Source organism: Lampetra fluviatilis, chromosome 18 (assembly GCF_964198595.1).
Source record: "Lampetra fluviatilis chromosome 18, kcLamFluv1.1, whole genome shotgun sequence".
Lineage (NCBI taxonomy): Eukaryota > Metazoa > Chordata > Hyperoartia > Petromyzontiformes > Petromyzontidae > Lampetra > Lampetra fluviatilis.
This window is the reverse complement of record NC_136292.1, coordinates 11,115,195-11,259,373: the sequence shown is the minus strand read 5'-3', so window position 1 is coordinate 11,259,373 and position 144,179 is coordinate 11,115,195. Positions and strand designations below refer to the sequence as shown.

The following is a 144,179-nucleotide window of genomic DNA, read 5'->3' as shown; positions in this document are numbered from 1 at the left end:
TTCCACATACTCATGATGGGGTTAGGATGCCCTCTGTTCACTTCCCAAGAGGTGTGTATTTATATCATATGAAAGCCAAGGAAAGTAAAGGTATAGAGACAGTGGGCATATTCATTTTATACGTAGGTTTTCACGACCAATATTATGATTCATAATTATCTTCTTGGGGTTACGTCGTGTAGGTATAATGCCAATTTTCACGTGAAATCAAGCTTTCACGTGACAAAATAAATTAAACCACGACGTTTCGTGCGCAACACAATCGTCCGTCATCAGGTGGGACAACCACAGCAAGAAACAATTGCTGAAGTGGGCAAGTGGGCTGCCAACTTCAGCAATTGTTTCTTGCTGTGGTTGTCCCACTTGATGACAGACGCTTGTGTTGCGCCCGAAACGTCGTGATTTAATTTATTTTATTTTATACATATGTCACTTTACCGAAAGAACCAAAGAGTATGGATCCCTGCAGTCACGAAAACTTCAAATCAAGATTCACGTGACAACTTTATTTATTTGGCTCTGTCGGATGGCAGAGTGTAGAAATGAGGCAGTATGCCCACACGGTCTAACCGAACAGAAACTTATTATGAAGTGAGCATATTTATTTTATGCAGAGAGAGGCAGTCAGTCACAGGCAGGAGAAGAGGACGTTCTTGAGCCTGGACATAGAGGGGCGGGGAGCCGAGAGCACAGCTGTTTGGGGGAAGGGAGTTCCAGATCGTGGCGGCAGCAGAGGAGAATACGCGGCCTTCCACTGAGAAAAGGGTGACTGGGAGCTTACACAGAAAGGCATGGTTGCTGCAGAAGAGTGAGTAGAGAGGTGTAAGGTGAGATGGGAGGAGAGAGGCAGGGGAATGAGTGGAGGGGAGCAGAGTGATACGAGAGGAGAGAGGCAAGCAGGCTTGACTTTTATGGAGGATATGGAAGATGGCGAGTAGTGCGATCTGGATTGTATTGGCAGCCAGCGGAGGCATCGGATTTGTGCTTGCGCTGTGGTTTCGTTTAAAGGTTTCGGGTGAGGAGTGTGGGGAGCGGTAGTATAGTGGTTAGCGCGCTGCGCTTTGAACCCGGCGACCCGGGTTCGATTCCCGCTCACGGCCAACACCAGTGACGATTATCTGAAATGGTCCTGGGCCTCCCCTAGGTCGGCTCAGCCTCAAAAAAGTACCTGATGCGATGTGTAAACCTCACCACTGGGGAGACAAAGGCGGTCGGGCGTGGTGCTGGCCACCCATCCCCTCGTGTACCTTTCCGGCCTTCATAGGTGCTCGCTAACAGCCCTTGCCCCTACAGTCTGTTAAGGCTATACGGGGAAGGGGGTCTTTGTCTTTGGTGGAATTTTGGATCCTCTGGAGTTTAGGGGTGAGGGATTTGGGGGGAGGACGTAGAGGAGTGAGGTTTGTTAGTTCGAGCCAGGATGTGATGAGGGCATGGGCGGGGGGGACGCTGGGGTTGAGGAGATGAAAACAGAGGAGACCATGTTCTATATTGCATGTTTGTGTAATGGCCGAAATTAACAAGCACTCACCCCGAGCCAATGTGCAGCCGAGCGGTTATTGGAAAGTTCACCGGTTGGCGAAAAGAGGCCTCCACGGTGGTTAGTCGGGTGGCAGGCTTTTGAAGTGATTAGAGGAAAAGGTTTGAACGAGAATAGGGCCCAGAGGCGGCGATTGGGAACCGTTAGAGGAGAAGGGAACATTCTAGAAAGGGGGCTCAAGAGATATAAAAGGGGAGGGGACGAGCTTCAAGACCAAGCACGAAGCCCGGACCTAGTGTTGTTGTTACCGCGTCGAAATAAAAAAGGCTCCTCGTATTTCGATTTAAAGCTTTCGTGACTGCAGGGATTCATATTCTTGGTTCTTTTATTATTTCTCTTCTACTTGACTTTACCGAAAGAACCAAGAATATTGGCTCCTAGTAGTTCCTCGTTCGAGTCATTTCATTTGGACTGTGTGTTGAACTTCTCTCGCACCGTACGTACCCAACCGTGCTATTCAGAGGTGCGGGGTAGTTATAGCACACGCAACAATAACAACACAAGCAGTCAATGTTGCCGCATTAACTGATTTTTTTTTCTCCCTACATCCTCCGTCCGATCTCTCGCAAGCATCGACGTTCCCCCTCCCCTCTTGGGAACGCGTCCGTGCAGCTGCACAACATCACAATCGCGCGTGCAATAATTTAGTCCTTGCGTCTCCTCCTCCTCATCATCACCCACCCAGCCTGCCCTCCCTCCTCTCTCTCCCCTTGTGTGTGGAGGGGGAGGAGCGAGGGAGGCTATCTTCTCAAATTGTGCCCTCGGAGAATGTGGCCATCCGACGACCGACGTACCTGGAATAATCCATCATTTACAATATACGTAATTGCAAGCCGAAGGGGCCTTCATTATTTCGGTTCGATTGCCCGAGGCCTCGCTAACAAGCAACGCGGCTATAGCCGGGCGATGATTATTTATCTTCTGTGTAACTATGAGTCGTTTTAAAGGTCCCCCCCCCGTGCCTTTTTTTGACACCTATCAAACAAATATTATTTTGCTTTTATAATTTATTTTGGGTTAGATCGGCATGTAGGTAAAGTGCCATTAAAAAAAAATTATAATCCTCCACCACCCGACACAGCCAATTAAAGCAAGCTGTCGCGTGGGTAACCGTGCCGATTGTTTTCGTTTGTTAGCAGAACCGAAGGAATTCATATCTGTGACATCCTTATCAGTGCCCTACCTGATTACAGACCAATTCAGAACTTATCTGTCACCCCATGCTTTTTTAAATGTCAACTTTCATCCTACAAAGTTCCATATCAAGGGAGAAACACAAACAAATAGACACACAAAATGGTGCCCGTATTGGATACGGCCGTACGCCGTATGGACCTGAAAGCTCAATCTCCCTGTACAAGAATACGGGGCAAACCGTATGGCGTGACAGCTATGGGATTTTTATTTTCGATTTAAAGCTTTCGTGACTGCAGGGATTCATATTCTTGGTTCTTTCGGTAAAGTCACGTAGAAGGTAAATGAATAAAATAATAAAAATAAAACAAAACAGAAATTCTCACAACGTTTCGATTGCAACACAAACAATCATCATCAGGTGTGAAAACCACAGCAAGAACATGTTCTTGCTCTACTAGTGACGTTCTGTTTACGTGACAAACCTTACTAATTGGCTGTCTCGGGTGGTGGCGGGTTTAACGATACATTTATATATTTATGCGATCTAACAAAAAAAAACCTGTATTATGGATGATATTGGGCGCAAAAGCCTAAGTGTTAAACCAATGGCCGTAGCCATGGAGTCAACATTGGGGTGGACCAAATCTTCCACGGGGTCTGAGGGTCCCAACCCAGAAAAATATCTAAATTTTAAAACTCATTTCCTGCCATTTCCTGCCTAAAATATTTTTTTTAAAAACACATGGGACGGGTTTTTTTTTACAATAATGTCTAATAGTGTATTGTATTACATTGCTCTGTTTTTACTTTTAAACCATTTCTTGTTTCATTGTATGTAATGTTTGAGATTAGGGATTAATAAAGTACAACCATAACCACAATCATATAAACAGAAATCTATGCATTGATTTATATGAACACAAGTTCAGATATTGTGGCCAAGGTTTATCAAATTGTTATTTTTATTTACATAGCATAGCAATTATTATTACTTTTTTATATTTTGATCGCAATATATTGTGTTAAACTGATCATGGCTGATGATGATAATAATCTAAAGTAAGTTTCCAATGTAATTCTTCAATTCCAAAAGGGAGATAAATCTTCCTTAAAGAACTACAGACCCATTCTCACCTTGTCACATATCTATAAACTGTTGACAGTTCATTATGGAATATTGAGTATTCAACAAACCACAGAAGCAAGCAGCATTTCGGGAATGTTCCTCTACCATTAACAACATGAATATTAACTTATCATTCAGATAATGTAGAAGACTAATGCATTTTCCATGACCATTGTGCCTGGCCTTTGTAGACTATGATGAAGCATTCAAACTCAGGCTCGGACTTCATTATTCAACTGGTAAGACCCCATTGAGCTAAGCAGCTGAGTTATGATGACGACCCACAGCCCCAGGCCGTTGACAGTGGCGGCAGTTATGGGCATTGCAGTTCCATAGAGTTACATAGAGATCCTTAGAGTTACATAGAGATCCATAAAGTTACATAGAGATCCATAGAGTTACATAAAGAGCCATATAGTTATGTTGAGATCCATAGAGTCACATAGAGATCCATAGAGTTAAATAGAGATCCAAAGAGTTACACAGAGATCCATAGAGTTACATAGAGATCTATAAAGTTATATAGAGATCCATAGAGTTACACAGAGATCATTAGAGTCATATAGAAATCCATAGAGTTACACAGAGATCCATAGAGTGACAGAGAGACTCAGGAACTCAGCCCAAGACGGTCGGCAGTGGCAGCAGTTACAGGGCATTACAGGGTGGAGGGAATGTGCAAGCCAACAAGAGCAACAAACAAACACATTCCTGCGGAGGGAGCTGGTAGGAACGTTGGGTTGCTCGGTCAATGGCCAGGGTCAACGGCGGCGTGGTGTATTCCGCAAATATGCCCGACTGTGAGGGCGGGCACAAGCCGGCGTGAGTAGGTTAAACGTTGAGTTTTATAAGGGCACCACGGGGTCACCAGCCCCTCCCCACCCAGCCCCACCCCTGTCACCCCCCACCCAGCCCCTCCCCACCCTCCCCACCCAGCCCCTCCCCTCCCCACCCTCCCCACCCAGCCCCTCCCCACCCAGCCCCACCCTCCCCGCCCAGCCCCTCCCCACCCTCCCCTCCCTCCCCACCCAGCCCCTCCCTCCTCACCCAGCCCCTCCCTGCACGACGGACACAATAATCCCGTGTGGGCTGGTGTAACCAGGAGGTTTCTACCAGTATAACAAATGACATACACGAAACATTTCACTCGGTGTACATACATGCAGACACCCGCTTCTCACAAAAACCAACTCTTAAATAAGAAATATACTCATTCATAAAAAATGTAACAGCTGTCCTGAGATGGCATGAAGAAAGTACGTAATCACAAATCAGAAGGTGACATGCTGCCGCCGAAGTTATTAAAAGCGACGTCGAAATATATTCTCCAAAAAACTGCAACGCGAAAAAATAGAGATGCATCACTATTCGCGGAGTAAATATTAACCACCGTAAATGTGCTGCTCTCCGATGCTGTGGTGTAAAATGCGAACACAGAGGGCAAAGTGGCTGTGAATGTTGTCCCCTGCCACCGGAAAAAAACAGCTTCAGTTCTGCTCGGGAAATAATTTCCACCGCATCAGCTGCTCGCTCGACGGTCATGCCATTCAGGCCGTGTCACATTTAGGTTTTTTTCCCACTGCTGCTGATGTGTCAGGCTTCCATTACAACGTCAACTACAAACAGTTGTTCTATGGAGAGACTGGCCCCAGCCATGGGAACCGTGGACTTAAGCACCGCTGGCTAAAGAGGCCCGCCAATGGAAAGGAGATCCATCCCATTTGCTCGCTCGAGCAGGGAGACACTTTGAAACTAAACTATCAACGATTTTTCTTCATTTAACAGGTAAGGCCCACTGAGCTACGTAGCTCTTTTTCAGAAGCGATCTGGCTACAAATGATAACCCAACGAAGTGGCTTGTTGTGTGGAAATGTATAGCCAAACACTCCAAACGCACGTTTCCAAATGTGGAGGGAAAAACTGGAGGACCCGGAGAAAAATCCACACGACCACAGAGAGAGACATGCAAACTCCAAATATACAGTTGTCAGGGTCGGAATCGGACCCATGGCCTCCTGCATGCCAGGCAAGGGAGTTAACATCTCGCCACCGTGGCACCCTTATATATAATCTACATTTTAAATCCGTGCGTCTCTTTAATGCCATGCTTTACATTTGTTTTTTACAGTATTCCCTCGTTATTAGCGAGGAATACGTTCCGGAGATGCTTCTGAATAGCAAATTTTGTGGATAATGATATTGTCCTACGAAAGGCTAACTTTTTAATGAATTACCTTATATAATTACATAAATAAGCTTTCTCTCACATCACTTTATCTCATCACTTTATTTACTCACTTTTTCTCATCACATTCTCTCTCATAATTTTATCTCATCACTTTCTTTCTCTCTCTCGCTCGCGATGCAGTCGTGTAGAAGTTACAGATAGCAAGTCCGCGATTAACGAGGCAATACTTTACTGTTAAAACTGCCAACTCTACAGGAGTAGAGTGAAGGATGTCATGCCTGGAAAAGGAAAAAGAACGCGAAAGGGAAGAGAATGGGAAATACGAGGAAAGGGATGAAAAAGGAACTGAGAAATGAGAGCAAAGAATTCAGGACAGATGAGGATCTGGGAGAAAGAGGAGTTGGCTACGTTAGAGCCGCGATGCTGCTGCACGGAGTGGCGTCTGATAATTGTTAGTTACCCTTTTATCTGGCAACAAAACTGACACCTTTTTTTACAAGGAGTCATGTTTGCATTAACTACAATGCCTGCAGTCGGAATGCAAACAAAAAACATAACTCTGATAATGTATGCACTGTCCTTGAAATTGATTGGTCCACACCCGAGACAGCTTTCTTTATAGCCTAGTCTCACATGGTGTTGGACCAAATGACGCCAAAAGGCGCACAACTCAAGGACAATTTCAAGGACAGTGCATACATTATCAGAGTTATGTTTTTTGTTTGCATTCCGACTGCAGGTATTGTGGTTAATGTAATCATGACTCCTTGTAAAAAAAAGGTGTCAGTTTTGTTGCCAGATAAAAGGGTAAAAAACCAATTATCATATTTTGTTACTGGCAAATGAGGTTCCAATGGTGGAGTGGCGTCTGTTTTCACAGGGGGCGGCGTGGAGAGCAAGGGGGTCGATTCAGAGTGGGATAGCGACCATGCAGAAGTCACGTGGTTTACGGGAGGCTTCAGCCGATTTAGATAGAGATAAGGGATATCAAGGTGAGAGGGGAGGGATTCAGAATGACAGATGGATCACACAGACGTCACGTGATTTGCCGGAGTCTTGAGTCGATTTATGTACGAAGATGTAGCCGTCTAATGTTTCAAGTCAGAATCTTTATTTATACTGGAGGGATCCAATGAGCTATGAAGCTATTTTTCCACAGGCGTCCAGTCGGGGCGGGTCATAAAATTGAGACATTAGTGAAAGGCACCTTACAAATAAAACTTAATTATCATTAATAAGAAAAACACGATAAAAGGAGCCGATACCCGACAGCTACTTCTCTCTGTGCCCGTCAAGTACAGGGTGACCCAAGTAAAGATTCCCCGTCGAATTCGAATGTCCCCTCCCACGTTCTTGTCAACGGCCGATTGAGCACCGTGAATGTGATGGCTCCAATACTTTGCGGAGGAGAGCGTCAAAAATGATTGAGCGCGTGCATGGACATCGGGGTGGGAGGCGTGGTGTGTCCGACTCAGAAGTTGATTGCTCCGAATAAGGCCCATCGAGATATTCTGTTCTATTTTGGATTTCTGAAGTCGCCTTTCACCAAGGCGCTTGGCAATGCTTACCGACTACGGTGCAAGATGGCAAGATAATGGATGGGGGGCCGTCAATAAATGATGTCACGCGATTTTGGAAGGTTTTTTGACCCCCTCCCTCCATCGTCACACGGCGTCACAAAAAGTCAGACCCCCCTCAAATATGATGTCACAAAGCTCTGACCCCCCCCCCCCCAAACAAAATAAAACATGCTTCAAATCCTTTCAAACTATTGTCATTGTAGTGCGCATTAAATGTGGCGCTGCACTCTGATGTTGTACGAGAAAACATGTATAAAAACGTATATTTAAGTAAGTAGAACGTGTTGTCTATATTTATTTAAAGTTGCGCATTTTGAGGTGACGTCACATTTCTCAAACTCCCCCCCCCCCTCGTCACACATCGTCACAAATGTCCAACCCCCCCCCACCCCTAGGTGCGTGACGTCATTTATGGACGGCCCCTAGGGATCGAGTAGTGACTCGGGTGGAGGGAGCGAGGTGGAGGCTGTGGCGGTGGAGGCGTTCGGGGCGTTAGGTGGTGCTGGTAGGGGTGGCGGAAGAGGAAACGACAAGGCAGGAGAAAGGAGATAGGACCTGATGGCAGCGTGAAAGGAGGAAAGCGAGAGTCGGATGTGGAGAGGAAGTTTGTTGCAGTGTAAGGGGGCAAGCAGCGAGAAGGAGCGAAAGCGAGATTGGGGGCAGAAGATGGGCAGCTTGTGACCGGAGCGGGCGTGATGGGACAGCTCCTTGTTGGGGGCAGCCAGCAGACACGTGTCTCTATCTCAGTGGTGCTGAACCAGGGGCTCGCGGAACCCCGGTTTAGAACCACTGATCTGCCTCGTAAACGGACCACCCTGTATTATGTTACCTCTATTTGAAAGGAATTAATTATACTGTGCATGCTTACAGGACAGTTTTTGGACAAGATTGGCAACAGAATACTTTGACATACTTTTTCACGTAAATTTATCTTAAAATTATTGCTGCTTACCTGCGTATATTAAACTAAAATATGTTTTTTTTTTACCAAGTTAGGCCCACTGAGCTATTTAGCTCAGAAGCAACCTGGCCATCACAACTGATAGCTCAACCAAGTTGGCTCATCACGTGGAAATTCATAGCAGTAGCTAAATACTCTCAACGCGTGATGTTGAGTCTAAATGTGGAGGGGGAAACCAACACGGAAGTGTGGATGTTGGAGCTTGAATGCCCGGCTTGCACGAGCGTCTTCTTTGTACATCTAGATTGTCGTACAACACAGAGGCTCCCTCGATGGATAGGCTTGTCAGCTTGCAGATACTTTCTTTTTTAAATTCAAATGCGTTGGTTGTAGCAATAACAAGTCACAGAGTCGCTTTCAATTAGAATACAATTTGTCGAGGACCCTCCCGGCTGGCTTGGAGATCGGATATATTGAACCGACACCGCTGAGATACTTGGTTCAGAGCAGGGCAGCCACCCGTAATTAATCTGACAAACTCAATGCATTCATCAATAACACTGGGGCCTTGGAAGAATACAAAACATATATAAAATAGGCAGCGTTTCACCATTGTGCGTGAAGAAGGTCCATTGCCCGAATGTGACCTATTTTCTAAAAAAAATGGGTTATTTTATGGCAACAGTGTTGTTGACGAGTGTGCTGAGGGTTTTTTTGTTGTTGTTTTGTGTTGAATTGAGTTTGTGCACCACTGCAAAAGTAGCAACAGCAGCTACTTCGTTTAGTTGCCGATTAAACTGGGTTTCGACGCGTGCCGAGTCAACGGTCTCAACCTCCTCAACAATGACTGCAACAACATAACTCATCGCAAGTTTGGATTTGCGCTTAATCTTGCGACATACATTCTAGCTCCGAAAGTTAATAACGCCGTCTGACTGTCAATTCGCAATCGCAGAGCAGAGTACGAAAACATAAGAATATGTTTTACCCTTTCTGGCAATAAAACAGGTGTCAAGATGTTCAAACACCAAATATAAACCTTTTGCGAGGATTCAAGTCTGCATTAACCACACGTACTTGTGGTGAACATGCAAATAAACATGCTTTCATTATAATATATGGCATTGTCTTTGAAACTCATTGGCCTACACCAGATACGGCCTTCTTTACGGCCTAGTCTCACCGGTGTCAGACCAGAGAACGCCAAAAGACGGACAGCACAAAGACAATGCCACACGCATCAGAGCATTTATAGCAGCGACCAAATGTAGGCCAATCAGTTTCAAAGGCAATGCATATATGATCATATTTGTTTGCATGTTCACCACAAGTCACGTGTGGTTAATGCGAACTTGATTCCTTGAAAAAGGTTTTCATTTGGTGTTAGAACATCTTAACACCTGTTTAATTTTTCGATTTAAAGCTTTCGTGACTGCAGGGATTCATCTTCTTGGTTCTTTAGGTAAAGTCACGTAGAAGGGAAATAATAAAATAATCAAAATAAAACATAATAAAATACAATTCTCACGACGTTTCGGCCACAATGCAAGTAGCCGTCCTCAGGTTAAGAACAGGGCTGTCGGAAAGACATTGCCAGACAGGGTAAAAAAATATTTTTATTGGTTCATACTCTGATACTGGCAAAAAGGTGCCATTCAGAGCAAAGTGTGGTTGGGAAAGCGCGACCCCCCCCCCCCTCCTTAATGTGTAGAGGGGGAAGGATTTCATGAGAGAAGGCCTGTGAAATATCCCTTGGGAAACAATCCCTCTGAATGGGCACAACCACACTTCGAGATTTCCCAGCAGAGTCTTTGTCTCGTGACACGATGCTGCATGTCATAATAAATATATAAATTCAACTTTAAAAACAAAATCACAGTTCACCGAGCACAGGCCAAAAAATGCCAAGCAGCCAGTAACAAACAGCAACGGGCGTGGGGGAAACCTTCATCCAGCAGTGGAGAGATAATGGCTGCCGATAACGATGATGATTCAGGCGCGTTAATGCTAGCGTACACAGCAGGTTAACGCATCGATTTTCACGATTTTGCTGTCACCCGCTGCGATATAATGGGGATGGCACGTTCTTCCCAATTAGATTTCCACTTGGAAATAGTCACATTAAATGCCCAATTATTCCTGAAGTGATGAGGATGGCATGGGCAATTACCTAACAGCTCCGGGGGGCGTATTTGAACATACACCCCAGTGGAATTAGAGATTCTCCATCAATATAAAAAGGATTATTACCTTTGCCGAACCGAACAAAGATGAATGCCACGGAAATGATCAGTGAACCCGCGAGCGATCTGTAACTCGCTCAAATATTCGCAGCCGTGACTCGTAACCAACGTTGTAATGTATTATCAACACCTCACCTGCCATGCAGTACATCTAAAATGTTAGTTAAGTTCTTCTTCTGGATTTCTTGTTATTTGTTTTTCTGAAATCGTGCGTTCTTAAATGCATGTCATTGTTTTGTTAGAACTCTGCGTTTGCCGTGGATGTAAAAGTTTGTGGGGCAGTGTCCTTGCCCTATCTTGGCACAGCACGGTTTCAAAAACTCAAAAAAACGATGAACGTCTGGCAGCGTGAGTGCTTTTGATGAACACTCGACTATTTTCATGGACTAATTTCTCACTCGGTCGCGTTCAAAACGCCGCCAGGCTGGCTTGGAGTAGGGGGTTACTCGGCGGAAGGCAACCCCCCCCCCCCACCAGGGTACGAGGTACGCCTATCCGTAGGTATCCTAAATAATCGCACCCTATATTTGTAAAAACTAGCAAGAACCTCCGCGGTGAACGATGGAGAATTTGTACAGAGACTGATGATTTCATAAACTGCCGATTTCACACGGAAAAATAGATTTGTCATATGTATGTGCCGAAAGGAAATTGCAATTATTCACGATTGTTTCTCGATTACAAAAAATTTTTATCGATAAAAGTATAAATAAGAACAACAAATCTACCCAATTGTTTGCAGTAAACACTGGGGAAAGAGCGTAAGAGAGACAGGCGAATGAACAAGATTCATACACTAAGTAGGATGAAACCAGAACTTCAGGACACACACTGCGACTGTGATCGAGCTGAGTGGACGCGCGACTTTTCTCTCAGTTTGTCGGCAGGGAGAGGACACGAAGTGTTCCAAAGCTGTTTTATTTAGAACAAGCTACAACTGGTTTACTTTCGATTTTCTGCAGTGGCCTCACAGCACGACGCACGGGTTCTTTTTTTTTGTCGGAAACAACAGGAGACAGAAGCCGTCCACACTTGTTTTTCTTCGTTGTCTGCGTGTCCCGGTGCGTTACAGACAGACAGACGAGTAAGCGTAGTATTATTATTCAGACGCTGTCTTCCCGACAGACCTGTTCTTCACCTGAGGACGGCTGCTTGCGTTGTGGCCGAAACGTCGTGAGAATTGTATTTTATTATGTTTTATTATTATTATTTTATTATTTCCCTTCTACGTGACTTTACCGAAAGAACCAAGAAGATGAATCCCTGCAGTCACGAAAGCTTTAAATCGAAATTTAAAATCGTATTATTATAATGACGATGATCCTATGTCCGAGTTTATAAAACGCATGAGTAAATAATTTATTCAGTAAATAATTTATTTACTACAGTAATTTTGTTGTGGCGGTTCCACCTGAAGACGGAGGCTTGTGTTGCTTCCGAAACGTCGTGATTTAATTTAGTTGTTCTCATTTTTTTAAATTTAATTTGTGATTTAATTTTGTTGTTTTCAATGTATTTGTTCAATGGTTTAATTTATTAATTAATTATTCTTATTCTTATTATTTTTATTTCATTTTCTATTTTCAACTACGTGAGTTTACCGAAAGAACCAAAGAGTATGGAGCCTTGCAGTCACGAAAACTTCAAATCTAGAACGCATGAGGACAAATAAGGTATGCATGTTGGACTTATTTCGCACCGTACGTAGCCAATCGTGCTTTCACATCACAAGGTGATGCACCTCCTGTAGTCGGTGATGTGAAATGCGGCGTCCAAATTTGGCGTCCCAAATGTTACTTCTCTTTGCGAACAGTGCTGAAGTTAGCCACCGTCTAATTAAATCCGCTACGTTATTTAGAAGTGTGGAACAAGATTTCAGCATCTTCACGCGCAAGCCAACAGCACATCGCCGAGATGCGAGCGAGCTTCGAGAATAATTCACGAGTAAAAATAATGGTCACCGACGTAGCTGCTGTCCACGGTGTCTTTAAAGTCATCTTAGCAGCATTGGTAACTGCGCAAAGTGTTACCGGGTAACATCACGAAATTTGGCCATCGATTCCATTCCAGTGGCCTGGGTGATGCTAAACTAAACTTCTTTTTTATTTCTCCACATAAAGGCCCACTGACTGTATCGCTCTTTTTGAGAAATGACCTGGCCACAAATTGATAGCTCAGCGAAGTGGCTTATCACGTGGAAACGTATAGCAGTGGACACACACTCTAAACGCGTGACGTTGATTCTAAATGTGGAGATAAAAACCGGAGGATCCGGATAAAAATCCACGCGACCACGAGGAGAGAGAGACACGCACATTCCAAATATGCAGGCGTCGGGATCGAACCCACGACCCTCCATGTATACCAAGCGAGGTGGTTATCATCTCGCCGTCACTCCCGATGCGACGCGGGCTGCCCAGCTGCGCGTCACCACCGCCCACGTGGCGGACCACAATGCCGGTCGACTTTACGCGCACTGACTCGCTGTCCTTCTGTTTGTCTTGGTGTGTGTCTCGCTCGGTGAGTCTTTATGTGCGTGTCTCTCTCTCTCTGCATGTGTGTCTACCTACGTTGTTTCCGTGTCTGTTTGTCTTGGTGTGTGTCTCGCTCGGTGAGTCTTTATGTGCGTGTCTCTCTCTCTCTGCCTGTGTGTCTGCCTATGTTGTTTCCGTGTCTGTGTTTTATCATTCATTCTTACCTGATGATGGTTGCTTGTGTTGCAATCGAAACGTCGTATTTTATTTTTATTTTTTACGTGACTTTACCGAAAGAACCAAAGAGTAATTTCTGCAGTCGTGAAAGCTTTGAATCTAGTTTGGTGTATATATTACCTGCCGCGACATTCAACTGAACACATTTGTTAATAACACCGTGGCCTGAAAAGGAAATGTGACTATATAATAGGTAACGTTTTGGACAATAGCCCTTCTTCAGAGCACATAATGAAGAAGGGTCATTGCTTGAAACGTCGTCTCATATTTTTACCATCATGGCCACAGTGTTGTTTGACGATTGTGTTGAGTTACTTTTGGGGGGTACACGTGCTTGTGCACCATTGCCAACTCAGCAGTATCACCAACATAGTTTGTTTTATTGGCTGTTGATCATCAACAACACTGAGCTATACCCACCGCTGGGATGTGGGCCTCTCTAAGCCGTCATTGCCAACCTCGCACGGTCCTCGCGAGACGCAGCAATGCCACGGGGCTCCTCCTGCCCGCCAGCTTGACTCTCTCTCATCGCTCTCTCATCGCTCCGTCTGCTCAGGCGGTACCCTCCTGAGCACGCTGTCTCCCTGCGAGTCGTATCTGTCAGCCACAGACATCATCGTCTACAGCAGTGGCGTGATCTTTACTGCAGACTTGCACCCCTTTGGTTGCCAATCGTAATAAAAAAACGTATGATGTTAATAAATACGTAGAGGGTTTGATGAAACAAAGTAGTTGTACTTACGTGCCCGTGTTTAATTTGGTGTTTTGGATTATTTATCTTCTAAAACATCTGGCCATGTCTTGCACCCCGCGAGAGGGCATCTCTCGCACCCCCAGGAGATGCGTGCCCCCCCCCCAGGTTAAGAACCAGTGGTCTTCTACAGGTTACTTTATTCACGGTCGATATGATGCCACTCATGTTGCGTTCGTTCTTTCGTCCAAGTGCGTTCGTCCGTGTCAATGAAGGCATTTACACCGTCAGAGCTGACAATGGGTGTCGTTCCTTAATCACGTCTTTGGTGAGGTATCAAACACCAAATGCGGATAGGAACGTTTATCTGCAATTTGCACTGATATCTGTTGAATGCCTTGCCAAAGTGGAAGGCCATTAAACATGGAACGTTGGGTCAACGTTGGTCCAACGATTGCAACCACGTGCTTCTGAGAATAAGTTAACACCTCAGTGCGCTTTGCCTGGAAGGATGGTTTAGTTTCGTTGTTTGCTTTTGGGTGATTTGTTTACCTTTCTTGTACTTTGCACTCCTATGGTGTTTGTGTAATGGTGTTTGTTGTTGTGACGTTCTTACCCCGTGCCCCGACTGGACATCTGTGATAAAGAGCTTTATAGCCCATCGGATTCCTCCAGGATAAATACAGATTCTGATTCTGCCAACGTTGCACGCTTACGAAGATACCGCGCGTGTTGTCGTGGGTGGGTGGATTCACTGCCTGGGCGTGAGTGTTTTTCTCGGTTGTTCGTAAATGAAGAAGCAAGCAGTGGCAGCCGGTGGTGGCTCGAATCTCTCTCCGGCTGTCACTGAGGAGCGCGACCACTCATCCATCCCCTTGGCTCGTGTGCCCCCCACCCTCTCGCCGGGATGAACGCGGCAAGCCTCAGCCCCCTGCTCCTCCTCCCCGCCTGGCCTTGCTGCTGTTCACGCAGCGGTCGCCCACGTGACCCCCCCCCCCCACCACAGCAGCAGCAGTTTGCATTGCCCTCTGCCCTGGTCAACAGGAAGCTGTGAAATAACGCAGAAAGCTGTCGTTCTACCCAGTTTCTCTTTTTTAACGAAGGGGGCAGCGGGGGCGGTAGGAATTCCGTGAAAATAGCACGGTCCGCTGACGGTCTTGTTTTTATAGCATTACCTTCTTACCGGATCGCGACGTGTGTTAGTGATGCCCTGCCGCAGGAGTAACACTGCCACAAGTGAAAATGCTCCAACGAAGCTTCATTCTGTCTAGAGGCTGTATACACGCTGTGTTTACACGCACGCCTGTGACGGGATGGGATTTTAAAATATATATTAGCGTTTAAAGCACTAATTATTGTGTATCATGTTTGCAGTAAGTTTTGACGTGGGATTCGTGTGACTTATTTTTGTCAGGCTGTCATGAAGTCCTGTTCGGTTTGGAACTTCAAGTCCTGCCTAAATTAGTTTTTCTCTTTCATGGAGCATTTCCGTCGGCCACGTCTCCCCCCCCACCCCCACCTATTGCCATTGATGTAAATCGCCTTGAGACGCTATAACGAAACGCACGATTTGAGCTGTGATCATTACGATTTGTTTGTTACTCTTGTTGGTTTGCACATTCCCTCCCTGCAGTGCCGCCTCTGCTGCTGCTGCCACCGCCGCCGATGGACACGGTTTGTGGTCGTCTTTGTGACGGCGCTTGCCACTTCGCTCAGTGCGGCCTTGCCAGCTGAAATAATAACGTCTTGAGTCTGAGACGTATACACCAGAGGTGGGACAAAGTCATTGTTATGCAAGTCCAAGTCGAGTCGCAAGTCATCAAATTCATGACTCGAGTCTGACTCGAGTCCAAGTCACATGACTCGAGTCCACATCTCATAGGTGGGACAAAGTCATTGTTATGCAAGTCCAAGTCGAGTCGCAAGTCATCAAATTCATGACTCGAGTCTGACTCGAGTCCAAGTCACATGACTCGAGTCCACACCTCTGGTATACACTATGGGCACTGCCGCTATTCCGGTTGACTTTTGCTTCATCGGATAAGGACAACACTTCAACTGCTATTGGAACAAGTGACCGGGAGATGGCAGTGAAGCAATGGATTCTTAAATCTAACTGTGCGGAGCTTTGAGTGTCGCCTTGTCATAAATCTCGATTGAAAACTATTTTTTTTAGAATTGCTTTTAGTGTTTAGTTTGTTGTCCTTCCGCCACACGTCTGATGAGCACGGTTGGCTACGTACGGTGCGAAAGAAGTTCAACATACGTACATGCACACATGTGTGCTGCTATTGGAACAAGTCACCGGGAGGTGACAGTAACGCAATGGATTTCGATGTAAATCTTTCGTGACTGCAGGGATTCATATTCTTGGTTCTTTCGGTAAAGTCACGTAGAAGCGAAATAATAAAATAATACAAATTTAAACAATTAAATTCCCACGACGTTTCGATTGCAACACAAGCAATCATCATCAGGTGTGAAAACCATAGTAATAAATTTTGAAAAAAGTGGCACACCTGATGATGATTGCTTGTGTTGCAATCGAAACGTCGTGAGAGTTTTATTGTTTAATTTATTATTATTTTATTATTTCCCTTCTGCGTGACTTTACCGAAAGAACCAAGAATATGAAATAGTAACGCAATGGATTATTAAATCTAACTGTGTGGAGCTTTGAGTGTCGCCCCCTTTGTACTGTATCAATGGAATTGGCCAAACGTCCCGGTGCAGGACATTCCTTAAAAGGAGTCTCGGTGAAGATTTGCTCAGTAAATAATTGGCATCATTATTATCATTATTATTTTTAAGTGCTAAAGTGTTCAAACCCATTCTGTAGAGGGCACATTGCCATAAACAAAGTATGAAGATCTTGGAAGATGTTTTGGTGAAATAAATGTTGGTACAGTGGTGGGTGCCTATTCTACGCCTGGATGCCAATTGTACGTAGGGACTTATCGTTATAAAGTGTGTTTTATGTGCTGTTGTATAATAATAATTAAATGTTCCTTATTTACGATGAAACACATCATCTGTAACCCTTTGCATTTCATTACTGGATGAAAGTTTCTCCCCACGCTGTCGTGGGGAGAAACCATATTTCACCACGCTGGTCAATGCGGGTTTGTCAAAGGGCAGGCAAAGGTCTGGCACCGACATCATTCACCACTGGTGTTAGTAGTGATCAGGAATCGAACTTAGGTTTCCAGGTTCGTAGTGCAGTATGCTAACATTTGTGCCACCACTCCAACCCTACAATACTATAAACTGTCATTTAAATTCAATGGGCTCCTAAAGTAAATGTGACAGCATAATTCATGTGCAAAATAAGGTACTGAAAATATCAGTCGGGCTTTATGAATGATGATAATGTCAATGGCGAGGATGACAATGATGATGCTCATGATGATGACGACGATGATGATGCCAATGGTAGTGATGTCAGTGAGTACGATGTTCATGATGACAATGGTGATGACGATGACGACGATGATGACAATGGTGATGACAACGATGACAGTGATGACGATGTTCATGATGACAATAGTCATGATGACGATGATGATGCCAATGGTAATGATGACAGTGATTACGATGTTCATGATGACAATGGTGATGATGATGATGACAATGGTGATGACGACGATGATACAGTAATGACGATGTTCATGATGACAATGGTGGTGATGATGATGATGCCGATGGCGAACGATGACTGTGATATGACGGCGATACGATACGACTGTACTGGGAAGTCATGCCCCACAGTGAGGATAGCCGCTCGCGGTTGAACTGCAGCTCGCCCGGCACGGACGCAGGCAATGGGGGTTTGGGAGATGGAACGGTGGCAACAACCGCTGAGGGCAAAGCAGCTTGAACGGGAGCCGCCCATTCACAGCGGTGATCGGTGCCCGGAGACGGGGGCATGACCCACGGCCACACGTACACAATATAGATCATGGTCGTCACCAGAGCACCACGGTGGCGAGATGTTAACTGCCTCGCCTGGTTTACAGGAGGTCGTGGGTTCAATTCCGACCCTGCCGCCTGCTGTATATTTGGAGTTTGCGTGTCTCTCTCCACGTGGTCGCGTGGATTTTTCTCCGGGTCCAACGGTTTTTCCCTCCACATTCAGAAACATGCGTTGAGAGTATTTATTGGCCATACATTTCTACATGATAAGCCACTTTATTGAGCTATCATTTGTGGCCAGGTCGCTTCTGATAAAGAGATATACAGCTCAGTGGGCCTTACCTGGTAAAATAAAAAATAGTTCGTAGTTTTTGTTTATGTAGTTTATTAAGTTGCGAGTGTTATTCCCCGCATAGGCCTGCTTTTTTCTTTGGGCTCTCCGGTTTCCTTCTACAAAATCGTCGCTGGAATTGACGAGTAGAGGGCTCTTAAACTCTACTCGTTTTAAGACCGGTGGCCAGTGTAATGATAAGAGAGCCGGAGAATTATGGTCACGTAATGGGGCTCGGGTGAGCACCCTAACTGCTGCATTCTGAAGTGCATTGCGGCTCTTCAAATATTGCGTTTCTTGCCGAATTCGAAAAACAATGTTGGTTGCCGACCCCTGCATTACGCGAACTCTGGTCTCTTTCACGGTCGAGGGTCCCTGTGACGGATGCATTCAATTTGTGAAGCAACATTAATTTTTTCCCCGTTATAGCTCGTACAATATTTAATCTTGAGCCACCGTTTTGCAGCCTCGTTCAGTAAGAGGCCGGATTATCTCGAGTTATTCCGGCCATCCGTGCGTCGACCCAACTAACGCCCCTCTTCATACCCTCTGCGCAAGTCGCGTTTCCTTTTTGAGCTGTCACTCAAAGCGTGCGTTCTCTTCAGTATTCTCGCCATGCACTGCCACGGCGGCTCTTGAATCCAACATCCTCGCCACCTCGGTCTTCGCGGCAGATGAAAACTCTCCATATCAATCGTTCAGCACATTCACATCCTGCTTAGCCGACAGCGATTTGGGTTCGCAACAGCCAACGGGTGCGTTGCAAGGCTGGGCTCGGTGAGAAATTAAGCATCGAAGTAAAGCCACTCTCGAGCGGGATGATGGAGCAAGGCGACGGGACACAACGACAGCGCCGAGACCCGGGAGAATACTGCGAACTACAGAGGAGAGACAATGCCGGTTCGTAGGAAGAAACCCCGGGGCCCTGCCAAAGGAACGGTGAGTTGTCCAATACTGGCTAGTGGCAGACCAAAACGCAGACAAGGGCTGCTCTTTCTGTTGTCTTTTAGGGCGGCGTTCTTCACTAACAGTGGTCAACAAAAAAACACACATTTTTTTCTGGCCTGGACTTTTGCAGCTGTTTTAGACTAATTTCAGGGTGCTGATTCCAAATCTGATCTCAGATTTGCTCTATCACATCATTTTTATGCTATCGGCATACCCTATTTTCATTGATTTTACCTGAAATTAACTCCGTCACTTATGATTTCAAGTTGTTGCGAGTCAGTGACTGCTTTAGTGTTAAAATATGGTGCTGTATTTTTAGGATAGTGTGTTTATAATATCATTTTATGTAGATATCCACATTTATTTAAGATTTTTCTTGTGCAGTTTTTATTGAAAATGCAATATTTGATATCTCAAAAACCTGATGCGATAGACAAAAACTGATGCCAGATTTGGAATCAGCACCCCAAAATTACCTTAAAACCGTTTGAATACCTTATGCCAGAAAAAGTGTGTTGACCAGTGTAATATTCAGAGGTGGGGGGCACTTTCACCTATATGACGTCAGCAGCGTTAGGGCCGCCACACATTTGTAACCATTGTGGATTTGACAGCAGCGCGATGATGATGGGGAGCGTTTTCACTCGTTGTGTATTGTCAGGGTGCCGCACGTCAGGGGCCGCACTTAAGGCCACCAGGGACCGCCAATGGCCGCCAGTGGCCCCTGGTGGCATCGCAATGAAGAACACTGCTACAGGTGGGGGGGGGGAGCCTCTGTACATTTAATTATTGGACTGTTCCACCACCACCACCCATGTTCGTCCATGAAATACTTATTAGCAAATCTGCGCTATACTTTTAGCTAATTCATTAACCCCATTGTCAACCACAAGAAGCCTAAGACGTCCATATGATTGCCTTTTAACTATCCCAAGAACAAGAATTGGAATTGGTGACGAAGCTTTTGCCGTTGCAGCACCGACGTTTCTGGAACAAAGACCTTGTTTCATACCTTAACATCGTAAATAAATCTTCATTCAAGCAGAAGATTAGTGCTGGCTACAATCACATTTGCAAATGTGATTTTTTTACCTTCGTACTAATCCCCCTTGTACGGATAGCTCAATTCGAATGAGCCATTTTATTGAAAGACTGCGTCTTGTCTTGGTGTGGTCTGGGACTGTTCTTGCTGTTGTTTCGCTGCATTGCCCAAGCTGGGGAATTGGTGTACTTATGCGATGTTAACTTATGTATTTTATTTCGTGATTTATTTATAGTGATTCACTTACCTGTCCTATACTTTGCACTCCTGTGGGTGTTTTTTCATTGTTTGTTGCTGTAACTTTCTGACCCGCCCCGACTGGACATCTGTCATAAAGAGCTTCATAGCTCATCGGATTTCTCCAGGATAAATAAGAGATTCTGATTCTGAAACGCTCCACTGTTTTAAATGCGACTTGCGAATTAAAACGAAAACTACTTTTTTTATTTCACCACATAGCCAGGAGTGACATACAAAGATACCATGGCTTTAATGACTAAACCCGACAGGATTTATAATTTAATTTTGAGTCAGGGCGCGTGAGTAAGATGTGTGTCGTCCATCCTCCTCCACCCGACGCAACCAATCAATAAAGTTGCCACGTGAACACACGCGCCAGATTATCACTGCTTCAACACCACCGGTACGTTGGAGAGCTGTGTCGTGTGGTTGAGGGTGTACAACGCAAATTCGACTTACGCATTCTGTCCAAAATTCCATTATGAATCACATTACTGGTCGCGAAAACTGACGCGTGTTAAATTCACACTTTAGGATTTAGCACAACCATTGTAACGCCAGAATCAGAATATTTATATATATTAGTGCAATCCGATGCGCTGTGAAGCTCTTTTTCACATATCTCCAGCATGACCACGGGGTCAGAACGTTTATGGGGGGCCCAACACGCGAGCCCCCCCCCCCACCACCTTCCCCCTTTGGGCTGCAACCCCCAAATCCCCCGCGTGAACCAGCCCGGATCACGACGGGGAGAGGCCCTAAGAATGAAAACCAAGGCTAAGGACGTTCGAGAAAAGTGAACGAGCCGCAGAATGTCTTGAGTACTGGGTGTGGGACCAGCACCACTGCAGATTGATTAGGAGGGGTGGGAGGGGGTGAATGAAAGACTGAACGAGCATTAAATCTTGACTTAAAGCTTTCGTGACTGCAGTAATTCCTATTCTTGGGTCTTTCGGTAAAGCCACGTAGATAGATCAAATAATAATAAAAAAGAATAACAATATCGCGATATTTCTCACCTGATGACGATTGCTTGTGTTGCGATCGAAACGTCGTGATATCATTGTTTTTATTATTTTTATTCTGACATTTTGTATTATTTTTACCAAAATACCCAAGAATATAAACGAGCATTCTTAATCGCAAGGCCCGCGGGCCACGAGCGGGCCCTGGTGACCTTTAGTGCGGTCCGTGACATGCGGCTCCCGACAATACACAACATGTGGAAACACCCCCACCGTGCTGTCCAATCCCAATGGTTTCAGATGTGTGGAGTCCCGCACACGGATGCCTTATCGGCGAAAGTGGCCCCCCTGTCAAGTTGAGTGAAGAACACTGCTGTAAACAGACTAAACCCACTTTATCATTCTGCTCTTAGATTTGCACTGGATGTTACCATACAGAGCCCACCATTGTGACCTCGACTTACATTTCAATCTCATTTGATGCGAGAATAAATCTACATTGGATCCTGGTTCATCTATAGAATCATTATTGGCAAATCTGCGCAATACTCATTAACACCATTGTCAAAGTCAATATACCTAAGCCATCCATCTAATTTCCTTTTGGAACAACCTTGTTTCACCCCTTAACCATGTAACTCTTCTGTCAAAAAAATATCCTCAAACAGGAAATTAGTGCCAGACACAACCACATTTGCAACTGTGTTTTGTAATTATGAACCTTACCCATGTATCGGATGGCCAATTTTGAAATCGAGGGACCGTATTGTTTTGGTGTGGTCTTGGATTGTTATTAATGTTGTTTTGCTGCCTTGCCCAAGCTTGTATTTTGTGTTGGCAAATCTTCAGGAATTTGTTATTGTGCAATTTGTATTCGCATACTTGATCTATATTTATATATTCGTGAATTGCTTCACTTTTCTCTATCTTACTTTTGCATCCTTTTTTGTTGTTGATTTAACTCGCTGACCCACTCCTAAAGGACATCTGTCAAAAAAGAGCATCACAGCTTCATCAGATTCCTCCAGGATAAATAAAAATACCGATTATGAAATCACGCATAATCAATTAATATTGATTCTCAAGCTCGCCGATACACGCATCGAATTGCACATGTGTAGTGTAATAGCGCTGGCTGGTGGACAGCAGTGGCAGCTGTGGTGGACAGACAGCGCATACGCCGGTGAGCACGAACACGGTGTGTGTGTGTGTGTTGGTAGAGCGGAGGAACTAGGGCAAGGGTCACGGAGGACCCCGTCTGGAGGCCCTTGGAACCTGCTCGCGAGTTCCAAAAGGGAGGCGCGGTCAGGGCAGAGCCAGGCCGCGCTGGTAGCATAAAAAGAGCCAAGAGCGGGGGGATCAAGGCTGCCGGTTCTGGTAGTGGATTCGTCTCGTCCTTGCTGTCGTCTCGTCACCGTCGTCGCTAAACGGCTCCGCTAGATATTGTGCTACGAAGGAGAGTAGGCTATCTCAGTCAGTGCCGTCAGTGTTAGACGGCTAGTGTTGTGTACAGGCTGGGCTGAGCTGCTGTGTAGAGTGTGCGAACGAGACCATGGAAGTTGTTAATAAAGAAAGTGCCTCCTAGAAACTCTGTCTCTGAATCGTTGACACTACACATGTGTAGTGGTGATACGCGCTGGGGTAGCGATCAAGTGCCAGCGCGTTGTGATTGGATGTGTGTGTGGTGACGCGCGCTGACGGTGAGGGATCAGGGGTCAGCGCGGGATCGTGGGTTGTGTGGTGTTGATTGGCTGGGTGCCGGTGACGTGCTGGTGTGGGAGTGATCGAGTGGCAGCGCGGCGTGATTGGTTGGTGAGTGGAAACACGCGTTGGGGAAAAAGGATCGTAGAGATAGCGCGTTGTGATTGGCTCACTAACAAGCGATGCTCGCATCGAGGTCCGCATCCGCTCCGTCTCCCGGGAGGAACGACTATATAAGGGGATGCGCATAGGCGCACGGGGAGAGTGTAACCAGCGAAGACTGAAGACGGGAGGAAGAGCCAGGGCCCTGCGGTACCTAGTCCCGCTGTCCTGCGAGGACCGGGACTCTGTGTAACCCAGAGGCGGAGTGTAGGGTGAGCATGCAGTGTCAGCATGCCGAGTGTGTAGCCGGGGCCTAGAGTCTACACGAGACAAGTGATATGGGTGTAGCCAGAGGCGTAGGGTCTACACGAGACGAGTCTACACAAGAAGAGTCTACACGAGACGAGTGATGTGTGTGTAGCCAGAGGCATAGAGTCTACACGAGAAGAGTCTACACGAGACGAGTGATGTGTGTGTAGCCAGAGGCATAGGGTCTACACGAGAAGAGTCTACGCGAGACGAGTGATGTGTGTGTAGCCAGAGGCATAGGGTCTACACGAGGCGAGTCTACACGAGACGAGTGAGGCGTGTGTAGCCAGAGGCCTGGAGTCTACACGAGTTCAGTACGGTGTGTTATAAGAAGAATAGAGGTTACGAGTTGTACCGGTGTCTGGTGACCGTACGCGGAAGAATAGAGACTACACGTTGTATCGAGATAAGCGAAGATTTAATAAAAGAAGTGTGTTACCCGTCAAGGAGTTTCCTGCCGTCATTTCCAATACTTCACATGTGTTGAGGTGCAATTGACGACACGGAGGCAGGTCTTCAGGTAAGGGCTTGCGCCGGATATTTATCAAGGGTTTAGATAACTTCCCCAGGGGTAGGGGTCCTTCACACGACCCTGCACTTTGTCTGTTCCTAGCTCGGCTAGCTCCAGGGCTCTCTCCCTCGAGTCGAATCGGGGGTTCAGCCAACACCGACCGACCGGGTAGAACAGCACCTCCTATGACTACCGCCGGCTTCTCTCCAGACTCCTTGAGCTCTACCCCTGGCTGGCTCTTCGGCCGTTCCCTATCCCGGGCTCCCACAGTGACCCCGCTTTCGTCACGGGGTAACCCTTAAGTACCTAGAGGAGACGTAACGTCATCGCCCCGCCCAGCGCGCATGACGTCACGCCCCATGACGTCACGCGCACTGTACAGCGCGCATGACGTCACGTCCCCATATTACTCCTCTACACATGTAAGAGCTGATGGTTATTTTGTTAGTTCATTCGTTAGTTTCCCTGGCCACAGACTCCAGCACTACATTACTATACATTACTATAGACAATTATACACTATACACTACTAAACACTACACTACTATACATTACTATACACTATTATACACTACTAAACACTACTACACTATAGGACCGTCACAGCTAGATTTACTGTAACCAGTAGTGTATAGTACTATACGTTACTATACACTCTTATATACTATACACTACTGTAATAAAGGACTCTCTCTCAGATGTCGATCTCCGTTGTCCTTTATTGGGTTCGTAGAATCTCGATACTACGGCGTCTCGCTCAGGGCCGCGTCCCTCTCGACGACCTCTCCACAGCCCTCGGCTGCTCCGATATGCAGTCTCCCTGCTGCTCCGATATGCAGTCTCACTGCTGCTCTGTAAGGCAGTCTCCCTGCTGCTCTGTAAGGCAGTCTCCTGCTTTTCCGCCTTGCAGCCCCACCGCTGCTCCGCTCTCTAGCTTCACTGCTGCCCCATATATAGCTAGCCTCCCACAGCCGCTAGCTCTCTGTGTCTGACACCGATGGCTAACGATGTCGACGTCTCTCACCACGTGGCGACCGCGCCACTCTCTCCATCCTGCCCAGCGTGGCCTCCTCCTGTTTCACTCCACTCAACTCCCCCTTCCCCTTCCGGTTCTCTCCCTAAATCCTCTCCCCCACGTGACCCTAACTCCACCCACTCCCCACGTGACCCAGACTCTGCCCCCCCTCAATCCTTGCTCGCATTACACGACCCCCCCCCTAATGAAAACCCAGCCATCCCCGGCTGCAATAATTAGAATAAATTAATGCGAGCAATATTGGAACCGTCTGGCATCACTGGACAACGGAGAATATAACAACGATAACAAGAACAACAAGAACAATAACAATCAACGAAAGGAAAGGGATTTTGAACGCGTGCGGGTCACCGGCCCATCATGAACGGGCGGCGGTCCCCCCACAGACCGAGAACGCGACGGGGTTTTAAGATCTGCGGGAGTAAAACCGCCCGCCGCTGTTGGAGGCCCGTCAACGCCAAGGTCCCGTTCCCCAGGGAGACCCAAGTCCGGAGTCTCTGGCAACCGTGTCTGTGGTGGGGTTGGAGGGGCAGCGGGGTCAAGTGGCCCCATCGCCGTGGTAGGCCCACCCAGAGCAGGATTCGCCACATCCGCCTGCGTCACGGCTGGTTCGTCTGTAGAAGGCACGACAGGCGCGCTTGCAGAGTCAACAGGCAAGGGCAGAGGTGCGTGGGGCGCAACAGACACCGGCAAGGCAGCATCAGGGGATGACGCATCCGTCTGCGGGGCCACGTAGGGCTTTAACCTAGACATATGAACGTACCAGCGCCACGATCCGAACCGAACCTGTGCGGATTGCGGGTTAGGGACTTCAATAAGCTTAACCAGCCCCTGCCATGGTTTGTGAAGCTTAGGGGAGGTCCCCGGCCGCACCTGCGGGCAGTGCAGCCATGTCATGTCCCCCACTCGCCAGGGGCATGTACCGTCGAGCGCCGGGCGCAACGCTCGTTTCGTGCCTGAGTCTTGGCAGTAGCCAAACGGGCCCCCTCCCATGCCTCGGCGACGCGTCGAACAGTGTCCTGAATGTATTCGGGGAGAGGTTTAACAGGACCCTTCGCCCCCGTACCCAGCTGTACTTCCACCGGCGCCACATTCTCGCGGCCGTACATGAGAAAAAATGGAGAATACCCAGTGGACGCATGAGGCGTCATCCGATACGCGGAGAGTACCCCAGGTATATGCAAGTCCCAATCAGCTTGTTTCTCGTCAACCGTGTGACATAGCATGGCCGACAGCATCCGATTAAGGCGTTCCACCATGCCATCCGTCTGCGGGTGGTAAGGAGACGTACGAACCTTCTTGGTTCCCAGAGCAGCGCACACTTCCGCCAACAATTTGGAAGAAAAATTTCGCCCCTGATCCGTGAGTAGCCTCTCCGGCGCCCCTTTGTCCATCACATATCCAAATAGGAAGGCGTCCGAGATAGACGCCGCCGACTGGTCGGGTAAGGGCCAAGCCATCGGCCAGCGGGAAAGATATTCCACCCCGACCAGCAAATATTTATTACCCCTAGCGGATGGCGGGAAAGGTCCCAAAATATCCAGCGCCACCAACTCGTTGATTCGAGACACTTGCATAGACTGCACCGGCGGCACGTAAGGGTTTTTAGGCGGCTTCCGCCGGGCACACTCAGGACACGCCCGAATGTGTCCGACGACATCGGTCGTCATGCCGTGCCAGAAGTAGTCTCGCTGCAATGTTAACAAAGTCTTCTGCACCCCGAGATGTAACAAAGTGTCACCGTGCAGAGTCCGAATCAATTCGTACCGTAACGACGACGGTACTACCAGACGCCAGCGGTCATGCAATCCCTCCCTCCACATGAGCAAACCATCCCGGAGAGCGGCCCCCGGCGTCCCACCAGACAGCAATCTCCCCGCTCCCTTCGCAGCCCGACTCCGTAAAGCCCCCAACGAGTCGTCAAGCAATTGTTCGCGAATCCATACCGAGCGCGGCAGGTTCAGAACCCCATCGGCCGGTCCTGGGCACACCGGAGACCCAGGCACCTCGACAGCTGACACGACAGGCCGAGGGGGTAGCTGAACCGGCGTACATCTATTCGTACCCGACGCGCAAGCGCAAGGGGACCCCTGCGGTGATCTGGAGAGTGCGTCCGCATTCGCGTGACGCGACCCCTTCCGATATTGTATGTCGAAGGAAAATTCCTGCAGGGTCTCCAACCATCGTGCCAGTTGGCCAGATGGTTGGTGAACCCTCAGGGCATATTGCAGACCCGCATGGTCCGTGCGCACAATAAATGACCGGCCGTAAAGATACGGCCGATATTGGCGGAGAAAATAGACAATAGCCAATAGCTCGCAGCGAGTAACGCAGTAGCGGGTTTCTGCCGGGGACAGTACACGGCTACCATAGGCTACCACGCGTTCTACGCCGCCCTTGGACTGTGACAGAACGGCCCCAATCCCAGTGTCACTAGCGTCCGTATCCAGAATAAAAGGTGGATCAAAATCCGGATAGTCCAATGTCGGCGCCGTCGCCAACCGATAGCGTAGGCCCTGAAATGCCGTTTCCTCCGGCGGACCCCAACTGAACCTCCGACCTTTACCCGTAAGGAGGTGCAAGGGCCTAACGATCATAGCAAAGTTCGGAACGAACCTGCGATAGTATGAGGCGAACCCCAGGAAGCGACGTACGTCCCCAACCGAGGCCGGCGTTGGCCAGTTGCGGACGCATGCCGTCTTCTCCGGGTCCGTGGCCACCCCGTCCGCACTGACTATGTGTCCCAAATAGCGCACGGATCGTTGCAGTAGGTGACACTTTTTCGGTTTGAATTTTAAATTGGCGGCGACAACAGAACCCCCGCCGCTCCCTCAACGCCAGGTACTGGCTTCCAATATCTCAACGGGATAAGCATCTGCGAATCAGGTGGAATGTCAACAGATACTTCGGACAGCGCCTGCACCTGGCAAACAGGGGCAGGCCGGCCCCATGGCGACGGTAGGAACGAAATTTTGCGCCCCCCTGGTAATTCAATGCAGTTTTGATCAATCCTTATTTGAATGGGCATTTTTGCCAGGAAATCAGTCCCCAACAAACAGGGTACCGCGAGGGACCTAGAGATCAACACGGTCCCTGAAGCCGACACCCCCCCAATGGATATGTTGGCGTCCACCTGGCCCACAATGCCCATACTTCCCCCGTTCGCCGCTATGCATGAATCATAAACCGCTCGCACTCTCCCTGGCGAAATGCCCAAAAGATGGAAAATGACATCCGAAATAATGGTCGCGGACGCACCGGAGTCCACCAAAATACGCACCTCGACCCCCTGAATAGAACCCGATACCGTGGACGACCCCGTAGCGGCCACAACTACCCTCCGTGCCAATCGGCGCCATTGCGTCAGCGAGCGACACGGGTCAATCGGAGGCACCTCGTTGTTAACGACACACGGACCGCGCGGCGATGGTGATGCATGAGGTGACAAGCCTTGCTGGGTGTCTGATGCGCACCGACTTGCCTGTCCTGGTGGGTCTTTTCGCGCGACGTCCATGGTCGAGGCCTCCTGCTGGGGCGGCCCCGGGATGCGAGCCCAACAGTCCCTGGCGAAGTGGCCCTTACGGCCGCAGCGGAAACACTCCACGTCATTCCGGCGCGTGGCACCCCCTCTGTCCCGACGCTCCCGCGCCGGCGGGCCGGACCTCGGCCCCGTCCCCCCCCGAGCAGGCCACTGGGCGGAGGCGGCCGTCAACTCCTGCGAACCCTTGTCGTCAGGAACGTAGACCGCCTTCGTAGGATCCCACCCCGTAGCACCACCTTCAACGATGGGTCCCCCTGTCCAAGCTGACACCTGCTTCCAGCGTCGGAGATTAAATTGAGCGTCCAAGCACTTAGCCACAGTACGGGACGTCAATTTATCATGGCTGCACACCTGCATGGGGATCCCCAGGTCTCTAGATAATTCGAGTATCTTGCCCAACACGAGGGGCTCCAACAAATCGGGCTCCGTCTCGGGGTATGCCGCCATCGCCAGTTCCAGAACTGCGCCTCTGAAAGCCACCGGCGATTCATCAGGCGCCCGTTGGCGCTGAAAAAATCTCCGATGGGCGTCGTCCGGAGGCTCGTACGCATCCGCCATCTCCTCGAAGACACCCTGCAGCGTTTTCTTCTTGTCGGCCTTGATGGAGCGGAAGAACCGGACCGACTCGTCGTCGAGAAGTGTTGGTAGGACTTCCAGGGCCTCCGCGTCCGTCCATTTGGCGGAGCGTACGGCCACTTGAAAACGGCAGGCGAATGCGCTCCAATCGCCGCCGATGGAGAATTCTTTGACCGTTGTTAAATGACGGCTGCGGGTTCTTGCTCCTCCGTCCTCCTCCGATGGTGACATGCGCGGCAGCGACAAGATGGCGTCACTCCGCAACGTGTGCAAGATGGCGGCTTCCCGCGGCGGAGGGCGCAAGATGGCGGCTTCCCGCCGTTCCTCTTCAGCCACGCCCAAGATGGCGTCTTCGTGCCGCGTGGTCGAGAGGGCTGATTGCAACGGCAAGGCCCCGGCCCGTTGTTCCCCACTGGGCCTCCCCAAAGTCGTCGCCGGCGTCACAAGGACGCACAATTGCGCCAACACCGTCTTCAGCGCCTCCAGTTGCGCCGCCACCTGTCGCCATCCGTCGTCAGCGTCCAGTCGCGCGGGTGGCCCCACCGAGGTGGCCACGTCCTGCATGCCCGGAACCCCGCTCGTTCCCGCGCCGCTTTCCTCCTCCATCGTCGGTAGCGCCGCCGCTGGAGGGAGGTCGTCGTCAGAAGATGTTGCAGAAGATGGTGCAGGGATGGTCTTCCTCCTGAGTTGTTTTGACATGCCGTTTCACTTCTGACACCAATGTAATAAAGGACTCTCTCTCAGATGTCGATCTCCGTTGTCCTTTATTGGGTTCGTAGAATCTCGATACCACGGCGTCTCACTCAGGGCCGCGTCCCTCTCGACGACCTCTCCACAGCCCTCGGCTGCTCTGATATGCAGTCTCCCTGCTGCTCCGATATGCAGTCTCCCTGCTGCTCTGTAAGGCAGTCTCCCTGCTGCTCTGTAAGGCAGTCTCCCTGCTGCTCCGCCTTGCAGCCCCACCGCTGCTCCGCTCTCTAGCTTCACTGCTGCCCTATATACAGCTAGCCTCCCACAGCCGCTAGCTCTCTGCGTCTGACACCGATGGCTAACGATGTCGACGTCTCTCACCGCGTGGCGACCGCGCCACTCTCTCCGTCCTGCCCAGCGTGGCCTCCTCCTGTTTCCCTCCGTCTCAACTCCCCCTTCCCCTTCCGGTTCTCTCCCTAAATCCTCTCCCCCACGTGACCCTAACTCCACCCACTCCCCACGTGACCCAGACTCCGCCCCCCCTCAATCCTTGCTCGCATTACACTACTATACACTACTGGTTACAGTAAATCTAGCTGTGACGGTCCCACCTGATGACGGAGACTTGTGTTGCCTCCGAAACGTCGTGATTTAATTTAGTTGTTCTCGTTTTTTATTTATTTTATTTTATTTGTGATTTAATTTAATTGTTTTCATTTTTTATTTTTAACTACGTGACTTTACCGAAAAAAACAAAGAGTATGGAGCCTTGCAGTCACAAAAGCTTCAAATCTAGAACTGCTACACTATACACTACTACACTACACTATTCACTACTATACACTACTACACTATACACGACTATGCACTACACTACTATACATTACTATACACAATTATACACTACACACTACTATACACTGCACTACTATACATTACTATACACTATTATACACTACTATACACTACTACACGAAACACTACACTATACACTACTATACACTACTACACTATACACTAGTATACACTATACACGACTATGCACTACACTACTATACATTACTATACAGTATTACACTATTCTTTGGTTCTTTCGGTAAAGTCACGTATAAAGATAAAATAATAAATTAAATTAAATACTAGCATACGACGTTTCGATTGCAACACAAGCAATCTTCATCAGGTATAAATTAAATAGAAACACAAATCTAGTATATTTAGAAATGTAATGTAATACAACAGAGAGTCGGATAACATAACAGTCAACACCCTATCTGGTTGATTACGTTCTTCCTGAGAATGCTAAATTTGAGAGAGAGAGTAAACACAGAACCAGAAACATAGACAGACATATAAGCAGACAGATATCAAAGAGATACATAGAGAGAGAGCAAACATTGCATTTTGTTTTCACCAAGACATTCCATAGTGACCAATTGCCTGCAATATGTTATCAATGATCTTTACTCTTTGGTCCTTTCGGTAAAGTCACGTAGGTATAAAATAAAATAAATTAAATCACGACGTTTCGGTCGCAACACAAGTGCCCGTCATCAGGTGGAAGCACCCACAGCAATAAGCAGTTGCTTCTTTCTACCTACGTGACTTTACCGACAGAACCAAAGAGTATGGATTCCTGCAGTCACGAAAACTTCAAATCTAGATTCAATTATCTTTACATTAAATATGTTTTTATATTTAAGTTTTTTTTTAACGGCTGCCCGCAAGGGGAGCCAACGAGCTGCAAGGGGGAAGCCAAATAGTCGGAACCGCAGGTTGGCGACCCTTGTTCTAAACTCCTGGTGTTTGGTAGAGGATGTCCCCAGGGCTCATCGCTGCTGCCCCGGCTGCCACGGGTGCCCTTGAGGCTCATTGTTGTTGTTGTTGGTGTCGAGCCCTGATTGTTTTGTCCTTGGCTGTGCCAAAGTTTCTCTCCTCTCTCTCTCCCCGTGTTTCCCTGCACCCCCCCACCACCACCGCTCTTTCTACTGCAATGTACGTTTGAACAAAGTGTCTTGAGATGAAATTGCATTTCCAAGACGTGTACACTTAACGTTGTTGCTGTCGCCGTCGTTGTTGCAATGTAATCGCGTGACATTTAAACTTGGCGGTGCTCCCTCCGAGAAAAATGTCATCAAAACTCAGGTTAGAAATATAAAAACAGAACAAAACCCAGTGAGAATTCATTAAAAGTTAAGGCAAAGTGGTCCACTGCTCAAACAAGCACGGTACTATACCCACCTCCACTAAGAATCCTAGCATTCCACATTCCACAAGTGTAAGGTCTGATTATTATTCATTCTTATTCACATCCATTCTGTTCTCTGCTGATTTCCCTAAAAATAAAACGGATTAAACCCTGAGAGTTGATCATCGGCTGAATTCATCCTCGGCCAGGATTATAATTTCAAATCGGATGCTCTTGCCTCAGTGCGATCCAGCTGGATGGCTCTGTGTATTATTTATGACTCCGATTTTTTTTCTCTCTCTCTGAATTCTGCTTTCGGTCCGGATATTGCCACGTGGAACACTCAATCGTGGTTATTTGCTACGCATCCAACGAGAAACTGATGTAATTAACTCGACGTTCAACCGCTCATTTATCAGCGAAATTTTAATTAATCCCGAAATGAGTCGGCAAGTTGCAGCCAAATTACCGGGCAGCCCAGGAGGTGGTTCGGGGCCTGAGTGACTTTGCCTACCCACAGGGCAGGCGCCCCTGGACACCCCTGGCGCCCTCTATATAAACACCACCTGGCGAGGCGCAGGGTGGACGAAGCACTCGGAGCACTGCGGTCGGCACATTTTAGAGGGAGATAAGTTTGATAAATATCCTCCAAGGTACGTAAAGATGTCCAATGTTTGAGATAAATTAAAATGGGGTTTTTTTTTGGCGGTGGTTGCGCCGGCACAAATAATGACTCAAAGCGCTCGTTAATAATACTGTGTCCAGAAAAGAAGGACCATTGCCTGAAATGTCATGTTTTTACGAGTGTGTTGTTGAGTGTTTGTTGTTAATGTTTCAGGTGAGACGGATTTCCACCGTGTTCCTTGGGGCATGCGAGACTTTTCGCTTGATTCCTTTTGAATAATTTTGACACATAAATTTTGTTCAATCGTAAAAAAAACGTATCGCCGCTAATTTTATCCTCATTAATATTCCTGTAAAAAAAACAATCCTCCAGTGTATAGTAAGGTAAGTGAAGGTAGACCTGAGAAGCCGCTGGTTTTATCGACACAAGTGAAGAGTCGGCAAGCTTTTGATGCTCGCACGACAAGAAAGTTGTAAATAAATACCGTTTTCAAAACGCATTTGCTGTTATTCTCGACTCGCCGATATAATCTCGACCAAACCATTCTACGGGACAAAAACCAATCACTGTTATGTAAAATTATAATCATCACAGTAATGGAAATGTGGCCACGAAACCCAAACTATGGACCATATAGCAATCCCATGGAGACGTACATAGATACATAAAGACTTTTGGAGATGCATAGATATATGTTAAACAGACAAGCCACAGTGGAACTGTGGCCATGCAACCCAAACTGTGGACCATGTAGTAAACCTCTGTAGTCTGCGCTCCTTCAACAGGGGAGGAACAGCAAAACGACACGAACTCTCTCCTGAAGCCCTTGGTCATGGTTAGCAGACCTCGACATTGTCATTCAGCTCCTCCTGAACATGTTGCCAAACGCGAGAATATAATAATTCTAGATTTGAAGTTTTCGTGACTGCAAGGATCCATACTCTTTGGTTCTTTCGGTAAAGTCACGTAGGTGAAAGTAAAAAATTAAATAATAATTATACTTATTAAATATTTTTTTACAACCTTCAACATAAATAATAAATCGAATATTTTTTTTTCACCTACGTGACTTTACCGAAAGAACCAAATAATATAATCATTCTAGAAATAAATGTCACGAAGACATACATCCTCCGCGTAGCCTTTGACAGACTGTTGGGGCAAGTGCTGTTTGCAAGCAGAACGATGCACCAAGCGGTAGGTAGCTAGCACCACGCCCGACCGCATTTGTCTCCCTAGTGGAGATGTTTAAACATTGTACTAGGTACTCATGTGATGCTGAGCCGACCTAGGGGAGGCACAAGACTGGTTCAGATATTCTTCACTGATTTTGTCCGTGAGCGGGAATCGAACTCAGGGGGTTAGTAGTGCAGCGTGCTAACTGCTACACTACCGCTCCCCACATTTCACTGACTATACAATAATATATTTATTTCTGCCTCAGCAGTCCGCCTGCTGTATTTTTTCACCTGAAGACGATTGCTTGTGTTGCGATCGAAACGTCGTGATTTTCTTATTATTTTATTATTTTTATATCTACGTGACTCTATCGAAAAACCCAAAGAGTATGAATTCCTATTTTCACGAAAGCTTTAAGTCAAGATTTATACAATAAAACATGCATGTTATTCCATAACATTCATCGGCACATACGTAAATACAAACGGTCGCTTAAATAAAAAATCGTAATAAGTTTCTTTTGGATTACATAATTGTGTTGGTATAATGCCATTTTTGTTTTACTATAACCCTCCACCACCCGACAGAGCCAATCAAATTCAAGTCATCACGTCATGGGCAAACGTGCCGATTGATTTGGTGTTTCGGAAAAACCGCTGGACCGTTGAAAAGCAAGTGGTCCGCTTAGTCAGACTGGCCGGCGCCAGCGACTGGACACGTTAGTTCTTTCCAAGCGCATTCCGCTTGTGCGCGGCCGTGCTTTGAAACGGGAGCACAATTTACGTAAATATCACGCATGATGGTGTTTGGTAGACAAAAGCCAAGCTGTACGATATGTATCCGTTACTCTATTTCCTCACCCAGTGAGAGCCGAATACAACAACAAAAAATCCATCAGGCATGGACTCAGAACCATCAAAAATATACATACCTATTATTATTAAGCTTGTTTATTCAGGAAAGCTTCACTGAGTCTCAATAATCTATTTTCAAGAGGGCTCTGCCAAGTTTTTCCGTAGTCGGCAATGATGCTGGTGCCGTGTGCAATCCCAACTGAGTGATTTGCAGGGTAGTTTTTCAGTATTGGGATGTTTGGCCCATTCCAGTTACGTTGTTTGTTTGTTTGGTTATCTATGGGAGGAAACCGAAGAACCCGAAGGAAACCCACGCAGAACAGGGGGAGGAACATAGAAACTCAACACAGAGAGGCACCCGAGTCAGGAATCGAACCCAGGCCCCTGCTCGATGTGAGGCGCGAGAGTTGCCACGGTGTTGCCATCCCGCCGCCCAACAATTCCACACATTGTTGAAAACTGTTGTAGGAAATATTTGGCGATGCTACGTTGGCAAAGTGGTGCACGAGCACAAATCGCAAAAAAATCACTTAACTCATTCGTCAATAAAGGCCCTTCTTCATATCACACGATGAAAGAGGGCATTTGGCCATTGCCCGAAACGTCACCATATAGATAAACATTCGGTCTTCGACTTTAGTCGGTTCGTCTCACGTCAATCCGCACTTACGGAAGGTCGCCAATTGCCACAGCCGCGTTGTTACCGACAGCGATCGGAAACGCACCTACGGCGCCACGGTGGCGAGATGCTAACTACCTCGCCTGGTATACAGGAGATCGTGGGTTCAATCCCGAGCCTGCGGTATATTTGGAGTTTGGATGTTCTCCCCGTAGTCGCGTGGATGTTTCTCCAGGTCCTCCGGTTTTTCCCTCACCAATTTAGAATCAACACGCGTTTCGAGGATTTGGCTGCTATAATACATTTGCACGTGATTGGCCACTTCGTTGAGCTATCATTTGTGGCCAGGTCACTTCTGAGAAAGTACTACATAGCTCAGTGCGTCTTACCTGGTAAAATAAAAAATGGTGTAGTAAAAACATTGTTTTATAGGCACGAGGTGCTGACTCAGGCGCTGCGGGTTCCGCGCACAAACGAACGTACGGAACGTCGCCCAGTCAGTCTGCCTCCCTACGCAGGGCTCTGGTGCTAAGCCTCTGTGCGTTCTTAGAGGTTTTTCTTAAAGCGTTTTTATTTTATGTCATCCTTAAAAATGGCTGACGAAAGGGAAAGTCAGTGCTCCAGCGATGGTGTTGAGAAGAAACGTCGCAGAAAGGCCATGACTGTTTTCAGTCCAAATAAGCCAGGAATTACGCAGAATAAAGGAGAGAACCTCTCTAAAAGCTATTATTGTGTGCTTTGGGTCTTTCGGTAAAGGCACGTAGATAGGTTCAAAGAAAATAACAACATTTTTACAAAAAACTACGACGTTTCGATCACAACACAAGCAATCGTCATCAGGAGGAAAGATGACGAGCTATTATTGTACTTTATATATAATTTGTAGTTGATTAAATCAATTATTTGTATTCATATCTTGGCCAGGAACGTAATCCCCTATTGTATCATTGTTTCTGTTTCTGTGAGAAAATCTGATGTAGGTCCAAGGACCGCCTGTATTTTCTTTCCTCTTAAGGCAGTATTATTGTTCAGTTTTAGAAAAATATGCGTGTACATATTTGTATAAGATACCGAAATGCAAGACGGGTAATTAATTTGAGGCGTCAAAGCATTCCCGTGCCTGGAGGCACATTGTTATTAAGCTCTGCACCCAGTAGAATAAACGTTACTTACACCCGGCTAAAGCATCGAATTACGATCAGGAGGTATGGCCCTGCCGAGACTCACAGGGATGCAGATCACAGGGAAATGTCTCAAAACCAACCACAATAATTTCAGTGAAAATTGGTAGTCATAGGTTGTTGTTTTTTAAACTAGGGCAAAGGTGATAGGTAGCAAACAGTTCGTTATAGATACCATCGGTCCCGAGTTCCTTCCGGTCAGAAGGAGACCTTAGACCACTCTGTACGACGCAAAGGTCACGTGAGTAAATTATGTGGCTGACTCACGGCCGGGCGGTGGTGGCTAGGCAGATGGCCCGTGATCCAGCACTGTGGAAGGCAGCGAGGCTTGGTGGATCACACAAAATGACAAAATGTTGCGAAACTCCCTTCAAATTGGCATCGAGATGCCTGTCTCGGCAAGCATAATGCGGCACAGAAAAAGTGTGGACTGATGTAATCTGTGCTTCTGTATTGCAGAGAGTGTTGCTTCCATCTACGGCATGGGCTTTCTCCAGGCGTTCTCGTTTCATGCCACACTCAGTAAAATATAGAGAACTGCAGAGCATTGCTGTGGGCATCGGCTCGCCGCCTGGCAGCCTTCCGGGGTACTGGTCTGTGGTTTTTACTCAGCGATTTGCGAGATGCAATTTGCATGAATTTATGTTGATGCAGATAAAGTATTAAATAAAAGTTCAGCTTCGTGGTGATATTTAAGTGACATAGTTACACATTTCGTCCGTCCAATCGCTTCGTAAACTCTTGCAGGAGTTACGCCGGGGCCTCTGGCACAATTCTCTCAAGGCTGCGCTTCCAGTTGTCACTTTCTATATAAATGCAAAACAAAATCGTAATTGCCTAAACCTCCGTAAGCCTCCTCTTATTTAGAACACGTGTTATGATCATTATCATAACGACAATAATAATTTGCACTTATAAGGAGGAGCCCTTTTACAAAAAGCCTCGAGGCGCCGCGCGTTTAAACAAGAAAGATAATAAAGAGAAAACCGGGTGGCGAAATGACAGCCAAAGTGGAACAAAATTAATCAGGAAACAAAACCAATTACGATTTAACAACAGATTATTTGCCTCGCTTAAAACCATATTAAGAAATCAAATTCATAAATAAAAACTATTCAGAAACTGTTTTCTTTTTGGCATTTTATTGACATACATTTTTCAAATCGTCATTTGCATTTATATGGGGTTATTTTTTTCACGTGACAGACATTTCTCCAAACGCAATCTCGGCGACAGGCAGGCAGGTCACTGAAGTTGACGTCCAAATCCGAGCGACGATAGGAAAAAGGCTCGGGCGGGCGACTTAAACAGCAGCTGTTATTCCAACCATTGGGAGCATTGATTCAGCAACACTGACCACACCGCCCTCAAATCCACATATCAGCTACTCGAGCTTGAACAAAGTTCAGCGCATTTAATGGAGGTCTCAGCCAAGTCGCCAATGGCTGCACAATACGTAAATATATAATCAGTTCTTCAACGTAACGAGGCAGAAAAGTTCTACAAATTTCAATTGAAATGTCAGGAGGGGACAGCCGTGAGATGAATACGTGCATCAGATAAATAATGAATCGTTAAATATTGTACGGTACATTAATTCAAGTGGAAAGTCGTTGTTTATACGTTACAAGCTTGACTACCCGGCTTCGCCCCGGACTTGGATTCACGACGCCCGGCCGCCTTTGACTCCCCAGCGGCGATGTTTACACACCACACCAGTTACTCGTTTGAGGCTGAGTCGACCTAGGGGAGGCCCAGGAGCGGTTAAAATAATCGTCACCGGTGGTGGCCGTGAGCGGGAGTCGAACTCGGGTCGCCGGGTTTGTAGCGCAGCGCGCTAACCGCTACACTACAATGCGTTACACTCCCACATGCGCGGGTCACATGACAGATTTGACGTCACAGCTCACTTGCCGTGCAAAAAATATATGCATTATTGAGCTCCCCCCCCCCCAAAAAAAAAACACAAAAGTGTATTTTAATAATTTTTGCATGGTGTACAGTCTGGAAAGTACCCACATGGCAAATGTCAAGTTTGTTGCATGTCGGGAAGTACGCTAAACATTTTGAACAGACACACATAATCACAAATTTCCCTTTTATATATATGGAGATGAAGGGGTCGTGTCAAGTATTGAGTGAAGGCTCTGGATGTAGCAAAGCATCCGTTAAAACAGAGCATTACAATAGAACAGGTGTTAAGATGTTTAAAGACCAAACTGAAACATTTTGCAAGGGATCATGTCTGCATTAACCACATATTCTTGTGGTAAACATGCAAACAAAAAATATGTTCTGGTAGTATATGCATTGTCTTTGAAATTGATTGGTCCACACCAGAGACAGCTTTTTTTAGAGTCTAGTCTCAAACAGTGTTAGACCGGAGGATGCCAAGAGGCGAACAGAAAGGGGAAAATGTATTCTCTAAAAAATCTTGACTTAAAGCTTTCGTGACTGCAGGAATTCATATTATAAGAATATCCATATATTGTTTCCTGCCTCAGCAGCTCTCCCACTCTATTTTTCACCTGATGACGATTGCTTGTGTTGCGATCGAAACGTCGTGATATTGTTATTATTTTTATTAATTTTATTTTTCTATCTACGTGGCTTTGCCGAAAGACCCAAATAATGTTATTCTCTATTCTTATATTTTGATACTGGCAAGGGAGGACCCGTGATTTAAGATACATACTTAACAATAACTAAAATTGATATCATGTATTTTATTTATCTATATAAGATCCACTACAGGGTGCCTTATATGAAGCCTATTCTGAAAAAACTAATTATTTGGTGATGCCACTGCGTTGGCAGTGTTGCACGAGCACAGTTAATGAAGACAAACTCAACACATCGGTCAATCAAACTGTGGCCTGAAAATAAAAACAAATATATAATGGGCTCCATTTTGAGCAAAAATTGCCCTAAACTAAGAATCATACAGCATCCACCCACGAACCACACATTCCCTTCTCACAAACCACAGGGGGAATTACCGATGTCACGATGTAATCGGGTTCAACAATAATGTCGGACGAAAATATGACAATGCTAGCGGAGTGGTAGTGCAGCGGTAACAATGCAGCGACACCCCGATTTACGTCTCCCCCTTTTCTGTCGTTTCGCAAATACGTCGTCACTTTATCATTAACACCACCACCCGATTTGCGTCGCCTCGACCCCGCACTCACGTCGCTGACAGCATCGTCGTCCGTCTCTTCTCGTTATCTGTCGTCTCTAAACCTTCGCCTCCACCACCTTACTACCCCGCGAATCCCTTCGATTGACGCCCTTTCGATATTCGTCGTCGTCACACCTTTCATGAATGTATCCCCATGTAAACCGGGGTATTGCTGTCCTATGACCTGGGTTTGAGCGACTCGAGTTCGATTCCTGGCCACGGCTAAGGGAGTGAATGTGAACCGGCCTTGGGTTACCTCCCTCTTAGCCAACCCGCACTGACCAGCCTGGCGAAGTGTCGTCAAACATCCCCCACGACCCTTGCGGCGTGGGGGAGGCCTTCGTTCCGTGGATTGCGCAAAGGGGCCGTGCGATGTTAAAATAATAATAACAATTTTAATTTGTTCAACAGCTTCATCATCAGCGCCTGCCAGACGGGGCTGGCGAGAAACCAGAAGTGGGAGGGGGCGGTGTGCTAGATCGTGGTTCCAGAGATGGGTCGTATGGGGTAATAAGTTAATAATGTTTTCTATTTATATGGCAGCGTCATTCACGCAAATTGCTTCCCGAAACGCCGTAGCATTTGTAGCGTGCACAGTTTTTGGCCCGGAGGTGCGGGAAACCAGAGGCAAGCGGGAAGGAAGGAAGGCAGGCAGGCAGGCAGAATCGGGTGTGAACAATTATCCAAGCTCTGCAGTGATGTGTTGAGTATTTTAGACGATTCCATTAAGTCGCGTTTACACACACGTGGAAGGCAACCGCAGTTCCCACGCCTTCGAGGAGAGTGACAATCAACAAGCGGGACAGATGGAATAGAAATGGAGTTTAAACCGCGTGGCTGTTCTGTCTTCATACCCTGGCAGGCCAGGAGAAACCGGAGAACCCGGAGCAAAGCCACGTCAAACAGGGAAAGAACATGCAAAAGAGATGCCACGCTGACGAGATGTTAACTACCTCGCCTGTAATGGAGGAGGTCGTGCATGGGTTTGATGCCGACCCTGACGCCTGCTGTATATTTTGAGTTTGCATGTTCTCCCCGTGGTCGCGTGGATCTTTCGCCGGGTCCTCCCATTTTTTTCCCTCCACATTTATAATCACGCGTTCAGAGTATTTGGCTGCTATAAATTTCCACATGATGATAAGCCACTTTGTAGAACTACCATTTGTGGGCAGGTCGCTTCTGAAAAAAAGAGATCGGTACAGCTCAGTGGGCCCTTACTTGTTAGAATTAAAAAATATATATCTTCGTAGTAGTTAGACCTCGTCGTAGTCCCTTGGGTCGGGAGTGAGTTTCACGAATTTGCGTGATCCACCAACCCTCTCCACCACAGTCCTGGATCAGAGGCGTGCGTCACCACCACCGTGAAATGAGCGGTTGCAAGTCCACGCGCATGCGTTGCTTTAATCGACGCAATTAAAATGTTAATATTAATGTGTTCTATCACCGGAAGCCAGTGCAATCGTGCATAACGGAATGGGCTGCTCGAATCGCCTTACTCTGCAGATTTAACCGAGCGGCGACATATTAAACCAGGGGCAATTTACACAGGGTCAAGTCAGCAGGACCGACCGCCGTATAACGGCATCACGATAGCCCAGCCTCGTAGCATTGGGGATGGGGCTGGAGGGGGCTGAGTCCCCCCCCCCCAAACGCTGCTGAAGACTCACGCCCCCCCCCCCCCCGCTGCCACCCGCTATTCTAAATGCTTAAGTCGAATTTTAAAATATATATATAACTTTGTTGAACTTCTTTCGCACCGTACGTGGCCAAATCGTGCTCGTCGGAGGTTGCGGGAGTCGACCGCAGCCTCTATCCTCCGATGACGCCGGGGATTGTGAGAGCCAGAGCCGAGTGCACGGCGGACAACAGCAGCAGCGTGTATTGTTGAGACTCATTCCGTTCAGCGGTGAACTGTTGGTTGAAAGCTCGCTTGCCCATTGACTGCGTCAATCTAGATTTGAAGTTTTCGTGACCGCAGGGATCCATACTCTTTGGTTCTTTCGGTAAAGTCACGTAGGTTTTCCCACCTGATGATGATTGCTTGTGTTGCAATCGAAACGTCGTGATTTAATTTATTTAATTTTATATCTACGTGACTTTACCGAAAGAACCAAAGAGTATTGACTGCGTCGTTTACCCCTCCCCCACTGCCGCCTTGAGTTTATTTGTACGTCTTGACTTAAAGCTTTCGTGACTGCAGGAATTCATATTCTTTGGGTCTTTCGGTAAAGCCACGTAGATAGAAAAAAATAAAAATAAAATATCACGACGTTTCGATCGCAACACAAGCAATCGTGATCAGATGAAAAAAATACGATTGCTTGTGTTGCAATCGAAACGTCGTGATATTTTTTCTTATTTTTTCTATCAACGTGGCTTTACCGAAAGACCCAAATAATTTGATTTGGATGTCTCAACCCCTGGAACAAGGTCATGCCTCTGGGTTGCAAATGAGCTCTATTGGACGCAGTGCCGGATGATCCTAGTAGTAGCTACATATGTAGCTACGGGCCCCGCACTTTCAAGGGCCCCGCGCTAAATGCTTTCAAGCTATCAATTCCGTTTCAGTGATTCTGCACTTGCTCTATTACTATAGTACTATACTGCCTTCAACTTTTATGAACGACTGGGTGTTTAAGGTTAGCGATTTGTCGTATTACCTGGCTGTATAGCAAATGAAAAAATACAATTACTTTACTATGCAAATACAAATTTAGTTTTTTTTTATATTTACGTATTTCTTTTTTATTTAGGGCCCCTTTATAACATTTGCTACAGGCCCCGGCACTAGCTTCATCCGGCACTGATTGGACGTGACAGAAGCGTGCAAGTCCACGGTCGTATTTGCTTTGTCGAGGCAAGTCCTCGCGGTTGAAAGATGTTCGTGGTGAAGTATGCACTTATGGTTGAACTTCTTTCGCACCGGCAAGGCAAGCCGACCGCGCTCATCTGAGCGTGTGGGGACAGCAATCGGAGGTGGGAAACGAAGCAGTTCCACCGCAGGCGCGGTTGTGCTGCCGGTGTAGTCGGAGTTTGCAGTCGTGCAAAGGCTGTACAGCTCTCCGATGTGCAAAAATGTTGAGCATGTTTTTTTTTGGCCCAAGGCAGAAGAAGCCTCCATTAAGTCTCAAAACTCGTTTGCGGGATGGTCCTGCTGCGTTGAGATATTTGGTCAATGCCGTGTGGGGAGAAAAGCCGGAGACAACGCTTCACGCATACAAGCGGTCGTTACCACTCAGAGCTCCGCACAGATAGATTCAAGAATCAACCGCTTGCCTTACGATACGTTGACCACCTCGCAGAATTGTTATTTCCCCGTCGTCGACGACGCTACCGCTGCTGCTGCGTAATCCCTAACGAGCAGGTAGTTTCTCGTCATTGGAATGGACAGGCCAATACCATAATTGGTTTTTTACCCTTTTATCTGGCAACAAAACTGACACCTTTTTTTGTAGCCAGATAAAAGGGTAAAAAACCAATTATCATATTTTTCTACTGGCAAATGAGGTTCCAATGGTGGGCCAATACCAGTTGCATTGTGTGTCTCTGTGTTGTTCTTCGCTGTGGGTGGAAACCAAAGGACCCGGAGGGAACCCACGCAGAACAGGGAGGGGGAGAACGTACGAACTCCACGCAGAGAGGCACCCGAGTCAGTTATCGAACCCATCCGTCATTTCTTGTCGTGAGGCACGAGTGTCAAGTCAGCATCGGGGGCCCACCTTTGCCGCCCGTCTTGCATCAACGATGTCCGGCGTTTCGGTCCACGTGCAGGAATGCTTAACGTTGCCCGAATAAGCTCCGAACACGTGGAGCGAAAACGTCTAACAACGCGCGGAACAATGCGCGGCACAACTCGTGAAGCACATTGGAGGATCGCGGATGTGATTTTTGTTTTTTTTAAGAGCGAGAGTTTATCAAGTGTCACGCCTCAACCGCGAGTGCACCGTGCTTGCAAGGGCTCCCCATTTTTATTCCCTTGAGAATGCTCGCGGCCTGGCTAATTAGATACGTCTATCGCCAAGTGACAACAATCTCAACACATTTGTCAATAACACTGCGGCCTTGAATAGATAACGGACACATTTTGGGCAAATGCTCCTTCTTCACAGCATATAAATAGAGAGTCGAGAGAGAGAAAGAGATAAGAGTAAATAAGATTGGACGACTGCGCATTACACCATTATCAGAGCCCCATGATGTATAGTGCCGTCTCCCAACTCGTATCCATTCTATCTTTCTGGCCTCTCTATCTGTTTGCGATACAGTAGGGGCATTGCCCGAAACGTCGCCTATTATATAGTTACCTGTTTAAGGCCACAGTGTTATTGACGAATGTGTTGAGTTGCTGTCGTTGTTGTTATTAGTTGTGTTTGTGCACTATTGCCAACGCAGCAGCACCATCGAATACCATCCATTGAATTAACTTTACAACAGAGGGAAGGAAGCGATGGACAGGCCAGATGCGGTGGCATCAACGGCAGCGGCCATGATGACCTCTTCACCCTTTGGCATATACTGTACGTATGTTGAATTTCTTTCACACCGTACGTAGCCAACCGTGCTAATCGGAGGTGCGGGGGAAAGACAACAAACTAAACACAAACACATAGTTCGAAATAAATTAGTTTGTCAATCTAGATGATTTAAAAGTTCAGAACTCCAGTGGCTTCCTAATATCAGAATGAAGAGGGTTCCAGACGGCCGCAGAAGCGCATCTGAAAGCGCGCGATGCGGCGGCCGTCTTTGCACATCGTTTGCCGTGCGTTGCAGGACATCGGACATGGAATCGAACCAATCTGCTTACAACCAGACGACGGCCAGCAACGGCCTCATCTACATGGCTTGTCCGTTCCGCGACCCGGAGAGCTCCAGGCCCCAGGTGTTCGCCTCTTTCCTCGTCATCTACGTCACGGCCGTGGTGGGCAACATGTTGCTGTGCCTGGTCATCTACCGCGAGGAGAGCCTCCACAAGCCCATGTTCATCCTGCTGGCCAACCTGGCCGCGGGCGACCTGATCGGCAGCACCACGACGCTGCCGAGAATCATGAACGACCTCATGTTCTCCAACTACATCTCCATCCCCGCCTGCTTCACGCAGATGTTCTTCCTCCATTTCTACATCGGGTTCGAGTGCTTCGTTCTCACCAGCATGGCCGTGGACCGCTACCTCGCCATCTGCCACCCGCTGCGTTACCACTCGCTCATGAGCAACGCCCGCGCGGCGAGGCTCAGCCTCTTCATGGTGCTCGTGATCGCCCTCCTCGTGTTCGGCCTCATCGGCCTCACGGTCCGCCTGACGTTCTGCAAGCCCCGCGTGGTGTTCATGCCGCACTGCGACCACATGTCGTTCGTGAAGATGGCCTGCGACGACACGTCGGCCAACAACGTCTACGGCATATTCATCACTGTGCTCATCATGGGCTTCGGCCTGGCGCTCATCGTGATGTCGTACGCGTGCATCCTGTACGAGTGCTGCAAGTCGAGCGTGCGCAACAGCCAGCAGAAGGCCATCTACACGTGCGTCACGCACCTGTTCGTGCTCGTCATATTCTATTCCTCCACCATGCTGCAGATCGTGCAGCACCGCCTCGCGCAGTACAACGTCGTCTCGGACGAGGTGCGCGCCTACCTCATCGTGCTCTTCTACATCGTGCCGCCGCCCGCCAACCCCATCATCTACGGCCTGCGCACCGCCGAGATCCGCCACGGCATCGTGAAGCTGTTCCGCAGGAAGGTCGAGCCGGCGATGTCGTAGACGCCCGCAGATTTGGGTCGCGCTGCACGTTGACGCTCGATCCGGTGGATCTGTTTGGCATTTGGAGGTCGGCGCCGGGGTGGCTCAGAGGTCAGGGTGATGGGCCCGGCAATAGCCGAGATCCGGGGTTTGAATCCAAATTCTTCGGCCACCTGTGATTAAAGCCGGGTTTCTCGACTGCGGTTGGTTGATGGTCTCAGCTCGGTCACGAATGAATGTAGAACAAAAATAAATCGCTTTAAATGTGGCTGTCCGGTTTGTGTTGTCACGTTGTACAGCCAAGAAACAACAACGCAGCGCAAGTGCAGTGAGTTGATGGTCTCAGCTGGGTCACCACCACCACCAACAACAACAACCCATCCATCACACTTACACTTATTTTCGGCACAATTTTTTGCTAATGTTAATCTCTGAGAAAATAATCTCATTTAATTCATGAAACGTACATCGTTATGACATGTGACAAACATCGCTGTCGGTGGCTGGATGGCCATGAAGGCCCTGAAGCCGTGTAAATAACGACGGGAAACTGAAACGAGGGATGAATGATAACGTGAGGGGGGGGGGCGTTCGCGTTGTTCCCGGTGCTGTAGGCGAGGTTTGCCGTTGCGTGTGGTTGGGACAATGTGCGCGAGGATGAGATGCAGGGCTTGATAAACGCTCCAAGCGTGTTTAATGCGCTGATTTAATTTTATGTTCCAGCGGTTACATTCGTTTGTTTAATAGACCGTTTTCTATGCTCGTCTGACTACACATCATATCTCCCGCGAGCTCGAGGTGTATAATTCGTGCACATGAATCAAGCAGGTTTGGCCAATTTCACCAAAGTAAATGTGATCATTTGCATGGAAAACCACTTCTCATTACGTTAGAGGGATGCGTTAGTAACGTGTTTGGCCATCTGTAACAGGTTTCAAGCTTCGCACAGACACGCATGCGCTAGCATAACCACTGCTCACATGACGCTGTACACACCAGAAAAACAAATATCCCCCATATAGCCTTCAACATTAGGGTCAAGTGATGTTTAGCGAGCACCTTTTAATGCAGGGACGGCACACGAGGGCATGGGTGGCCAACACCACGCTCGGCTGCCATTGTCTCCCCAGTGATGATTGTTTACACACTGCACCAGGCAGTAACGTAAGGCTGAGTCGACGTTAGTGGAGGGCCCCAGGACCGGTTCAGATATTTGTCACTGATGTTGTGGCTGTGAGGATGACTCGAATGTGGATCACCGGCTTTATAGGGCAGTGCGCTAACCACTGCTCCAAATTACATGAAATGAGAACACAATGTGTGTTTTCCAACTGTGGCAAGAAATATTTAATTAATATTATTACATTCATGGATTGTCCATAAAAATGAGGCGTAATCATTTATTCAGCGTGTCATTACTATGGGTCAGGATCACTTTGTGCTGAGCGCCTGCGATTCGCATTAATATGTTTATGCGTGTACGTAGGTTGAACTTCTTTCGCACCGTACGTAGCCAACCGTGCTTATCGGAGGTGCGGGGGAAGGACAACAACACTAAACACAAAAAAGCAATTCTAAAGAAATTAGTGTTCAATCACTAATAACATTATTGACTAATAAATGCTATTCACTGATAGATCTAGATGTAGCATTAGTACGACTGTCAGCATAAGGTGTTCGAACGAGGGGCATCGTTGTCTATTCCTGCTCATAATTTCGCGTTCCACAAACGAAAGTATTCACTTGGCTTACACAGAAAATCCACGGTTCGTGAAGTGCAGTCATAGCACGCAAGATTTTACGTAAATTTAATTCAAGTAAATTGTCTTTCTTCAACCTACTTGCCGTACGATGTGGGCTGGAGCGACAGTGATGCAGTGAATTTCGTGGTTTTGTGTTGCAATCGAAACGTCGTGAGAATTGTATTATGTTTTATTTTATTATTTTATTATTTCCCTTCTACGTGACTTTACCGAAAGAACCAAGAATATAGTGATGCAGTGGTTTTGCGCATTGCGCTAATGAACCCGATGACCCAAGTTCGATTCCTGGCCACGGCAAGTCATGTGATTCCAGTCCTGGGCCCCGCCCTCACAAACCAACAGTGATGTCCAGGGTGAAGTCTGGTGAAAGCATGCCTCGTGACCAGAGGTCGGCGACCTGTGGCTCTTTAAGGACTGCTTCGTGACCGCTGTTTATTAAGGTCCACAGCCTCGTATTCACATTGCATTGCGGCCCTTGAAATATGTGGGGGGGATTTTTTGACCAAATTAGAAAAAACGCCTCTGCTTGTTATTTGTGTTGGCGACCCTTTGCTCATGACGAACGCGGCAGATGGCTAGGGCGACCAGGGGTTATCCCCCTCTCCCGCAAACCATATTCACCAGCGCTCGCATTCGAAGCGCCTTTACGGTAACACATTCCTGCGGAGGGAGCTGGTAGGAACTTTGGGTTGCTCGGTCAATGGCCAGGGTCAACGGCGGCGTGGTGTATTCCGCAAATATGGGCGACTGTGAGGGCGGGCACAAGCCAGCGTGAGTAGGTTAAACGTTGAGTTTTATAAAGGCACCATGGGGTGAGCAACCCCTCCCCACCCAGCCCCACCCCTCCCACCTCCCCACCCAGCCCCTCACCACCCTCCCCACCTAGCCCCTCCCCACCGTCCCCACCCAGCCCCTCCCCACCCTCCCCTCCCCACCCAGCCCCTCCCTCCCCACCCAGCCCCTCCCCACCCTCCCCTCTCCACCCAGCCCCACCCACCCCTCCCATGTTTGGAATGCACGACGGACAGAATAATCCCCTGTGGGCTGGTGTAACCAGAGGTTCCTACCAGTAAAACTTGCCGAAGCCAGGCATGGCAAGAGAGCAACAGGGTCGCAGCTAGCGGAGCACGTGACAGACCGACACAACCAGTGGGCCTGTTTCCTTCGACGTTCAGTCACCACCACGTGCCCTGAGAGCGGTGGCCTTGCGCTTTCGTGGCTGGAACGTAAATATAAATATATATATAAAAATATTTGTTTTAATTCATTACAAGATTCGTTGCAGCTCCCGGTAATTATTGGCACCAGCCGCCTGTTGGTGACTCAGCAATATCTTTCCTTCACGGGAATCGTGATGAATGAACGAAACAAAAGCTTCTGTTGTGTTGACGTTTTCTGACCGTTTGATTATTTAATCACCGTTAAAGCATTTATTATCCTGATTGCAAGTCGACGGTTTAGTTTAGGGCACACATATCGTATCGCGGGATATATTGAATACACCTCCTCCTCCCGCCCTTCCCCGTTCAAAATCGAAATCTCCAGATCAGCTGGAGACTTCTGTGTGGCCCCCTCCACTCTGAACCCCTCCCCTCTCCCCGCCGCACCCTCTGAAAAGAAACGCCGCTCCTCATCCGCGCAGTAGCCTCGAGGCTCTTGTAGAGCCTCTTCCTCCCGATCCTGACCTCTACTGACCCCATTGCTCCAGTTTCTCCATTTTCAATCCTGTTCCTCTCATTTCCCATTCTTTCTCTTCTCTCTTCCCTTTCCTGATTCATTTTCCACACATTACGTCATTGCCTATACTCCCCTTCCCGCAGGTGTTCCATGGGGAAAGGGGGGGGTAAACAAAGTTGCAATTGTAAGTTAAAGAAATGAATGCAGAAAATGAATTTGAAAAAGGGGTCAGCAGGTTTACGTTACTGGCACTTGTGATGACAGCGCGGGTTATTGATGTGAGTCCAGGGCAGGTGCTACATACCACTTCGCATCGTTAATAAGCCACAAGAACCAGTGCATTGCTCCTAAGCCAAGAAACACTCAAGCACGATGCAGAAACAACAACACGTGATATGCCAGAGGGGCGGCGCTGCGATTAGTGCCCTCGACTAACACTTGAAGGTTACGGTATTCAAAATACAAAACTGTAAATGATGAAACAGCCCACCACCACGGGATCGGCCACCAGGAGAGGGGAAAAGGAGATCGTGGGGAGTGCGTAACGAGGAGACTGTGGGGCTCTCCCGATCCTGGGTGGTGGTGATGGTGACTGGGTGCACGTGGTGGTAGTTGGGTGCACGTGGTGGTGGTAGTTGGGTGTGCGTGATGGTGGTGGCTGGGCGCACGTGGTGCTGGTGGCCGGCTCCACTTGGTGGTAGTGGCTGGGGGCACGTGGTGGTGGGTAGGCGCACGTGGTGGTGATGGCTGAATGCACGTCGTGGTGGTGGTGGTAGTGGCTGGAAGTCCGGCGAAACAACCCCCTACCTCCTCGTTGGTGCTGTACTGTAACGCTGTGGTGAGCAGTGCAATTGGGGGAGGGCCAATTTCGATTGCCCATTCCCCTCATGGCGTTTGTAGCCACCACAGCCGCCAAAGGGGGCTCTGGACGGGTGCGAGGGGCTGGTAACCCCTTCACCTTCAAATAATTACCACTAAACCACGAAACAAATATCAAACAAAGCTTGTGCCGGAGGCCCCGAGGGGACAGGCGTCTATGACGTCTCTTGGTCAAACCCCATTTGGTGGAGCCAGGAGACTGAATCCTTACCCTCGTGGTTCCTCCAGAAACAGCAAAAAGCCACTGCAGATGGCCACGTGGAATATTCGAATGCTCGCTGCAGAGAGGCTGCCACTCCTCTGTCGGGAGCTGGACCGGTACCGCCTGGATCTCTGTGGTACAGACAAACTCCTTCCCCCTCCCCCCTCCCGTGCCTATATGAAGCCACAACAGCAGAAAACGTTTTCTCACCTGAAGACGGACGCTTGTGTTGCGACCGAAACTTCGTGTTTTCTTTGATTAGTTTTTCTATCTACGTGACTTTACCGAAAGAACCATAATAACAGTCTGGACCACTGGACTGGAAAGCCAAAATACCAAGGTCAACACCAGTGACGATTATCTGAACCGGTCCTGGATCTCCCCTACGTCGACTCAGCCTCAAATAAGTACCTGGTGCGATGTGTACACATTTACACTGGAGAGACAAAGGCGGTTGGGCATAGTGCTGACCACCCACTTCCTGTGGTGCCGTGCTGGCCTTCATATGTGCTTGCTGACAGCCCTTGCCCCAACAGACTGTTCAGTCTATACGGGTGATCTTTGTCTTTGGGTGGCTGGGTTGCACGTGGTGGTGGTGGCCTAGTTCACGTGTGGATGGTGGCTGGGTGTACGAGCACATGCGATGTAAGTGCACCCCCTCTAGAGAGCCCTGGGTATCGCGACAGTCAAACGAGTTGGAGGGAAAGTCCTGGCAGTTCAATGTGAATGCTGTGAAGGGGAAGCTTTGCGTCATCGTCATCAGGCATGGTCAATATACTGCTGGGTGAAGATGCCGCCACCTCTCTCGACACTGCGATGCAATTAATAATAATCCACCTCGCACCTGCGCATGAACTGTTTTCATCGCTCCATCTCCCAGGCGGTTGACCTCTTGGACATGTGCCGAGCTTTGCGTTACGCAGTAAATGTACTGTGAAAAGTAATCGCTTTAATTGCGGATTGAGTGCGATTTTATTTAGAGAAGAGCCGTGCTGTGCGATGATATAAATAGTTGGACAATGGTTTCTGCCTGTGCTTTCCCACGCATGCCACTGGGCGGGGGAGGTGATGAAGGGCGAGACCCGTTGATGTCATCATCAGCATCATTTGGAAGAGGGGGGGGGGTCCCCGGGGGGGGGGGGTCCCCACGGGTTCCCCACGAGAGGCAGGATGTCTCAGCGGCTGTCATTTTTGAAGGGCCCCAAGTAAATCAACACGTAGTAGTCGTCAATTACTTGGGGCCCTCTACAAATTAATTTGGTTTAATCAACTTATCTTGCTTCTGTTTAATACGTAGTAGTAGGGCTTTCACGACCAATATCATCCATAAGAGGTTTTTTTGGGTGAAGGGCCCCAAGTAAATCAACACGTAGTAGTCGTCAATTACTTGGGGCCCTCTACAAATTAATTTGGTTTAATCAACTTATCTTGCTTCTGTTTAATACGTAGTAGTAGGGCTTTCACGACCAATATCATCCATAAGAGGTTTTTTTGGGTGAGATCGCGTGAATATAAATGTGTCGTTAAACCCGCAACCACCCGACACAGCCAACTAGTAAGGTTTGTCACGTAATCAGAGTGTGCCAATTCGTTACTAGTGTAGTGGGTTCCACGGAGACACACACTTGAACTTGGAGGCAACACGTTTATTCTAACACTCCAACAGAGTAACTGCATAAACGTACGGGATAACGACATAGGTGGTGACTACCACGGGTAACTTAGACCACAACGGGGTAACTACATAACCGGGTCAGTCAGTAACGCACTGCCTGACGCACGAAGTCGAGCGTAACGACCGAAGACCAAAGAGACGTAGCACGGCGGATTGATTCCAGAAGACAGCCCCGATCGGCTCTTGGGACCTCCCTTTTATGCGCCTAAACGTGGCCTGGCTCCGCCCACGGCAACGTCCCCTTCTGGATCCTACCAGAAGGTTCTGGGCCGCATATCACGTGTCCCGCTCGCCCCCCTCGGGCCCCCCCCCCTCGCTATCCTGTCTTGGTCACGTGCTCTCTTGGATTCACCCAGACTGTCATGTCCTGACGTGCCCTCTCTCTGCCCGTTACCAGAACCATGCCCGCTCGGGTCCCCTTCCATGCCATACACACCCTGGTGCCAGAGAGATGCTCTAACACGCACAGTTCCCCTCTTCTCTCAGTAGCTGGCGCTAGATGCCGTAGTGACTCAATATACATCACTACACTCGTACAGCACACTGGAGAGCAAAGCCATTTCGCCAGTAATTACTGGCGAATTGGTTTAACACGCTGGTAAACCACACACACGGGAAATTGACTTAATGCAAACAAGTATTTTCTTCATTAAAAGCCAAAATACCAGTCATGAGTTTGCAACCGGTGTTCGGAACAACTTACTGTTACAAAATTATTGTTATTCATCAAAAAGCAAATCAATCGGGCAAAGCTCTGTACGTAAAAGCAATCAACATAAAACAATCCAGTGTCAAAAGCAGCAAATGTACGATTGCAAATGAATAAGGACTCGATACCACAGACCCGAAGTAGCCGTGATACTCATGAGCACAGCCCGGTATCCTGAGTCGCGGTCGATGAGCAGGCGTCTTCTCTCGCCTGCAGGAGTCGTTGTGCACGATGCCCACTCCTCCGGTGCAGTGCGGATCAACGTGCGCAGCACGGATCGACTGGCGCAGCACGGATCGACGTGCACCGTGGCGATTCCGCAGCGACGCGGCCACAAGCCGACAGCTCGATAAACGACGGCCCCTGTCACGGCGATAACGCAGTCGCGGGCCGTTCATGACAGCACAGGAGCAAAACGTGGGCCCCTCTAATGGAACATCTTCGCCAGTTAAAAACATTTAGACTGGCCTGCCTACGATCCATCCTGGGTTTAACCAGGCTGGATTGTGTGAAGAGTTCACAAATCCTTCTGGACAAAGTCCCATCGGTGAGCTCCTCCAGCAGGCAAGGCGCTGGGTCATGTATCCATCGCTGAACTCTATTGCGCAGCGTAGACACGCGATCTCCTCGTGGATGTAGACAGCACCACATCACTCTCTCCCGGTTAGGTGACGGCTGGACAGGTATCCTCACCGTGATGAGAGTTCCACGGACGACTAGTTATAAAGTCGCTCTGTAGCTCGGATTCATTACACTATGTAACACGATTGTTGTTCCTGGGTAGTAAGTGTTATTTCGTAATTGCTTATGCCTAAAAAGTAAAAAATAGCTATTATTCCCCACAAACTTTGCTTTTGTGACCAGGACAGTGATATTTAGAAATTTACATATTTTCAATGAGAAAACGGGCAAATTTGTGTCTTTTCGTTCACATAAAGTCAGAAAAAACAACATATCAATCAAAATTAACATGTATTTATACTAAAGTAATACAAAAATTACTACAAAAGATTTAGAAGTGAGTAGTTTTTCAAGATTTTACGATTATACTGTAAATCACTTTCACGAATCAGCCCCCAAATGTAGTCTCCCATCATGTTCTCGTTATACTATCCTTGGTAGCGGCTTTCAAAGTCCAGTATATCCTGGTAGAAGCGCTCGCCTTGCTCCTCCGAGTACGCTCCCATGTTCTCCTTGAATTTATCAAGATGAGCATCAAGGATATGGACTTTGAGGGACATCCTACAGCCCATTGTGCCGTAGTTCTTCATCAGTCTCAACCAGCTCCACGTAGTTTTCGACCTTGTGATTGCCCAGGAAGCCATGAACCACTGCGACAAAGCTGTTCCAAGCCGCTTTCTCCTTACTAGTGTAGTGACAGAGAAAGGTCACTACTGTGTCGGCCCGTACGAAGGCTGGGGGCCCCAAGGGGGTGCCTGGGGGGTCACGTGGTGGAGGGATCCGGACCCTCCCAGAGGTGGGGGAAGTGAGGCGTGTCCTGGGAAGGGAGGCGTGGCCTGAAGAGAGCCAGCCACGCCGGGGCGGAGCCAGCCACGCCAAACCAAATATAAGCGTGGTGTGAACGCAGAGCGAGGCTGCTGTTGTACTGTACTCCAAGGTGAAGACATCTTCGGTCGTCAAGTCCCGAGTCGTCGTCCTGGGCCAGGCAGGCCGTTGCCTGCCTGGTCCAGTCTGTGTCGTGTTCCAGAGTGTTAGTGAGTTGAGGAAGGTGGTCACCACCTCATGTAGAGTGTTATATTATTTACCGTTTAATAAATAGTGTTGCCTCCAAGTTGCGTGTGTGTGCACCTAATTTGAACCTACTACACTAGTGAGCTTCTTGGGGAATTCATTGCACTCCAGGATCTTCTTTATCTGTGGTCCGACGAAGACACCGGCTTTGACCTTTGCCTCAGACGGCTTAGGGAAGAAGTCTTGAAGGTACTTGAAGGCTGCCGACTCCTTATCTACAGCTCTGACAAATTGTTTACTAAGGCCCAATTTGATGTGCAGTGGTGGCATCAGCACTTTCTGGGGGTCCACCAGTGGCTCCCACTTGACGTTGTTCCTCCCCACATAGAACTCGGTCCGCTGTGGCTAGTCCCGCCTGTGGTAGTGCGCCTTGGTGTCTAAGTCTTTTGTAGTAATTTTTGAATGATTTTAGTATAAATACATGTAAATTTGTATTCATATGTTGTTGTTTTCTGACTTTATGTGAACGAAAAGAGACACATTCGCCCGTTTTCTCATTGAAAATAGGTACATTTCTAAATATCACTGTCCTAGATTTGAAGTTTTCGTGACTGCAAGGATCCATGCCCTGATTTTTTTCGGTAAAGTCACGTAGGTAAAAAAATTAAATAAATTTTAAATGAAAACAACTAAATTAAATCACGACGTTTCGGGCGCAACACAAGCGTCCCCACCTGAAGACGGATGCTTGTGTTGCGCCCGAAACGTCGTGATTTAATTTAGTTTTCATTTAGTTTTCACCTACGTCACCTACGTGACTTTAGCGAAAAAACCAAAGAGTGTCACTGTCCTGGTCACAAAAGCAAAGTGTGTGGGGAATAATAGTTATTTTCTGTACTTTTGAGGCATAAGCAATTAGGCAATAACACTTACTACCCAGGAACAGTGTTACGGCTCGTCACTTGATTGGCACAGTTCAGTGCAGTCGGTGTTCTCTCCTCTGTGTGGATCTTCTCCTTGAGTCGTACTCATCTCCACTTATTCACCAAAAGACAAAGACCCCCCCCCCCCGTATAGCCTTAACAGACTGTTGGGACAAGTGCTGCTAGCGAGCGACTATGAAAGCCGAGATGCCTCGCGAGGGGGTGGGTGGCCAGCACAACCCCCGACCGCCTTTGTCTCCCCAGTGGCCATGTTTACTACACACCGCACCAGGTACTCATTTGAGGCTAAGTCAACCGAGGGGAGACCCAGAACCGGTTCAGATATTCATCACTGGTGTTGGCTGTGAGCGGGAATCGAACCCGGGATGCGCTACGAACACCGGGATGCCGGGTTCGTAGCGCAGCGACACTACCGCTCTCCATCTATTCACCAACGACTCTTTAACATTTTGATTTAAAGCTTTCGGGACTGCAGGGATTCATATTCTTGGTTCTTTTGGTAAAGTCACGTGTGAAATCCACAGCAAGAAAACAATTCTTGCTGTGGATTTCACACCTGATGATGATTGCTTGTGTTGCAGTCGAAACATCGTGATAATTTTTATTGTTTCATATTAATATTATTTAATTATTTCCCTTCTACGTGACTTTACCGAAAGAAGCAAGAATATGACTCTTTAACACTTCATTCTTCAACCATGGAACATCTTCAGATATGGTTGAACTAGCTCCAACGCTGTATTACTTCTCAACACTTGAAGCTTGATAGCTTATTGCTGTTGACTACATTACAGCGGTGTTACAGCTTCTCTCTCTCTCTCTTCTGCTTATCCACTGCCTCCCAAAGAGGGTGGCTCTTTGTCCCGACGGCTGACTGCCCGTGTCTCGTGATGATGGGAGCGGCTTTCCAAGGGTCACGAAGCTATCTCGCTCGACCGACGCGAACCACGCAGTGCCTTGGCCGCCGCTGGTCTGCCCACAGTTCAGTGGGGGCCATGCGTGGATATACATACTGAAATGACGAATTGACCAATGTATACCAATTCTTTATTTCATTGTTTATCAGATCCTTCCCGTGAGCAAGGGCTGCCTCTCTTTCCTATTAGTGGGAGTTTTCGCGGTATGGTGCCTCCCTTTTCGGAGATAGATGGTGTTAGTTTGTTTTATTCTGATACAGCCGCGAGCCATTCATTTCATGGTCGGCAAAGTGGAGTGTTACTTCTCTCCCTCTCAGTGGCCCAGTCAGCTCTCAACGCCGAAGCGACTCTTAAGGTCAGTTTGACCCCGGTGTGTGTGCCTCGAGTCGTCTCAATAAAAAAAACCACACGAATAATAAAAACCGTTGTGCATCCACATCAACCAATCAACGCATTACTATAACTCAACTAATCTGTTCAACGGTAAACCCACGACACCACCTCCGAGGTACAAAAAAAAACTGGCACACACCATGGGAAGATTAAGAATATCTCACGACACTGGAATGTGGAAGAGCTACCGTTGTCCTGCGCGGTGTTTTATTACGCAACTGGAAACAAAGAGAGCACTTAAGAATACATATATTTGCAGGGACAGCCACTTCAAAAATAAAAGGGACGATGCTCGGAACAGCAGGCCAGGTGGTGTAACAGAAGGACAGTTTTGGTGGGTGGGGGGTATTTTGACTTAAAACTTTCGTGACTGCAGGAATTCATATTCTTTGGTTCTTTCGGTAAAGTCACGTAGATAATAAAAATAATAATTAAATACTGTATTTTTATTATTATTATAATTTTTTCTAACTGCGTGACTTAACCGAAAGAACCAAAGAATAAGGGTGGGGGTAGTCGAGGGAATTTGTCAGTTTTCGATTCTACTTTATTCTTGGGATGATGGAAATATGATCAGGAGCTGATTGCCAACGCCGAGGTCTGTTGGTCACGAGCGGAGTACACTCGAATACCTCATCAGGTCGCGTTGTTTTCTGGCCCTCAAAGGGGCCCTTTCTTCCGCATTTAGCTCGACTCGTCAGATCTGGATTCGAATTAACGACGTCCATTTCGCCCGGATGACGGTGTCAGTTGTGTTTAAGCTGATTGGCACGGTTGGTTGGCTAGGTACGGTGCGAAAGAAGTCCAACATACACGCGTACAAACACGTGACGGGTGGGGCCACCGCGAGAAGGGGACACCCACCGTCACCCACCCAGTTCACGATTTTACAATACTTGCTCTTGAGATTAGATTGTGTGAAGTGCAGTTTAACGCCATACGGGCGCGGTAACACTTCACGCGATCAGACCCGAAACACAAATATGAATCATAACATTGACCGCGAGAATACACGTGTTAAATTCCCCCCCCCCAGTTTAAGGCAAAATGTGATGTTGCACTGCATGTGCAGCTTTTCCCCGTGGTAGCTCACGTGGAGCAGCAAAACTCGCAGTGACAGGGTTGATTGTGCCATCGCCCTGATGAATCACATGACTCCGCATGCACAATTGCAACAGCGCATTCCACTTCTCGCTCATCCCTGCAATTGCAACAACCATAATTGCCGTATACGGGCAGAACGCGCACTGTGCCCGGACGCTGCCGCCGTGTGAAATGGTTGAGGTCACTGGACTTGCAGTCCAGAGGTCACCGGTTCCATTCGAACTCCCGGCGCGGTAGTTGGAACGGTGCAGTTTTCTTAAATCTCACCCCACCGTCTCAAACCACCAAGAAGTATAGATGGGTACATCACCGTCGATCGGCGGATCATGTGTGGCGGGTGAAAATGTGGGTATTCCCAGTTCTTGCGATGCATCTGGCGAGCGTGGAAGAGTAGGCCAAATATCAGCGAGAAGAGGGGGCTTTTTACAGCTCCCTCTAGTGGAGGCCCTTCCGCCAGGAGTGGCCTTAGCAAGCAATTGCAGGGCTTCATACTCTTAGGTTTTTTCGGTAAAGTCACGTAGGTAAAAATAAATAATAAAAATAAAATAAATATTAATGGAAATAAAATAATAATAGAAATAATAATGGAAATAAAAGAATTATTTTATTTCCATTATTATTTAGCCTTTTATTTCCATTATTATTTATATTATTTCTATTATTTATTTTTACCTACGTGACTTTACCGAAAAAACCTAAGAGTATGAATCCTTGCAGTCACGAAAGCTTCAAACCTAGAATTGCAGGGCTGCCTGTTAACCTTTTTTTCTTTCAACACTTACCTTGTATGCATTACTGCATACACAAATCCATTCCAAACTTCTAAGACATTCTAACTGGGTCGCCACGGTGGCGATGATGCAAATTACCTTGCCTGGTATATAGGAGTACATGGGTTCGATCCCGACCCTTACGCCTGTTGAATATTTTGAGTATGCATGTTCTCCCCGTGGTAGGGTGGATTTTTCTCTGGGTTCTGTGGTTTTCCCCTCCATATTTAGAAACGTGCATTTAGAGTATTTGGCTCCTGCTATAAATTTCCACGTGACAAGCCACTTAGTTGCGCTAGTGACCAGGTCGCTTCTGACAAAGAGCCGTAGAGCTCAGAGGGCCTTCCTTACCTTGTAACATTTTTTTTAAGTTTATGGTTTTAGTTTAGTTGTTGCAGATGCATTTGAATGAATCGGCCGCATTAAAATCGAGATAAATTTCCCCAACCAAATTCACAATAACGTAACACGGTGGTGGTCTAAATAGAGCCACTGTACTGCGATTTAGCTGCAAGCGACGTGAGTTGAGGACGGGGTGGCTTGGTCACATTGTGCCCCTAATTGCATGCGATTGTGACTGGTGTGCCTGGTTGGGTGCCTGCTTGCTCTGCCCTCATGCTGGCATGAGCCCGCTGATCACATGAAAGGCTTACAGTGTGCTTGCTGCTGCCACTGCTGCCACGGCTGGTGGTCGTGGTTCACGCTGGGTTACTGGCAGCTGGCTCAGTGGTCTGGGAAGAGAGAGGATTTCACAGAGGGCCGGAGAGAGACAAAACATCGTTGTCTTTCTCGACTCTCAGCCGGAAAACATCTCCCAGCCGGACAACTTCTGATGACGGTAACCCTCGAATGCTTTGTTCCTGGCGCAGCGTTAATTAACCCAGCACGTGTCAAGCATGCTGCAGTGTGCTGCTGAGTCTCTCCTCTCTTGTTATCGAAACTTATCCTCCGCCACCCCTTCCACATGATACATTGTTATAGCCAAGGCGTTGGAGCAAGCGCTTAACTTTCTCTCTCACTCGATATTGTCTGCAAACGCTGCTAGGCTGGCTTGGAGTCGTGATTATAGACGTACGGCGCTACCATGAAAGTACAATGTTATTTAATGTGCCCTGTATTCCTAGGAGAGTATTAAGATAAAATAAGGGCACAGTAGCGCGGCCTTTCTAATGCACAGGCGGGGGGGGATGCGCTGAAGACAAAGCAGATAGTATAGTTACTCATTCGGTTTTGCGATTGACATTTGTTTAAAGTTTATCTAACATTGCCTGCGTCGTGCCCCCCCCCCCCCGAGTGGTATATATGCCCCCCTTTAAACAAGCTTACCCTGTTACAGGGTTGGCATCAGTGATGAAGTAATTACGGATATAACCCTATTAAGTCTGTAAGCTCTTTCACGGCCTCGCGTGAGCGTCACCGAGTGTTGGAAATTACAGTAATGTAATGTTATAAATGGGCTGAAGATCAACACGTTGTATTTAGTACGTTATAAAAAATAATCCGATACACACACACATTTAGTATGTGTATTATGAGTTGTGTAATGAAACGTTTTCGGAAATGGTTTAAATTCTACTTTACCAATGTTCTTTCACGACATCTGGTCAGAATACTCGAGATTGCAGAAGGGCTCTCTTTAGCTCTGACAAGTGCTAAACCAGATGTGTGGGTTTGTAGTCCAGGTTTGTGGGTTCGTAGTTGAGGTTTGTGGGTTCATATTCCGAGCATCAGGATTCTCAGTCCGGTTTCTGCGTACAGGGAGTTCATGGTGCAGCGTGCTGGTCAACGTTGTGTTCAAGTTGGAGTGCACAATGATCATCATCTGATGGTGTTGCAAGATTTAAAATTTGGCTAAATATGTATTGTATAATCAATTTTTTTTAGCTCTTTACTATTTTGTGGATATAAAATGTCCATGATGTAATTTTGTGTTTGCTTGTGAAGCGCTTGGTAACGAGTGTATTGTGAAGGGCGCTGTGTTAAATACAGTTTGAGTGATGGCCAACAAGTGACATGACCGGGGAATTTCAGGGCTGTACCTTTACCTTAGGAATGAATCGTTATTATTCATTGCGAAAGCAACACGTGACTCTTACACGTTTGGGAAGATACTTTTGTGAAAAGAGTGAGGATAGATGATTGTGGAACTCCATAGCCCAGGCTATTCTGACAGCAGGCCAGCCCTGGTGCCACAAGTGTCAATATGTACATGATTACTGAAGACATTTAAGAGAAGCGAAATGGTGTTGAAAAGTGGCAGCAAACTAAAATAATTAATTGTTTTTACCGATCCATAATAGAGGTTTTTTGGGGTTATATCGTGTAAATATAAATGTATCGTTAAACCCGCCACCACCCAACACAGCCAGTTTCTACTGATTACGGCCAAAATAATGGGCATGAGAAATAGTTACTGAGACCAAAATTACTGGCTTATTATGAATGGCCCTCATGTTTTACCAGTATAAACTGTGCTACTCCCCTACAACAAACCTTTAAATGTAACTTTATGTATTCTTAAATGTCAGTTCTTGCCCGAGTAAATGTGTTGCTTGTTTGCATCTCGCTTGCGGTATTCATATTTATATGACCGTATTTATATCAGCTGAAGGTTTATGTTTCGTAGAGGAGCGATTCTGCTGCACAAATTGATTGGCAATGCCACTAAGTTTAGGGGCTTGATGTACTCGCTTGTAAAGTGATGTTATGGAACAACTTGGCATGTTCGAAAGACAAAACAAGATAAACGGTCTCCATGCTCAAATGACAAATAAAAAAGCAGGCAATGTCCCCTTCAAAAAATAATAATAGGTTTTACAGAAAGGGTAAAACCTCTTCCTATTTTTTCATACTTTGATACTGGCAAAAGGTCCCATTTTGTAGCTGCTCACCCCAAGCTATAAATGCTCTGATACGTTATTGATGAACGTGTTTAGTTGTTTTCTTATTTGTGCACCACTACCAATACAGCAACAGCATCAATATGTTTCATATTAATATGTTTAATATGAATTGATTTTCTCATGGAGAGACTATCACCCGCCATTGGAATGTGGAATTTACAACCAACACAGTAGTTGGTTTCAGGCAACTATCTAGGTGACCAATCACTCGCATATAATCCCCCTCTTCAACGCCAACATTGTTTCCCTCCAGCAATGATCCCTATCGTCACTAGATGCCAATAACAATACCCCGCCAATCGCCACTAAGTGGCTGTGACGTCACCACGGCGCCTGTGCCAGGCCAGGTGCACCTTGAGGCCACGTGAAGTGTCCGAAGGCTCGCTGACAGGAGGAGGTCACGGGGCAGACCCAGCAGGTGCCATGGGTTGCCTGACTGAGATGACTGGGGAGATGCTGCCAGCTGTACCCCAATATTGTGCAAACTTCCTTAAATTTATCCACCCGACGCTCCGCTCGTTGTTGTGAGCGTCGCTCCTCTGCCCTCCGTTGTTGCTGGAGGGCGACTGCCTCAAACTGCCCAGTAGTTTCCTTCACGAGCCTCCTCCTCCTCCACAGAGGCCGATCTTGACACCGCTGGTACCAGTCTTCGGCATGTCCACTCAGCTCCACTGGATGGCGACAAGCACACACACGTAGAGTTGTAAAATATATTTTCACGAGCTTTTTTTCCCGTCCAAGGACGGGTGTATGTTTCAGTAAATTAGAAGTAAATTTCGATTTAAAGCTTTCGTGACTGCAGGGATTCACATTCTTGGTTCTTTCCGTAAAGTCACGTAGGAGGGAAGTAATACAATAATTTTCTTGCTTTATATTTATTATTTTATTACTTCCCTTCTACGTGACTTTACCGAAAGAACCAATAATATAAATTAGAAGTATTCAATAGAAACATTGTTCAGCTCATGATTATTAATCAGGGGGGGGGGGAGGTGCCCATGTGGAGTGACGTCACCCGCTAATGGTTATTGGGGAGGTGTGCGGCATGTGGAGTGACGTCACCCCCGCATAGTTATTGTGGAGGGGTGCGGCATGTGGAGTGACGTCACCCGCTCATGATTATTGTGGAGGGGTGCGGCATGTGGAGTGACGTCACCCGCTCATGATTATTAATGAGGGAAGGGGTGCGGCATGTGGAGTGCGCGACCTTCTTGTGCGTTAGTGTAAAAATCCACTCACTCATGAATATTAATGTAGAGAGTGACGTCACGCGGGGGGGATGGGCCTCATGTGGAGTGACGTCACGCGGGAGGGGGTTGGGCCTCATGTGGAGTGACGTCACGCGGGGGGGCTCATGTGGAGTGACGTCACGCGGGGGGCCTCATGTGGAGTGACGTCACGCGGGGGGGGTTGGGCCTCATGTGGAGTGACGTCACGCGCGGGACGGACAGACATTTCCGGGTGATTTTAGGTAATTGTCGACGTTTCGGGCAATGACCCTTCTTTCATGGGCTATGAAGAACGTCGCCTATTGTATATTTTGCTTCTTTTAAGGCCGCGGTGTTGTTGACGAATGTGTTGAGTTGTTTGTAAAGTCTGCTTGTGCGCCACTGCCAACGTAGCAGCAACATCACTAAATGTAATTTGTAATGTAAAAGTAAAATAAACAAAAAAACTACGTTTCGATCACAACACAAGCTGCAGCTTTTCCCATCTTTTTTCCTCCTGATGACGATCGGTGCTTGTGTTGTGATCGAAACGTCGTAGTTTTTATTTATTTGTATTAATTTGAACCTATCTCCGTGACTGTCTCACTGGTGGGGGTGGTGGTGTGTGGGGGTGGTGTTTGCCTCTCTCTGTCTCACTCACGTCACCAAGTTGATTAAAACCATCCGCAGGCGGAATCCACACGTGGTGGTTGCGGCGAGTAGCAGCAGCAACAAAATCCAACATTGGCACGATCCACCACCCCACACACACGTGCGCGCATCTTTCTTTCTTTGCCTTGGAGATGAATTCAAATATCGTCTATGGGAGCTCGATCCGTCGTGAAAAACTCGTGAACGGGTGAAGCCACCCCGGCTGGAGGGAGATCAATAAACAACACGGTGCTTTGGTGTTGGAAGAGTAAACAACAACAACAAACAACCCCCCAAAGACTGGGAAAAATTCACCAACAAAGGCCCCCTTCGTGAGCAATTCGCGTGGTCAGAGTTTGTGGCCTTGAATAATCATCACCTGTGGCCAAGGGCGGTGTGAAATCCCGAGCTGTGTGGGGAGGGGGGGGGGTCTCTCGCTCTTTTCCCGGGCCAAAGGTTCTGAAGGGTAAGTTCTTTGCCTTTTTTGTTGTATACATTCGATGTTTAAATACATTTTTTTAAATTAATTAAATAAAGAATATCCCAAGTTTTGATTTAACGCTTTCGTGACTGCAGGGATTTTCTTGCTGTGGATTTCACACCTGATGATGATTGCTTGTGTTGCAGTCGAAACGTCGTGAGAATTTGTATTGTTTTATTTGATTATTTCCCTTCTACGTGACTTTACCGAAAGAACCAAGAATATATATCCCAAGTTCCACGTGGAACGTTGTCAGCCAACCGCGTGGCGGCCCCGTGTTTAACTGGGCTCACGTCTAAGAAGTAAAGTGTTGTTGTTGCTCGTCCGCCGATGTCATCTTTTTGGTGTTCTCAAAGTTCCAACCTGTGATTGTTCACGTCGTTATCACGCTTAGTTGTGTTGTGTTGCGTGAGCTTTAAGTGAACCTGTCCTGGGCCTCCCCCCTCGGTCGACACGGTCTCAAATTAGTACCCGGACCATTGTGTAAACATCGCCACTTGGGGAGACAAAGGCGGCCGGGTGTGGGTGCTGGCCACCCACTCCCTCGTGTAGCCTTCATCGGTGCTACTCGCGAACAGCATTTACCCCCCATAGTCTGGTAAGGCGACATTTGGGGGTGGGTTCTTTGTGCTTCTGAGTGGGATCGTCAACATGATTTGCTCGTGCATCGTTGGTCGTGGTCGATCCGCTGCTGGATGAATCGCTCGCCGTCACCCAGCTCACGGCACGTGGTGACCACGAGCCCGATGGGTTTTAAACATTGGCAATTGAGCACACACACAGATAAACACTTGTTAAAAAACTCAAAAAGTTGCTAAAAATGTTAGTGTGAGATGTTGGTCCATACTAAGCAGTGGTTTGTCAATGAGCGTGCGTGGTTGCGTGTGTGTGTTGTAAAACGTGTACACTTAAAACGTAACAGGGTGCTTCAACATTGTTTAACACTTGTTTGAGACTATGTCGTTATAATACACTGTAACATGATAACAAATGTATGTTAATAGCTTCAAAAAGTTTCTACTTGTTCGCAGTGCCCGATTATCCTCGCAGCAAGAGTAGCTACATATGTAGATCCGGGCTATCAATTCCGGTTCAGTGATTCTGCACTTGCTCTATTGCTATACTACTATACCGCCTTCGACTTTTACGAACGACTGCGTGTTTAAGATTAGCGATTTGTCATTATCTGGCTGTTTAGCAAATTTTAAAAATACAATTACTTTGTTATGGAAGTTAAACATTTGTGTTTTAATATTTATGTGTTTTTATTTTTATTTAGGGCCCCTTTATAACATCAGCTGCATCGGGCACTGCTGTCTCGCCATCGTTGTCAACGCACGCCTGGAATCTTCTCCAGGCGGATCTCCAGAGCCCGGAGGGACATTTTTCGTGGTATTGTTGCAAATTATCGACAGTGTTCACATTTTTTTTTGAAGCGCCCTGTATTTTAATTGTCAACGTTGAGTACGCGCGTGCTGTATTTGTTGTACAGCACTTATATGGTCCCCGGCCTTCGCCAGCTCGTGGTGAAGTATGGTCAGAACCCGCACTGACCGACGGGAGTGGGGGAGGCCTTCATCCAGCAGTGGATTGATTAAAGGCCTATGCAGTGCTGTGCATGTTGTGTTTATCAGTGCAGTGTTTATTGCGGTGTTAATGGGCATGCAGCTCTGCATGTCTCCCGCAAGTTTATAAAGCAGCAATTAAAAAGCGTTGATTGAAAGGACACGGCAATAAATTAGTGAATGAGTTCAATAAACGTAGTTTAACACGTAGGATTTCGCGACAGATATCCATAATAGAGGGTTTTTTTGTGGGTTAGATCGCGTAAATATGTGTCCATACTCTTTGGTTCTTTATATGTTTCGTTTAAACTGCCACCACCCAACAGCCAACTAGTAAGGTTTGTCACGTAAACGGAACATGCCAATTCGTTACTAGTACAGCACACCGGTGTGTTGGAGAGCAAATCCACAACATTTACACTCAAATACTGTCGAAACTATATACTCGGATTGTAAATGTTGTGGATTTACTCTCCAACACACCGGTGTGCAGTACTGGTAACGAATTGGCATTTTCTGTTTACGTGACAAACCTTACTAATTGGCTGTGTCTGGTGGTGGCGGGTTTAACGACACATTTATATTTACGCGATCGAACCCAAAAAAACCTGTATTATCAATATACTTAATCACAATATAAGTAAGTCTAAGTTATATATGTTCCCATTGGCACATGAGTGTCTCCACGACTGAACTAACAGTAAGTGTATTAAAATTGGCTCTAAATTTGCAGCACATTTGGGAAAGTGAGTATCGATCAGCAACAATGTGAGTTGGTGTTCAGTGTCAATGAGAGAGCTGGTGGTGCATACTGATCCAAGTCACCCAGAGATCGCAGAAGCTAAGCAGGCATTGAGCCTGGGTAATGCTTGGGTGGACGACCAACCACCACCAATGCCTCAAGATGGCAGTGCAGAAAAATCCCATTAATTATACTGTGCTTCTATGCTCCCACAATTATGCTGCATTCCTTCAACCGACCCGCACTGATTGGCGTGGTCAAGTGTGGCCAAATAACCCTGAAAGGCGTGGGGAGGCCCTCACCCAGCAGTGGATTGATAAACGCTTCTGTATGTGAGCCTTACGGCACGACCCCGGGGTCCCGAATAAACGGAAGTCAAAATCTTAATTCATTAATTTATTTTTGGCGACTCCGTCCCAACACGCACATAAATGCGCAACCCACCAGGCGCGGATCATTCTGTTGTCATGTCCAAGCGCAGCAGCGAGGACAAATGCGCAGAAGAGCTGAACAAGCGAATGAACTCCATGCTCGGGTATGGGCAGGATCATAAGTCTTGTCCAAAGCTGCTTAAACTGCCTACACGACTTTAGCCCTTTATTTGCCATAACGGTTTGCATAATACAGTGAAACTGCTCTCTTATCTTCATTATTATTTGTGACCTACCAATGTCTGCAGCCAGGATCAATCGATGACAATCCTATTACCTGCAGATATTTAACAGATGAGATGCGTGGCACCGTTAATTCCTGCTGTTTGATAATACTTCTCTTGTCCGTATGCATCTGTGCAGATAGGTTTGTTTTGCGGTTAAGCCACAGTCCCCACATACCACTCGTATCGATGCGGATAAGAGGAGCGGCGACCCACTTGCTCTGTAGAGTAACATTGGTATAAACACTTGTTAACAGCGCATTGAAAACGCGTACTATTTTATGTACTGTTTACAAAGTGTGTTCACAAATCCACACTGAGAAACACGATGATTGACAAGGTTGTAAAAAATAAATTCGATAGTGTCTTTAAATAGAGGTACTGCAGGTAAGTCGTTTTCAGTTTTAAAGGCATAGTTTAACAAGACAACACTTGCCACCATCCTTCAAACCCATTGGTGAAAAAGAGCAAAGTTTTTGTTCACATTATAATATAATGTTTATGCCAGAGCCGGGGGCTTATGGGACCCTGGGGTCTCGCCATAAAATTCATATGTATACAGGAAAGCTGTGGGTTAGACTTCCACTCTGAAAGCAATAGGGGGGGGACACAGTACACATGGCCGATGTGTATGTTGGGCATTGTGGTATTTAATTAACAGCTGTGACTAATAACATTCACTCTATTTAGGGCGTTGATGTGGCTTCCGTCTATGTGGCTACCACCCCAAAGGATGTCTGTGTACACTGCACCTGACGTAAAGCAAAACAACACCCATCTCCATTTGTCTCTCCGTATATATCTCTTTCTTTGCATTTCAGTTTAAATCTTCACATTGTTTTCTAAAAAATATATTGCATGTGGTATCACCGTTTTTATATAATCTAGCGTTTTGCCCGTCCTAGGACGGAAGCTGTAATATCTACGAAAAAATTGAGCAGAGTATAATTGTGTCTTGTGTAAATTTAATGGCAGTGAATCTTGCACGAAACGAAGTCATCAAACACTTCACTGCATATCACTGTAGCACTGTATTAATGGCAGTGAATCTGGCACAAAACTACATCATAAAATACCTCACTTCATGTCACTGTATATAACTGACCTTCAATTTGTTCCAATTCACTGCTCTGATACTTTATTCTCTTCTGCTTTCAGTCGCTGAGGTTTAAATAAATTGGAAATTGATACAATATCTGGAAAATCACCGAGAAATGTCTATTTTACCATAATGTAGAAGCTTAAATTAGACTTACCTTTTGTTTCAAGTACTGAAGAAATAAATAAAGACACCAAATCCACTTTGTTGCTGCGTAGAATTATTGATTAGATTCACTTTCAATAAAGAAACGTGAAACTTAAAGCGAATTTGCGAAAAAAAGATTTCCGCTCGACCTGCGTGAGTGTAAAAATCCACCCGCTTATGAATATTCATGACGGGGGGTGCGGCATGTGGAGTGACGTCACGCACGTTGCACACAAACAGACATTCTTGGCTCATAGTAGTAATATAAGATGTATTTTTCTGTTTCTCCAATTGTCTCTTTCAAATCAAAATCTTAAAGCCATTTCCATTCGGTGTAAAGTTATTTTTAGGAGGAATTAGCCACTGTCATTTCGACCCTTTTGTGGATTATCGGCGTTTCTAGCCTTAAAACTTTTCTGGCACGTCAAACACAAATTAACTTCCCTTAAAATATCACTAAAAGCAGGATACGTTGAGGGGGGTGGGGGAGAACCATCACTTTTAGTGATTTATGCCATCTCTCAGTTTAAGTGATATTTTATTGAAATTAAAATTTTAAACAAATATTAACGGATCTAAAGTGATGTGCAAATGTTAGAATTGTTAAAGTCACGGGCTGTTTTAATAAATATATTGTATCTGTTTTAATCAGGAAAATGTCAATGCATACGTTATATTTGTGAGCAGAAGTCTAATACTGCTGCATATTCTTGTTTTTGCAGTTAAATATTTGAAGATACTTCGTCACTTTAGCTCTGAATTTCTCCCTCATCCTCACCAAGAATTATGTGTGGCTCTACAGATTTCAATGACATTCATCCCGCGGCCTAATACGCTGCAAACACTGCACGATGGAAACGCCAATGTCTCTGAACAAGTACATCCAAGATATTTGTTGCACTCAGTCCTACAATGATTTCATGACAACGTACAACATCAACAGGGCTGCAATCTGCGACCGGGCCAAGCAAAGTGCCACTGAGCATGCCAAGGAGGAGGATGATGCTGAGTGTGCACAGCATGCGCTTAAAAGCATAGAGTTGCTGTGTACAGTCCCCTCGGCATTTCCTCACTGCAGTGAGCATGATGTGTGGGCCGATGGCTCCACACGGGCTCCGCAGGCACGGCCAGTGCTGGAATCGATTGATCCTGCTGATGATCGGCAGCTGCTGAGTGCTGCCCCGTCAGACAGTGCAATGGGAAATCAGGATGGGAAGCCGCTGGGAGTCGGCGCTGATGCGACGGGAAGGCGGCGCTTGGATGAGATGGCAGAAGTGGCGGGTGTACAGGTAGGTTACGCCAGTGCGCTGGATTCTAAACGTGCGGACGAGTTGCAGGGGATAGGAAATAACAAACAGCACTCGGCGGGTGACACTGTAGGATCGACAGCTTTTTCTGCGATTTGTAAATGCAGATTTGTGGCCGATGGCCAAAGTGGCGTAGCTGCACTCCATAGCGCGAGGGAAGCACGGGGAATAATGCGTACGCACACCGATCAAGCTCTGACATTTATCACCCTTGGCGAAGGAGATGGCAGCAGGCTCGCTCCTGTGCATGATACAGTTTCATCAGCTGGGCAAAACTGTGACCTGGTGAAGTGCACAGGTCTGCACGTAGACAACGCCAAATATTTAACTTCGTTTTATGATGTTGATCTTCATAATCGTAATTTCAAGCCGGATCATAAACGACCAGTGAGTACCAAAGGATCGTTGAATAACAACAGTCTTTTGGTAAATGTCCAGAAGGCTATGTTAAAACATGAGCCACTGCAGGGAACTCTAAAAGCAGAGGATTATTTAAAAGAAGGAATTTTGAAAGAAACCGAGGAACCACATCTACTGCTCAGGAACTCAGGTTACCATAATTACGGAGAACACGTACCATCAGATTACAAACCTGGCAAGATAGACACTTCTGATGAACTGAGGGAACTCCATTATGAAAAGATACAAGAAGTCCCTTCATTTTCAAGTGACCATCAAAAACAGGAACAAGAGTTTAGAGATTGCTGTGGTGAAGATAACGATGGGCTTGAATATTCGTCATCTTTCAAACCTAAAACACAAAACAAAGCACAGGAAGTTTGCTCAGCGAAAACCAAGTGTCTGCTGTTGGGTGTGCATGCTCATGATTTTTGTGAGTTGCTGGATACCGACAAACAGGAAACCATATGCGATGTAGATGTCAAGCTGCCCGCTCGAGATATTTCTCCAGAATGCGTTCCATCAGAACTGGAATCTGACCAACTGAGTGGCGTGAAAATGAGGACAAAGACATGGACCGAATCCAGTCCCAAGCTGGAATTTTGTGACTTGAGCAGCTTCTGTCTTCATCACAACTCGCCGACAAGAAGCCCTTGCCTGCACAGTACCGTCGTGCACAGAAGGCACATCAACACACAGTACCCGATCACCACCACTCGACAACTGAGCTCCCCGGTGGCGTCCCCAGTAATGTCGCCCATGCACAGCCCTCTTCGGTCAAGCCAAGAGCATGGCCTCTACACGGACGCGATCCTGATGCACAATCACGAGTCGAAGGTGCGCAAGCTTGCCAAGTCGTGGGATATGGCTGCCCTCAAGAATTCAGAAGTCAGTCGTTCTGCCGACTGGACCGAGGAGACCATGAGTCTGAAGCAGAGACAGGAGAAGCTGCATAAAGCTGGGTCCATGGATGTCCTTTCCTGGGGTAAAGACGATCAGAGCAGTGACGTTTTCTGTGGCAAAATGCGTCTGGATTCCAGAGAACCTGCACAACCTCTAGGCTTCAATGCAGAATTTACAGGTATGTCCTCCAGATGATGCTCATGAAGAGGAATGTTTGCTTACATGATTTATCAACTGAATGGTGAAGCCTTGAATCTATTAGTGATGCTTTCAAAAGTGTAAATCTTTTAGAAAGAGTCGCTAAACTCTGTAACTATTGTTTGTGATAGTTTTCCATTATGCCAGCATTAATTACTGTGGTGCTTATAGAACACTTGCCTTGGCATAACAGGGAATATTGATCTGTTGGTCCACAGTGTGGGTATTTAATATATATTTTTTCAGTAACCTTACACAAATGACAGGTTTAGTTTAATATATATATTGTCATTATCGAGGGAAAGATGGGTCACTATGAACCTGGTGACCCGAGTTCGATTCCCAGCCATGGCTAACTTCATATTCTTGGTTCTTTCGGTAAAATCACGGAGGACGGCTGCTTGCGTTGTGGCCGAAACATCGTGAGAATTTTATTTGATTATGTTTTATGTTATTATTTTATTATTTCCCTTCTACGTGACGTTACCGAAAGAACCAAGAATATGAATCCCTGCAGTCACGAGAGCTTTAAATCGAAAAATGGCTAACTTCAGTGATGAATTATATCATAACCAGTCTTTGGCTTCCTTCGTTTACCAGCCGTATTGAGCGGCACTGTAAAGCACGGTCAAGTAGCCTGGGTGGGGAGACCTTAAAGCGATAGACCAGTGGTGGCCAACTGGCATCTCCTGAGCCGCATGTGGCTCTGTTGAAAGGGCATAACGTAGAACGCACTATCACAGTGGCAAAAATATTTTTTCATGTCTCCCGTGCTGTGCTGAAAACTGCCAATATATACACATTTATATTTACACATTTATATTTACACTTGGCTCTTTGCAGAACTGATGGTTACTTTTTGGTTCTTGGTCTGTTACAGGTTTGCCACCCCTGCATTAGACGAACAAGTGCAATTTCATTTTCTTAGCTAAATAATTTAATTAGTGAGCGTCATTTAAAACCAAAATATCCAGTCAGCAGCAATGTGTTTTTTTATACACTTCTAGCTAATCTAATTAAAATGTTGACAACAATAGACAGTACTGTTGCTGTTTTATTTACTAACGCAGTGTAGGGAGATGTTGACCTCTTTGTATTTTGTGCATTAGGGAGGGCGCTGCTGGAATGGGTTATCCGTTCGATCCCCGATGGAGATGTTATCAGCTCTCAGGAGAAACAGGAAGAGGCTCGCAGACTCTGCTCGAAGCTCCTGCACGCTGGGCTTCTCTGCGTAGCGAGGCGTTCACCAGAGCTGAAATCCATGACGTTTTCTGCAGAAAATTCACCACCTTTTCAGGTACAGTTACTTTTCATTGCCGTGGCCGAGTGGTGGTGCGCTTAAAACGTGTTGCATTCTTGCAGAGTGTTTGCGGTTCGTGCCCAGCGGATGCCCGTGACTATTACTGCGGGCAAATTAGCCGAAAATGTCACGGTCCAAATTTGGTTTTATCGCAACATCGCCCCCTACGGTGAAAGTACTGCAGATTATAGTCGTCTGTTGAAACGTCGTGCATTCGTGATAGCGAATACCAAATATACTAATTGTGTGATTTAGCTTTCCTTTGGAAGCAGCTTAGTGCCTCCCTGCTCAAACGAGCAATGGGGGGGGGGGGGGGGCAGCACTCATTTCTGTCATTGTGCCCGAGCTGGTCGTGGATATGACACATTCCCATGATGGTGGGTGCCAGTTTATCCATGCGATGACCACAGGGTGGTATGCATTTTATTGGCGATCTCTGACAGGGGTTTGGTCTCTCAACTCCTCATTTGGTTGAACGCTCTGAGCACAACGCCACTCAGCCAGATCTTAAGGAGATGAGCTTCATGAAATATTTGTTTTTCCATTCGAGCTGTGCCGTCCGATGACTTGATTGATTGATTCTGCTCCCGATTATCGGTTCAATTACTCGACCTGGCATGGCTAGAGTTCCGCGGCTCTTCCTTGAAAAAGTGTTTACAAGAGATCTGCTTGTGTTGTCGCGAATATAATGTCACGAATCTTTAAGCAACAGCTATTAAATGTGAGGAATACCCAGTGCACACCCTGTGCCTTTGAGTCCTAGTTTGTTCAACTCTACTGCTGGATTTATTAAGGCACCAGTGACATCGCTGTGATGTCACTCCCATTTGTTGTACTGCAATTTTCTTACAGTATAATTTCGAAGAGTGATGTATCTCTATGGTGTGTGTCCCCATGCTGTCTGGCAATGAGTTTGAAGCTTGGCTGATGATTACAAAAAGCACTTTAATGTGATTCTCAGGAATGCCGTAGTGATGTTGTCCCTGTACTGTGCTACACTGTTGTAATGGTTTATACGCTATCGCTGGAGAGATATCACAAACGTCACTGCAGAGTCCTTTTTCCCCCCATCATTAACGAAGCTTTCAGCTCATGTGGAACAGACTGGCACACACAGCTCTTTTGTGTACTCGTTAATAACTACTTGTTTTTTTTGGGCCGTGTATTCCTTTAATAACGTGATATTTTTAGACGTTGTGTTATTTTTCCGTGTGCGATATTGATGCTGTAGATAATTTATACTCGTGCACGCACATCCAGAGCACGAGCTGTGAGAGCGGACTGGTATCGATGGCTGCCCTGTAAAAAGTGCAGTGTTTTATTTGCATCCTAATCAATAATGTACGGCGAGAGCTGCTTTCCAAAACCTGCAAAGGTAAATTTTTTTCATGGCCACTCGTGTGCCAATTTGCAGTTGTATAGCCTTCGTGGCAATATGTGTTGATGAGGTGTTTTGCAGTTTTTTTAGATGCAATGCGATACTCGAGCACACGGGGTTGTGAAGTGGTCTGTGTTCAGTGAAAATTCAGATGCTGTCCAAATCTAGCAGGAGTGCTGCTGCTGTGTTGGTACTGGTAGTAACCTCCTGGTTACACCAGCCCACAAGGGATTATTGTGTCCGTCGTGCAGGGTGGGGAGGGAGGGGCTGGGTGGGGAGGGGAGGGGCTGGGTGGGGAGGGAGGGTGGGGCTGGGTGGGGAGGGAGGGTGGGGCTGGGTGGGGAGGGGAGGGTGGGACTGGGAGGGGAGGGTGGGGAGGGGCTGGGTTGGGAGGGGCTGGGTGGGGAGGGTGGGGCTGGGTGGGGGGGTGGGAGGGGTGGGGCTGGGTGGGGAGGGGAGGAGCTGGTCACCCCGTGGTGCCCTTATAAAACTCAACGTTTAACCTACTCACGCCGGCTTGTGCCCGCCCTCACAGTCGGGCATATTTGCGGAATACACCACGCCGCCATTGACCTGAGCAACCCAACGTTCCTACCAGCTCCCTCCGCAGGAATGTGTTAAATTGTTAGCACACCGCGTTTGTATTCATCTCCCGGCGCGGCAGTTGGGATTATGGGGCAAGTTGATCAAATCTCTGGCCCACTGCCTCTGTCCACCCAGCTGTATAAATTGGTAACACCACAGTTAGGTCGAAAAAAGCTCACGTGCGGTGGAGTAAAATGTGGGAACTCCCACATCTACCAAAAGGTCTGTCCAGTGTGGAAGAAGTAGGTCGAATTCCCTCGGCAGGGGCTGTCTAGAGCTCCGTCGAGTGGAGGCCCATCCACTATCAGTGGCGTTAGCATGTGATGCGCAGGGCTGCACCTGTACCTTTACCTTCCTTTAAGGCAGAGGAGCTGTATGCCTGGGCGGCTGTGGGTGGCGAGAGAAGAGCAGCTTGGGACAACAGCCCTCCGCAGAGACTGCAGGCAGGCTGGCCTTCATTCAAGTCTGGAGAAGCTTCTTCCGCCCAGGCTGACTCGGCGCATTTGGTGGAAGGTGAGATTAATGAACGATGGGGCTGCGAGGTGGTGGCCAGGAGATGACATTTAAGATTTAGATGTGATGCAATGGATGGAGTCCATGTGTTTATTGAATCCATCTGTGAGGATCCTTCAGTGTTATAACCACTCTGCGTTTCCTTCTACATGTAAAAATAAAAAAGAATCAATGGAATTGGTGGCAAAGCATCCCAATGGGGGACCCTTCTAAAGAAGAGTGCTGAGACTCTGTGTGGCCTTCTTGGGCAATTAAAGTGCATTATTATTACTCCTAAGAGTTCTGAGCTTACTGCTATATTCATTAAAGCCCCCCCCTTCTCCCTCACAGGCTATTTAACTCGTATAAGTATATTGTAATGAATTTCAATCTTTAATTGCATTCATTACAGGTGTTGAAATGATATTGTTTGTTTTGCAAACTGAATTTGAACACATAGGCTTTCGCAACCAATATCATCCATAATATAGTATTTTTTAGGTTAGATCACGGAAATATAAATGTGTCGTTAAACCCGCCACCCACTCTACACAGCCAACTAGTAAGGGTTGTCACGTAAACAGAACGTGCCAATTCGTTACTAGTACAGCACACCGGTGTGTTGGAGAGCAAAACTGAAAAATATATATAACTGTAAAGTCCAGAGAAATCTCAAGACACTTCACACTCTCTAGCTCTGGCTTCCAGTGCCTCTCGCATGTTTCCAAGCTTAAAGAATCATCTTGGAGGAAAAACAGTTTCCTCATGACCTTGAAGCAACGTGTTCTTTGAACGAGCGGTTTGAGGGGTGAGGCGAACAGATGGAGATGTACGGATGAACGGGACGCACGGACGGACATCGTCATAACGACTTGGAAAATGTTTATAAGGGAAAGGTCCACATTGTTAAATGTCACTTTTATTTTCTTGCAGAATATCGAAAGAAAATCCTTCGAATGAAGCAGAAGCACAATGGGGCTGTGGCACATGCAGAGGTCAGCAAAGGAGTTGAACGTAACAATTAAACAAATTATTTGCGTTGGCAGTGGTGCACAAGCACAATTAACAAGCAACTCGATGCATTTGTCATTCATGCTGTGGCCTTAAAGGGAAAGTTTATAATAATAGGCAACGTTTGGGGCAATTGCCCTCTTTCATAGCATATAAATGTGCTTTGACGTTAAAAGTGTATGAGATTCCAGTGTTGCAGTAGATAGAGCATCGTGAGCATCATTATTATTATTTTCTGTATGTCCATTGACTCTCAATAAGTCCTAACAATAACATTCAAACATTTGTGTTATCATACTTATTGAATGCGCATGTAAAGTTACGAGTGTTTTTTTCTTCATGTATATTTATTATATTTGAAGCCTCGTTTTTCGATATAATTTTATTTACACAGTGAACTTTGTTTGATGTGTGTTCCCGTACTTATTTAAATGAGTGTCTTCCTTGAGAAAGAGACTCCTGATCTCAATGGGCTGCTTTTACCTGGTCATGAAGATCCGCTGTCTAAAATCTGTAAATGATGAGAAAACCCATGACAACAGAAAACTTTAATTGCAGGCTGGAAACAAATAGATTTTAAAATACACAAAGACATGCAGCGTCCGATGTCTAAAAAAGCCTTTTGTCAAGAGTTGAGAGAATGTGTTGCCCCATGGTGTAAAGGCAAGTCCTATCCACATATTCTTGGTTCTTTCGGTAATCCTATTTCTCTCTTTATCACTGCTAATCCTACATAATATACTAGCATAATATGACTTTGAGACCCCCCACCACCTACACATTCCACAAGTAGTGACTAATCCCATATCTGCATTTGTCATCAACATGCTAAATTCCTCTGTTGATATGTTAACTCCTTTGTCAAGGCTCTCTCCTCCTCCGACCCAGCTTAAAAATACACTGCCAAGCTTAGCAGTGTTCATTAGGACGCTGTCTTTCCGACAGCCCTGTTCTTCACCTGAGGACGGCTGCCTGCATTGTGGCCGAAACGTCGTGAGAATTTTATCTTATGTTTTATATTTTATTATTTCCCTTCTACGTAACTTTACCGAAAGAACCAAGAATATGAATCCATGCAGTCACGAAAGCTTTAAATCGAAATCCTATCCACATATTATGCTCCCAGAGCATGTGGCAGCAGCCAACATTGATAGCTGCACTGTACTGACGAGTCCTAACGAGGACAAATTGCTGGTCTACAGCTGCATCTCTTTGTTTCACTGCTGTCTGTTGGGGGGTGGCTACATTTGAGTCCGTGGTCCTAAACGACAACATTGCCCCACAATCAGTTCCTTTGAGCCGGTGGTCTGGTTAAGGCTGAAAGCTTTTGTACATGCGGTGCAGCGCACCTTTGTGCCTTGTTACATCTATTCTATGCATGGGTTGAGGATGATATCTCGTTCGAAAATTTGAGCCACGTATTATTCACAAACTGTTGTTATACCGACATAGGAGCCCTGAGGAGACTTGCGTTATTATGCAACTCGTAATTAGGCCTGGGGCCCTCTCGAACAAACTCGTGCGTTTGTAGTAAATCGAGAGCCGTCGGGGATGTTGCTGTGGTGTGATTCTTAGCACTCTGGACTTGTAATCCCACAGCAGGATGCCGGTGCAATCTCCCGTCTCTCTCCACCCAGTAAATCAAACGGTTAGCACCACAGTTAGCTGATGAGTGGTGGTAAAGCATGGGTGCTCACACCACTTCAGAGGTGTTCGGTCCAGAGCAGGCCAAAATACTTGTGTAAATGTTGAATATGTGTGCTTTCAGAGAATACACGAATGTCGAGTCTTTCACTTGAATGGAGAGCATACAAGGGAGCTCACGAGGCTGGAGCATAAGGTCGCGGACTTGAGGAGAAGGATTGCTGAGCTGGCTGACATCAACAGCAATTGCCTGGGACGTCACGGCACCGTGAGGGACGCGGCCGCCCACGCGGAGGCCCACGGGCCGCAGGGCGTGAGCGCTCAGACGCAGACGGAGGCGACGGCGCACACGACGAAGGCGTCCGAGACACGATCGGTTCAGACCTCTCCCGAAAAGATGGTTTCCCCGCTCGGCACGCTATTCTACGGCGAAGAACCCTCGAGGGCGAACGCGGCGTGCTCTCCCCAGGCCGAGAACGCCCCGAGACCAAAGTCGTGCTTCCACACCAAAGTATCACGTAAAGTCGGCCCGCCTGCTTCATTTCCCTTCTACGAACCCTCGCCTAAGTCGGCCCCAAAAATGCCCAAGGCAGGCGGCGACAATGGAAATCTCACAACTTGTGGAGACCCAAAGCTTCCTCATCCACTTCCTGCAGACTGCTGCCTCCCAGCTATGTCTGAAGGCTCCATTCCTCTCCCCCCTTCTTTTCTTCCTCCAACTATTCCTGCGGATTTGATTCCTTCGCCTCCTCACAGTGCTCCACCTCCTCCTCCCCCTCTGCCTCCTCTTCCTGGGGGCTTCATTCCTCCACCTCCCCCTCTTCCTCCTCTTCCTACGGGCTTCATCCCTCCTCCTCCACCTCTGCCTATTCCTGGAGGTTTCATCCCTCCTCCTCCACCTCTTCCTCCTGTTCCTTTGGGCTTGGTCCCTCCTCCTCCTCCTCCTCCACCTCTTCCTGGAGGCTTCATCCCTCCCCCCCCTCTTGGAGATTTTATCCCTCCTCCTCCACCTCTTCCTGGAGGCGTTATCCCTCCTCCTCCACCTCTTCCTGGAGGCGTTATCCCTCCTCCTCCACCTCTTCCTGGAGGCGTTATCCCTCCTCCTCCACCGCTCCCTGGAGGCTTCATCCCTCCTCCACCACCTCTCCCTGGAGGCTTCATCCCTCCTCCTCCACCGCTCCCTGGAGGCTTCATCCCTCCTCCTCCACCGCTCCCTGGAGGCTTCATCCCTCCTCCACCACCTCTCCCTGGTGGCCATATCCCTCCTCCACCACCTCTCCCTGGAGGCTTCATCCCTCCTCCACCACCTCTCCCTGGCGGCCATATCCCTCCTCCTCCACCTCTTCCTGGAAGCTCCTTCCCTCCCCCTCCTCCTCCACCACTTCCCGGTGGCTGCATCCCTCCCCCTCCCTTTCCACCTCTGCCCCCTGGAGTGTCTGCCCCGCCGCTCCTCGCTCACCCGGGTGCCTTGTCAAGTGCGTCGCACTACGGCGTTGGCTTCCCGCACATAGGAGGGCACCAGACGGCGTTCCCGCAAGGCGTGGCGCTGCAGCGGCCCTCTGTGGAGCCGCACCTTCCGATGAAACCGCTGTACTGGGCGCGCATTCAGCTCAAAGATAGAAGGTACCTTTATTAATGCTGTGTTAAAATGCAAAAAACTAGGAATTCAACATGTCTCGTCTGCTCGATATACGGATTTCCCTCACTTTATGCAGTAGATGCGTTCTCCAACGCACAAAGCAGAGTCGCGTAGAGTAGACCGCCCAACCCACAATTCACCGCACAATGAACCACAATGCCTTGCTGATCTCGTCAAGGAGCATAAATTATCACACAAACTCTGATCATCCTCGCAGTGGCTTTTGGCTAACCATCGGACAAAGATTGTCACTGAATTGCGCGCTTGCAGATGCACTTCTTGCAATGCTCTTCCCATATTAGAAATGCATGCACTTTTGAATCATCTGGATTGAAAACGAATTTAGTTTTTTGTCCTTCCCCCGCACCTCTGAGTAGCATGGTTGGCTATGTACAGTTCAAAAGAAGTTCAACATGTACACATACCTGCCGAGTAGCGCATACAGTAAACAAATAGTGAAAGGGATGGAATGGCAGCCACAAGCAGAAACGTGCCCTAGAGGACAACTACCATGTAGTTAGAGAAATAATATGTGCAGATGGTATAGATGGATTGTGTCGTCACAGGACAGGGATGGCAATGAGCGTGGGCAAGCCTTCTTCCAGCAGTGGATAGAAAATGGCTCGTGATGATGAAGCATGGATCTTTATAGCCAAGCAGTTAGAGAATTTTATACCAAGATCAAACATTAAAAGGTTACCTCGATAAAAAATCCAATTTCATGTGATAAATGGGATCTTAATAAAATATGCTGATGTCTGGGAATATAACTCTGTATGCTCCCATGTCCTTTCTCAGAGGCATTGATGATCATGGCCTTCCATTCAATTCTGCCCATAATATTACTCGAGAACTTTGCATGAGTTACTCCTCCCAGTTGCATCCAATTGTTCAAATTGCTTGTGTAACTCAATTCACTGTCTTCTGCGGGCTTCTTGTACCTCTAACTGTGGCAGTCAAAACATTATACGTTGTCCTTTGTTTTCTTATATCATGTCAAATAAATCGAACTTGCTTTTCTCTATTTATTCTTATTAATGATATTGTGAATTACAATTCTTAATACAAATAGTTTTGGTGTAGCATTGGTGTGCACTGGCTAAAAAAAACGCATGTTGAAATCACCAAACTGGGTTTGATTCCCGGACATGGATAACGTCAGTGACAAGTGATATCTAAATCCGGTATGAATATGCATGTACGGTGAACTTCTTTCGTACTGTACGTAGCCAAACCATGCTAATCAGAGGTGCGGGGGAGGGACACCAAACTAAACATAAAAAAACGGCACCAGTACCCTCTTCACCATCGTGATGTGTGACCCAAGTGGTGAAGAATGGTGAAATGACCCTACTAACCAGCCAAGCTTTATTCTCAACTGCCTTAACTCTTACATGCAATTTTAGCATCCTCTGTGTTAACTTAAACTCGTAAATGTCAGAGGCTTCTATTTGCTGTGCCATCAACCGACAATCAACTCGTGTTGCATTGTTCTCACTCGATGTCTTTACATTGCAGAGCACGGTTGTCTTTTAATGTAAGGTTATTTTGATTGCAGGTCGGATACTGCAAATACCATCTGGGATGGTTTGGATGAGGCAAGGATAAATCCTTTGGAGTTCGAAGAACTTTTCTCTAAAAAATCCCTGAAAGAGAAAAAGAAGCCGCTGTTCGATGCGTTCAGCAAAAAGTCTAAAACCAAGCAAGTGAGTCACTCTTTAAAATTCTTAAGCATAATGTTGGCCATCTGCCACTTGTTGCAGAGGTTTGTGGTTCGAGCCCAGCAGCTGCCCTGGTTAATACTGCGGGTGTATTATAATAGTAATATCAATAATGAATACAATTCATAGCGTGCACATATTTCACAAATCGGATTCAATCTTCGATTGAAAATCTCGCAAAGCGCGGATCAAGAAATTTAAAGCATTAACCAAAGAATTTACCGCCGTTTGCTTTGCGTTGGACGGTCAAGATCCCGTGATATAAATTTGGAAAGAGTGGGCAATTTGTGCTGGTGTCACGGTCCAAATTTGCCAAATTTACTGGCATATTACCTCATTGGGTAAAGTCACATGGCACCATCGCGCCCCCCCCCCCCTCCCTACTGCTCTGAAACTACTACAGACCGTTATTACCTGTGAGACTTAGAGCCTTATGCAATGTTCATGGACGTTGGAGCTTAGAAGAATTTTAACATGTCGACTTTCGTGACCAATATCCATAATAAAGGTTTTTATGGGTAAGATCACGTAAATATAAATGTGTCGTGAAACCTGCCACCACCTGATACAGCAAATTTGTAAGGTTTGCCATTTAAACAAAACGTGACAATTAGTGTCTACTTCAGCACACCGGTGTGTTGGAGAGTAAGGCCACAACATTGACAATTGGAGTTGCGACGTTTCGCTGGTGATTACAAGCAGATTCATCGGGGAGATTAGCCAGAATTGTGAAGGAAGTTTTTTTATCGAAGAACAGTACAACAATGATTTTTTCGCTGCACTGCCCTCTGCTGCCCAACCACGTGGCCCCACAGCAGACAAGAACAACTTGTTGCACATTGTTGGTCACCCATTCTAGCGTTATCAAGGCCCAAGCCTGCGTAGCTTTCGAGCTCAGGAAATCGGGAACGTTCTGGGAGATTTGGTCACAGGGGCATTTGCATGCACCGTAAACCCTTGTTAATTCGACACATGTGGGGCTCTGGCCTTGCCGAATTATCCAATATTCCGAATGATTTACAATGGGTACTCCTCAGTGCCTCCTGCCCCAATAAAAATGTTTTTTCCGAATTTTCCAAACACTTACCATGAGTAACCAGCACTGCAGGCAAAGAAGGAGATGTGGTAGGTTCCCTTTTGGTAGGTTCTCTTTTGGTAGGTAACGGAGGTTGTGGAGGGGGGCTTAATGCACCTAGTATGTACTTGCTGTACTGTATGTTCAAGGTGCTTGATTTTATGTCACACTCTTCACACACTATACGCATTGACACACTTGCATCAATTATATCCAAAGCTTCGAATTTGACCCGCAGACTAAGGGATTTATACTTCAATCCTTTTCAAATGCTTCTTGGTGTAGGTGTAGATGAGATTTCTGAGAGGGTCGGCTTGCACAGCGTGCATAAGCAATGTAAAGTTCAAAGCAACAGGTCTGCACTAACGCTCACCATGCGCGCCGCCACTGGACTGAGTCGTGGCGTGCGGCGTCGCTCCACGTGTTTGCCGAAATTGGACCATTCGGTACGGCAATTCAGCTCATGGCGAAATTGCTTTTCCACAGTATATATCCCGAAAGGGCAGCCGTGCCGAAATATCCCCAAATACGAATGATAAAATATCGTAATGATGAGGTTTTACTGTAATGTGAAAATGACTTGAAAATAATAGTTTTTAATTTATATAAAAATAGATTCGCCTGGTTGTTCGGATACATAAAGCATGTGCCCGTCACACTTCATACCTTGTAAACATTTACTTTGGGTATTTTTGTAGATATAAGCGGATAAAACTAACTTAGTATCAAATATGTACACGGTTGTAATCAGAATCTGAATATTTATACTGGAGGAATCCGATGAGCTATAAAGCTCTTTTTGCACAGATGTCCCAGTAGGGGCAGATCAGAACCTAACAAGAACAAATAATACAAAAACACGATAGGAGTACAAATTATACGCTGATGATGAAGTTAGTTTTAATTACTAGCGAAACGTCGTACTCAAGTTTAAATGTCAATGTTAGGGATTGCCCTCCCACACACCGGTGTGTTGTACTAGTGTAGTGACATTGGGGATGTCACTGTATGGTGCCGGACCTCGAGGGCCATGGTGTGTGATCTACTTACATCGTGGACAGCATCGTGTGTGTTACAGAGTGATGCCGGCTCTGGCAGAGCATGACTTGTGATACACTATCATCGCGTACACCCCGTAGGTGGGTGTAGTACCAGCCCTTAGCGGAGCTTGGTGAGCGCTGGGATAGCGAGGGCACCACGCATAGCGTGCAGTGCTGGCTCCCACAAGAGGGAGCGGGAGAGTGTCAGCCCAGGGACATGGTTGCCCCGGGCCATGGCACTCCGGTTGACCCCGGTAGGCATGTGTACTGGAGTGTCTATAGGGAGGCCCCCAGGTGGGGGGGCTAGGGGGTGATCACGTGTCCGGGGAGAGCTCTCGAGAGGGATCGAGAGAGAGCTGGAACGCTCTCGAAGGTGGGCGGGGCCAAGGGCGGGGCCGGCCCCGACCCGGGAGGATATAAGGTGGGTCCCTGGGAGGGACTTGGGTTGCTTCGTTCTGCAAGCTGGAAGCTCCACGTTCTACATCTGAAGAGGCACCAACACATGGCCCGGGACCCGAGGACGGGTCCGGTCCGTCGTAGCCATAACTCCTGTATGGTAGTGTAGTTAGCTGGGTGGTCCCCACCCTAGGCTGTGTCTGGTTAAGGGGAAGCTACCCCTTTTGTATATACGTGTTGTGTAATAAATGTGTTGCCTCTGAAGAAGAACGTCTGCGACTCAGTTGGACTCACTACACTAGTAACGAATTGGCATGTTCTGTTTACGTGACAAACCTTACTTATTGGCTGTGTTGGGTGGTGGCGGTTTTCCGGCACATTTATATTTACGTGATCTAACCCCAAAAAACCTATATTATGGAGGCAAGGTGTAAGCAAATCACTAAAAAAATATATACAAATAAAACACAATTCTTAAAAGGTAAGGCCCGCTGAGTGAAAACAAATGCAAATACTTTAATTAGTGAATAGTTGCTGTGTGTGTGTGCTTGCCTGTGCTGACACAAAATACAGTAGAACCCATTTTAACGACGGTAATTAGTTCCACGAAACCGGTCGTAAAGTAATTTGGTCGTTAAGCGAGTATCGGAAATAGTCCTGGTCAAACCATTTTGGAGCTCACCGATTGGCCGAAATTGGCGTTCACGTGCTCCTGTCGTAATGCCGTCATCAGAGGAATGGTCGGTAAGCGAACACATTGGGCTCTGTGGAGGCCCCGTCTTTAACCGATTGGTCGTTAACAGGGATGGTCATTAAGAGGGGTTCTAATGTAGTTACTGTGTTTGTGTGTGCTTGCCTGTGCTGACTCAAAATATTATCTTCCTGAGACACCGTTGGGTGATACTTCATGAAAGCCTCGTGCTGTTTATGTCCATTTCTTTTCACAATGACTTTGAACACGCGACTAAGCATCGCGTAAGCGAACCACGTTGTTGTAACTGTGTTTTGAACGCAGGTCACTAAAATCTTGGATGGCAAGCGATCTCAAGCTGTAGGAATTCTAATGTCCAGCCTTCACCTTGAAATGAAGGACATTCAACATGGTAAGGCGATCTCTTTGCACCATGCCTGCGGTTTGCTGCTGTTCCATTCGATATCACGTACAGCGATTACCGCGGACTAATGCAGGCACGTTAACACGTTACATTACGCCATCAGGCCTCCTGCCGCCTGCCCATATTCGCTCTTTGAGGAGAGGATTTAAATGTGGGGTACTACCATCCGTATGTGTATGGTCAGCACAATGGACTTGCACACCAAAGGTCGCTGCTACCTTTCAATCTCCTGGCAAGGAAGTTAATGGAAGGTAGTTAAGTTTCTTAAATCCACCCCGCCTCTGCTCACCCATTATTATAATGGATAGGGTTAGTCGACCAATAGGTTGCATGTGATGGCATAAAGTGTGGGTATTGCCAACAGATACTATCTCTAGGGGCTCTCTAAAGTGCTCTTGAGGGGTAGGTCCTTCCACCAGCAGTAGCAACAGCACGCAAGTGCAGGGCTGCACCTCTACCTTTTCTTGTGGTTCGAGCATTGAGCTCGCAATCAAATCACAGCCAGGGGTCCACTCGGCCCTTCTCCCGGGGTTGGCACAATTGTAGTGGATTCAACTGAGTCGCAGACATACTTCTTGGAGGCAACTCATTTATTAACACCAACACATTAACACAAAGGGGGTTACTGCCTCTTTACCAGATAACCTATGGTGGTGGACCACCAGGCTAACTACGCTAGTTACTGGGAGTAGCTACAACGGACAGGACCCTAGCTGGGGTCCTCGTCCACGCGTTGGTGACTTCTTCTTGGACGTAGAACGTAAATCTTCAGATGACGATAGCAACGCTGAACCCCGGTCCCTGTGCGGACCCGGTTTATATGCTCCCGGGTCGTGGCTGGCCCCGCCCTTGGCCGCGACCACCTTCGAGAAACCTCTTCTTGTTTCTCGACCCTTCCCGTAGGATCTCACCCTGACACGTGACCACCCCCACGCCCCCACCTGGGGCCCCTGTGTAGATCTTACTGGTCACGTGCCTGCCAGGGTCAAACAGTGCCATGGCCCAGGGTAACCTCATCCCATGGCTGACACTCCCACACTCCCTCCTGTAGGAGTCGGCACTACACGCCACGCGTGGTGCCACTCAGCGCTATCCCAGCGCTCACCGAGCCCCCTCTAGGGCTGGTACTACACCCACCTACGGGGTGTCCGCGATGACAATGCATCGCACGCCGTGCCTCGCTAGAGCCGGCATGACACAGTGACATACACAATGTCGCTACATACGTGATGTCGCTACATACGTGATGTCCGCGATGTGAGTACATCGCACACCTTGCTCCTCTAGGGCCGGCACCACACAGTGACATCCGTGATGTCACTACACAATCATCGTCATTCATATTTTAATGCACCACATGTCTTTACTTCTCAAAGTGCATGGAAATTGCTTCACGTAAACCAAATGCCCACAGATCTATAAACAACAACAGCAATCAGTTACTGTATAAATAAACAAACATGAATGCAATGTTAAATTACTTTAAGTGTCTGTCTGTTTCTACAAGTATGTATGTATGTTGAGCTTTTTTCGCATCATAAATAGCCAATCGTGCTTATTGGAAGTGCGGAGGAAGGACACCAAACTAAACACAAAAACAGTTCTCATGAAATGAGTTTTCAATATCGATTTAAAAGTGTATAGCTCCAGTGGCTTCCTAATATTGGACGGAAGAGCATTCCAGATGGCCGCAGAAGTGCATCTGGAAGCGCAATGCAGTGACCATCTTTACATGCAATGCACATGAGTCTTTGTTCATAGCTAATTCGAGAAAAATAACCCTTGAGTCTGAACCAATCCAAGCTTGTCGATGCAGTGGTATAGGTATATATGGTCAAGCAGACTATTCCCAAACTTAAGTGCCACCGTAGCAAAGAACATACCACGTTGCGGGAAGTCAACAGTGGTTGTCCTATGGGGAGACGCATCAAACATATTTAGTTGTTTTTAATGTCTCCTAACGTGGAATTATTTTTTTAAAATGGAAAGAGGTGGAAAACACAGTTCGAAGGGCAAGAACAGCATCAGCCCCGGGGCCAAATGGAGTCCCGTACAAAGTGTATAAGAACGCACCAGACGTCCTGAGGTTCCTCTGGAGGCTTATGAGAACAGCTTGGCAAAAGAAGATAATACCCAAAGTGTGGCGTAGGGCAGGCGGGGTCCTGATCCCTAAGGAGAAGGATGCAGTGAACATCAGCCAATTCCGCCCAATCTCCTTACTGAATGTCGAGGGTAAAATCTTCTTTAGGGTCATTGCCCAGAGGATGGCCGAGTACCTGCAAAGGAATGCGTACGTCGATACATCTGTACAGAAGGCAGGAATATCAGGGTTCTCTGGCTGCTTGGAACATTCCAGCATGATCTGGCACCAGATCCAAATGGCCAAGGTGGAGAAAAGGGACCTCCATGTAGTCTTCCTCGACCTCGCCAATGCATTTGGCTCTGTGCCCCATGAACTCCTGTGGTCTGCCTTCGGATTTTTCCACATACCGGACACCATCACAACCCTGGTGAAGTCGTACTTTCAGGATCTGCAGTTCTGCTTCACCACCTCAGAGTTCACCACCTCATGGCAATGCCTGAATGTAGGTATAATGGCGGGATGTACCATTTCTCCATTGGCATTCATAATGGCAATGGAGGTTATCATCAGATCCTCAAAATGGGTTGCTGGTGGACAGCGAGTCGACTCTGGTTTTCGCCTCCCTCCACTCAGAGCCTACATGGACGACATTACAACATTGACCACCACTGTCCCATGCACCAGGAGACTGCTCAGAAAACTCGAGGATAACATTAGCTGGGCCCGTATGAAGATTAAACCATCTAAGTCACGCAGCATCTCGATTGTGAAGGGAGTACTCTGTGACCTGAAATTCTTCATCGGAGATGACCAAATCCCAACAGTGTCTGAGCAGCCGGTAAAAAGCCTTGGAAGGTGGTATGATGCAAGCCTGAAGGACAAAGACCAGGTGCAACAGCTGCGCAAAGACATCAGTAGTAGCCTACAGTCCATCGACAACACCCAGCTACCTGGAAAGTTAAAGGCCTGGTGTCTGGAGTTTGGTCTCCTACCCCGGGTGTTGTGGCCCCTAGCAGTGTATGAGGTTCCAATCTCAACAGTGGAGAAGATGGAAAGAGGAGTCACGAGCTACTTAAAGAAGTGGCTCGGAGTTCCACGATGCCTTACCACCATAGGCCTCTATGGAGATGGTGTCCTCAAGCTGCCCCTCACCAGTCTAACCGAGGAATTCAAGTGTGCAAAAACCAGGCTCCAGATGACACTGAATGAATCTCGAGACCCAGTGGTGAGCAACAACGTGCCGACCTTGGCAACTGGGCGCAAATGGAGGCCAGGAAAAGCAGTCCAGGAGGCAACAGCAACCCTCAGACATGCTGACATTGTGGGTCATGTTCAGCAAGGGAGAGGAGGCCTTGGGCTAACTAGCCGTGCTGCTTGGAGTAAGGCCACTGCACCAGAGCGGCGGAAGATGGTAGTGCAGGAAGTACGCCATCAGGAGGAGGCTGCAAGGTGGGCCAAGGCAGTCTCTCTTGCCAAACAGGGACAGTGGACTCGATGGGACAGTGTGGAGAAGAGGAAGATCAGCTGGAAGGATCTGTGGGCCATGGAAGCGAGGCGGTTGAGCTTTTCCATCAGAGCAACATATGACGTCCTTCCAACACCAGTTAATCTTCACCAATGGTATGGTGAAGATCCGGACTGTGCCCTCTGTTCCATGCCAGCCAACCTCAGGCACATTCTCACAGGGTGTAAAACAAGCCTCACCCAAGGACGCTACACTTGACGTCACAACCAAGTCCTTAAAAACCTTGCGTCCGCCCTGGAGGACAAGCGAGCTGCCACCAACTCCCTACCACCCCCAGCAGCATCACACCCCTTACGGACGACCTTTGTCCGCGAAGGGGCTAAACCACCGAAGAGCGGCTCTACACCAATAGAGCGAGACCAGCTGCGCTTGGCCCGCGACTGGAAAATGCTAGCTGACATTGGCCGGCAACTTGTGTTTCCTCCGGAGATCGCAACCACCACCCTAAGACCTGACATGGTGCTCTGGTCCCGTTCGCTCAAGAAGGTCTTCATCATTGAGCTCACAGTACCCTGGGAGGACTCAGTAGATGAGGCTTATGAGCGAAAACATCTGCGCTATGCCGATCTAGCTGCCGAAGCACGGCATCATGGCTGGAACACAGAAGTCCGACCAGTGGAGGTGGGCTGCAGAGGTTTTGTGGCAACATCTACAACCAGACTGCTTAGAGACCTGGGAATTAAGAGCCAGAGCCAGCGTTCGGCAATCAGAGCTGTATCGGAGGCGGCAGAAGGCAGCAGTCAGTGGCTCTGGATGAAGAGGAAAGACTCCAGCTGGGCCCCAAAGTGAGAGGGCCAGGAGGTATGCAGTCAACAATGCTTGACTCAGGGAGGAGGACTCCCCTGCCATGCATAGTCCCATGGGATGTTGGCTATCAACAACAAGGCAACTCCTATGACTAATTGGGAATGGGATGCAAGCGTAGGATTGATCACCCTGTCGCTGGCCGCCTTTGGGGAGGGTGTATAGTATGAAAGGCCGAAACACCCTAGGACCCAAAGGTTCACTACTGACGATGCGCTCCCCAAATTTCACCAGGCTCACTGTTCATGAACTCTTGGAAGTGCCTGCACAAAGGATAGTAACATCTCATCCTGTGTTCTTTGGAAGAATAATGAGACTGGCCTCCGCAATGGGAATATGGAATTGTCACCACTGCCTCGGGAACGTGAGAGAGAAATAAGTGCTGCCGAGTTTGCTTGGCCTGTAGACCTGATTTTTGAATCTCTATGCGTTAACTGTGTTTGCCGACTCTCTGTGTTGCATTACATTACATTTCCAAAAGATTTGCTCAATTTTGTTTTCTCAAACTATTTGTCTCTCTAAAATTTCACCAGGCTCTCATAGGGCCATTCGATCTTCTTTCCCTCGGTCGCTTTGGGGGTGGATTCATTGACATGCTAATTTCTGTACTCCAACAGCTGCCCCAGCAGACCCACCTCTCTCTCTGCCCCTCTCTCTATTTAAGGCCTCGACACAGAGGCATTGGGTATCTGTGTGTCTATGTTGTGTGTCTTTGTATGTCTGTGTTGTCTCTCTGCTTGTGTGTCGGTCTGTGTGTCTTTGTGTCTGTGTTTTGTCTCCCTCTCAAATTTAGTTCTACCTGATGACGGTTGCTTGTGTTGCAATCGAAACATCGTATTTTATTATTTATTTATTTTCTTTCTACGTGACTTTGCCGAAAGAACCAAAGAGTACATAATTTTAGCCCAGAATCTTTCTTTTACAGCTACAATATGGATGGTTCTCACAAATGTATGGCAAGAAGCATGATATATCGGCGAATATAAAGGGCACCCATTTGGCCAATAATAGCGTTCATAAAATTTGATGACTTACAGTAATAATGATGAGGCTGTAATTTTCTCCACGTCTTCTCTAACAAACCATAATTTGTGATTTTGTCATTTTCATTGGATAAATCTAAAGACACTGATTTTTTTTTTTAACCATTACATTTTGTAATCACAGGTAACATGATTTATAATACAGTACATGGTTTATTGTGTATTTCCAGGCTTGTAAATATTTTGGCATGTAAATAATTGTTCACTGTGCACGAGATAATATCATCCCCTCCTGTTTGCCCTCTGTGCTCTGAAGGAGGGCCGTCGCCCGGAATTATCGGCCAAATATTAATTTTTTCCTCTTCAGACCTTTTTCCATTCTAAAGAGTGCTTTTGATTAACGTGTTCTGTGTTCTTGTTACGTTGTCTGTATTTGTGGCTTAGCTGTGCTGCAGTTGGACAACTCTCTGGTCGATTTGGAGACTCTGCAAGCTCTATACGAGAATGTAAGTTTTGTTCATCCGCTTGACGCATGTGTCCTGCGTCTCCTTGGAATAACGGAATCAGAATCTTTATTTAACGTGGGCAGGTATTCCACGGCTCCCCCACCTCTCACTTGGCTCTGTACAGTGCGAAAGAAGTTCAACATACACACATGTAATGATTCTAGTCTACAACTCTGATGCACTCCTATCGCTCTCTATGTGCTGTGAAGAAGGGACTTTGCCCAAAATGTCGCCGGTATATATATTTTTTTAGGGCCACAGTAATATTGACAAATATGTTGGAATTGTTTGTTAAGTATTCTGTACGATCACTTAAGAGTCCACATTCAGTACCATACAGCCTTCATACAAAGGCAGTCACTGCATCGTGCTCTCAGATGCGCTTCTGCAGCCGTCTGCAACGCTCTTCAAACATTCGGAAGCCACTGGAGATATGCACTTTTCAATCTAAATTGAAAACTCATTTCTTGAGAACTTTTTTGTTTGTATTTAGTTTGTTGTTCCCCCACAACTCTGATTAGCACGGTTGGCTACATACAGTGCGAAAGCAGTTCATGATACATACACCAGGAGAATAAATAACTATGATTTAACAAATGTTTACTTATAAATTTCTTAATCTGTACAGTTAAAATTGTAAACATTTTCTGTGCCTGTTCATATTACACCACCGGTATAATAAAATAACTACCTGGCCTGGTATACAGGTGGTGGATTTGTGGATTCGATCCTGACTGATGCATGTATGTGTGGAGTTTGCATGGTCTCCCAGGCGGGCATGTGGTTTTTTTCTCCAGGTTTTCCATTTTTTCCTTCCACATCTAGAAACACGCATTTAGAGTGTTTGGCTGCTATATATTTCCACCACGATAAGCCACTTCGTTAGCTATCATTTATGGCCAGGCCGCTTAAAAAAAGCTTAATTACTCATTGTGGCCTTACCTGGTAAAATAAAAAATAGTTAATAGAATAAGATGCAGGCTCCTCTACGTGGTGTGATTCCTAGATTATCCAGGGTCTCCCACCACCCTGTGGTCGGTGTCTTCTTGCTACACGCCGCTGAATGGCGCCGCAGCATTAATAGTTGAGCCTTGCATGTAAGACCAGGCAATACGGCAGCATTTTTCCAATGAATCACGCTCTCCTGGTGAGGTTTGGAGAAGCCAATACAGGGTCAGGATTTTCTCATTTAAACATTCTTCTCTAAAATGTTGCTCCTGATGCCCCCTGAGGTTATTTAGAATTGTATCACTTTCCAACCAAGGTTGAAAGCATTTATGCGCTCATTAGCTCTCCGTGCATTTGTCCTATAACGGTTGGGGGGGGGAAGGCACGATAACACCCTTAACAATGATGCAATGTGAATGAAACCAAAGTGTAAAGTTGCGGGGCCATTATTGACTCACTCTTTTGAAAACCGGCCACATTTATGCCACGGGTGTTTCTGTTCGAAGCGGCACATTTATGCCACGGGTGTTTCTGTTCGAAGCGGCACTGGAGGGCACGTGAAGTTGATGCTGTTTGTAAAAAACAATGTTTTGCTTGCAATTTCATCAGAGAGGTGAAAAGGAAGAACTGGGAAAGATTGAGCAGTTTGTAACGTCTAAGCAGGGCGTGGAGGACACAAGGCAGCTGGATAAGCCTGAACAGTAAGCGTCTTCCTCCTTGTGCCATCTACCAGTGCTTGTATACATTGAGTTCTTGTCTAACTCCTCCAACTTCTTGGTTCTTTCGGTAAAGTCACGTAGAAGGGAGATAATAAAATAATAAAAATAAAACATAATAAAATAATACAATTCTCACGACGTTTCGGCCACAACGCAAGCATCCGTCCTCAGGTGAAGAACAGGTCTGTCGGAAAGACAGCATCTGAATGAACACCACCATGCTTGGCAGCGTATATTTAAGCTGGGTTAGGGGGGGAAGAGCGCCTTGACTTTACCGAAAGAACCAAGACGATGAATCCCCGCAGTCACGAAAGCTTTAAATCGAAGTTTAACTCCTCCAAGTCAAACCCAGTGGCGTAGCGGCGTGGTTGCCATGGGCCCTGTAGTCTATGGGCCAGAGCACACTTATTGCTACTACACAAGCTAGCAAAACTTAGTATTTACGATTTCTTTATTTGGCTAATATGACTGAGTGGTTATTGCATAATTCACTTTTATTGACCGCTTGGAAAAATTGGAACCTCTCAAGTTATCTCCACTTCAGGCGGTATAGACCAGTGAAGTGTTTAACACGTGTAGGCTTTCGCGACCAATATTCATAATAAACGTTTTTTGGGTTAGATCGCGTTATTTATAAATGTGTCGTAACCCTCCACCACCCGACTCGGCCGATCGGCAAAAAAGTGTCACGTTGACAAAAGACAAATAGTTCACTTCAAATCGTTGCACCTGATGAGTTCAATGATGCCATCACCCTGCTGCTGCTCTATTTAAGACCGGGAGCTAGAGGGGAGCCTCACCATTCTGGCGAATTGCCCGATGATGCTGGATGCAATTACCAGCGAAACGTCGTACTCAAAAAATTGTAAATGTTGTGGTTTCACGCTTCAACACACCGATGGGCTAAAGTAGTGAACTATTTGTCTTTTTGTCAACGTGACACTTTTTTTACTGATTGTCCGTGTCGGGTGGTGGAGGGTTACGACACATTTATAAATAACGCGATCTAACCCAAAAACGTTGATTATGGACAAGTGAAATATCTTCTCTGGGCTCATGGACTCCTGAGACAAGGCATGAAATGGGGCCCCCTGTCCAATTTTCCATCCCCTTGGGAAGCCTGGTGCCTGAGCCCCTCTGGACCCATAGGTCCTTGTGCAGTTGTACCGCCTGCACACAATGACTACTTCTGCTGGTCAAGAGTGAGCGTCTCCCTGGTCAGTCGAGCATCACCATTGGTTGCCCTGAGCCAGTGGTGGTAATTCCACATTCCCATGGTGGCCGCCGATCTATATCTATTTTTTATATTTATAGAGGGCCTTCACTCAAGGCGCTTGACATAAGCTTCCAAAACGGTGACAGAATGGAGGTGATGTAGATGGCAGGGGGCGTACAAGCATTGAGGAATGAGTGACAGCGTTAGATGGTATTTAGGGATCGCAAAAGGGTAGGGGAGGGAGGGGAATGAGTAGAGGGGTGAGGGGATAGAATGGGCAAGAGAGAAGAGGTGAGGCTTTAAGAGAGGAACAGAAGGAGGTTAAGGAGGGGGACTGCTTAATGTACAAGGGAAGTTTATTCCAGTGGAGGGTGCAAGGAAAGAGAAGGATCAATAACAGGATTGGACACAGCGAGAAGGAGGGGATGGAGAGCGATAGAGAATATTGGGAACGATGGAAACACTGTAGAACCATAGCCAATGCAACGTTTGATTTTTTTTTTTCAAATAAAAACAGCCTTGCGCGTTCCTTAACCGCCACGTGTGTTTCTTCGTTAGGTTCCTGTACGAACTGTCGCAGATTCCCTGCTTTGTTGAGCGGGTTTTCTGCATCGTCTTCCAGTCCACGTTTACGGAGCTCATCAAGTCGATACACTGCCGGCTCGAGTTGGTGCATCGCAACAGCAAGGTAAGGGGGGCTCAAGCGGCACCTTACAGTCACTATCATTCCATGCTGGAGGTGACCCGACGGCTCACAGAGGTCAGAGCGCCTAGCTGTTACCACTGAGGTCCTGGGTTCGAATTCAGGCAGCCCCACCCTGTGATTGTCTCAAATGTAGAGAGTTGATTGTCTTGCCCCATTCACCAAATCAAACTAAACTACTTTTATTTTACCAGGTAAGGCCCACTGAACGATATTGTTCTTTTTCAGAAGCAACTTGGCCACAATTGATAGCCCAACGAAGTGGCTTATAGCGTGAAAATTTATCGCCACCAAATACTTAAATGCATGTTTCTAAATGTGGAGGGAAAAACCGGAGAACCCAGAGAAAAATCTAAACGACCACAGGGAGAACATGCAAACTCCAAATATACAGCAGGTGTCAGGGTCGGAATCGAACCCACGACCTTCTGAGACCAGGTGGGAAAATTGCTCACTGTACTATGTGGATCTGAGGTCACTTTAAAGAGGATCTCGGGTAACTCTGTGATGTCCGCTTCTGTGGACCGTTCTCTAACAAGAGGGAGTGGGTTTGCATTGTTCTGCGAGACATCCAAATGAATTATCGTTGCTATGACGCCAGTAGCGCAATTGCGCGATTATATTGGAGAGTAAGACAAATGCATATGTTAAATATGAATACGTTAATATAACGGTCTCACCGATGTAGCAATGAGAATTAAGAAAATATGTTCAGGTTTAACACTTGGTTTTATACTTCATTTAGGTTTTGGTTATGGGGGTTATATTTTATGTTTATTAAACTTAGGACATATTTATATGTTTGTGAAAAGTTTATGAAGCAAGCCAATATGACATAGTTATTAGTTACTTTAGTCTGTAATGAAATCTTTGATGTAAGCAGATGTACTATGGCCAGTGATTAAACTGTGGATGTAACAAATGGGGCCGTCCATAAATGACGTCACGCGATTTTGGCCCATTTTTGACCCCCCCTCCCCCCCTCGTCACACGGTGTCACAAAAAGTCAGACCCCCCTCAAATATGACGTCACAAAGCTCTGCCCCCCCTCCCCCCCCTAAAACCATATTTCCATTTTGAAAATAAAACGTGCTTCAAATCACTTTAAACTATTGTCATTGTCGTGCGTATTTAATGTCGCGCTGCACTCTGATGTTGTAGGAGAAAATGTATTAAAAGGAGGCATTGGAATGCTGAAATTTAGCATAAAATTAAAATATTAAAAGTAATTATAACTATTAAAAAATACTTGAAACTTTGTAGTAGAACGAAGCAAAATGGAGAGTACAATTATAAAAATCACATATTCATTCCACAGAATGAAAAGCCCTGGTAGAATCATTAGAATCAAAATGTTAAATAACAATCATTCAAAAAATTTACAAAATGTATGCTTCTCCATTCTCCCATGGAGAAGCAAAATGCTCCTTCATAGAATAAAAAAACAATTTATTTTTTGCACGTGAAATACTAAATCGTGCACACAATATACTGAATCGTGAGCGGTTAAAATTTACTTTCATTTCCATAAGGGAACTCCGTAGTAAAATTAAAGATCCTATATGGTTAAATTAAATATTGATTTAAAGCTTTCGTGACTGCAGGAATCCATACTCTTTGGTTCTTTCAGTAAAGTCATGTAGGTAGAAAATAAAATAAAATAAATAATATATCACGACGTTTTGATCGCAACATGAGCGGTCATCATCAGGTGGGAAAGCATGGTCTGCTGCTGAGGCAGCTGAAACTCAAGCGTTTTTAATATAACGACTGCAATAAAAGTGTATTTTCTCTTCCTGACGAAGTATTATCTATATATATAAAAGGGAAATTTGTGATTGTGTGTCTGTTCAAAATGTTTAGCGTACTTCCCGACATGCAACAAACTTGAAATTTGCCATGTGGGTACTTTCCAGACTGTACACCATGCAAAAATTATAAAAATAGACTTTGGTATATTTTTGGGGGGGAGGAGGGGCGCAATAATCCATATTTTTTGCATGGCAAGTGAGCTGTGACATCACATCTGTCATGTCACCCGCGCATGTGGGAGCGTAACGCATTGTAGGTGTAGTGGTTAGCGCGCTGCCCTACGAACTCAGCGACCCGAGAAAAAAAAGATGTCAGTTTTGTTGCCAGATAGAAGGGTAAAAAACCAATTATCATATTTTTTACTGCCAAATGAGGTTCCAATGGTAGAACGTGTTGTTTATATTTATTTAAAGTTGCGCATTTTGATGTGTCGTCACATTTCTCAAACCCCCCTCCCCCCCTCGTCACACATCGTCACAAATGTCTTGGTGCGTGACGTCATTTATGGACGGCCCCAATAAGCATTTGATGATCCTGTGCTTAAAATAGATTCTTAGACTCACACACGTTGAATTATGCGTGTGATATTTGGACACTTTCTCATGCGTGTAATGCATTGTGCATGCAAGGATTGATTATCTGTCACATACGCAACTGTGCTCTTTAGGCTCGCGGAACAAACGAGACAGAACACACGTGAGAGATGATACCAAAGCGGCAATACTGAATAGATGCTTAATGAGAACCGTGGTGTCAGATTATACATTATCGAATCGTTGGGGAGAGGGGAGTGAACTGTTACAAAATGTAATTCATTACTAAATTTACAATACCTTCAAATAGAAATTCGGAGGCTTGAGAGAAAGAATTAAAGTCTTAAGATTCTGACAAAAACTCGACACCGATACCGATGTGCAGCGCAGTGAGAGAGAGGGTTTGGGATTTAATTCCAGACGACGGGGAGCTGCGACAGAGACGCCACGTTCACCTTGCCTGCTACGAGAGATAGGCATGGCAGGGTGGTAGGGGGGCACTTGAGGCACATGCCCAGTGAATGATGGTTCCTAAGTATCGTGGATTCATTCACAAAATGTTTCTCCTTTGTGGCGCTTGTAAAATCCACAGTGAATGCAGGGTTTCCTTGAGTCAAATTATATGTTTGTGAATTGTAGGCGTTTGATTTTTAGGCACAACATTTTAGACGCAGCATTTTAGACACAACAGCGATTGATTTATAGACACAAACATTTGCTGCATTTACGTTGAGTGAGCTGAACGAAGCAGCAACACAGGCTACGGAAGGAGACGTGGCGGAAATTGATTCGGCCCTATCGCCGCTGATAGGCGAACGGAAAAGACGGCTAGTATCGGATGGTCTTGAGTGTAAGAACTGACTTTTATAAATCACCTTTTTTATTGTGTGAAGAAAACAACTTTCTATATCGCAGTGGTGGCATGCATTGGGAAGGATAACATTTGTGCAAATAGATTTCTATTCACTGCATCAGCATGGAGAGATACGAGCTTGGAATTACACTCGAGAGACCGAAAGAGGGCAGCCGAGAATGTGTGCAGGTCAGTTATGTTATTGAATCTGTTAAGAAATGTCAGTGGGCTTGGGCAAGGATACGTCACGGCTAGAAGGGACGGCGATGGCCAATGACGGTCGAAGGTCAAGAATATGAACGGAGCAGCAGCCCGGGAACGGATCACCTCCATGCGGGTTTCCGCCAGGGCGATGGAGCGATTAAAATTGGCTGGCGTGCCAATACGAGGCCGATTATTACATTGCAAGATCATGAAATGTGGTGTTGGCATGGGGAGGGCTTCATCCAGCAGTGGATTTCCCGTGCCTGATGATGATGATGAAGGGTTAAATGCATTTTAGTTGAAGGAGAAGCTAAATTGTAGACTTGGCAGGGAGCACTGTCATCTTGGAGGGTTTTTTTTGGCACGGATGACAAGAAAGCTAGCACTGCATACCACATTCTATGCGTGCTGCAGTGTGCACCGCACACCACTGTATGGCAGCCACATTTAAACACCCGTAGCAATTATGGCTGCAGCATGCACTTAACAGAGTAAATAAAGTCATTGTCTGGCAAAGAGGAAGACGCTTGGTAATGTTTTCCAGGCGTTACACAAAAGCCTCCGTTTGATGTGGATCCTGTGTCAGAAGCAAGATCTTTTTATGGTTCATGGGTAACTGTCTGCGAAGCTGTTTACACGTTTATCTGCAGAAGGATCGTTCAAACATGATCAGTGTTTGTAAAAGCATTCATACAGTGACGTTTTTGTCAACATTTTAAATATTTATTTCAACATGCATTAGGGTTCCCTTCCCTACAGTTTGCACACTCCTGGAAGCTTATTATGGGTGTGCTTCTGTTTAAGGTTTTGAGAATTTATCTGCCTGGTCTATGCAGATGTTGTAAGTTTTAGATGACGTCATGTTTGGCTGCGTAGGTTTTCTCGGTTGTCCTTGTGCTGCCGTTCGATGCTTTTTCGGGTTGTACCAGTGAGGTTTGTTCATGACGGCGTCTGACGTTTCGCTCCCAACACCTCCGATGAGCGTGGTTGGCTACGTACGGTGCAAAATAAGTTAAACATGCATGCATACGTACGAGCGTAATGTCGGCGAGTATGCCAAACAACACGCGGTGCAACCCCAGAGCACATCTGAGAGCTGTAGGTGCGATTTACAATGAAATGAATACTATTTTGAACTGAAACTGTGACGTTGAAAACTAGTTTTGGATACAAGATACAGCTTGGGAGAGTTGTCATTTCGTGATACTAAAGTGGCACCAAATAAAAACAAACCATAATATAATTTTTAGTCCATGAATTGTTTTGTGATGTAATTTTGTCATTGATCCACTGTATTTGTTCCGGAAACCTACGATTTAAGTTGATTTTGCAGTTATTTGATTGGCATTTAGCGACGCATCAATATGTTGGCTAAAATCGATTGTCACTCTCACGATACGTGCATTCCATCGTGCGAGTAAGAATCGATCACTTGCTCCTTATACAAACGATATGGTAAAGTTCACGATTCGTAAGTGATTTTTGGGTCCGATCGCGTGAGTAAAATGTGTGTCGTAAACCCTCCGCCACCCGATACGGCCAATTAATAAAGTTGTCACTTGAACAGACGTGCCAAGTTATTACTGCTTCAGCAGCACTGGTGCGGTATTGAAGAGTGATCCACGTAATATTAAACAATTGGGTGCGAACGTTTTGATGATAGAAGCAGAATTGTCAGGCAGTTTCCAGAATTGTGAAAATGTCCTTTCAGTCTTGGGGGACGTGTGTTCCACTTACAATGAAGTTCAAATCAGGCTAATGTAACAAACAAATTTACAAACAGGACGAAGGAAAAAAATACAAATGGGGCCATACAATCGAGATAAAAAAACGAAACCTTTGTTGAATCGACTCGCAACTCCGAATCGGCACTGCAGAATTTCATGCCACTATAGATGTGTTTAACTCAACGCTGCAGGATGTTTAACCCGCTGAAATGATCTCGCACAGCTACTGAAGACCAGCGCCGGAGTCCACAAAGTGCTGGGCCTCATTCTTACCTTCGGGAACTACATGAACGGCGGCAACAGGACCCGTGGACAGGCCGACGGATTTGCGCTGGAAATTTTACCCAAACTACGTGACGTGAAGAGTAACGTATGTCCGTGCACGTTTTCGGTCCACATAGTGCAGGTGTTGTAGGTTTCTGTGCGGCTGTGTAGCGGTTAGCGCGTTGCGCCACGAACCCGGCGACCCGTTTTCGATTCCCGCTCACAGCCACTAACACCAGTGACAATTATTTGAACCGGTTCTGAGGCTCCCCTCGTTGAGTACCTGGTGCGGTGTGTAAACATCTGCACTGGGGAGACAAAGGCGGCCGGGTATCGTGCTGGCCGCCCACCCCCTCGTGCTGTGCCGGCCTTCATAGGTGCTCGCGAACAACACTTGCCCTAACAGTCTGTTAAGGTGATTCAGGGTATCTTTGTGGGGCGACATGGTGGAGAAGAGATGCTGGTGCAGCAAAGTCCATTGTTTTACTGTTCTAGTCTCTAAAGTCGATGCTCCCTGCCTTCACCAACCCACAATGAATGGCGTGGTGAAGTACTGTATGTATGTAGAACTTCTTTCTTGTGGGGATGCGCTCATCCAGCAGTGGATTGACTTGATTTAAAAATATTGCCGTTTACTTTTTTCTAGTTAAAATAATAGGTGCAGAAACACACGTGACCATGAATTGGTTTGAAAAGGCTCCTCGGATATATACATATGAAGTAAAATTTGGAATTTTAGAATTTCAATGAAATTTTTTGAATTTTAATTAAATAATTATGTTACTCGATACAATGGTTAGCAGCCCGCTGCAATACCGAGATCATCAAACGATGGTGCAAGTTTTTTTTTTTAATCCTCCCCATCTCTGTCCATCGAAGAGTAATAAATATTTATACGACAGTCGATCGGCTGGTCGCGTGTGGTGGGGTAAAGTGTGGGTACTCCCAACTTCTCCATGTCTGGCCAGCGTGGCAGAGTAGGCCCTTCCATCAGCAGTGGTGTGAGCAAGCAAGTTGCAAGGATGCACCTTTATAAAGGTTTAAAAAAAGAACAGCTTTAGAAGTGATAGCTGTACGTGCCCTGATACTGTGTTTGTGTTTTCTCCCTCAGGACAATCGCATTAGTTTAGTCAACTACATCGTGGCTTATTACCTGCAGAACTTCGACGAGGTGTGTGAGTCTTAAGCAGCGGGTTACAAGATGGCTACACACTTTTAAAATGGCTAGGGAAAAGCCTATGGCCCCACTCCAGGCTAGATACGGCCCACGTGGCTTCGTTTCATATGACCCACGTAGCTTCATTTTATACGGCTCACTGCCACATTGAAGCCTACCACTTCGTAACACGGTCAACTCGTATTTACGTTCCGATTGACGATTTCACTCCTATGAGGGCAGACATTGCATTTAACGACACATTCATATTTACGCGATTTAACCCAAATAATTAATTGATTTGTACAAATTATTTTCCTCATCTTAATTATTTTACAAAGTATCCGTTAAAACTGCTTTCATGCCGGCTCACGAATTAGCCAACTCTAGTAACAGGGCAAAGATGCTTGACAGATGATTTCGCAAAACGCTGCTTTTTTAGACCCTGCCTGTTGTCCGTGGGGGTCTCCAATCCAGTGGATATCGGAGCCAGTCCCAAGCCTGGATAAAAAGAGTGACCAATGTAGAAATAAGCAAACGGTTGCACTTAGAAGAAGACCCTGATGCAGGCAGTGATGAGAAGGAAACCGGCACTATTTGGACATATATGTGGGATGGACAACAACAGCAACATTTTAAAGTGTGTTGTTGTTGTTCGGGAAAAATGGAAGGAACCGGAAAAAGAGGAAGACCTAACAGAGAATGGCTTGATGACGACATCATAAGAGATTGGTGCCGGAAAGATGTGGCACTACTTGAGCATATGGGCACAGGACAGAGGAAAGTGGAATCATTTGATGAAATGTGCAGCAGACACTTACCGGGCTATCTGCCCATGGACCGTGATGATGATGATGATGCTGCTCCTGCTGTTGTCCCTGGGCAGGACGCTGGGACAGAGCGGAGCATATTCCCACTTCCAGAGCCACAGGAGCTGTTCCAGGCTGCCCAGGTCAAGTTTGAGGACATTCAGAAGGATATGCGCGAGCTCAGAAAGGATTTTAAAGGTAACGAGACCATTTTTAGATTTAAAGCTTTCGTGACTGTAGGGATTCATATTCTTTGTTCTTTCGGTAAAGTCACGTAGAAGGGAAATAATAAAATAATAAAAATAAAGCAACATGTGACTTTACCGAAAGAACCAAGAATACGTAACGCGACCAGTTGTCTTTATTTCGGTGGTTTTATTTTAGTACTTGCGTTGGCAGTAGTGCACAAGAACAATTAATGAAAGAACGCATTCGTCACTGACACTGTGTCCTTCCAATAAAAAATCTATAATAGGTGACATTTTGAGCAATGACCGTCCTTCATAGCATAGTGCCCCTGTGACTTTATAAATCCTGAAAACTTAACACATTCATCGATAACACTGCTATGAAGAAGGGCAATAGCCTGAAACGTTGCCTCGGATATATGTGTTTTTATTTTATGGCCACAGTGTTATTCACAAACGTATTTAGCTTTTGTGCATTATTAGCATCGGCTTGCCTCACCAAATACCTATATATCACCTTTTAAAACTGTCAAACTGATTTCGATTGAAAGCTTTCGTGACTGCAGGGATTCATATTCTTGGTTCTTTACGTGACTTTACTGAAAGAACCAAGAATATGTCAAACTGGTCTCCAATTAATAAGGTCCAGTCGAGTCAAATTTGAAACTACAAGCTTAAGACCAGAACCTGCATTTCTTGTTTTTACAATCCCATTGTTACAAGTGTGAGAGTGCCATTTTATCCCAATTGTCCAATCGGCGTAATGTGTCAGGAGCTTAAGTATAAGAATAGGTTTTACCCTTTCTTGCAATAACACAGGTGTTAAGATATCAAAACACCAAACTGTAACCTTTTGCAAGGAATCATGTCTGCATTAACCACATATACGTGTGGTGGACATGCAAACAATATGTGATTAACGCAGACATGATTCCTTGTGTAGTGAGCCCAAAGACGATGGATAGTCGGTACTTAAGGCAACAGTTTATTCAACAAATAAACTCAACGCAAGGTCCCTACTATGAAGGGCAACGGCCCCTTACACCGGCTACCTGGGGAGGTATGGCCTCTGGGCTATCGTGCCTCCTAATACTGGGACCCACTCGACACTCCGGCTAGGGGCCCTAGGGGAGGCTCTCCTGATCCGACCCAGTCAAGGGCCTTGGGTCCTGACCACTGTCCCACCTCAGTTTCGGCCCTTACAAGGACGTCGGGTCTGGGGGTACCAGGGTCCTACTCTAAGCCCAGTCTTCTGTCTTCGACTTGAGGACGACTGCCGAACCCGTTCAAGGGGTCCGGCTTTTATACACCTCCTAGGGTCTCTCCGTCCCTGGCCACGCCTCCCTTCCGGAGTGTTCCAGGGGATCCTAGAATATTTCCCCAGCCCCACCCCTCTTGGGGTCTGGGGAACCTCGGTTGCCCACATATCACCTCCTGCTGACGTATGTCCGCTAGTGCTGGTAAGTACACCGTGTGTTCATGGTGTTACACTTGCAAAAGGTTTCAGTTTGGTGTTTTAACATCTTAACACGTGTTTTGTTTCTGGAAAAGGTAAAACCTATTCTTATATTTTGATACTGGCAAGGGGAGGTCCCATGATGAAGGAGCTTAAGTGTTTACTGTCACCTCACCTGGTTTGTGTTGTGTTCACCTCCATACCCTTGATCGTGTTCGCGTTGTGTCTCTGTGGTGCTCTAGCACCATCTTTGATGACGTTAGTGTGGATTGCAATGTTCAGCGGTTTTTTAGATGCAATTTGCAAAAATGACACTATGTAAAATAAATATTATAATCCAGTCAGAGCAGTGCAACTTCCACACCCCCCCAATTATCCCGTGTGTTAGAGAACAGATTACAGAAGCAGATATTACAGAGCAACATCTGAGATTCTTTTAAGTGACCTCTGGTCTACACTCCAGGGTGGCACCACATTGCCACCTGCTGCTCGACCACTTAATGTTCATCACATGACAGTCAAACTGAAAAATGTGTATTAAGCATTTCCCACCTGGAATTTTACCAACTTAATTACAGCACCAAATCTGAATGTGACGGTTTATTTGTGCAGTAATTGGTGGCCCCCTTTTGATTCCGTATATTTCAGTCTCACGGAGTCCGCTTTCCAGTGCGAGTGTCGATTTGGGTGGTGTGGCTCAGGATTCCGTGTCGCCCCCCCCCCTCTTCGCTCTTGAGAGCGTGGGTTCGAATCCAGCTTTCATCTGCCTGCGATTTAAATCGTTTTTTCCGAGTGTTGTGAGTTTACAGTCTCATCCCAGTCGCAAGTGATGCAAACCCCCATCGTATATTACATGAGGGTTTTATTTAACATAATTTGGCAACATTGCAGCTCTGAGACTTTAAATAATGAGTTTGACTGCGATGTCATGAACGTGTTCTCTGTGTAGTGTATGCGGTGCTCCCTTGTCATTAGAAGGCATCTAAGAATTAGTTCTATTATACCTTCTTCTATGGGCTGTTCTCTGTCAGTCTCATGAACTGTCTACTCTGTACGACTTCCAAGCGGGTGCTTCTTTTCATGACATGACACCGATGAAATAATAGAAATAAAAGAGGGATTTTTTTTTCGAGAGAGGGAACTATTCTATAAGCATGTCCATGTGCATTGCCCTCATTTTCTTCGAATGTACAATGTTTGTTTATATTTCCAAGCGGCTTCATGGTATTGCAGTGAATCTGAGAGACGCCTTATTAAAGCAATAGATATTTTCTTTCCCCCATTGAAAGCCTGCGAGTCGGAGTTGAAGAAGGTCTGTAAGCTGTCGAAGAGTGAACACATTGAGCCTTTCAAATCCCACATGGAAGCCTTCACGCACCAAGGTGAGGTCCTGCTCACTCTTTTTACCTCACCAGGCAACAATCCCACGGTCTCCTTCATTGGAAGAGTAGATCTAGGACGATTTGTCAACTAAGTTGATTAACCCTTCTGCCGTTCCGAGACGTTTGCAAGCTACAGGGTGGGTGTCCCATTCGCCGCTGGATCTCCGAACGCGCAAGCGGTTCGCGTTAATTTTACTCGGGAGAGGCGTAGCGCCGTTGTTTTTAAAGACATTGTACTCCCCGCAAAGAACTGTAGCGACACGACCACACTCTATGATAGCTGTCGCCAAACTGTGCCACACGCCCTCCCTCATGGCCTTGTACTTCCTCCCCCATGCAAAACACTCCTTAAAATGAATTCGGCCAAACATCCAAATGCAGGACTCTCTTTAAAGTTAGTCGTGAAATTCTTTACGAGTGTCCTGGATACGTCGATGGCATTATTATTATTATTATCATCATCATCATTTTAAGTGGAAGATGGGAAACATCCAGTTATAAATCAGGTGACGTAGCGATACCATCTCAACGTGATGCATTTTTTTCGTGACTTTAAGTTTACCTGAAATGAGAGAGTTTGCTTTGTAAACGATTGCTTTTCATTTGTCGTTTGCAGCGAAAATTGACCGAGAAGTTGAAGAGAAGCGTCTACAGGAGACGCAGGCAAGGTGTGTGGAAGCCGCCACTGGCTATGGGCAGCAGAGCCTGGCGGCGGTGGTGGTGGTAACTGTGCTCGCCTGTAATCGAGCCCCTGTGTGTGGAGGGCACCGAGGGTTGGTGGGTCGCACAGATGTTGCGAAACCCCCTTCCCGTGGGTGTCGAGGAGGTGTCATCGCCAGGAGAGTGCAGTAAAGCATACATACGTAGCGAGTCCAACTGAGTCGCAGACGTTATCTTAGGAGCAACACTATTTATTTACACAACGGTACATAACATAACACAATCTACACTCGGGTCTCTGATGCCCGTCTAACCACGCTACGGCAGAACTAAACACGGTTCGCTATTCCGGCCCGGACCACGAGCTGGGTCCCGGACCGCGTGGCTACAGGCTTCTCCCCGACGTGGATCTTCGTAACACCAGCATACGAAGAACCTCGTATGCAGCCCCCGGGCTGGGGCTGGCTCCGCCCCTCGCCCCGCCCACCTTCCAGGCCTCTCGACCTCCTTCTCGTTCCCGAGAGCTCCATTGGACCACGTGACCGCCCCGCGGCCCCCGTCCACCGGTGGCCTCCCTCCAATATCATCCGGTCACGTGTCGGCAGGTCAACCAGCGTATCATGCCCCAACGTAACCCTGGCTGGCTGACGCTCCCTCTCGCTCCCTCACCGGGAGCCTGCACCGCACACTGCTCGCGGTGCCTCCGCGCTAACCAGCGCTCAGCCAAGCCTCGCCAGGGCTAATACTACATCCCGTAACCCCGGGCTGCCCATAATGACAACACATTATCCGCCGTGGCTTCGTAAGCCCCGGCACCATACAGTGACAAGCACAGTCACTACAAATGTGAACTACACCTCTTCTGTCTTTGAGGTAGTGCTTCCCCCTTACACTTGTGGTTTTCTCCAGGTGCTCCGATATTCTCCCATGTAAACGCTCATGAATTGGCCGTGAACACCTTAATGTATAGAGGACTGCAGAGCTTGGGCAAATGTCGGCACCAGCTTATCGCGTGGCTGTCCTCTTGCTCGCCTGCGGTTTCTCCCTGCACCTCTGAGTCGTTTTCTGTCTATGAGAGCGAGCGAATACTGTGCATCGGCAGCGGTGCGTTGCAAGTCGAAATTATCATCGCCGGAGATGAGCAATTAGTCACTTCAGCAGGCTAGCACTTTTAAATCTGGATTGAAAACCCATTTCTGTAGAACTGCTTTTTGTGTTTAGTTTGTTGTTCTTCGCCGCACCTCTGATCAGCACGGTTGGCAACATACGATGCGAGAGAAGTTCAACATGCATATAATGATTCTGTGTTGAACAAATTATTTAATGATGCTGCTGCGTAGAGTGCAGTCTCAAACTCTTATACACTTTTATCTCTAAAACATACAACAACAACAACTGCCATTCGCCACTAAGTGGTGGTGACGTCACCACGACGCTTGTGCCAGGCCATGTGCACCTTGAGGCCACGTGAAGTGTCGTAAAACATACATACACTCTTATACATGTATTAACCTGATGACTGATAGAATGTAGCATGGGTATTATTCTCAGCCTGCGACAAAATCGCCCCGCAGTGCTGCCGATCTCATCGGACCTCGGGAGCCAAGCCTGGATAAATGCTTGCGTTGGTGACCGCCATGCACAAACCAGGTGTTGTAGACTTGGGGGCGAAGTTGTGGGCAGCAGTGGGCAGTATGGCCACAATCCGTTGTTTTGTACTTTTTTGCTCCTACATCTATGCATCCTTGTCTTCATCAAAAGCACACGGATAGGAATGGAAAAGTTTAGTCAAGTAAGTGCAACAACTAACGGAGGTGTGAATGCCCTCATCAAGCAGTGGATTGACGAAAGTGGCTATGTGTGTGTGTACATGATTATCAGGCAATACTTTCGTTTGGTCTACTGTGCGCCGTGCGGACATCGCACCATCTGGACGTTGTGGGCACTGCAGTGGCGAGATGTTAACTCCCTTGCCTGATATACAGGAGGTCGTAGGCTCAATCCCGACCCTTGACACCTGTATATTTGGAGTTTGCATGTTCTCCCCGTGGTCGTGTCGTCCTCTGGGTTTTCCCTCCACGTTTAGGATCATGCGTTTAGAGTATTTGGCTGCTGTAAATTTCCACACGATAAGCAACTTCGTTGGGCTATGATTTGTGGCCAGGTCACTTCTGAAAAAGAGCTGCATAGCTCAGTGGGCCTCACCTGGTAAAATACAAATTAGTTTAGTTATTGAGTCGTCCGCTGCGGGGTGTCCTCTCATGCGTGGCAGCTTCCTGGACACGGCCGCCTTTTTTTGCTTCAAGCCGAAGTCGGGGGAGAAGGAGGTGACCCCCTCGCATTTCTTCTCCGTGTGGCTCGAGTTCTGCTCGGATTTCAAGGAAAACTGGAAGAAGGAGAATAAAGTGATCGCCACCGAGCTGTAAGTCCCTCTGCCCCCCGGCCCTGTCCTGGCACGTTGTCGTTCTCTCCAGGCTATAAGATGCTCGTGAAGGTAAAATGCACCCCTAACTTTTGGGGTCGTTTATGAAAGAAATCGTTTTTTTTTAAATCGGGAGAATGCAGTACTATTCTTGCCGAAGATGTGTACTAGTAGCTGCTTGAACACGGTGAGAGACGTCTTGCGGAAGATGAATTTGAATCGCTCGTGGCAGGGCCATCGTCTGGAAGATGAGTATGAACAACTGGGTCAAAGCGCGTCTTTTGGAAGGCGATTCATTCTGTGGATTATAAGATGCACCCCCGAACCTTGGCTTTAAGATACGGGGGTGGGGGTGGGAGTCTCCTAACCTCGGAGAGTACGGTGATAAAATGTGCTTATATATAGCGCGATTCAGGGCACTTGCCAATAAAAAAAACAACACTCAAACAGCCGTTGGCCAATCAATGCAGCTCAACGGTAAGCCAACTGAAACCAAAATGTTTACAAACATTTTACCGTAAAGATTTAATTGTGCCAACAGCATTTCTGATATGACTTGGGATCGAGTTCAAGAGGCAGGGGCAGGGAAGGAGCTTCATAACTTGAAGCCCTCGCCCCTTTGTTGGGATATCATGCGTTATAAGCGCAACCCTTTACTGTAACTAGATTACAAAAATGAAGGCAGGTACCAGTAATGAGGTATTGTTACTCAGTTTGCAGTGTGTGTAATCACGTGACCATTAACTTGGCATGCACCAGTTGATCAACCTTTTGATGACTGCGATTAGCGTATGTGTGATATTCACTTCATCGACAATGCTCCAAAACATTGGCCTCCGATTACCGACGCTCCAAAACCCCGTGACATGAGTTCGATTCCAGCTCAAGGCCAACATCAGTCACGATTATTTTAACTGATCCTCCCCGAGATCAGCTCAGCCTCAAATGAGTACCTGGTGCAGTGTGTAAACATTGGCACTGGGGAGACGATGACAGCCGGGCGTGGTGCTGGCCACCCACCCCCTCGTGTGCGGTGACAACCTTCGTAGGTGCTCACAGCACTTGCCCCAGAAGTAAGTTACGGCTATACGGGTGATTATTGTCTTCGTGACTAATGAACCCATAACACCTCGGTCTGTCCTGTGACGTCATGTCAGCGAGCCTTGGATACTTCACTACCACTGAGTGGTGAATGGCGACTGTTTTTGTTATTGACGAGGTTTGTATTACTTTATTGATACGGGGCACGAGTTGGGGTTGCTTCTTACCTTCCGAGGCATCTTACCATCCAGAGAATACAGTGTACATTTTTTTTAAACTGCAAGAGAATGTTGGCATGTCATAGACAAATGTCGATGGTTCTACTCTTTATGGCAATGTTGCCGATGATAACCAAGAGGTCGTCATCGATGCCCGTTGCAGCCGGTGTCCAGCACATCGCCGCCTTTCCCCGTGTCCAATTCCCCCCCCCCCGCCCAGGCGATTGTTTCGTTTGTGACTCATCGTCCGTGTGTCTTGTCTAGGTTGAGGAAAGCCAAAGAGAGCGTGAAGCAGAAAATCAGCGAAATGAAAGCCATCACCGCAGAGAAAAAGACCTCGGGGCTGGTATGGGATTTTTTTTTTATCTCCCCATCTTTGCGTGCCTCCGCTGTGTCCGATTGGGGAAGCATGTGCGCATTTGAAATTGTGATTACTATATGATTATTATTATCCTCGGATCTTTGTAGCTTCGCAAGGCCACTGTGGTATTCTTCTAAAAAACCTTTACCTCTTTATTTAGCTTAACTGTGAATCTCTTGGGAGTGTATATGATGGAAAACCTTAGATCTGCTTGTTCCCCTGGATAACAGGATTTGTGGCAAGGATAACAACAAAATAAGAGCCATTCTGCTGCGTTTAGATGGTTTTAAAATAATATCCTTGTTCCTGTGCTGCCTGCTTTGGATTGCCCGTGTAAATAACAAGGCTGAGTCATCCAATTTGCTTGTAATGAGGCAGGGGAGGGTGGGATAGAGCTGTAGCGCATTTACTATAAATACAGTGATGTCAGTCCGATTCTCAGCCGTGGTTAGCATCAGTGGTGAGTGATATCTGAAACTGGTTCTGGGTCACCCCTCACCAACCCACTCTGACCACCGTGGTGAAGTATATTCCAAAGTATATTCCAAATCCATCCATGGATTGATGAAGCTGTAAATTGAGACGGATGCAACGATCCATTGAGTTGTTGATGAAAACCAATTTTTATGCACGTGATGCCCGTGTGCGTCAAGTCATGTTCGTGAAGTGATCGTTCATGATTTGTGCAACTGGTGTATTTTAAAATGCTCCAGTTACATTTTGAACGACACTGAAAAACGAGAAATAATACAAACGAGCCTGTGAAAAAATGAGACCGGTGAATCCGTCCTTCACTCGAATAGCGGCGTTGAATCGTGGCGATCCGTCATATCATCTTGGAGATGAATTGTGGGTGCCATGCCCAGTAATCCGATTGGGTGAAACCGCGGAAAAATCGGAAGGTCAGGAGGTCAAATTGCAGTCTGAGCATGACTCGGCACACAGTCCCTCCGATCGGATAGATACAATGGAGGGACTGCGTAATCCACACGTACGTGTGTGTTTTCACGCTCCTTTCGGTCGTGTTAATTTATTTTCTGCAGTCCGATTCAATAATTCACTCTTGAGAATTATAATTTGTAATGTACATTTTTTTTTCCTATAAATGTGGAAAAACTGAATGTGGTGATGCTGCTTTGGCAATGGTGCACAAACATAACAAAAAAGCAACATTCGTCAATAACAACATTTATTAGACGACGTTTCAGGCAATGACCCTTCTTCATAGCACATACATGTGAAGGAAGAAATGTCACCCTTATTTTTATTTTAAAGCCACTGTTATTGACGGAACGTGTTAATTTATTTAAATTTTTTTGAGTATGAGATGTGGCTTTTTTTTACACATTTTCTACTTTTCTCTGCACCTGTGTGTTTCTCACAGAAAGCAAACATCCACAAGAAGATGTCACTCCAATGAGACGTCGAGGCTTGACGATTCCCGCGGTCCCCCCCCCCCCCACACACATACGAGTGTATCATCACCAGCTCCCACAATACAGGTCATATCGCGTTTTGTTTTTACTCGCTAACAATCCTCGTGAAATTCCACGTGTAGAACCCGTCCCTGACCACTTGTACTTTTATTCTCTTTGTCGTGCAAATCATTTTATTTTCGTTAGTTGCGTACATTTATCCTGCCCGCCAGTGTCTCTCCTTACCGACGTAACTAAAACTGCGTTACACTTACCAAAAGGGGTTCCATGAAAGGGAGACACGACCCAAAAGTATATTTCATGTTATTTTACTTTTGTAATCAAACACAACTTTGGTCCACAGCGATGTGACAGTTCAAATTTGAATTTACAAAAATGTCACATTCACCTTTACAACCCATTTTAACTGACTCGTGATTAAATCCTGCGGCGAAGAGTTTGGCATTGTGCAGTGTAAGCCGACCTCGATTGGTTTAACTTGGCCACCTCCCAGCATGACACTGGGTGGCAGTGATGTCGCTGTGGGGCCGGCTCCCACATACCCACAATGCACCATGCATTGTGATGTTACCTCAGTACTACCTCCCACAATGCGCCGCACATCGTCATGTAGCGTTAGTACCTGCTCCCACAATGCACCGCGCATTGTGATGTAACTGTAGTACAATTTCCCACAATGCACTGTGTGCGTCATGACCTAGACGTATTTAATGGTATGGAAATCGTACCGCAGTGACATCGCTGGAGGGCGCTATTCCAGAACTCGTAACAGTAACGTGACCACGACTTTAATTCTTTCTTATCATTTGCGAAGATTAAATCTGATGTGTGACAGCCTGGTACAGAGAGCTTAGGTTACTAATTTGTAAAACAATACCCATTTGTGTTTGGCTTGTGTCTCCCTTCAGCGAAGGATGCAAGCGATAAGAGGACAGGAAGTGGTGTAAAGAGAAACATGTATTTTCGCAACTCGTGTGAGATTGGGTCAGCCTGTAGGGTAGGGTCATGTGTACATACATTGCATTGTTATCAAAATACCGTAACACTTTCCCAACTCACAAATCGTTTATTGTTACCGTGTGACATTGATTTTGTTCTTTTACAGAGGAATGTTTGGTGGTTTCACCATGATTTCACCGAGTCGAACACTTGCGATTATTGTGAATAAGTATGTAAACACAGTTGATTGTACAAACGCGAAGTGCAAACTATGCAAATGAAATATCGCGGCTGATTTTTCCAGGCTATTGTCAACCCGAAATAAACTACTGAGTGCTGTGCCTACAAATGTATTACATAGCCAAAAACAATTGTAATTAAATCCAATGGGCCGGTATGTAAAATTACTTTAATATGACCTAGCATTTTATATTTATAATTGCACCGTGCATTATTTCTATCACTTTGTTATATTTACGTCTGTGTATCTCGATGCCTTCCTGCGGCGCATGTTACTCGTCGGAGATGAATTAGACGTCGCTCAATCGAAATCTCACGTTTACAGCAACGTTACGTTTAGGGATCTCTCTCGCCTGTGGCTATGTTATGTTTGCGAATGCAGTATTTAAATAAAAGCTTATTATGTTACCATATTAGAGTGGGATTTTGTACAGTCGGTCGCACGTTGGTTTACATTGCAGGAGTGGACTTGCTCTGCTGAAAATAAGGTCAAGAGGTCAATCACGTGACTCACTGATGCCACGACATCTCCCTATGAATTTGTTCTGCTAGATCTTGCAACGTTGACATACTGCGGGCCTTCAAGGTGTCCATGCTTACTAAGGAAAGAGTTTCGGGTTATATATTTTTTTATCACAGTTTTAATGTCTTATCAGATTTTTTGATCATTTACATTTTGTAATCATGTAGTGTGTCTCCACCCGATGCCACGTCACCCCACATTTGTCGGGAAAACCGCATACGTGAAAGTTATATCACTTCCTGTGGCGCCACATGCTTGGATTTAAACAAAATAAGATATGAAATTTTGTATCTCGGCCTGATTTTGGCATTTTTAGAATTCGAAAATCGGGAACATCCGTAGCTCTTTAAAAAAAACTCACATTTGTTGAAGTTACACTGTGGCCTTACAATGAAACATATAATAGGTGACGTTTCAGGCAATGTCACCTATTATAAAAAACACATTTCACCTGAAACTCTTTCCTTAGTAAGCACGGACCTTGTAGGCCCAAGGATGTCAACTTTGTGAGATCTAGCAGCAGGAATTCACAGGGAGATGTCGTTTTCATTTTGAGGCAGTGATAATTTGTTGAGCTCAGTGGTTCTCAAAGTGTGATCCCTGGACCACCAGTGGTCTGCGACGGTCCTCCAGGTGGTCTGCGGGCTGTAATACAAATGCATATTGATCCGGATATACTAACAATGGGTATACGTTTTATATCGGACACGAATTAATATTCTACCCATGATATTTCATTTAAAAATTACACTACACTAACCCTGGGATCAAAATGCCCCATCCCCCCCTGAAAGAAAAAAAAACTTTTCGCTGAGTTAAATAGAAATGTTTTATGTTCTGGTAATATTGTAGTGACTGGGAATAATCACTGTGGTGCCGGGCCTGCGAGGCCACGGCGGGATGTCTCCTGTTTTGTGTCACCCTGGACACGGGGTGAAGTACCAGCCCTAGTGGGGGCTTGGGTGAGCGCTGGTTAAGCTCGGTGGCACCAGGCACAGCGTGCGGTGCGGGCTCCCGTTGAGAGAACGAGAGAGCGTCAGTTAGCTGGGGTTATGTTGGGGGCATGATACTCTGGCTGACCTGGGGACACGTGACTGGATGATACTGGAGGGAGGCCACCGGTGGAGGGGGCCAATGGGTGGTCATGTGGTCCGGGATGAACTCTCGAGAGCCTCGGGGCAATGGCGAGAGAGATCGAGAAGGTGGGCGGGGCGAGAGGCGGAGCCAGCCCCAGCCCGGCCCAATATAAGGGGGGCCCTGTGAGGGGCTCAGGGTTCTTACTGTTGTAGAGGCAGGATATCCACGTCAAGCTTGAAGAAGCCTCCAGCCACGCGGTCCAGGACCCAGCTTATGATCCGGACCGGGAGAGCGGAACCGTTTCTAGTTCTGCTGTAGCGTGGTTAGTTGGGTGGTCACCACCCGAGTGTGTGTTGTGTTAGTAGCCTGGAGTATGTTGTGCTAAGAGTTTAATAAAAACGGGTTGCTATTCAGTTGGACTCACTACAATATGAATAATTTTGTATGACTGGTATTGAGAGAGAGAAGCGAACACGTTTTGTCACCTAGGTATGGAGGTGGTCGGGCGGTCTGCGGAAATATTTGCATCGGCCGAGTGGTCCACCAACCAAAAATGTTTGATAAATACTGCCCTAGTTCGAACAGTGTCCCAATGTCTGTCCTTGGTGTTTCCTCTTCCCCTTGGCCACTCCTGTGCCTGTCTCGGATAACCTGACCTCCTCCAACCCTGCACACGTGGCCCCACCCATCTCAACCTCCTCTCCCTTTTGTCCCGTTTTACTCACAAACTTCTGAGTTGCCGTGACCCCCTTATCTCACACTATACTCTTTGGTTCTTTCGGTAAAGTCACGTAGGTGAAAAATATATATATAAAAATAATCTATAAAAAATAAACTCACGACGTTTCGGGTGCAACACACACTGCTGAACTGGGCAAGAAATCTGCAGCGAAACCTTGAAATTCCTGGCACATTCTATGCACGCATCTGCAATGCAAAAGACCAGAAGTTCCTTTTACTTTGTAAAAGTCAAGCTCCGTGACCGATACAGCAACGCCCGTCGCAAACACCTCTCCCAAGTGGTTGACACGATGCATCAAAAACGAGCCTAACATGAAAACCAGCAAAAGTTATTTTGTTAAAAAAGTGCAAAAATCTTGCAAACAATACCAATCGGCTGAGTTAATTAAATAACATGTATATTGCAAAAGTCCGATTCCTAGACTGCCCACCTTGTAGCATATCTGTCAACCCATACGGTGTACCCGTACTCTTGTACAGGGACACTTTGTTTTCAGGGCCATGAGGCGTATAGCCATTTCAATGCGGCAGCATTTTTTGTGTCTATTTGTTTGTGTTTCTCCCTTGTGATGGGACTTCGTAGGATGAACGTTGAGATTTACAAGGGCACGGGGTGACCAATAAGGTCTGAATTGGTCTGTAATAATGTAGGTGCTGGTAAGGGGTTAACAGGTATGTTGTAATTATTAAAGAAGTGGACCACGTGGGCAATCATGATTATCCGCACGCAGTTCATCAAAATTAGCAGATTAAACGTGCACCTGAGATTTTGACATTAATTAATCACTCGTGGATATTCCCTTAAGCCCAAATTAATCATCTAAAAACCGTTATACATTTGTAGTGACTAACTCGGAGACACTTAAGAGTTTGAGGTACTCTTTATTAACAAGCACTATCGGGGTTAACACTTCACAATAAGGTAAAACATCAAATAAAATAAATGAAAACAACAAAATTAAATCACGACGATTCGGGCACAACACAAGCGTCCTTCCTCAGGTGGGGACAACGTAGCGAAAGCGTAACCGCTTAAGGGTGTCTCAGAGATGGCTGTGACGAGGAATTATATAGTCGCGGGGGATGGAGGGAGGGGAGGGGCCATAGTGAGTGTGTGGGCAGGCTGTGGACTGGGAGGCAACGTTGTGCAGCGCGGGGCGGGGGGGGCTGGGAGGTAACGCATGGAGTTCAAACTGAAGCTTTGTGATGCAGGGGGCGGAAGTAGATAAGAAAGCTAAGATTAAGCAGCCTTTTGTTATGCTGCGGGGGGGGGGGGGGGGTAAATTAAAAATGCGCAAGGTGAAAAACACTAACGTGTGGTAATGGTGATGGTAGTGTGTGAAGCTGGGGGTAACGGACTGGAAATATGGATATGATTATGAAACAAACATAGACATAACTTCAACCGAGATGATAGATTCAAATTGAGCAATCCTGGAAGGATGTAATTAACCAAGTTAAACTTTAGCTACTGTGCAGTTTACTGCTAGACAGCCAGTTTAGATTTATTTTCATATCCATAATCCCAGTCTTCTACTCCCAGCTTGACACACTGCCATCACCATTGCCACACGTTATTTAGAGCGTGCAAGTTTAGATTGCGCCTTCCTAATTTTCCAGATATACAAACATAGACATAACTTCAATCGAGATGATGGATTCAAATTGAGCAATCATTGGAAAGATGTAATTAACCAAGTTAAACTTTAGCTGCCGTGCAGTTTACTGCTCGACAGCCAGGTTAGATTTATTTTCATAATATCCATATTCCCAGTCTGTTACCCCCAGCTTCACACACTACCATCACCATTAACACACGTTGTTTTTCATCTTGCGCATTTCTAATTTACCTCCCCGGCAGCATAACACAAGACTGCTTAATCCTAGCTTACTTATCTACTTCCGCCCCCTGCATCACAAAGCTTCAGTTTGAACTCCATGCGTTACCTCCCAGCGCCCTCCCCCCCCCCCCCGTGCTGCACAACGTTGCCTCCCAGTCCACAGCCCGCTGACACTCACCTTGGCCCCTCCCCTCCCTCCATCCCCCGCGACTATATAATTCCTCGTCACAGCCATCTCTTAGACACACTTAAGCGGTTGTGCTTTCGCTACGTTGTCCCCACCTGAAGAAGGACGCTTGTGTTGCGCCCGAAACGTCGTGATTTAATTTAGTTTTTTCATTTATTTTATTTTATTTTTTACCTACGTGACTTTACCGAAAAAACCAAAGAGTATGAATCCTTGCAGTCACGAAAGCTTCAAATTTAGAACTTCACAATAAGTCCGTCTATAGTCGACGACATTGCCCAGTCAGGACAGTTGGTAGGCTGCCTGACTGGTGACGCCCGAGATGGCGAAGACGGAGACGACGACGAGAAGAATGGTGAAGATTCCAGCAGCACGACGGGGATCCCACTCCATACGACAGCCCCGAGGTCCCTCTTATACTGTCAGCGTGCCCTGGCTCCGCCCTAGGCCACGCCCCCTTTCTAGAACCTACCAGCGGGTTCTTGGTGTGCCCCTTCTGTGACCTTTCCCCCCTAGATCCCCCTTTGGTGTATAACTTGGCCTGCTGACGTCAGGGCTGCTGTAAGCTGCAGATCCCCTTCACCGCCAGCAGCCAGCGCTTTGCTGCTACATTACATATGTCTCGATTTAAAGCTTTCGTGACTGCAGGGATTCATCTTCTTGGTTCTTTCGGTAAAGTCACGTAGAATGGAAATAATAAAATAACGCAAGTAGTGGCCGAAACGTCGTGAGAATTATTTTATTGTTTTATTTTCATTATTTTATTATTTCCATTCTACGTGACTTTACCGAAAGAACCAAGAAGATTACATATGTCACTACACATTTGTAGAGACAGTGTGTGGACTAGTGGCCACAAGTGGTAACTACGGGTGTGAAAACAGTATAGGATTACAACAGGGGCAGTATTTACGCCTAGCAATAATGGGGGATAACCAGGCCAGGGAACTAAGAGGGGAACGATCTGGAGGCTTCGGGCATCTGCGAGGGAGTTTAAGAAGAGGGGCATGGCCAGGAACGGAGCCATGGCTACGCTGGAGGATAAAAGGGGGCGAGAAGCAGGGTTCTAGGCTGCCGTGGGGTTCGGGGTCCTGGCCGTCGTCGCTCTCGTCGCTGTCTTCGCTATCGTCGCTGTCGCCGCCGTAGTCGTTATATAGTCAGTCAGCTATATAGTCAGAGATCGTTATGTCCTCAAAGTCATAAATGTGAGATCGAGTCGACGCTGGGAAGAGATAGAAAAATAAACGAAGAAACCCTCTACAGTCCGTGTGTTCCGAAGTCATTATACATTGTTACACTTGGAAATGTTTATTACAAGTCACGCACTTAAACCGAACAAATATGTGCTCTGGTTAATCCGAAATGTACATGATCGCCTCTATAGTAGAGTAGTTGCATATCTTTACAACAATGGGCGGAGTTTGATTGATGTTGATTGGCATGGCTCTGCTGCTGTCCACTTAGTGGGCCGAGTATTTGCGTGGGAGCAGGAAAGTTCTATCACCGAGCACGTGCATCGATTGGTCGATCGTTAGAATTCATCCTAAATCGAAAGTAACTATTACAATTGTCAGTTGTGCTTTATTTTGGGTGATTTATCCAATCATTTGTTTCGTGAGTTTTAATTTACGAAACTGCGATGGCTGAAAAACGTAAATATAATTTATACACATTTTAGTAGTTTTTGGCGTAGAGATCCACGGAAAATTTATACTTTTGGATTATCCGTCATTTTTGTATTATCTACGGCCGTCCTCCGCGTCATTAGCACGGATCATCGAGGGTCTCCTGTAAATTATTTAATGTTTACTGTTCATGATTTAATTATAGCTAAGATTCGTTTAAAAATATGAGTACTTTTTAAACTTACTAATATTCAAAGATTAGCCTTAACTCCCATACGGTTACAATGATATGTTTGTTTGTATTCAGTGCTGCGCAAATGAAAATTGAAATAAAAAAAATTGTATTTTTAATTAACATTAAAAGTTAAACAGACAATTTTCTTACGTAATGGTAGATTCGTGTTGTAATGGTTAGAATTAAAATCATTAGATTCGATTAAAAAAATGTTTTATCTGGCACCAAAACTGACACCTTTATTTTTACAAGGAGTGATGTTTGCATAGACCACAATACCTGTAGTCATAATGCAAACAAAAAACATAACTCTGATAATGTATGCACTGTCCTTGAAGTTGATTGGTCCACACCCGAGACAGCTTTCCTTAGAGCCTAGTCTCACATGGTGTTGGACCAGATGACGCCAAAAGGCGCACAACTCAAAGACAATGCACCATCAGAGTATGAGAGCTCGCGGTAAGAATTTACACCATTGGAACCTCATTTGCCAGAAGAAAAAATATGATAATTGTTTTTTTACCCTTTTATCTGGCAACAAAACTGACACATTTTTTTACAAGGAATCATCAGATTCATCCACTACTGGATGATGAAGTCCTCTCACAATCTTGCGATGAAACAATTCATCGTCTAGCTTCAGGAACTGAACGGAGGTAGAGAATGTGAGACGCTCGATTCAGGTCCTGAAGAAGCTCCTAGCACGTGGCGCGAAACCGTCGGACATCACGCCAAAGAACGCGCGTTACAACCCGATAAACACCTCGGAGAACTAAGGAATTCTCACGGCCTACACGTGGTGTTTGCTTCTTAGATAGACGGGAACCGTGTAACTGGCAACGTTCTTAATCCATTGCCGTGCTCATCAATTATTTTAGCTGTTATATGTAGAACAAGTATCGGAAATAAATGTGTTTCCAATGCAAGCCGGACACTGTCCCCTACGTGACAGCATTCCACTTGCACGACAAAATCGTTTTAAACGTCTTGCGGAAGTGCATGTTGCACAGCGCGTAACACATCGGGTTGACCGTGCTGTTGACGTAGCAAAGCCAGTATCCCAAGTGCCACAACTTCTTCGGGACGCAGTCGTCGCAAAACGTTGAGACGAGCACCATGATGTTGTACGGAGTCCACGTCACAATGAACGCCAGCAATATTGCGCACAGGATCCTGACGACCTTCTTGTCCTTGGCGAGCAGGCTGCAGTGTCTCCTCGCCGTGCTGCTGGGCGCCTTCCCTCCTTTGCACCTTCTGTCTGATCGTCCTTTCAGAACCATCTCGTCTGCAGCAGACTTGTCCTCACGTGGCGGTTCTCTCTCGGCGTCCCGTTGCTGGAGGGACTCCTCGATACACATATCGACAAGCGTCGCACAGTTGCTTTCTCCAAGGTCGTGTTCTCTTCCTGTTGAGTTGATCCGTCCGTGCTGCGGCTCGGCGTCAGTTTCACCGTCGTTGCTCGCGAGTGAAGCGGCCGCTGCCATGGGGTCATCGCGGTCGTCAGATGGAGCAGAAGGCCGTGGAGAGCTTCTAATTGTTGCTGCGGCAGCTGGCTTGGCGCAAAAGTCCACCCGCACGTTCGCAGGCTCCTGCTCGTCATCGGAGCTGACCGCGCACCCCAGCGACGCAACCTCCTCCTCTTGCATCGTCTCAACGTGTCCCTCACAGCTCTGCAAGCTGCATTTCCATGGCTGAGTGCCCTGCGACGTTTTGCTTGCCGGGGAGTGGATTCCGTCGTGAGCCCTGGCACCGCAATCTTCGTCGTAATCGTCGTCGCAATCATCGTCGCTCAGAAAGGTCAAGCATCCTCGTGTCCCTGTCGGCACGTGGCTCCTGGACTTGGACTCGGAGCCCTGCAGAGTCGCAAACTGCCTTGATTGCCGCCGTGTCTCCCTGTAGATCCTCCAGTTGAGAACCATGATGATGGTGATGGGCAGGTAAAAGGCAGCTATGGCTGTACCAAACGTGATTATGGGCTCGGAGAGAAACTGGATGTAGCACTGATCCTCCGGCACCGTCCTTTTGCCGACCATGTACTGCCAGAACAAAATAGCCGGTGCCCAGAGGACGAACGATACCGTCCAGGCCAGGCCGATCAAAATGGAGGCCCTCCTCTTTGTCCGCTTGGTTTTGTACTTCAGAGGTCGAGTGATGGAAAAGTACCGGTCGAAGCTGATCGCCAGCAAATTCATGACGGAAGCGTTGCTGGCCACGTAGTCCAGAGTCAGCCACAGGTCGCACATGACCGTGCCCATCGCCCAGCGGCCCGTCAAAATGTAAGCGGTGTACAGGTTCATGGAGAAGAGGCCGACGATGAGGTCGGCAGCGGCGAGGCTCAGCAGGAAGTAGTTGCTCACCGTCTTGAGCTGCCTGCAGACCCTGAAGGAGAGCATCACGAGTATGTTGCCGACCACGGTGATCAGACTGAACATCCCTGCCACGACGGCAATGACGACGACTTCGGCGACGTTCTGTTTCCCAGCGAGCAGATCGCCGGTGCTCGAGTTGAGCGTCAGAGCAGCGCTCGGATTTTGAGAGGTGGGGCTCAAAACGATGCCTTCGTGTTGAATATTGATTTCTTCCATTGCTGTGCCTGTGGGAGTTGGCAGATGCAACGTCGTGTTTTGTACAGCGGAGTTGATCCACACGCGTTTCCGTCCACACATTCAGGTCTCTCCTAGAGTCGCCCTGTAAACAACATCGGTATTATATGAGAAAAAAATCAGCATTATCCCCTTGTCTGCGTGGGTTTTCTCCAAATTATCATTCCAGAGTAAAGACAAGAACAACCTAAAATAATTGCTCACAAACTCAGGGAGGCCTTCCTGAATGAATAAAAGCATGTATTTGCTGACTTATTAGTTCTAGTTTTATTTACCAGATTAGTCAAAGTGCTCACTAGGAACATTGCCAGAGTGTGACGCTCTGATTCCAATCCAAATGTATAAATTAACCCTTTCCCGTTCCGATGACGTATGTGTACATCATCAGCTTTTCTTCAGATTCCATTCAGATGACGTACGTGTATGCACGTATACGTCATTGGAAGGGAATCGTAAGTAAAAGGTCATGCAGGAGGGCGTATGGCACAGTTTGGCACCAGCTATCATATAGTGCGGTGGTGTCACTACACTTTTCTTTCGGCGAGTACAATGTCTTTAACAACAGCGGTGCTACGCCTCTCTAAACAAAATTAAATCAACGCTAACCGCTTGCGGGTTCCGAGCTCCAAACGTTTCGTGACGGTAAAATGGTTACCAGTGCACGCTGATAGAAACACAGGATCGGTGTAACGTCACGTGGTCCTCGTTGCCTCTCTCAGGGTGCAGCAATGGAGGAATTACCCGTCGACCCTTCACATCCACGTCCCTTCACATCCACGTCCCTTCACCCACCGCGGGTATTTTTTAGCTGGTGCCATTTCTCCCGTTTGCCACAGCGATCAACGACGCCCCTCAAGAGGCGCTCTTACAACGGGGGATGATATATTGATGAAGCTCCAGTTCCTCAACAACACAACCAATTATCGGCTACTCGGTTCAGGAACTGTTATCGAGTATGGGTGGTTCAAAGTGCGATACGTCGTCGATCAAAGGCCCAAGTCACGGCTCACACCAAGTTCAATAATTGTCTTGAAATGGACATCTTCAATTAAAACTGTCGGGAAGTTGTGGAGGGGTAGCGTGAATGTAACGAGGCCACATTCATCATCGGATGTGCTGCTAAACTAAAATGTTTTATTTGACCAGGTAAGACCCACTGAGCTATCTAGCTCTTTTTCAAATGCGACCTTCTGATGACCCGGAGAAAAATCCACGCGACCAATGGGAGAACATGCAAACTCCAAAATATTCAGTAAGCATCAGGTTGGACACGAACCCACGACCTATTTTTATTACACGCTTTTATTTAACTCACTGTCTGTTGTCGTATCCTCAAATCTTGTAACACAATTTTAACCCACTTCCCAATGCGGTATCGACTGAAAACTTGGTATACGTATGTCATACTGGTGACAATACGATATTCTATCATTAAAAGTAAAAAATATTTTTTTTAAACCATCTTTTTTATATGTTGTGTTTCAGCTTGGGTCTAATTGTCCACGCTCAACTCACGTTGACTGTAAATCACCACGGCCCCTTACGCTGTGGCGAGCCTCGGGGCCACTTCCTGGAGTCGTGGAGTTCTGCGATCACTCGTACGGTACATTTCATTAAAGCGTGTTTTTTTAAAAGTATTTTAACATTTTTTTTCAGGCGAGGTAGTGAACATCTCGCCACCGCGGCGCCAAGTCGCTGCTGCTACTGCTGCTGCCTATCGTGAGCTGTGTCTGTCTCACTTTTATATTGATATCCACATTTTTTTACTCGTAATCTTGCGAGATTTGACTAAATCAACCCATGAGAACACATCAAATGTCACCAACCGTCTTCTATCACCGTGCACTGTCCACATTTTGGTTTAAATCGGAGAGGGTCGCACTCCGTGAATGTTCCTTGTTTGTGGAATGAAACAGAAATTCTGGATGTTTTGTTTTCCCAAAAGGAAACTGAAGATTAAAGATTTGAAAAACTTGTAACACTCACAGCAGGCATCTCAACTGAACAATTCCATAGTTACCATCGCATGGAAAAGATTTATCCAGCCTCGCTACTCAAATCAGTTGTGGGCCAAGCGCTCATCACCACTGGCAGGCCTGAGCCAGCGATGACAATTTCATATTACAATGGCAGGGAGAAGTTTATCCATAAGACAATCACAGTTGAACCAACATTATCTACCATTAGAGAGAAGATGGGTTGAGTTGGCCCGACTGGAAGTTGAACTTGGAAACCTCCCAATTGTCAGGCGAGCAGTCTTAACGCTGCAGTCACCCAGTCAAAGTGAACCATTGTTACAGCCCTTTGCCACTCCACTGCTGGATGAAGGAGTTGATTGACAGTAGTTTAACCGTACTGGTCAGTACGGGATTGGTGAAGCAAGGCCGTAATTATAATACATATTGGAGGGGACACATCCCAATATTAAAATATTGTCAAAATGTCCCCCCCAATATATTGCTATAAAATAATAATTGCTATGCTATGTAAATAAAAACAACAATTTGCTGAACCTTGGCCACAATATCTGGACTTCTCTTCATATAAATTAATGCATAGATTTCTGTTTATACGATTGTGGTTATGGTTGTACTTTATTAATCCCTAATCTCTGCCATTACATACAATGAAATAAGAAATGGTAAGAAAGTAAAAACAGAGCAATGTAATACAATACACTATTAGACATTATTGTAAAAAATAAAGAAAAAGTCCATCCCATGTGTTAGTGAATTTTATTCTATTTTAGCCAGGAAATTATTTTCAAATTTAGATATTTTTTTGGGTTGGGACCCCCAGACACCCTGGAAGTTGTGGTCCCCCCCAGTGTTGACTCCATGGCTACAGCCTTGTGGTGAAGAGACCAATCTCACTGCATAGTGTGGAAAAGTGTCGGTGCCCTGCTGCGTAAGGATAAAGCGAGCGTCCGGTCGAAGGGTTTTTCAAAGTTAAGTTCCGTGAAAACCTCGAGTGGTAGCTGTCCTCTAAATACAGACGGTTGCTCAACTCTGCGAGATTTCCCCAGTGGATTCCGGCCTCTAACGTCTGCTGTCATGAGCACACTCAGAATAATCTTGGAATGACCAAAGAAATATGTTTTGGGTTAAAAAAATTATAATCCGACGAAGAGAAATTTGCGCCGATCGCACGAACCGTTAAACATCGCTATCAACTCACACAGGTTAACCCCGTATTATTGTTGTACCTGGACATTGAATTTTCAGCTCCATACGGCGTACAGCCGTTTCAATACGGGCAGAAAAATCGAATTGTGTCTATTTGTGTTTCTCCCTTGTGATGGGATTTTGTAGGATGAAGGGTGAGATTCATAAGGGCACGGGGGTGACCAAAAAGATCTGAGTTGGTCTGTAATAAAGTAGGGCACCGATAAGGACTTGACAGGCGTGCGTATAACATCAAGCGAGAATCCCCTCACCTGCACGGATGCGTCCCATCTCCCTCTGCCCGTCGCAGCCCGACATCACGCCGCCAACCCTCTTGCTGTTTCAAAAGCGCCCGCAGACTTCGGTGAATTTTCAAGCCGAGCGTGTGATGGCGAAGTGTTTGGGAAGTTAATAGGTCACGAGCGCAGACTTGCTTGTCTCGTTCTGCGCCGTCCTCCACTGGCGAATGTTGTGCCTGGCACGTGCCAGCCTGTGCCAGCCGTGTCCTCCCCACCGATGTGGCCCCACCCCAGAGGTTCGCGTTGTCAACAGACACTTAAATGCTTGCTGCTCATTGAGTCACGGAAATCGCATGTGTCGGCCACGTGCGCTTGCCGTGTGGAACGCACGGCGATTACCGGCGGGCTAAAGCAGGCACGTCAACACGTTACATCACGCCGTCAGATCTCCTTCACCTGCCTGCCCAACACATTTCAGTGTTGGAACGCCAACCGGCCGTACCTGTAATGAGTCGGCCCACTCACTGGTCTTGCCACCCAGAGGTCGCTTCTTCGATTTCATTTCCCCGGCAAGGCAGCTGAAACAATCTGCTTCGGTCTTCTATTTCTTTCGCACGGCTTGTGTTGATGCAAAGCAACAGCATTTCACATTCACGTGGACAAGACAGATTACCGCTGTCGGATCAATGTGACATTGATTATGGTTTTATTTTGGTGACTTCGAAACGTTTTTTGGTTTGGCCATGTTTGTTTGTTGTAGTACGGAGTTAGAATGATGGCTTTAATCTAAGTTGTCTTGTGGTTGTTGTTGTTGTTTGACTTGCATCCCACTGGGGTTTTTGCAGAGTTGGTGTACGGTGCTTTTTTCTGGAAGACTTTGCAGTTTTTTCTTGGATTTTTCTGTTTGCGCGTAGTCACTTTATGATGTTTTCTTGGTCATGTTTTTGTTTTTTGTTTGTTGCGGTTGCACCCGATTCAAGAGCCGAATGGCTCACAGGGCTATACCAAATAAATGAAACTGAAAACTGAAGGAGCAGCGGAGTTATTTGGCTTTACACAATGATCACGTTTCTTAAATCCTCCTCTTTCCCCGCAGCAGTATAACTATTACTATTTTTATTTTACCAGGTAAGGCCCACTGAGCTACATAGAACAATTTTTCAAAAGCTACCTGGCCACAAATGACAGCCCAAATTAAGTGGCATGTCACGTGGACATTTATAGCAGCCAAATACGCTAAACGCGTGTTGTTGATTCTATATGTGGAGGCAAACATCGGAAGACCCGGAGAAAAATTCACGCGACCACGGGGAGAACATGTAGACTCCAAATATACAGCAGGCATCAGGGTAGGGTTAGAACCCACGACCTCCTGTACACCAGGCGAGGGATTTAACGGCTCACCACCGTGGCGCTCCGAAAATGGGTCCACACCAGTCGATTGGCAGGTTGTGTATGGTAAAGTGTGGGTACCCCCACTTCTTCCGAGACATCTGGCAGCATTGAAGAGTAGGCCAAATACCCTCTAGAGGGTTTCTCTGGAGCTCCCTCTAGTGGAAGCCCTTCCGCCAGCAGTCGCGTGAGCGTGCAATTGCAGGGCTGCGACTTCCCCCTTGACTATATTAATGAAACAAGCTGATAAACCCAGCCCATTAAGGGAAGTCTCATCTTCATGTGTTGCAACAGGGAGACAAAGGCGGCCGGGCGTGGTTGCTAGCCACACGCCACCCCCTCGTGTGCCGTGGCTGCCTTCGGGGGTGCTCGCTAACAGCACTTGACCCCGACAGTCTTAGAGGCTACACCGAGGGGCATCTTTGTCATTGTCTTATGCGCAATTGTGGGGCCTCATTGCACCCATTGGACAAGCCAGCACGAGGAAGACTCTCCAATGTAAATGAGTGAAACTTGTTTTGCTTTTCATGTTACTTTGTTTTATTTACGAAACAGTATTTATGATATTATTACATGTAAATGTACAATATTTTCTTATTTATGAGTTAAACAATGCTTTACTTTTTGTAGCTGAACCACTACACATGTTTTATGTAGCTCATTCTCGACGTTACAGTGAGCCGCAACACAACGTTCAACGAGTTTGTACCCTCAAATATTGACGTTTTAACGAAACGTTCACCGACTGTACCAGTCTTTTGTTTCACGACGGCTGATAGATTGAGCAGGTCCAGCAGCTCTCGGGCTCACGTTTGTGTTATTTTATATTTCCCAATCGATAACACCCAACACCCTAAATTCAGTCAGGTGTGACAACGTTTTAACCTCTGCATTTTGCAATAATGTGCCCATCCCAGAATTACATTACCTGTTGCTGTTGTTACACAAAGACAACAATTGTATCACATGCTACTCCACGCACACCTGTGACCCAGCGCTGTGGAGGGGTTGGTCAATCGCACAATCTCGATTTGAAGTTTTTATGACTGCAGGGATCCATACTCTTTGGTTCTTTCGGAAAAGTCACGTAGGGGAAAAACAAAATAAATTAAATTAAATCATGACATTTCGGGCGCAACACACGGACGCTTGTGTTGTGCCCGAAACGTTGTGATTAAATTTATTTTGTTTTATACCTACGTGACTTTACCGAATAATCGCACAATCGTCGAGATGCTTCCATAACCCTGCCTGCCTGGCCAGAAAACGAACAGCGAATTATGGATTCATCTCAATCTGTGCCATGTGGGAGGTATCGAGTGTTGCCCCCTCGCACGCGTGGGAGGTCGTCTTCAGGTGCTCCGGTTTCCTCCCACGTTTATATTCATTGGCTGAAAACACCTTCATACAAAAACCCAATTGGAGGACCCTGCAAAAAAAGGTCATTGTAATTGGTGTGGCTTACCTGGATAAACGTTTTATTCTCATCAAACTTTCTCTGCTAAAGAACCTTAGTGCCATAACTCACTTGTATCCAGGGCCGTCCAGAGGGCGGTTGTGGGGCCCGGGGCAAATTTCACAGGCTGGGCTCCCCCCCCCCCCCCCCCCCCGAAGCATTCAATCTAAACCGTATTACATCTGATACCGCAACGTCAAAGCGCGGGGCCCCCCAAAGCGCGGGGCCCGGGGCAGTCGCCCCGATTAGCCATATAGCCTAAGGACGGCTCTGCTCGTATCCCCCTAACACTTGTAACCGTCACATGCCTGTTGCTGCCACACACCCGTTCCGAAACCACACGTTCCCATTACGAATGTGTCCATCACACATGTATTACATTCACACACTAATCTTCACACCCTTTGTTCCCATCCTACACCAAGAGATACGTTTTTAAATATTGGATTTTCTGTTCATCATATTACATGGGAATTTATCAAATACAGAGTTTTCCGTCTAACAAAAACATCCTACAAAAAGCTAAAATTATTGAATGTTCATTCCCAAGACTGCAACGAGTGGATCAAGTACACAACCGATTGCCATTTTTTTGTTTATTTTTGTGAACAGTTTGTAGTGTTTACTTTTTCTACAAATATTTCCAATGCCTATGAAATGACAACAAAACAAAAGCAGAATACGTAAAAACCTCATGAGACATTTCTTCTTCAGTTGATTGACACAGAAACAAAAGTATTTTTAAAGTTAAGTTCAAATAATCTACAACGTGTATTGTACAATTTAAAACAGCTCTTAAGTCTCAAAACGAAAGCAATAAAGTAACCGATGGCATGAAGAACTTGGGCAGTTTTCAAAAAGCCCAACTTTTTTTTACATGATGTAACATAGTACGACGATACAACCCAATATACACTCCCACCTTTAACACGCAAATTGGTTGTGACCTCATTCTCGTTTGGCGTTCACACAACACGCAGCCGCTGTGCTTAAAGTGCAAAAAATCATTGATGTACACTATAATTAAATTTATTAAATCCCCCAATATTCGTACATTATATTAAAACTCTGCCACCACCCGTTCTCCCCGTATCGAAGCGTTGTGTGGGTGATTAGGGCAAGTGATGCTTCGAGTCATGGATTTCAGGCGTGTACGTCAGCAGAACGATCATCACCCAGACGTGCAGCAGAGCCTGGAACACAAGAGGGAATTCCGTGCGTAAGTGGTGCAGTAAAAAAAATGCCCGGCTTTCGACCAAAGGCAGATGATGCATCCCCAAAACAAATCAACTCTCATCCTGTAAATAATATTCCTAGGCGGCAGCAGCAGCAGCAACAGCAATGTAGTTCTCGAGTGTGAAGACGGTAAAACTGCACCAGGACCCATGGGTCGGAGGTTACAAAGAGCGTGGGGGGGGGGGCATTGGACAAGGGGCCCACAATTAATTGTTCGCAACAGGCACATGTCAACCATGCAATGCCAACCTCACTACACCACCACTTCCAGGCTGTCCTGGGGTTGTCTAACAGGAGTTTGAAGGTGTGTTTAATACAAATAAAAAACCGCATGGGGCCGCAGCCCTCTAGCAATGCCACTGCTCCACAATTAAAACATGGGAGCTAGGTCGTAGCAAGTGGTGTCGCTAGAATGCCATGACGACGCGCTTGAGATTGCATCTCTCAATTATGAAGTTTTGGATCTGTGGCAGACAGCGTGAGACTACATCCCAGGTGTGTATCGACAGGAGATGTTTGTTTTTCCGGTGGCATCTTCCTTTAAAAAGCTCTCGTGTGCTATGTACATTTGCATCCACCGTAAAGCATGTTTACATTTTAAGGTTTGACCTGAGAGTTCAATATGAAAGAATTAACATAATAGCAGAATGTGTACATCACTTTTAACGTTCCATTGCTGGGTGTGGGCCTCCCTACGCCATTCCGGAACGTATCGGTTATTTGACCAGACTTCTCCACACTGGTCAGCGGGGATTGATGAAGGCATGGAGCATGGATATGGGGGACATTCGAGTATAACAATGGGTTCTGGTCGACCGCCACGTAGCCACCTGTGCCTTGCTTCTCAAGGGAATTGCCCTTTCTTTGTTGACTTCAAAATACAACAAAGGAAGCCAGTCAGTTGATTTTGGGGACGGCCCACTGACCTACGTAGCCGCTTTTGAATGGTGGCCCTGCCAAAACAGTTAATACGGTAGCAAGGATGTTACCGCATCAGCTGTTTTGACCGAATACGATGTGAATTTAAAGTTGGGCTGGACTAAAATGTACAGTCCCAAGGCAAATGTTACGGCAACACAAGTTACATAATTGTTAACATTCAGTGATGTTAAGCAATGACAGCATTTTGAAGAGTCGCGGTGTGAGAACGCTGCCTTGTCATCAAAACTTTATCTGATTTGAGTACGTACCATGTAGACAATGACCAGAACTCTGGCGATTGGATATCTTCTCAAAAACACCCCGAGACGTATGCTGTGAACACCCAGAAATCACAACATTAATGATGATTAATTTAAACTTGTAACGCGCCGCAAAGTATTCGCTAGCCCTCGAAGGGAACGACACGCAGCCACACGGTGAGCCACTGCCAACAATTTGCCCAAGATCTGCGGTCCTCTTGTTAACGCCTAAATGCTGGGTGTAATCTCCAGCAAAATGTTGTACAAAAACTTGCATCGAAATATTCCTCCAGTTTTGCCGCAAAATCTAATCAATTGGCATAGTTGCCCACGTGATAACTTGATTTAATTGGCTGTTGGGTGGTGGAGGGTTATAAAAAAACATAATAAACCTGCACGAGGATCTAACCCAAAATAAACTAATTATGATTCATATCTCAGATTAGCACGGATGGTGATGTATGGTGCGGTGCCAACTAGGTTCTACATATGTACATGAAAGCCTACGTATACATCTTTAGACACTGAATAAATTCAAAGTGTGTTGAACCACACTCCATGCATGCATCTTGAGACGAGACGTCGGGTTACTTCACCTCAGTGTAAGTTTAAATGAGTGTGCTCGTTACCTAAACTTGTCTATCGTGTTGGCGGCCTTCCGTACTTTCCCGTACATCCCATCTTGCATGACATCAGTGTCGCTGAAGAGCACTGGAACAACCCTGGACCGGGCACCTGGAGCACAGCAAGAGAGGACGTGTGAAGTTCTCCCATCAGCAGGTTCTAGTTGTCACATGATGGAGCATTCAGTCTGGGACATCACATCTCTCAAAATATGGGCCCTAATTCACATCTCAGCTGCAACGCAGTCTTGACAATCTAGGGAAGAGAGAGAGAGACCCAAAAGAGAGGTATAGAAGGCGGCACACATTGAGACAGCAATACACAATGACAGGCATCGATAGACACAGAGAAAATGAAGCAGAGACGGACAGAAAGGAAACATAACAAAGAGAAAAGATACAGACATTGAGAGACGCACACACAGAGACTCGGCAAGAGACAAAGTGAGGCACAGAGATTGACGTGGAAAAAGTAAAATACAGAGTAAGACATGGTGAGATGCACAGAGACCAGGAAAGATAAGGCATGGGAAGGAACACAAACGAGGGGAGAGACAGAAGAGACGCACAGAATTTGTTGGGGAACCCTAAAACACCAGAAGGCCTTGCGCACAAGCACACGTTGGCCGCACATGGGTAAGCTCGGCGATCGCTCGATGCACTGCTGCTCAAACGGAGGGCGCCACCTTCTGCCACGTGGGGCATGTTGACGGTGGCCGCGCCGACGCTCGCCCCCTTGCGCAGCTGCTGCTGCTCCAGCCGCTCCAGCTGGATGACGAGGGAGTTCTTCTCGGTGCCGAGCGCCTCCAGCAAGGTCTGCTTCTGGATGAGCGTCTCGGTGAGCTGGTGCAGCCGCCCCTCCAGCTCCGCCTGCCCACTGCTGCTCAGTGACTTGGCGGTCAGCTGCACAGAGTGTGTGTGAGCGTCAGGAGTCAGCCTGCAGGACTTTTTTGATTTCACAATTCTGGCAAATCGCCTGAGTCTGGTTGTAATCAGTGAACTGTTTTATTCAAATTGTAAATGTTGTGGGTTTGCTCTCCAACACACCGGTGTTGCTGAAGCGGTAACTAATTGGCTAGTTTTTTTACGTGACAAACCTTACTAATTGGCTGTGTCGGGTGGTGGCGGGTTAACGGCACATATATATTTACGCGATCGAACCCCAAAAAAACCCTTTGTTATGGATATTTTCGTTTTAATTAATAATGAACATTATTTTAACCAAGATAATCCCTTGAGATGGGAAGACTGACACTGCCCTCCGTTGACAAAGTAGCTCCGCAGCAGCCTATGACACCTGTTTTACGAGTGGTAATCATCCATACAAGCACTGTCCAGGCTAAACACCTGCTTAGCTTGAGTACTGCGGGTGATTTGGTCACAGGCAACACACGCCGGGATAGTGCTTGTATGGATGATTACCAGCCAGATTCGCATCTTGAAGAAAGAGCCGAAACACCTTCACATGGAGATCTTATCAAATGGTTTCTCGTGGTGACATTGGTACGTCTTTGCTAATAGAATATGAGTCATTATGAGAATCTGAACCCATGCTTTGTTATCAGGTGAGATGAGAGTGGTGGATAGTGAGTCTCTGAGTCAGATGTGATTTGGAAACATCCATTTAGATTATTTAGATTTGGCTGCTATCATTTACATATGATAAGCAACTTGGTTGAGCAATCACTTGTGGCCAGGTAACTTCTGAAAAATAAGCTAATAGCTCAGTGGGCTTTACCCAATAAGATGGAAGATAAAATAGTTTAGTTTTATTTGTATATATTTTTTGTGATTTTCTTACCTCTCCTATGCTTTGTACTCCTATCGGATTTTTTTATTGCTCTAATGTTCTGACCCATCCCTTCCAGACATATGTGAAAAAGAGCTTTAAAGTTCATCGGATTCCTCCAATATAAATACGGTATACGTCGTTAATTCGTTACAGAAGGTAGGACTTATACCGAAAATGACGTACGCCAAACGAATTTTTCCCATGAGAAATAAAGGGAAAGGAAATAATCCGTTCCAGAGTATAAGAAATTATATTTTATATGGCATATTATACATTAATGGGGTTGTATACAATAATTTAGACACTACTTATTCCTAAAATGCATACATAAATTAAAATAAATGCATAAATACCTTAAAATAAATTGAAATAAAAACTACATTTAGCATCACTTTACCTTGCTAAAAATTCACGTTAAAATGACAAAAAACACGTGAAAATTCACAAAGAGTTATAGCAAGAGTTGTGCACTGAACGAGATCTACAGGCAGACTGAGGAGCGGCGCTTTGTTTCAGTAGTGAATAGGGTCTACGTGGGTACGCGGTGACTCATCCCGACCCATACAAGTTCTAGCAAGCGCGTCGTATCCCAAGCAAGATGCCGTATCCCAAGACATTTTTTTCTCGTCAAAACACGACATATACCAAATTCGACGTATTACAAAGCGGTCGTATACCGAGGTATGACTGTATTCTGAGTCTGACTAATTCATTAATGGGCCAATGCTTCACTGCACTATATACCGGATACCTACACAGACCTTCCCGCACTCCCTTCACTCCTCGCGCTCACCTGATTTCTCAGCCTTTTGATTTCTTCTTCTCGATCTCCTATCCGACTGTGAAGGCTGGTCTTGGTCCTGTGTAGCTCCTCTTCAATGTACTGGTATTCCTGAAAAAACAAGACATCTTGAGATTTTTAAAGGTGAACTCAAGTCAAAGTGTGTCCATGCCCAAAACAGCAATGGGGCAGTGCTCATTTATGGTTCGTGGCCCCCTTTCGCACTGCACACAGCTAATTCCACATTCTCATGGCAGTGGTGAGTTTCTCTACACAGAGCCTCGTGTTGACTTCCCACGAAGCAGCACCTATTGTATTGGCTCCAGATAAATTATTTGCCGAGCTGACCGCCCCCCTAGAATTTAAACGTGCAACCTTTTCTTTGTAAATCATACGCCTATCTTAAAACTCCAGTGTGCACCTCCTAAACTCTGATATTCCACAGGCAAAGAGTGTGCAAAACCGTGCAGTCATCATTGTCCCACATGATCCGTCTCTTCCCACACCTCAACTCTGCAGGATCTCATATCTCCATCTACGCAGTATCTCCCTGCATCCGCCATTTCCTTGCCCCAACTCCTGCTGCTGATGCCCTAACCCATGCCTCCATCCTATCCCCACTCGACTACTGCAACCCCTCTAAGGCTTCCACAAACCCCACCACTTATAAACTCCAGGAGATCCAAAATTCTGCACGTCTAAGTGAGACCGCATCAGTCACCCCAACCCACAACAATCACCTCAATACTCCAGTCAGTCCACTGGCTCCCAATACAAAATGAGTAGAGTGATGAGAAGGGAGGCTGACGCAGGGGTGAGTCCGTGGAGGATTTTGAAAACTGCAGTGCGACCTTGACTCTGATCCGGGATTGGATTGGGAGCCAGACAATGGGGGCAGCAGAAGAGAATAAGCAACCTCAGCAACAGGCAGCAGTACGAGTGCACGGGCTTGCGGTGGCTCCACTCTCACCTGCTTCTGTCTGTCGAGCTCGCTCTCGGCCTCCTGCCGTGCGCGCTGCTGCAGGCCCAGTTGCTCGTGCAGCTCCTGCTGCTGCTCGCGCTGAGTCTCCACCTCCGCGGCCTGCTGCACCTCGCTGTCCTGCGCCATTCCAACAGAAACAAAACGTCGTTCACTCACCGCAGAAGCTTCGTCGAGTCTTCTGGGGTCTTTGTGGGCAGCAGTGTCCTCAGGTTTTCATGCCAACTGAGCTCTGAATCGCTGAAATCGACCTTAATTAGACCTACTTCCATTATTTCCAGATATTATGCACTGGGAGAGGTTTCAAGTTATTTATGAAAACTGCAGGACTGCACCCCTGCTCAAGACTATTCTTGAAGGGTCTTACACTGGGATGTTTGACCAATTCAATTAATGTTTTTTTCTTTTTGTGTGTGGAAGGAAACCAGAGAAAATGCTTGGTGGGAAGTCAACAGTGGACTTCCGATAGTCCATTGTTGAAACTGACCCCTCAAACGAAGACAAGCATGGTCAGTTTTATGATAATTTTTTTTGTATTTATCCAGGCAAGTGTTAAGAATCTTCTTTAGGAGGGTCCTACATGGGATTTTTGGGAAGAAACTGGTGTACTCGGTGATGTTTTTAAAGCCCTAAACAACATTGGGGGGAGGCCCAAAGACTGATTCAGACGTAACTCGCCACTGAAGTGAGCCGTCGCCAGGAATCCAACTCTGGTTTGGCGCTCACCACTGGGCCGCACACACATGGCCGGAAAAGCTCACACACGCACGCGTACGCCTGCACCTGCAGTTCCACCCTGAGCTGCTGCACAAGGCCCTGGAGACGCTGCGTCTCCTCCCGCTGGAGGTCTCGCTCGTGCCGCAGCTCCTCCAGCTCCACGCACGAGGCGGCCACGGCGCCCTCCACCCCCTCCATGCCGACGCCTTCCTTCAGGCTGCTGATCAGCTTCTCTTTGGACTGCAGCGATCAGGGCATGCGCACACACACAAAGACAAAATAAAGATCCCCCATATAGGCTTTACCAGACTGTTGGGGCAAGTGCTGTTAGCGAGCACTTATGAAGGCCGGCATGGCACACAAGGGAGTGGATGGCAAGTACGACGCCCGGCCACCTTTGTCTCCCTAGTTGCGATGTATTTGCACACGTCACCAGGTACCTATTTGAGGCTGAGTCAATCTAGGGGAGGCCGAAGACTAGTTCAGATATTCGTCACTGTTGGCCGTGCGCGGGAATCAAACTTGGGTTGCTGTGTTCGTAGTGCATCGCGCTAACCGCTACACTGCCGCTCTCCGCACACACACACAGAAACAAGCGTTTACGCTGCCCGATTGTATTCCGGTTGTGTTATTGGCACTTTAGTCAATGACCAAATCGTGTGACAGATCTCGGAACATAAGCAGACTTGATATTGCTCGGATGAATGACTATCGTGCATAAAAGGTGTTACAGGACACTGTCGGTCTACGTGGTGGACACTGCAGCAAAATCCATTATTGTCCTTCTATGCCCCGACTTCTGTGCTCTCTGCGCAAACGTGGGCGCATACTTCACCACGCAGGTCAGTGCGGGTTTGTAAATACAGCACAACAATTTAATGTGCTTCACTGCACTCTGCTGCCGACAATGTAGCCACACCACAGGCCATAACACCTCTCTTTTGTTGTGTATGGTCATTGCCCATCTAAGCACTAGTCAGGCTTAACCCTCCCCCCCACCCCCCCCACCGCCCCACCGCAGCAACCTGCCTGCAGGATGCGTGTGGCTTTCTGCTTGTAGTCGGCGAGCTCCTGTTTCACCGACTCAGCAGTGGCGCGGGCGGCCTTGAGCTGCTGCTGCATCTCGTCGCTGCGTCGCTTCTCCTCGCCGCTCCGCCGCTCAGCCGTCGTCAGGGCCTCCGCCAGGCTCTGCCGCTCCGCCTCCAGCTTACCCACGCGAGCCGTCAGCTCGCTCTGCGTGGGGGGGGGGGGAAGAGTGGACGAGGTTTAAACATAATGATACGATTTCATCATGTTAATAACACCAATGATTTATCCAGGAACGATAATAAAAACTATTTTATTGCATATTGATAAATCCTCGCCTAAAAGAGTTTACACGCAAAGCGGTTTCTGAGCGGTCGATGACGAACTACTTTCTTGAGTGGCGCGGCTGATCAGTATGGGAATTCTGGATATACGCATGGAATGATACAGTATTCGACAGCATACCATACTCTCAGTTCTTTGTTCCGCCATGGGATGACTGCAGGCTGATATTATACTGAAAACGTGAGTCAAATTTGCATTGTTTTATTCATTTATGCTCTGTAAAATATATGCAGTAATTAGTCGCTTAACATCTTTTCGAGTATAGTCTGAAATGCAACCACATCTCAGGTAGAAGGGGGATGGAAGAGTCTGGAGCAGGGACACCACCGAACAGCATGCGACAAAGCAACCAGAGCCAAGCATTAGCAACAACAACAACGAGCCCCAGGGACCGCCGCGACGGCCATGTCACCACAAGAGCCCCAGGGCATCCACAGGGGGTGCACACCAAGGCAATACCAAGTCTCAAGAATATTTTAGAAGGGTCTTGTTAGGATGAATAGCCAATTCTCTTACTTAAGAAGTATTTTGCAAGTGTGAAGAAACCAGGGTATCCTGAGAAGAGCCACACACACACACACATACGAGGAAATAAGAGGCCCTCACAAATTTGTTCCTGCACCAACTTTCCATAATGCCGTCTCCTAGCCACCACCTTGCAGCCCAGAGGGTTTGGGAGTTTCACAAACCTACGTGAGCCATCTACCCCTGATCTCCAAAGGGCTGAGTTACATGCGTACGCCAACATGCCGCACCGTCAAGCATTGTCTAAGCTCGCTGGAGTGGCAACATTACACCACGTTGCGTGAGTGTGAGCGGGTGCTGTGCTTGTGAGCTGGGCAAGGACCTGCATCTTCCGGTAGCTCTCCTGCTCACGGCGGACGCTAGCCTCGGCATCGTGCAGCCGTTCTTCAACTGTGTGCAGCGCCTGCGTCTGCAGGCTGCTGCAATCTCTCTGATCGTGCAGTATCCTGTACGCGCAAAAACACACGACTCTCACGTCAGAACAGACGAGCCGCGCCACAACACGCAACCCGTGTCAGAACACTCCCTGCCGTGAAGTGGCTGGGTGGCTCTGGATATTAAATACCACATCAGCGCACTTGGCCGGAACAACTAAAAGCTGTGTTCAAATCTGGGCAACTACATATGATTAATCTTAATTTAGGAGCTTTCGTGACTGCAGGAATTATTCTTTGGTTCTTTTCGGTTAAGTCACGTCTAAAAATAAAATAATAAATTAAAATAAAATAACATATTACGACGTTTCGATTGCAACACAAGCAATCATCATCAGGCATAAAAGAAATAGCAACAAAAATCTAACTAGAAAAAACTATAGCCAGACATACAAGCAGACAGACATCACAACGGCACACAGAGAGAGGAGCAAGCTGACAACGCGGCACGGGCACGCAAGCCTGAAAATTAGGAGGCAGGCACACGAAAATTAAATAACCTAGTAAAATATCGAAATGTGATGTAATACAACGGTGACCAGGTGACTCCGGGGTTAGAGCGCATCTGGACAGCCACATGCGATTGAAATGGGTTCTCAAATGTAGTAAGTTGATGGATTCAGCTCTGTCACCAAAAACTGCACAAATGAACTTGGTACATTACCTAATTTGGCTAAATTTTAGCTATGAGAATTCAACATTTTTGATTGGCAGAGACAAACACTCTGTGCAGGGCAGGAAAAGTTATGCGCCTGGTGTGGCTAAAGGTGCCTATCGAAGTGAGCTTAAAGTAGTTAAGTTATGTCATCCTCCAGGAGCCATTCTTTATTAAATAATGTAATTTTATTAACCCAGACAATAAGAACTAATGTTAACTCTGATTTCAGTCATGTCCTGCACTTATTTAGTTTGGCAAATCCTCCACTTTAAGGAGTTTTTGGCATGGGGTGGTGTAATACGAGTTTCTGCGAGGAATATGATGGACTCCCCAGGGTGATGGCTTGGGAAGACCTACACACAGCATTGTATTGATCATGGCTAACGGCAATGAAGAATACCTACTGGATTACATTACAGCAATAATGAAATAATGATTCCAATTGTAATTCAATGTCAAAGTAATACTGCACTGTAACTACAGTGAACAACTGAATCTAACTCTAATACAATTAGATTTACTGATGACAGGAATACAGCACTACTACCAATGTCTATGGGACCCTTTTTACCAATGTAGTGCCATGGATGGGCTGCACTTGCAGGCAACAGGCATCCCAGAAGCGGTTGGGGGTTGTGAGGGGTCCTACGATCCCTCGCAAACACTCCCAACAGCCGGGGGGGCTGCAGATGCACTGGGCTGCAACGGCAGACATGCGGACCTCGGTGAGGGACTCTGGGTCACCTGCGTCTCTCACGGAGGTCCGCAGCTCGGCTGAAAAACGTATATAAGGCGGACCTCTGGAGAGGTCCAGGCAGTTGAAGACGACCAGTTGAAGCAAGAAGACCTGCTAGAATAGGACCCGCCGTCCTTTTAAGGGCCGAAGCTCTGCGAGGCCAGTGGTGGACCCTGGGTCTCCCATAGGATATTATAGCCGGAGGACCTGGAGCGCAGCCAGGGTAGGCACGCTACGTAGGTGTATAATATACCGAGTGGAAGTGCTCGAGATAAACTGTACGGTGAGTTGATGTTTAGTAGTTAGGGCGCGTGTGTATAATAAAGACGTGCCCCCTACAAAGTGTTTCCGGAGAAAACACTACACCAGTATCAAGATAATAAAAAAGTATTAACCCTTTCCGGCAAGAACAGAGCTATTAAGATGTTCAGACACCAAATGGACACCTATCACAATGCATCAAGATGCCTTGTGATATGTATCTATTTGCCGTATTCTTGCCAGAAGAGATAAAGCCTATTCATGTTTCCATCACTACGACCAATTGTACCCATAGCAATTTTACTATTGTATCACAATCCTCACCGTCATTAGCAGGAGCAATTCTAAAGACAATGTTCAGAGACGATGGTAGTGGTGGTGGCGAGGCCCTCAGTACCTGTTGCGGTCCTCCTGCAGGGTGTCGAGTGCCTCCGTGCGTGCCCGCAGGAGCTGATCGGCCTCGCCGAGCCGCACCTTGAGCACAGCGAGCTGCGAATCCTTGGCGGCGAGGGAGGCCGTGAGGTCGTCCACGCGCGCCTGCAGCAGCCGCGCGACTCGGTCTCCGCGCGACGCGTCCGCGTCCCATTTCTCCATGCGCGCGCGAGCCAGGCCCAGGTCTGCGCGGAGAGCAGGGCCCGCCGCCAGGGATAGGCAAAGAGAGTGGGAAGTACTCATGTGAAGTATCGTGCAGTATAATGATTTCCTGGATTTTATTCTGATTTACTGGATTTTAATCCTTACTCCCTGGATTGTATCCGGAAGATGCTTGGCGCATGGCACACTTTCAAGGGAAACGTAATTCCTCACAATCAAATTTTGTTCCTCAATTTACCGGTGAGCTCAAACAATCATTTGCATGTTAGACACTTGAACACCTGAACATGTGGTTTGATTGGCTGTGTCGAACGGTGGAGGATTGCTCGTCGAAAATGTAGCCAGATGATTACGTGGCCTAACCCAAAGATCTATTGTAAATAATAAACTGGCTGAAAAAACCTATGTATCACGTGAATGTAAGAGTTATATCTCAATTGTCTGTAGGCGGAGCAGTTGATACACTATAATATTAATGGGCACACCAGTCTATCGGCAGGTAATGTGTGGCAGTGTGGGTACCCCCACTTCTTCCAATATGTCTAGCCAGAGTGAAAGATAGGCCAAATACTATCTGGAGGGGCTCTCTCTATTAAATAAACCTGCCAGCAGTGATACGAGTAATTGCAGAGCTGCACATTGACCTTTACATATCCGTGGGCAGATGATCCAGCTTGTGGATAAACTGCGTTCATTCGTGCTTTTTAACTTGCGCACCGGTTTAATCATCAGCTTTAATGAATTTTTATTTTGGCTACTTGATAGTACGGTTACTGCAAAAAAAATTTCAAAAGGTGTTTGGGAGTTTAAATCTGGCAGGGTGAACTCACCCCATCAACCCTCTGCGTTACATAGAATATGTACCACATTTTGGCAATGGCGCTCATCATATTCACACACGGACTGGCTCCTGCCTTGGGAAAGTGGAATATCCACCAGTAGCTTAGGGCTGCCAAAAAAGATGAGCAATGCCCCATACTCATTGAGCTGGTAGACAATTTGGCTCGACTAACTTTTTAAGTAAGTGCTGTGTACTCGAATATATATTTTGTTTACTTCCACAATTGTTACTTTTTTGTCTGCAGTTAATGTTGTAAAAACAAAAACAAGTATAGTGTGCACCCCGCTGGCCCGCCGTGTTCACGTGATAATAAATACGGTTCATGTACGGTGAGTTTATTTCGTGAAAAGTATCCGCCAAGACCTTATACAACACCCACCTTCTTGAATCTGCTTATTCCTCTGCATTAGTGAGACCATCTCCTGGTTAAGGGACGACACCTCGTTCCTCAGCAGCTGATTTTCCAGGCGCAGGTTGGATAGCTCCTGGGACTGGCTGTCCTTGGAAGAGCGAGCTGGCGACACCGCGACTGCGTCCGGCACGTCCTCACCGGACGCAAGAGACGAGGCGGGCGTGGATGAATCCCGCGGCAAGTCTAAACTCTCGGACGTGTCTGACGACGGCACGATGACAGAACCTTGGTAAGCCAACAGAGCTAGGACAGCTCTTCAATCTAGTAATCTACACATGCATTTTGGCTGTTCATCCATATATGGGGGCACTTTTGCACACAGAAAATAGAGCTTTATGCCACCACAGGCAAATTGAACACACTGGGCAGGCAGATTCTCCCACATCCTGCCATACATTCTAGACCTGGTCCCCAGCGATTTCCATCTGTTTGGTCTTCTTAAAAAGGTGTACTTGGGTGGGCAACACTTCCAATCTGGTGACCAAGTGAAGACGTGCATCCTGGGTGGGAGAAGTGCTGTGCATGGAAACCGCGTTGAGGAATCCGTGAACTGCCATGATCCGGGAATTAAATCTCTCTTCTGTGAGCAAAAGGCCGGGAAATACTTGACCCACCCTCGTATACACATATATACGACACTTCATTTGTCAGTGTGTCAGTCAGAGCACTTATCGTTGTCATAAGAGTCATTCTGACCAGACAGAAACAGGAATCTGTGTTATTTACGATGAACTATGTATGACATGATAACTTCACCCAGAATGCACATGATCTCATTGCAGAAGTTTAGCAGGGTTGAGCCTGAATAGTACAAGGATGGGCAACCACCATGGACGAAAAAATATGTTGTAGTAGGCTGCTGCGGGCCAGCAGAGAGCAGTGCAGATGCCCAAACGTCGTCAATACTCCCTGTCTTCACCAACCTGCAGTACAGTTAAATAACCCTCATGACCCATCTAGATGCGGTTAGGGCCTCATCCAGCAGTGGACTGATGAAAGGGTATAGACGCTGAAGCATTATACAGTACAATGGAATGTGCTGCACTGCTCTCTGCTGATGTTGTCCCACAGTATTAGGGGGTGCTATCCTGTATCAACAGAAGGGGTATAATCCTCCATAAGTTGATCATAAACCTTAAATACTAGAATAAATATTAATCCTTTTCATGCATAGATCCTACAATGTGATTATAAAAGTTCATAACAGTTTTTTTCCGGCAACGATGATGCACAATTAGTGCAGAGGCTCCGTACGTGGGAGGTTTTGACATGTAATCTACACACTGACAACCCGCTCGCGACAGCTTGTGCACTGGTAGCCAGTGTGATTTGAGTGATTTATCTAACACCCCCCATTTGCAGTAGCCTATAATACCTGTTTTAATGCACAGCGGTCACCGAGCCAAGCACTATCCAGTCTCAGAACTTCTTAACTTCTGAGATCTGACGAAACCAAATGCATTCCGGGTGATTTGGTCAAAGACCTCACCGAGTTATAGATAAAAATGCATATCTCTACGTGGCAGATCAGGAGGTAATTTTAATTATCACTGCAGCATTGCTAGCTATACAAAAAATTACAATATCATCATTGCAATTACTTACATAGTACTTAATTCCTACTGTAATTGACTCCAGGTCTGGTCTGCGGTGTGCATGCGCATCGTAACTAACGCAGGACCGCCTCTCCACTGTTACCCTGCTCATTGCTGGCATCGTCCCGTCGCGACCCCCCGTCCTCCACGCTCCTCCTGCCACCACCGCCGCCACCACCACCGCCGCCGCTCGCTGACAGGGAGCTGGAGCTGGAAGCACGCGAGTGGCCACCGAATGCCAACGGTGTTTTTGGACGTTCGCCACCACCGGCGGCTCCGTTGGCCGCCTTCTCCGCGGGACTGTTGAGGAAATCGAAGAGCGCCTGCTCGTCATCCGGCTCCACCTTCTTGGGCCGCACGAACTGCGCCGAGGGCCGGCTGCCATTGCCGACGCCTGCCGCTGGCGGTGGCGGCACGGCCACGGCCGTGGCCATCTGGGATAGCGGCGTCAGGTTGGCCGTGCCAGCCAAAATTGTGGCCGCATTTGTCTTGCTCGATTTGATGCTGCTGGCTGCGGAGGAGATGTAACTGGACGACGGGTAACTCGGATGGAGCTCAAGAGATTGGAACGTTGCTCCCCCCATGGCAAGGCCTTGGTCATAAGTCTTGTTGGCGGCACTTCCCTGCAGGGAGTCATACTCAAGGTCCACGCCGCTTTGGGACTTGCTCAGAGCAACCGCCGCCCCATGGTCCACGAGGTTGAGTAACTCCTCGGCTTTGCCGGCCAAGCCCGTGATCCAGGACATCTTGTGGCGCTGCCCCAGGTCACACTTGCGAGCAAGTCCTGTTCGGGAAGAGAGCAGTGAAGACTTGCTCGTTAGTATGTCTGAAATATTCGAAATTGCATTTGTGAGAAATTAGTAATTAACAAGAATTGGCAACTTATTTTGCATAATCAACAAAATGGTAGTTATTGGATGTACTGTGTATGTCTAGTCTGCTGTTGCAGGATTAAAGGTAGAAAATTCATATTCCTATGCCTCAGTTAAGTATATATCCTTAAAAAATGATGTTGCCTTCCCATATTGAAATGTAAATACCATATTCTGATGTCAAAACCTATTTAATCTTTAATTACTGAACATAGGCAGGTGGTGATGGTAATAATGGTGGTGCTGATTTTGCTGACAGTGGTAATAATGATGGTAATGATGATGTTAATGAAAAAAGTGATGATGGTGAAGGCAATGATGGTGGTCCTAATGCAGATGGTATTCAAGATTTTAATAACCGTTATGATGGTAAAGAAGGCAACCAAAATAACAGTTTAAATGGCTATTATAGTGATTACAACTGTAAAGAAAGTAATGTATTCTGGTAACAATGACTGGATCAATAATGGTGGTAATGTTGACAGGTCTGCATTGCCTGGAACTTGGAGTTGCCCTTGCCACAGTCAAGTACATCACCACCACCACCACTGACATCTCTTCCACCCTCCTTATCACCACGCCATTAACCCACTCATCACATTTACAATCGTCACCTCCAAAATCACCATTATCATAATTACCATAACCACTTATTAACACAATGATCGATATGACCAATCCAACCATTCTCGCTACCACCAACACCCATCACCATAACCACCACCATCACCAATAGCAGCACCATCATCATCAGCATCTCCACCATCATTGCCGCCAAATCACCTGGAATGAGCACGGATCTCATCAGATCGCGGAAGCTAAACATTGGAGAGTAAATGCACGAGACAATTTGCTCTCCAACACACCGCTGTGCTGTACTAGTAACGAAGTGTCGGGTGGTGGCGGGTTTAACGACACATTTACGACATCTAACCCCCAAAACATCCTCTTATGGGTGATATTGGTCGCGAAAGCCTACTACGTGTTAAACTGTTGACAACCTTCATAATAGTCTTGGTTCTTTCGGTAAAGTCACGTAGAAGGGAAATAATAAAATAAAAATATGAAACAAAAATTCTCACGATGTTTAGACTGCAACACAAGCAATCATCATCAGGTGTGCATTTCATGCACCGGTGTGTTAAAGAGTATTGTGCATTTACTCTCCCACACAGGTGTGGCTGTACTGGTAACGAATTGGCACGTTCTGTTTACGTGACAAAAGCCGTACTAATTGGCTGTGTCGGGTGGTGGCGGGTTTAACGACACGTGTATATTCACGCGATCTAACCCCAACAAATTGGAGGTTGTCCTCATAGAGAGTGCGGGGCAATGTGGCCGTGCAAAATCCACATCTGTACTCGACTGTACTTCTATGCTCCTGCCTTCCTGAACCCGCGCTGACCAGCGTGGCAAAACAAAAAGCATAGTCAAATCAACGCGCAAAGACCCAACACAACACAACGTTAGCCGACTGAAACAAGGGACACGGCATCTCCGAGCCGGCAATGGAAATTCCACATTCGCGTGGCAGGGTCGAGGAGACCGCGCGCGGGCCTGGACGAAACAACAACAAAAAAACCCTCAGGTTGGCCGCGGCTCCCCAATAAAGACACAGACCCGTGCGTTTAATCGCGTAAGCTACTTGGCGGCAACTCACTCCGACGTTGATAACGTTGGTGTCGTTAAGTGCAACGCCGCTGCAGGAACGCGACGACGACGATTGTTGACTGCCTCAGCGAAGGCCGCAGAGATCCTGAGACGTGGACGAGCCCCAGGCCCCGCCCCCTGTCACCGTCACGTGACGCGCGGGGCGAGCGCGTGGACCAATGGCGACGCGAGGCTCCTACCCTCCACCCTCGCGCCCCCCTCCACCCTCGCCCCGCCCCTAGCCCCCACCAACGCACCCCTATGACGTCCTATCCGCTGTGGGGAAACTTCACAGGTCAAAGGTCGGAGTATCACCCCCCCCTCACCTCCCCAAAAAAATACAAAGATCCCCCGTGTAGCTTTGAGCTGCTGGGGCAAGTGCTGTTCGCGAGCACCCACACCTGTCAACCCCTCATCAGTGCTGCCTAACCTTATTACAGAGCATTTCAGACCGTATTACATCTCCACGTCCATGCTACAAAGTCTCATCATCACAAGGGAGAAACACAAACAAATAGACAAATAAGTAATATTTTAAAATACTTTTTTAAAAACACGCTTTAATGAAATGTACCGTACTGGTAATGGCAGAAGTCCACACGACTCCACGAAGTGTCCCCGAAAGTTCCACAACGTAAGGGAACCGTGGTGATTTACAGCCAACGTTAATTGAGCGTGGATAATGATAC

At 46.7% G+C, this 144,179-nt stretch overlaps 4 protein-coding genes across 5 annotated transcripts; 2 read left to right on the top strand and 2 right to left on the bottom strand.

Moving 5' to 3' along the window:
* The first annotated feature begins 44,529 nt into the window (after nt 1-44,529).
* LOC144937037 (olfactory receptor 52K1-like) lies at nt 44,530-45,603 on the top strand. Its single transcript, XM_078864274.1, has one exon. It carries the CDS (start codon nt 44,530-44,532, stop codon nt 45,601-45,603), a length of 1,074 nt encoding a protein of 357 aa, XP_078720400.1.
* A 19,233-nt stretch (nt 45,604-64,836) lies between these two features.
* LOC144937230 (uncharacterized) lies at nt 64,837-111,544 on the top strand. Its single transcript, XM_078864609.1, has 19 exons — nt 64,837-64,942; nt 68,481-70,545; nt 71,675-71,862; nt 74,191-74,341; nt 75,254-75,315; nt 77,100-78,598; nt 80,173-80,320; nt 83,862-83,949; nt 89,801-89,862; nt 91,420-91,511; nt 93,304-93,433; nt 98,801-98,947; nt 99,953-100,012; nt 100,884-101,004; nt 103,740-103,832; nt 104,449-104,500; nt 106,765-106,914; nt 108,438-108,519; nt 109,919-111,544. The coding sequence occupies exons 2-19, from the start codon at nt 68,610-68,612 to the stop codon at nt 109,952-109,954; spliced, it is 5,097 nt and encodes a 1,698-aa protein (XP_078720735.1). The 5' UTR covers nt 64,837-64,942; nt 68,481-68,609; the 3' UTR covers nt 109,955-111,544.
* A 6,775-nt stretch (nt 111,545-118,319) lies between these two features.
* Nucleotides 118,320-119,963, bottom strand: LOC144937036 (muscarinic acetylcholine receptor M1-like). Its single transcript, XM_078864273.1, has one exon. It carries the CDS (start codon nt 119,961-119,963, stop codon nt 118,320-118,322), a length of 1,644 nt encoding a protein of 547 aa, XP_078720399.1.
* Nucleotides 119,964-126,377: 6,414 nt separating this feature from the next.
* Nucleotides 126,378-143,627, bottom strand: GOLGA5 (golgin A5). Of its 2 annotated transcripts, XM_078864607.1 has the most exons (13): nt 143,501-143,627; nt 141,072-141,752; nt 139,341-139,574; nt 137,924-138,143; nt 135,760-135,883; nt 134,571-134,774; nt 133,608-133,781; nt 132,816-132,944; nt 131,858-131,956; nt 129,959-130,175; nt 129,279-129,384; nt 128,659-128,722; nt 126,378-127,425 (listed from the first exon to the last, which is right to left on the bottom strand). In XM_078864607.1, the coding sequence occupies exons 2-13, from the start codon at nt 141,712-141,714 to the stop codon at nt 127,345-127,347; spliced, it is 2,295 nt and encodes a 764-aa protein (XP_078720733.1). In that variant the 5' UTR covers nt 141,715-141,752; nt 143,501-143,627; the 3' UTR covers nt 126,378-127,344. The 2 variants fall into 2 exon arrangements, with proteins under 2 accessions (XP_078720733.1, XP_078720734.1); XM_078864608.1 differs by lacking the exons at nt 126,378-127,425; nt 128,659-128,722; nt 129,279-129,384 and having other exon boundaries at nt 130,134-130,209.
* Between the last annotated feature and the right edge of the window lie 552 nt (nt 143,628-144,179).

What these genes read in the sequence shown, in the direction of transcription:
- LOC144937230 (XM_078864609.1), top strand. Translation starts at nt 68,610, where the DNA reads ATGGAAACGCCAATGTCTCTGAACAAGTACATCCAAGATATTTGTTGC. An exon ending in GGGCTGTGGCACATGCAGAG is followed by an intron (nt 75,316 to 77,099) that starts GTCAGCAAAGGA and finishes GTGTGCTTTCAG; the next exon opens with AGAATACACGAATGTCGAGT. An exon ending in TGGTGCATCGCAACAGCAAG is followed by an intron (nt 93,434 to 98,800) that starts GTAAGGGGGGCT and finishes GATCTCGCACAG; the next exon opens with CTACTGAAGACCAGCGCCGG.
- GOLGA5 (XM_078864607.1), bottom strand. Translation starts at nt 141,714, where the DNA reads ATGTCCTGGATCACGGGCTTGGCCGGCAAAGCCGAGGAGTTACTCAAC. An exon ending in AAGCCACACGCATCCTGCAG is followed by an intron (nt 133,782 to 134,570) that starts GCAGGTTGCTGC and finishes TGATCGCTGCAG; the next exon opens with TCCAAAGAGAAGCTGATCAG. An exon ending in CATGCCCCACGTGGCAGAAG is followed by an intron (nt 129,385 to 129,958) that starts GTGGCGCCCTCC and finishes GCTGTGCTCCAG; the next exon opens with GTGCCCGGTCCAGGGTTGTT.
- LOC144937036 (XM_078864273.1), bottom strand. Translation starts at nt 119,963, where the DNA reads ATGGAAGAAATCAATATTCAACACGAAGGCATCGTTTTGAGCCCCACC.
- LOC144937037 (XM_078864274.1), top strand. Translation starts at nt 44,530, where the DNA reads ATGAAGAGGGTTCCAGACGGCCGCAGAAGCGCATCTGAAAGCGCGCGA.